Source organism: Coregonus clupeaformis, chromosome 8 (assembly GCF_020615455.1).
Source record: "Coregonus clupeaformis isolate EN_2021a chromosome 8, ASM2061545v1, whole genome shotgun sequence".
In the NCBI taxonomy this organism is placed as follows: domain Eukaryota; kingdom Metazoa; phylum Chordata; class Actinopteri; order Salmoniformes; family Salmonidae; genus Coregonus; species Coregonus clupeaformis.
This window is the reverse complement of record NC_059199.1, coordinates 27,882,222-28,026,400: the sequence shown is the minus strand read 5'-3', so window position 1 is coordinate 28,026,400 and position 144,179 is coordinate 27,882,222. Positions and strand designations below refer to the sequence as shown.

Sequence of the window (144,179 nt, the reverse complement as noted above, 5' to 3'; positions counted from 1 at the left end):
GAGCCTCTTAAAGAAGAAGTTACAGGTCTGTGAGAGCCAGAATTCTTGCTTGTTTGTAGGTGACCAAATACTTATTTTCCACCATAATTTGCAAATAAATTCATTAAAAATCCTACAATGTGATTTTCTGGATTTTTATTTCTCAATTTGTCTGTCATAGTTGACGTGTACCTATGATGGAAATTACAGGCCTCTCTCATTTTTTTAAGTGGGAGAACTTGCACAATTGGTGGCTGACTAAATACTTTTTTTCCCCACTGTAGGTCTCCAAAGCCTCACGTTCAGGGCGGGAGATACTGTATAACCTTCCCTTGGGGTAGACAGCTCCAGGGAACAGGTTGATGGCACAATCATATGGTCGGTGGGGAGGGAGTGACAGAGCCTTCTGCTTACTGAACACTTCCCCCAAATCGTGATATGTCTCGGGAACCAGGGACAAATCTGGGGGTTTAGCCTCAATCACCTGACTGGGAACCGAATGGGGACAGGCAGTCTTGAGACAGTTAGCATGACAATCAAGGCTCCAACTCGTTACCTTGCCCGTCACCCAATCGAACGTGGGATTGTGTTCCTTCAGCCAGGGGTATCCAAGGACCAGAGGAACATGGGAAGACGGCAGAATGAAGAATGAAATCATCTCCGAATGATTCCCCGACAACAGCATCTTAACCGGTTCAGTCCTCATCGTGATACGTGCCAGACTACTGCCGTTCAGAGTGGTCGCTTCAATGGCTTCCGGCAATTGCTCCTTGGAAAGCCCCAGCTGTTCCACCAACTCGGCATCAAGAAAGCTTCCATCGGCACCTGAATCGATAAAAGCGTTAATCGCTAAGCTCTGATTCCTGTTCACAAGGGTAGCCGGGAAACGGGGTCTGACAGAGGTACTGAGAGGTTGAAACTGGCTCGCTAAAAGTCCTCCCAACTTTAGCGAGCCGGGCAGTTTGACGACCGCCGGGAACAAGTGGAGATGTAATGTCCCGAGCTACCACAGTAGAGGCAGCAGTTGGTCTTACGTCTATGTTGACGCTCCTCCTTGGTTAACCCGTGCCGCCCCACTTGCATGGGTTCAGAATCGGGAGAGAGGACCTCTCCACTAATCCTTTGTGGTGGAGAATGATCGCCGTGTTCTGGTCCACCACCCGACCCGACTGGGAACTGAGAAGCTGATCGATTGGACGGACCCCATTGCTTCTCCCTCCTTCGCTCTCGGACTCGATTATCCACCCGAATAGACAAGGCTACCAAGCTGTCCAGGTCACTAGGCTCCGGATAGGAGATCAACTCATCCTTGAGCTGCTCCGACAGACCCTGGTAAAAGGCCGCTTGCAGAGACTCCTCATTCCACCCACTCTCCACAGCCAACGTCTTGAACTCGATCACGAAGTCGGCCACGCTGCGAGTTCCTTGGTGAAGCGAAAACAGGCGCCTAGCTGCGTCCCTCCCTCGGACGGAATGGTCGAAGAGCTTCCTCATCTCGGCCGTGAACCCCTGGTATGAAGCCATGCAGGGGTCTTGTCGTTCCCAAACGGCTGAAGCCCACTCCAGCGCTCGACCACGCAGCAACTCAATCACAAAGGCTATCCTAGCCTTGTCTGTGGCATAAGAGTAGGGCTGTAGATCGAACACTAACCCACACTGCATAAGGAAGGAACGGCATCTTCCCAGCTCCCCCTCATATTTATCCGGCGTCGGAACCTTGGGCTCACGGAAGGACACAGCTCCAGAAGCGGCAGGCGAGATGGGTGAAACCGGTAGTGGATCCTCCACCGGAAACTTGCGTTGGTTCTGGACCTCCGTCAGACCGGTAGAAAGGTTCCGAACTGACAACGCGATCTCCTGTAGTACCGTGCTATGATGGCCCAACATCTTCTCCTGATGGGTAATGGCATGGCGAACAGAGTCCAGGTCCGCTGGGTTCATTACTGGCCGGATCGTTCTGTCACGAGTTACAAAGCCAGAACCCAGAAGCAGACCAGGACAAGGTAAGTTGAAACGAAGGTGAGTGTTTATTTACAAATTCAAGAGTGGTGCTGAATAATCCAGGGAACAGAGCGGGCGGCGTTGATTAGTTGTTGGGGGTGCAGTGGTTGATCCCATCATGGCTCGGCAGCCGCCGACCACCAGGCAGAGGTTGGATGAAGGTTCCGGACGAGTGACTGCAGGTGGAACAAAACGGAGGTAAGTAAACAACAAACCAACAAGGTGCAAAAACAACAAAACTAACGCTAGAAGCTCTAAGACTGATACTCTGGTAAACCTACTGTTCATGGCTAACGATCCGGCAGGGAATGGATGTTAGGCCAGAGCCTAAGAAGGGTGATGATCAGGACCAGGTGTGCAGATTGCTGATGGGATGCAGGTGCGGAAATCAAGAGAGCTCCCCGGAGCGTTCCAGAACCCTCGGGAAACTGGAGATCACGAGCAGAAAAACTAGTCCACAGACAGGACCCGACTCAGACTGCCGGGATCGTTACAATCGACCAGGCCCTCTCCTCCTCCCTTAACTTAACCTCATACCCACTCTCCTCTTCTTTTCCTGTCCAAGCCCTAGATACGCGACCATTGGGATCCGGCACAATTACGCACATCGCAGCACCACTCACCCTCACCATGGGACCCATGCACCAGGAAAGTCTTCTCTTCTTAATCACCACCACACCCGTACACAAGGAAATCCTCGGGCTCCCGTGGCTCCAACGTCACAACCCCACCATCTCATGGTCGTGCATGAAAATCACCGCCTGGGGACCAGGATATCAAAGGACCTACTTCCCCATACCCTGTGGTTCCACACCGGTTGAGAGTCCTGTGAGTGCCCACCAGCCCATCAATCGGTCCTCCCATATTGTTGGGGCCGTGTTTTGGGACGTAGATGTGGACATCCGCCAGGCTACGGGTGTGAGAGATAGGCTGTTGACCTGGGCACACACATCCCTCGCTGCTGGACACCCAGGTATCACCCGCACCATCCAATCCCTCTCCGAGAAGTACTGGTGGCCCACCTTGGTGCAGGATGTCGCCCACTATGTCAACTCATACTCCATATGTACCCAATCCAAATCTCCACGGCACGCTCCAGCAGGGAAACACCTTCCCCTCCCCATGCCTCAGCAGCCTTGGTCCCATCTGTCCATAGATTTTGTTACTGATCTTCCCCTGTCTGATGGTTTCACCACTGTTATGGTTGTTATGGACAGATTCTCCAAATCCTGCCGTTTTATCCCTCTCTTTGGTCTCCCTACCGCACTCCAGGCACGGGCACTGTTCCAGCAGGTCTTCCGGGCACTATGGCCTTCCGGAGGACATCGTCTCCGACCGTGGTCCCCAATTCACATCGCGGGTATGGAGAGCCTTCATGGAGAAGCTGGGGGTCACGGTCAGTCTCGCATCCGAGTAACAGCCTCAGTCCAACGGGCAGGTGGAGAGGACCAACCAGGATCTGGGGAGGTTCCTGAGGAGTCACTTCCAGGACCGGCAGGGAGAGTGGGCCCGGTTCCTCCCCTGGGCGGAGTACGCCCAGAACTCACTTTGTCACTCCTCCACCGGGCTGACTCCCTTCCAGTGTGTCCTGGGGTACCAGCCAGCCCTGGCCCCGTGGACCCCGAGCCAGACCGAAGCCCCTGCGGTGGACGAGTGGTTCCGGCGCGCAGAGGAGGTTTGGGACGCTGCCCACGTGAGGCTCCAACGCGCCGTCCGCTGCCAGAAGGAGCAGGCGGACCACCACCGCAGTGAGGCACCCGTATTCCATCCTGGTGATTGCGTCTGGCTCTCTACCAGGAACCTCCCACTCCACCTGCCCTGCCAGAAGCTGAGCCCCCGGTTTGTGTGGCCAATCATAGTCCTCCGGAGGGTCAATGAGGTAACTTACCGATTACAGCTCCCCACTAACTACCAGATCTCACTCTCCTTTATTTACCACCTCATGAAGCTGGTTGAGAGAATGCCAAGAGTGTGCAAAGCTGTCATCAAGGGAAATGGTGGCTACTTTGAAGAATTTAAAATATAAAATATATTTTGATTTGTGTAACACTTTTTTCGTTACTACATGATTCCATATCTGTTATTTCATAGTGTTGATGTCTTCACTATTATTCTACAAGGTAAAAATAAAGAAAAACCCTTGAATGAGTAGGTGTGTCCAAACTTTTGACTGGTACTGTTCTTTACTTTTTACCCCCAATTTCGTGATATCCAATTGGTAGTTACAGTCTTGTCCCATCGCTGCAACTCCCATACGGACTCGGGAGAGGCAAAGGTCAAGAGTCGTGCGTCCTCCGAAACATGAACCTGCCAAGCCGCACTGCTTCTTGACACACTGCTCGTTTAACCCGGAAGCCAGCTGCACCAATGTGTCCAAGGAAACACTGTACAACTGGCGACCGAAGTCAGCGTGCATGCGACCGGCCCGCCACAAGTAGTTGCTAGAGCGCGATGGGACAAGGACATCCCGGCCGGCCAAACCCTCCCCTAACCCGGACTACGCTGGGACAATTGTGCGCCGCCTCATGGGTCTCCCGGTCGCGGCCGGCTTCTTTTTTTTTGGGGGGGTAGATCAGCTTTAATATTGCAGATAGATTGTAACTTCCATCAATGTAATTGTCTGCATCACTTCCAATCCCCCATATGTTTTTATTTTCTCGCAAATATATACACTACCATTCAAAAGTTTGGGGTCACTTAGAAATGTCCTTGTTTTTGAAAGGAAAGCAATTTTTTTGTCAATTAAAATAACATAAAATTGATCAGAAATACAGTTTAGACATTGTTAATGTTGTAAATGGCTATTGTAACTGGAAACGGCTGATTTGTAATGGAATATTTACCTAGGCGTACAGAGGACCATTATCAGCAACCATTAGTCCTGTGTTCCAATGGCACGTTGTGTTTGCTAATCCAAGTTTATCATTTTAAAAGGCTAATTGATCATTAGAAAACCCTTTTACAATTGTTGTGCTGTTGTGCTGATTAAAGAAGCAATAAAACTGGCCTTCTTGAGACTAGTTGAGTATCTGGAGCATCAGCAATTGTGGGTTCGATTACAGGCTCAAAATGGCCAGAAACAAATAACTTTCTTCTGAAACTCGTCAGTCTATTCTTGTTCTGAGAAATGAAGGCTATTCCATGTGAGAAATTGCCAAGAAACTGAAGATCTCGTACAACGCTGTGTACTACTCCCTTCACAGAACAGCACAAACTGGCGCTAACCAGAATAGAAAGAGAAGTGGGAGGCCCCGGTGCACAACTGAGCAAGAGGACAAATACATTTGAGTGTCTAGTTTGAGAAACAGATGCCTCACAGGTCCTCAACTGGCAGCTTCATTAAATAGTACCCGCAAAACACCAGTCTCAACGTCAACAGTGAAGAGGCGACTCCGGGATGCTGACCTTCTAGGCAGAGTTGCAAAGAAAAAGCCAGATCTCAAACTGGCCAATAAAAAGAAAAGATATGGCTTTTTCTTTGCAACTCTGCCTAGAAGGTCAGCATCCTGGAGTCGACTCTTCACTGTTGACGTTTAGATGGGTATTTTGTGGGTACTATTTAATGAAGCTGCCAGTTGAGGACCTGTGAGGCGTCTGTGCCATTGGAACACAGGACTGATGGTTGCTGATAATGGGCCTCTGTACGCCTATGTAGATATTCCATTAAGAATCTGCTGTTTCCAGCTACAATAGCCATTTACAGCATTAACAATATCCTTTTTGAAATATATATTTCCCTTTATTACATTTTAGTCATTTAGCAGACACTCTTATCCAGAGCGACTTACAGTTAGTGAGTGCATAGACTTTCATACTGGCCCCCCGTGGGAAACAAACCCACAACCCTGGCGTTGCTGTCACGGTTTCGGCCGAGGCGGCCCCTCCTCCTTGTTCGGGCAGGTTTCGGCGGTCGTCGTCTCCGGAGTACTAGCTGCCACCGTTCTATGTTTCATGTTTGATTGGTTTTGTCTGTTTGTCACACCTGTTTTGTGTTATGTCTCATTAAGCACCCTATTTAGTTCCTTGTTGTGAGTTTAGGTGTTGTGTGTAATTGTTCCCGTTGTCGTGTTGTTGCGCTACCCGTTTCGGTGCGCTATTTGTAGCTTTCCTCCTTGTTTATTTTAGGAGAGGATTTTCGCACATGTTTTGTGCGCTCGTTTGTTTACGCCTGGGTGCGCTTTTCTCGCCTCCGGGCTGTTTGGATTGTATTTTTGTGTGCTCTACTAAAAGTCTTTGTTGGACTTAACTTCTGCGTCCTGCGCCTGATTCCACACCACACCAATCTACAGCAACACCTGACAGAATTACACACCATCGCATGGAATCAGCAGGAGCACCCACCAACTGGTCAAATGATAGTGTAGTATCCCTGCACGCTAACTCTCTGCGGACGTCCTCCCGAAGGCTGCATCTAAAGTGGTCTATGAGGGCCCGCTCATTCCACCCTGCATCTGCCGCTAGAGTCCGGAACTCCAGCGCAAACTCTTGAGCGCTCCTCATCCCCTGCCGGAGGTAGAATAGACGCTCCCCCGCCGCCTTCCCTTCTGGTGGAGAGTCCGAACCAGATGCCAGCACTGCACATTCCGCCTGAGTATGAGGATTTGGCACTCGTGTTTAGTAAGACTAGAGCGGCACGGTTGCCGCCTCATAGACAGGGGGATTGTGCGATAGACCTCCAGGCAGGAGCTGCGCTTCCGCGGAGCCATGTGTATCCTTTGTCACAGGAGGAGAAAGGGGCAATGGAGACATACATTGCCGAGTCTCTGAGACAGGGATACATACGGCCCTCCACTTCTCCCGCGTCCTCGAGCTTCTTTTTTGTGAAGAAAAAGGATGGAGGTTTGCGTCCGTGTATTGATTACCGCGGTCTCAATCAGGTGACTGTGAAATATAGTTATCCACTCCCGCTGATTGCGACCATGACGGAGTCCTTACACGGGGCACGGTTCTTCACAAAATTGGACCTCAGGAGCGCATATAACTTGGTGCGCATTAGGGAGGGCGATGAGTGGAAGACAGCATTTAGTACTACCTCCGGCCATTACGAGTATCTCGTCATGCCATATGGTTTAATGAATGCTCCATCAGTCTTCCAATCTTTTGTAGATGAGATTTTCCGGGACATGCAGGCGCAGGGAGTAGTGGTGTACATAGATGATATTCTAGTATACAGTTCTACTCGGGCCGAGCATGTAGCCCTGGTGCGCAGGGTATTGAGGAGATTGTTGGAGCATGACCTGTATGTCAAAGCCGAGAAATGTCTGTTCTTTCAGGAGTCAGTCTCCTTTTTTGGGTTATCAGTTGTCTGCGTCAGGGGTGAGAATAGAGGTTGACCGTGTGTCTGCCGTGCGTAATTGGCAAACCCCAACTACGGTTAAAGAGGTGCAGCGGTTCTTGGGTTTTGCAAATTACTACCGGAGGTTTATCCGGGGGTTTTGGACAGGTGGCAGCTCCCATAACGTCTCTTCTGAAGGGGGGTCCTGTGCGCTTGCGGTGGTCGGCTGAGGCGGACAGGGCTTTTGGGAGACTGAAGGACCTGTTTACCTCGGCTCCAGTGCTGGCGCACCCGGATCCCACTTTACCCTTCCAAGTAGAGGTAGACGCGTCTGAGGCCGGTATCGGGGCAGTTCTTTCACAACGGTCCGGCACACCACCTAAACTCCGCCCCTGTGCTTTTTATTCTAAGAAGCTCAGTCCGGCGGAGCGAAATTATGACGTAGGGGACAGGGAGCTGTTAGCCGTAGTACAGGCCCTAAAGGTGTGGAGGCATTGGCTTGAGGGGGCTCAACACCCTTTCCTCATTCTGACTGACCACCGTAACCTGGAATACATTCGGGCAGCTAGGAGACTGAATCCTCGCCAGGCTCGATGGACTATGTTTCTCGCCCGGTTTGTGTTCAAGATCACTTACATCCCTGGGTCCCAGAACGGGAAGGCAGATGCCCTGTCTCGGCGGTATGACACGGAGGAGAGGTGCGTGGAACCCACTCCCATACTACCGGAGTCTTGTCTGGTTGCACCGGTGGTATGGGAGGTCGATGCGGAGATCGAGCGGGCATTACGCACCGACCCTAGCCCTCCACAGTGTCCGGTGGGTCGGACGTACGTCCCCGCCGAGGTCCGGGATCGGCTGATTTATTGGGCTCACACGTCACACTCCTCTGGACATCCAGGTATTGGCCGGACAGTGCACTGCCTTAGTACAAAGTACTGGTGGCCAACGTTAGCCAGGGATGTGAGGATTTATGTCTCCTCCTGCTCAGTGTGTGCCCAGTGTAAGGCACCCAGACACTTGCCCAGGGGTAAATTACAACCCCTGCCCGTTCCACAACGACCCTGGTCTCACCTCTCGGTGGATTTTGTTACCGACCTTCCCTCCTCACAAGGGAATACCACCATCCTGGTCGTTGTGGATCGGTTCTCGAAGGCCTGTCGTCTCCTTCCCATGCCGGGTCTTCCTACTGCCCTACAGACCGCTGAGGCTCTATTTACTCACGTCTTCCGGCATTACGGGGTACCCGAGGATATAGTGTCTGATCGAGGCCCCCAGTTTACCTCCAGAGTCTGGAGAGCCTTTATGGAACGGTTGGGGGTTTCGGTGAGCCTTACCTCGGGTTACCACCCGGAGAGTAATGGGCAGGTCGAATGAGTCAACCAGGATGTGGGTAGGTTTCTGAGGTCATATTGTCAGGGCCGGCCGGAGGAGTGGGCGAGATATGTGCCCTGGGCCGAGATGGCACAGAACTCTCTCCGCCACTCCTCCACTAAACTAACCCCTTTCCAGTGTGTGTTAGGGTACCAGCCGGTTCTGGCACCTTGGTATGAGAGCCAGATCGAGGCCCCTGCTGTGGATGAGTGGGTGCGGCGCTCGGAGGAGACGTGGAACGCTGCACACGTCCATCTGCAGCGAGCCATCCATCGACAGAAGACGAGCGCCGACCTCCACCGCAGTGAGGGGCCAGTGTACGCACCTGGAGATCGAGTCTGGCTCTCAACCAGAAACCTGCCCCTCCGCCTGCCCTGCCGGAAGCTGGGTCGGCGGTTTGTGGGGCCTTTTAAAGTCCTGAGGAGATTGAACGAGGTGTGTTACCGGTTACAACTGCCCATTGATTACAAGAATATTAACCCCTCGTTCCATGTGTCTCTCCTCAGGCCGGTGGTAGCTGGTCCACTCCAGGACTTTGAGATAGAAGAGACTCCTCCGCCCCCGTTGGACATCGAGGGGGCTCCGGCGTACACTGTTCGGACCATCCTGGAATCGAGACGCCGGATGGGGGGTCTCCAATATCTCGTGGAGTGGGAGGGGTACGGCCCGGAGGAGCGGTGCTGGGTGCTGAGGAGGGACATTCTGGACCCGTCCCTTCTGACCGAATTCCATCGTGGTCATCCTACGCGCCCTGCTCCGCGTCCTCCTGGTCGTCCCCGAGGCCGGGGGCGGCGCACGGCTGGAGCCGCGCGTCAAGGGGGGGGTACTGTCACGGTTTCGGCCGAGGCGGCCCCTCCTCCTTGTTCGGGCAGGTTTCGGCGGTCATCGTCTCCGGAGTACTAGCTGCCACCGTTCTATGTTTCATGTTTGATTGGTTTTGTCTGTTTGTCACACCTGTTTTGTGTTATGTCTCATTAAGCACCCTATTTAGTTCCTTGTTGTGAGTTTAGGTGTTGTGTGTAATTGTTCCCGTTGTCGTGTTGTTGCGCTACCCGTTTCGGTGCGCTATTTGTAGCTTTCCTCCTTGTTTATTTTAGGAGAGGATTTTCGCACATGTTTTGTGCGCTCGTTTGTTTACGCCTGGGTGCGCTTTTCTCGCCTCCGGGCTGTTTGGATTGTATTTTTGTGTGCTCTACTAAAAGTCTTTGTTGGACTTAACTTCTGCGTCCTGCGCCTGATTCCACACCACACCAATCTACAGCAACACCTGACAGTTGCATGCGCCATGCTCTACCAACTAAGCAACAGGGGACTACTTTCCAACCCCACCACCCCTAAACTAGTGAACAACAATGCTTAGGCCTCTACTTCCAGTTTATTCAGACTATATCAATTTTATGGACACAGTCAATTTGACAATAATTTAATGTGTTTGTTTTTACTCCTGAACAAAAGCTCTCAACCTATAACCTATATACTTAATATGGACACAGTATGCTTTACATTAGTTATCTTGTTGTTATTAGTTGTTGTCATTAGTCCCATCCTTCAGCTCCATTCAACACCTCCCATCTATCTCTTAACACCGTCCATTTTGGATTTCTATTTGCCATATATTTTTCAACTGTACTGTGATGTTTCACAAAAGTTCTGAATCCTTACATCAACGTCTACTCACACTCCCCTCCGCCGGTGCTCGACGTCGCCGGTCTACTAACCACCGGACCTGGCAACCCATCATTACGCACACCTGGCAACCTTCATCACGCACACATGCGCCTCATCATTAGGCACACCTGGACTTCATCACTTCACTGATTACTTCCCTTTTATTTAGCCCTATGTCGTCATCAGTCCTTAGGTGTTATTGGTTTTTCTCTCACCTTCAGTACGCGTCCCATGTTTGTTATTTTGTATCTGTTCAGTATTAAAACTCACCTTCTGAACCTGCTTTCTGACTCCCGGCGTAGACATAACAGGCATAAACAATATATTTGAGTGTTTTTGTTTTTTCCTATAACTCCCCCATGAGCTGAGTCGGCCAGGGCAGATGTGTCGTATAGAAAGGTAATATGTTCATCAAAATAAAGACCCAAATATTTACAATTGCTGGTAAACTCAAGAATTTCTTAACGAAAACAAAACTGAAAAACACTTCTCTTAGTATCTAAAATGCATTATCTGTGTTTTTTTCTGATTGAGGATGAGTCTCCATCTTTTGCACCAATTGACTGTACATAATAACATTTTCTGCAGGTCTTGTTCAGTTTCTACCGTTAAAGTAATATCATCAGCATATAAGAGGATACTTAGCGTATCATCATCATACAGTGTCTTACTCCAATATTTAACTGTTTAATTTATTTTGCCAAATTATTAATAAACATAGCAAGGCGTCTCCTTGTTATGCACCCGAGGGTGTTGAAACCAATTGTCACGTTCGTTGAATGACGGGTCAGACCAAGGTGCAGCGTGATATGCGTACATGTTTATTGAACTATAAACACATGACAAAACAACAAAGGAAACGAAACGTGAAGTCCTAAGGTAGACACACAACAAACCTTAACCGGAACAAGATCCCGCAACTAGACAGTGCCAATAGGCTGCCTAAGTATGGTCCCCAATCAGAGACAACGAGCGACAGCTGCCTCTGATTGGGAACCACACCGGCCAACATAGAACTATACATACTAGATCACAAACATAGAAAATACAACATAGAATATTCACACCCTAACTCAACATATAAGAGTCCCCTGAGTCAGGGTGTGACAGTACCCCCTCCCAAAGGTGCGGACTCCGACCGCACAACATAAACATGCCGGGTGGGTATTTCCGCCTCGGAGGCGGATCCGGCTCCGGGCGTGACGACCTCTTACTCTCCGCCTCCCTGTTGCGCCCCTGGTCTGGTCTGGAGCGAGCTGGACCAGGCACCGGTGGAGCGGACTGCTCAGGCTCCGGACTGGAGCCGCTGACCGGAGCTGATCTAGGCACCGGTGGAGCGGACTGCTCTGGCGCCGGAGTGGAGCAGCTGACCGGAGCTGGACTGGACCCCGGTGGAGCGGACTGCTCTGGCTCCGGAGTGGAGCCGCTGACCGGAGCTGGACTGCTCAGGCTCCAGACTGGAGCCGCTGACCGGAGCTGGATCAGGCACCGGTGGAGCGGACTGCTCTGACTCCGGAATAGAACAGCTGACCGGAACTGGATCAGGCACCGGTGGAGCGGACTGCTCTGGCTCCGGAGTGGAGCAGCTGACCGGTGCCGGACCAGGCACCGGTGGAACGGGCACGGGCCGTGCCGGACTGGACACACGCACCACTGGTCTGGTGCGAGGAGCAGGAACGGGCCGGGCCGGACTGGCGACGCGCACCACTTGCTTGGTGCGAGGAGCAGGACTGAGTTCCTTCATTAACCCCTGCTCCTTCTGCTGCCTAACCAACTCCTCTCGCCGTGCCTCTACTTTTTCCTTCTTCCTTTTAGCCTCCTGTAGCGCCTCCCTCTGACCGAATAACTCCTGCTCCCTCTGAGCCAACAGCCCCCGTAACATGGTAGCCTCCTCTCCTAACCTGCAGATCCGCCCTTTCACGGCCTCCTGCTGCCTCGTCATCCACACCGTGTGCCCCCCAATTTTTTTTTCTTGGGGTTGCCTCTCGGGTCTCCGTTGTCGGCACTGTTGGTGCCGTTTCTCCTCTCCTACCCGGGCTTCCTCCTTCATCGCCTTCCGATAACGGACGGCCTCCTCCTCTGTAATTCTCCCCCAACCGAGGAGGACATCTACTAATGTTACCTCCTGTTGAGTCCCAGGCGTTTGCTCCTTCTCGGCACGCTGCTTGGTCCTTGTTTGGTGGGATCTTCTGTCACGTTCGTTGAATGACGGGTCAGACCAAGGTGCAGCGTGATATGCGTACATGTTTATTGAACTATAAACACACAACAAAACAACAAAGGAAACGAAACGTGAAGTCCTAAGGTAGACACACAACAAACCTTAACCGGAACAAGAACCCACAACTAGACAGTGCCAATAGGCTGCCTAAGTATGGTCCCCAATCAGAGACAACGAGCGACAGCTGCCTCTGATTTGGAACCACACTGGCCAACATAGAACTATACATACTAGATCACAAACATAGAAAATACAACATAGAACATTCACACCCCTGACTCAACATATAAGAGTCCCCTGAGTCAGGGCGTGACACCAATCTGTACGATAATCATTAACACATTAACTTTTACATTTACATTTAAGTCATTTAGCAGACGCTCTTATCCAGAGCGACTTACAAATTGGTGCATTCAAATGATAGCCAGTGGGACAACCACCCAAATATTTTATTTTTTTATTTTTTTATTTTTATGGGGGGGGGTTTCAATTGTCTCCGGAAGGTGGTCAGTGACTCCGCTGTCCTGGCGTCGTGGGGGAGCTTGTTCCATCATTGGGGTGCCAGAGCAGCGAATAGTTTTGACTGGGCTGAGCGGGAACTGTGCTTCCGTAGAGGTTGGGGGGCTAGCAGGCCAGAGGTGGATGAACGTAGTGCCCTCGTTTGGGTGTAGGGTCTGATCAGAGCCTGAAGGTAAGGAGGTGCCGTTCCCCTCACAGCTCCGTAGGCAAGCACCATGGTTTTGTAGTAGATGCGAGCTTCAACTGGAAGCCATTGGAATGTGCGGAGGAGCGGGGTGACATGAGAAGGTTGAACACCAGACGGGCTGCAGTGTTCTGGATAAGTTGTAGGGGTTTAATGGCACAGGCAGGGAGCCCAGCCAACAGCGAGTTGCAGTAATCCAGACGGGAGATGACAAGTGCCTGGATTAGGAGTTCTGTGTAAGGTAGGGTCGTACTCTCGAATGTTGTAGAGCATGAACCTGCAGGATCGGGTCACCGAGAACGGAGAACAACAGGGTGTTGTCCAGGGTCACGCCAAGGTCCTTTGCACTCTGGGAGGAGGACACAATGGAGTTGTCAACCGTGATGGCGAGATCATGGAGCGGGCAGTTCTTCCTCGGGAGGAAGAGCAGCTCCGTCTGGCCGAGGTTCAGCTTGAGGTGGTGATCCGACATCCACACTGATATGTCTGCCAGACATGCAGAGACACGATTCGCCACCTGGTTATCAGAAGGGAGAAAGGAGAAAATGAATTGTGTGTCGTCTGCGTAGCAATGATAGGAGAGACCATGTGAGGATATGACAGAGCCAAGTGACTTGGTGAATAGAGAGAATAGGAGAGGGCCTAGAACTGAGCCCTGGGGGACACCAGTGGGGAGAGCACGTGGTGCGGAGACAGATTCTTGCCACGCCACAGGAGTGACCTGTCAGGTAGGACGCAATCCAAGAGTTAGCAGCGCCGGAGATGCCCAACTCGGAGAGGGTGGAGAGGAGGATCTGATGGTTCACAGTATCAAAGGCAGCAGATAGGTCTAGAAGGATAAGAGCAGAGGAGAGAGAGTTAGCTTTAGCAGTGCGTAGAGCCTCCGTGACACAGAGAAGAGCAGTCTCAGTTGAATGACCAGTCTTGAAACCTGACTGGTTTGGATCAAGAAGGTCATTCTGAGAGAGATAGCAGGAGAGTTGGCTAGAAACGGCACGCTCAAGAGTTTTGGAGAGAAAAGAAAGAAGGGATACTGGTCTGTAGTTGTTGAAATCGGAGGGATCGAGTGTAGGTTTTTTGAGGAGGGTAAAATATCTGTCACACCCTGGCTCTGGGGACTCTATATGTTGAGCCAGGGTGTGTAAATTCTATGTGTTTATGTTCTGTGTGGGAGTTCTAGTTGTGGTATTTCTATGTTGGCCAGAGTGGCTCCCAATCAGAGGCAACGAGTGTCAGCTGTTGCTGGTTGTCTCTGATTGGGAGCCATATTTAAACAGTCTGTTTCCCTTAGTGTTTGTGGGATCTTGTTTCCGTTTGGTTTGTTTCTGTGTTAACCGTAGGACTGCACGTTTCGTTTATTGTTTTGTTGTTATATTATCACTTAAGATAATAAAGTTAAGTATGTTCGCAACCAACGCTGCGCATTGGTCTACTCTCTACGACGATCGTGACAGAAGATCCCACCATACCAGGACCAAGCAGCGTGTCCAGGAGCAGGCAGCCTGGACGTGGGAGCAGATCTTGGACGGGCAGGGGTCCTGGACCTGGGAGGAAATCCAGGCCGGGATCGCCGGCCATGGAAGGAGACGGTAGAGGCGCGACGGAGAGAGGAGCAACGGCGTAAACAGTGTCGTCGTCGGTCGGACGAGAGGCAACCCCAAACATTTTTTAGGGGGGGGCACACGGCATGGGCGACTGGGCAGCAGGAGGCTGCCAAAGGGCGATTTGGGAGATTTGGAGAGGAGGCCAGAAGGCAGGTTGGCGGAGCCTGGATGGAGAGCGGAACCAACTTCCCGTACTCAGGCATGGCAGCATGGGACTGGGCAGGTTCCGTGGTATGCGGAGCGGCGTACTGTGCCACGAGTGGTCCGGCATAGTCCGGTACGTCCTGTGCGAGCACCCCGCACGTGTCGTGCGAAGGTATGCATGCAGCCAGGACGGAGTGTGCCGGCTCAGCGCTCGTGGTCTCCAGTGCCTCTCCTCGGTCCCGGATATCCTGCGCCAGTGTCACGTGCTGTTATGCCAGTACGGGTACACAGCCCTGTGCATCCTGTGCGGATGCCTCACACAGAGTGTGTGAAGGTAGGCATTCAGCCAGGACGGGTTGTGGCCGCTCTTCGCTCCAGGTCTCCTATCCGTCTCCACAGCCCGGTCCGGCCTGTTCCTGCCCCTCGCACCAAGCCTACGGTGCGCATCGCCACCCCGGCCCGGCCTGTTCCTGCCACTCGCACCAAGCCTACGGTGCGCGTCGCCAGCCCGGCCCGGCCTGTTCCTGCTCCTCGCACCAAGCCTACGGTGCGCGTCGCCAGCCCAGCCAGCCTGTTCCTGCTCCTCGCACCAAGCCTACGGTGCGCGTCGCCAGCCCAGCCCGGCCTGTTCCTGCCCCTCGCACCAAGCCTACGGTGCGCGTCGCCAGCCCGGCCCGGCCTGTTCCTGCCACTCGCACCAAGCCTACGGTGCGCGTCGCCAGCCCGGCCCGGCCTGTTCCTGCCACTCGCACCAAGCCTACGGTGCGCGTCGCCAGCCCGGCCCGGCCTGTTCCTGCCACTCGCACCAAGCCAGGGGTGCGAGTCGTCAGCCCGGTACGGCCCGCTCCTGCTCCACGCACCAAGCCAGGGGTGCGCATCGTCAGCCCGGTCCGGTCCATTCCTGCTCCACGCACCAAGCCAGGGGTGCGCATCGTCAGCCCGGTCTGGTCCGTTCCTGCTCCACGCACCAAGCCAGGGGGTGCGATCGTCAGCCCGGTCCGGTCCGTTCCTGCTCCACGCACAAAGCCAGGGATGCGCATCGTCAGCCCGGTCCGGTCCGTTCCTGCTCCACGCACAAAGCCAGGGATGCGCATCGTCAGCCCGGTCCGGTCCGTTCCTGCTCCACGCACCAAGCCAGGGGTGCGCGTCGTCAGTCCGGCACAACCCGTGCCTGGGTCACCGGTGCCTGATCAGGTACCGGTCAGCTGCTCCACAACGGAGCTTAAGCAATCCGCTCCTTTGATGTCCAGTCCAGCTCCAGCCAGCGGGGCCAGACCGGACCAGGGGCGCTACGGGGGGATTATTGAAGGGTGGTGGTCAAGCCCGGAGCCGGAACCGCCTCCGAGGAGGAATGCCCACCCAGCCCTCCCCTGTTTGGGTTTGTTGAGGCGCGGTCGCAGTCCGCGCCTTTGGGGGTACTGTCACACCCTGGCTCTGGGGACTCTATATGTTGAGCCAGGGTGTGTAAATTCTATGTGTTTATGTTCTGTGTGGGAGTTCCAGTTGTGGTATTTCTATGTTGGCCAGAGTGGCTCCCAATCAGAGGCAACGAGTGTCAGCTGTTGCTGGTTGTCTCTGATTGGGAGCCATATTTAAACAGTCTGTTTCCCTTAGTGTTTGTGGGATCTTGTTTCCGTTTGGTTTGTTTCTGTGTTAACCGTAGGACTGCACGTTTCGTTTATTGTTTTGTTGTTATATTATCACTTAAGATAATAAAGTTAAGTATGTTCGCAACCAACGCTGCGCATTGGTCTACTCTCTACGACGATCGTGACAATATCCCTATTTACAAAATCAAAAGCTTTCTGGAAATCAATGAAACATGCAAAAGTAGGCTTATTTTCCTCTAGTCTATTTCTGACTATTGTGCAGATTGAGAAGATTTGATCGGTACAGGCTCTGGATTTACAAAAACCATTTTGTTCTTCCACCAGAATGTTTTGATCCTCCAAAAAGGTAATTAACCTGCTGATGAGGAGTGATTAAATATAATTTATAGACTGTACTTAGTAAAGTTATGCCTCCATAGTTCAGTGGCACTGTCTGGTCAGTTTTTGAAGATTTGGGAATGGGATTCACTATAGACTTAATACCAAGTGGATGGCAGTATTCTGTACTCAAAACAAATTCGGAGCAAACCATGTAGAACTTAAGTGGATTTAGGGGATTTTAAGACTTCATTAGGCAGTTCATCCATGCCAAATACTTTCACATTTTTTGCAGCGTCAATCACCTGTGTCTTTATAAAATTATTTCTTCAAAATATGCCACATTTTCTTACCTGAGAACAAACTTGCAAACCCCTTCTCCCACTCATTAAGTACCTGTGTAATATCGGAGTTCAGCCCCCCTGCTCTTCCCTGACTTCCATTGGAATTGTCTTATGTCGTTTTGGTCCTAACTTATTTATTTGGTTTCAGAACTGTTGAAGATTTCTTCTGTATCTCCTTAAGGTGCAATACATGCCCTCTCAGATATCTCTGTTTGAATAAGCGGAGTCTTTTATCAAACACATGCTATTTTTTCTTAAATTCCTTTCTAAAATGTTATCTTGTATTCCTATCTGTACACAGTAGAAATAAGTGCTCAGCCTTGCGCATTACAGACCATAGGTCCCTTAACTCATCATTCCAATGAGGCTTGTAAACTCTCCTGGACTTGAGGGTGTCACGGATTCTGCCGAGACTGCCCTTCCTTCTGGCTCAGGCAGGCTTCGGCGTTCGTCGTCACCAGAATACTAGCTGCTGCCGATCTATGTTTTATGTTTCTATGTTCATCTGGTTGTTGTCTAGTGTTGCACACCTGTTTCCCATTATGTATTATGTCCTTCCCTATTTAACCTGTTCGCTCCCACTGTGTGTTGTGCGTGTTTGTTACTTGTTACGAGTGTCGTTTGTGAGCGGGTTGCTCCTCCCTGTGTTGGAGGTTTTGCTTGTTTCTTTACTATACAATAAAGTAGATTTTCATTTCATTCTGTGTCCTGCGCTTGACTCTGGCCTACCGCATTCCACAGACATTCATGACAGAAACACGCACCAATATGGAGTCAGCAGGAACAGCCAGATTTACAGAGACGATGGAGGAATGAGTCCAACAACAAGAGATGATGATTCAGACTCTGTGTCACCATGGAACGAGTGTTCCAGACGATGGGAGAGAGGTGGTATCCCGTCACCATCTCCAACCACTCAACCACCTACAACACTGGTCACCACTCCAGTGGGATTCGGCTCTCGCTCCCGAGGGCATATGACGGTACACCTGCCGGGTGCCAGGGATTTCTCCTTCAGGTAGAGCTCTACCTGGCCACCATTCACCCGGCGCCCCCGGGATACGAGAGCGTGTCCGCCCTCATCTCCTGTCTATCGGGGAAGGCGCTTGAATGGGCCAACGCCGAGTGGGGAGGAATAGACTCGAGAACTGTCCGCTACGAGGATTTCACCCGCCGCTTCCGGGCGGTATTCGATCATCCACCAGAGGGAAGAGCGGCGGGTGAACGTCTGTTCCACCTACGACAGGAGATGAGGAGCACGCAGGAGTTTGCGCTGGAGTTTAGAACTTTAGCAGCCAGCGCGGGATGGAATGAGAGGGCCCTGATCGACCATTATCGTTGCAGCTTAAGGGAGGACGTCCGTCGGGAACTGGCCTGCAGGGACACCGATCTCAACCTGGACCAACTGGTGGACATGTCCATTAGGTTGGATAACCTGTTGGCAGCCCACGGACATTCTGATCGGGGGCCGTCCATTCCATCTCCCAGCACCTCCGAGCCTACCCCCATGGAGCTCGGAGGTACTGCGGTTAGGGAGACGGGGAGAGGGACCGTCCCCTGCACCAACTGTGGCCGCAGAGGACACACTGCTGGTCGGTGCTGGGGAGGGTCCTCAGGAGGTCAAGGCAGCAGGCAGAGCACTGGTCGACCGTCTCAGGTGAGTAGGCACCCGACTCACCCAGAGCCCCCTGTTGCTAATCTGTTTATTGATATTGTTTTTCCAGAGTTTTCCCCCCATTCCCAGCATAAGGCGCTAGTAGATTCAGGCGCTGCTGGGAATTTTATTGATCACCAGTATGCTCGTAATTTAGGGATCCCTACTGTGTCTGTTGATAAACCTTTCCCTGTGCATGTATTAGATAGTTAAGATCCCCACATATCTAAATGGCATCTGCTTGGCTGATATACTTGGCTTAATAAATTACTGTAGAAGGAGGATACATCTATACCCCATGAGGACTGTTCAGGTGGCAAATAGTATGAAAACACAACAAAACAATAATCTGACTCCCTATGTTCAAAGCGCAAACCAATTATTTATTCTACGGCTTTATCGATAATTTTGATTTGATATGCTTTCATCATCTCACACCTTACACATACAGTGCCTTGCAAAAGTATTCATCCCCCTTGGCGTTTTTCCTATTTTGTTGCATTACAACCTGTAATTTAAATGGATTTTTATTTGGATTTCATGTAATGGACATACACACAATAGTCCAAATTGGTGAAGTGAAATTAAAAAAATAAATAGCGGAAAAGTGGTGCGTGCATATGTATTCACCCCCTTTGCTATGAAGCCACTAAATAAGATCTGGTGCAACCAATTACCTTCAGAAGTCACAAGAGTGGCCAGAAAAAAGCCATTGCTTAAAGAAGAAAATAAGCAAACACGTTTGGTGTTCGCCAAAAGGCATGTGGGAGACTCCCCAAACATATGGAAGAAGGTAAATTGAGCTTTTTGGCCATCAAGGAAAACGCTATGTCTGGCGCAAACCCAACACCTCTCATCACCCCGAGAACATCATCATGTTTTTCATCGGCAGGGACTGGGACGATGACAATGACTCTAAGCATACTGCTAAAGCAACACTCGAGTGGTTTAAGGGGAAACATTTACATGTCTTGGAATGGCCTAGTCAAAGCCCAGACCTCAATCCAATTGAGAATCTGTGGTATGACTTAAAGATTGCTGTACACCAGCGGAACCCATCCAACTTGAAGGAGCTGGAGCAGTTTTGCCTTGAAGAATGGGCAAAAATCCCAGTGGCTAGATGTGCCAAGCTTATAGAGACATACCCCAAGAGACTTGCAGCTGTAATTGCTGCAAAAGGTGGCTCTACAAAGTATTGACTTTGGGGGGGTGAATAGTTATTATATTTTTTTTAGCAGACGCTCTTATCCAGAGCGACTTACAGTTAGTGAATGCATACATGTTTTTTTGTTGTTTTTTATACTGGCCCCCCGTGGGAAACGAACCCACATCCCTGCCGGCCAAACCCTCCCCTACCTTGGACAACGCTGGACCAATTGTGCGCTGCCCATGTGTCTCCCGGTCGCGACCAGCTGCGACAGAGCCTGGGCTCGAACCAGGATCTCTAGTGGCACAGCTAGCACTGCAATGCAGTGCCTTAGACCACTGCGCCACTTGGGAGTTATGCACACTTAAGTTTTTTGTCTTATTTCTTGTTTGTTTCACACTAAAAAAGATTTTGCATCTTCAAAGTGGTAGGCATGTTGTGTAAATCAAATGATACAACCACCCCAAAAATCCATTTTATTTCCAGGTTGTAAGGCAACAAAATAGGAAATTGCCAAGGGGGGTGAAAACTTTCGCAAGCCACTGTATCCCCACTCTCCCAGAGCTCCTAGGGGGTTTCACATGAGTTTTTCTGTTGTGTCCATACCATGCATTCCCTTCAATGTCAATAGTTTTTTGCCGACGCAAATGCGTTTCATTTATTGAGATCATGTCTGGGCGTAAGGATTGTAATATTGTTGTTCGTAACTTATTGTTAAAGGTAATCTATCCATTAACATTCCAATGCGCTATTGAAACCAAGTCCCGTAGGGGATGGGAAGCCCCTCAGTATGTAGTAGGTCTGTCCACCCCATGTCCTTGTCCATGTTGTCCCTCTGGTTGGTCTCGTTTCATGACCCGTCCGCTTCCCATGATGAAGTTGTCCTTTCCTCCTGGGATTTCCCTCAGCAGCATCTTGAAGTTCAATTCTATAAGGCGGTCGGTGTTGGCCTTGGCTGATCGAAGGAAGACTTTGTCATAATCAGAATGACCTCGCAGCTTTTGTTTCTTCCGTAACAGGGCCACTTTCTCCTCCACGGACTCACAATCCACATTCACGACCCCGGGCACTTTCTTTCTTTTATAAATTCGGCTCCATGCTTTTGTCACCACTACGTGGCTTTCTACAGGAGTCCATATGTTTTAGCGGTTAGGTGTTTCTGTTATTGCCATTCAAGTTAGCTAGCTAAGTTTATAGCTAGGCTCACTAACCAGCTAAGTCGCCAAGCATTCCCCAAAAGGTCTGTCAGTTGACTGTCTTTCACCCTCATGGGATTCAGACTTCAGCTACCTCCATTTGCTGGCTGATCTCTATGTTTTAAACTTAAAAATGTTTAAATTAAGTATGTTTTAAAGAGATTTCTCCAAGAATGAAGTGGCAGTGTTTTCACCGTGCTTTTTCCACCATTTCCATGAGATAGGCCCTATATGGTGAGATATATAGATTTGACTATACCAAATTAGTAGGCATTAACAGGCAGCTATAGTGCTGAGTGCATAGAGTCCTCCTACTCCCATCCCCTCCCTCTTCCTGTGCTCTTTGTCTCCTAGTGTATGTGTGTGTATGTGAGTGTGTGTCTGAGTGTGTGTGAGTTTCTGAGTGTGTGTGATAAAAAAGCATGTGCTTCTCATGCAGCATGTCACATAAAAAAAGCATTGCACCCCCCTGACAGAAAGAAGCTTGGTGGTGACAGAACAGCCATAGCAACAGGAACAACACACACACACACACACACACATATTTGGTATTACTATCCTTGTAGGGACCTACAATTTATTTATATTCAAAATCAACTGGTCGATCTCCAAGGCATTCCTAGTCGATCATTTCTGTAAAAACCCAACGCTGTTGGCGGTAGGTGCACTTGATTCAGCAGCCCTAGTGCCGGGAAGGCAAAGTGTTCCAATTTTGAACCATTTCATGTGTGTGATGGTAGAACTCTGCCTACCGGTCAGGCCCAGAGAGCAAATATTGTGCACCTATAGGCCTAACACTGGCCAATCAGATACACTATATATACAAAAGTATGTGGACACCCCTTCAAATGACTGGATTCGGCTATTTTAGCCACACCCGTTTCTGACAGGTGTATAAAATTAAGCATACAGACATGCAATCTCCATAGACAAACATTGGCAGTAGAATAGCCTTTCTGAAGAGCTCAGTGACTTTCAACGTGGAACCGTCATAGGATGCCACCTTTCCAACAAGTCAGTTCATCAAATTTCTGCACTGCTAGATCGGCCCCGGTCAACTGTAAGTGCTGTTATTGTGAAGTGGAAATGTCTAAGAGCAACAACGGCTCAGCCGCGAAGTGGTAGGCCACACAAGCTCACAGAAGGGGACCGCCGAGTGCTGAAGTGTGTAAAATTCGTCTGTCCTCAGTTGCAACACTCCCTACCGAGTTCCAAACTGCCTCTGGAAGCAACGTCAGCACAAGAACTGTTCGTTGGGAGCTTCATGAAATGGGTTTCCATGGCCGAGGAGCCGCACACATGCCTAAGATCACCATGCGCAATGCCAAGCGTCGGCTGGAGTGGTGTAAAGCTCACCGCCATTGGACTCTGGAGCAGTGGAAACGCGTTCTCTGGAGTAATTAATTATGCTTCACCATCTGGCAGTCCAACGGACGAATCTGGGTTTGGCGGATGCCAGGAGCATGCTACCTGCCCCAATGCATAGTGCCAGCTGTAATGTTTGGTGGAGGAGGAATAATGGTCTGGGGCTGTTTGTCATGGTTCAGGCTAGGCCCCTTAGTTCCAGTGAAGGGAAATGTTAACGCTACAGCATAAAATGACATTCTAGACGATTCTGTGCTTCCAACTTTGTGGCAACAGTTTGGTGAAGGCCCTTTCCTGTTTCAGCATGACAATGCCTCCGTGCACAAAGCGAGGTCCATACAGAAATGGTTTGTCGAGATCAGTGTGGAAGAACTTGACTGGCCTGCACAGAGCCAGAACCTAAACCCCATCGAACACCTTTGGGATTAATTGGAACACCGACAAGGCCTAATCGCCCAACATCAGTGCCTGACCTCACTAATGCTCCTGTGGCTGAATGGAAGCAAGTCCCTGCAGCAATGTTCCAACATCTAGTGGAATGCCTTCCCAGAAGAGTGGAGGCTGTAATAGCAGCAAAGGGGGGACCAACTCCATATTAATGCCCATGATTTTGGAATGAGATGTTCGACAAGCAGGTGTTCCTCGAGCCATAGACTGTAAAAAGAAGCCTCGAACGAACACCAAAGTTGATACTGTGAGATTTCAGAACTTTTAAAACCATGACTAGAGACTCAACGAATAAAGCAAAGAGCTGCTGTTTTTATGTGTAAGTTCATGTTTGAGTTGGTAGCCTAGCCTGGCGGGTAGGAGGGTTAGGCCAGTAACCGAACGGTTGCTGGATCGAATCCCCAAACTCTGTCTTTCTGCCCCTGGGCAAGGAAGTTAACCCACTGTTCCCTGGGTACCGATAACGTGGATGTCGATTAAGACAGCCCCCGCACCGCTCTGATTCAGAGGGGTTGGGTTAAATGTGGAAGAAACATTTCAGTTGAATGCATTCAGTTGTACAACTGACTAGGTATCCCACTTTCAGATGCAGGCCATCAGTCCAGTAAAAAAAAGAGAAGCAAATGATAGTCCCCTGTAGCTCAGTTGGTAGAGATGGCGCTTGCAACGCCAGGGTTGTGGGTTCGTTTCCCACGGGGGGGCAGTATGAAAAATGTATGCACTCACTAACTGTAAGTCGCTCTGGATAAGAGCGTCTGCTAAAATGACTAAAATGTAAATTAATCTCACTTAGCTGTGCCTCGCAAGTAATAAAAACAAATTATCTATTACCAGTGTGGTCATATACCTACGTTTTTTAAATATAATTTCTAAATGATCTGAGAAGAACAACATTGGCAGGGCAATTGAAGCATAGCCAATATGCAATTTCTTTCTTTATTTTTTATTTTTTTTCACCTTTATTTAACCAGGTAAGCCAGTTGAGAACAAGTTCTCATTTACAACTGCGACCTGGCCAAGATAAAGCAAAACAGTGCGATAATAACAACAACACAGAGTTACATATGGGGTAAAACAAAACATACAGTCAATAACACAATAGAAAATCTATGTACAGTGTTTGCAAATGTAGCAAGTTATGGAGGTAAGGCAATAAATAGGCCATAGTGCAAAATAATTACAATTTAGTATTAACACTGGAATGATAGATGTGCAGAAGATGATGTGCAAATAGAGAAACTGGGGTGCAAATGAGCAAAATAAATAACAATATGGGGATGAAGTAGTTGGGTGGGCTAATTACAGATGGGCTGTGTACAGGTGCAGTGATCGGTAAGGTGCTCTGACAACTGATGCGTAAAGTTAGTGAGGGAGATAAGAGTCTCCAGCTTCAGAGATTTTTGCAGTTCGTTCCAATCCTTAGCAGCAGAGAACTGGAAGGAATGGCGGCCAAAGGAGGTGTTGGCTTTTGGGATGACCAGTGAGATATACCTGCTGGAGCGCATACTACGGGTGGGTGTTGCTATGGTGACCAATGAGCTAAGATAAGGTAGGTATTTGCCTAGCAGTGATTTATAGATGACCTGGAGCCAGTGGGTTTGGCGACGAATATGTAGTGAGGGCCAGCCAACGAGAGCGTACAGGTCACAATGGTGGGTAGTATATGAGGCTTTGGTGACAAAACGGATGGCACTGTGATAGACTACATCCAATTTAGAGTGTTGGAGGCTATTTTGTAAATGATATCGCCGAAGTCAAGGATCGGTAGGAGAGTCAGTTTTACGAGGGCATGTTTAGCAGCATGAGTGAAGGAGGCTTTGTTGCGAAATAGGAAGCAGATTCTAGATTTAACTTTGGATTGGAGATGCTTAATGTGAGTCTGGAAGGAGAGTTTATGGTCTAACCAGACACCTAGGTATTTGTAGTTGTCCACATATTCTAAGTCAGACCCGCCGAGAGTAGTGATTCTAGTCGGGCGGGCGGGTGAAAGCAGCGTTTGATTGAAGAGCATGCATTTAGTTTTACTAGCGTTTAAGAGCAGTTGGAGGCTACGGAAGGAGTGTTGTATGGCATTGAAGCTCGTTTGGAGGTTTGTTAACACAGTGTCCAATGAAGGGCCAGATGTATACAAAATGGTGTCGTCTGCATAGAGGTAAATCTGAGAGTTACCAGCAGCAAGAGCGACATCATTGATATACACAGAGAATAGAGTCGGCCCGAGAATTGAACCCTGTGGCACCCCCATAGAGACTGCCAGAGGTCCAGACAACAGGCCCTCCGATTTGACACATTGAACTCTATCTGCGAAGTAGTTGGTGAACCAGGCAAGGTAGTCATTTGAGAAACCAAGGCTATTTAGTCTGCCAATAAGAATGCAGTGATTGTCAGAGTCGAAAGCCTTGGCCAGGTCGATGAAGACAGTTGCACAGTACTGTCTTTTATCGATCGCAGTTATAATATCGTTTAGGACCTTTAGCGTGGCTGAGGTGCACCCATGACCAGCTCGGAAACCAGATTGCATAGCGAAGAAGGTACGGTGGGATTCGAAATGGACGGTGAATTGTTTGTTAACTTGGCTTTCAAATACTTTCGAAAGGCAGGGCAGGATGGATATAGGTCTGTAACAGTTTGGATCTAGAGTGTCACCCCCTTTGAAGAGGGGGATGACCGCGGCAGCTTTCCAATCTCTGGGGATCTCAGATGATACCTAAGAGAGGTTGAACAGGCTAGTAATAGGGGTTGCTACAATTTCGGCTGCTAATTTTAGAAAGAAAGGGTCCAGATTGTCTAGCCCAGCTGATTTGTAGGGATCCAGATTATGCAGCTCTTTCAGAACATCAGCTATCTGAATTTGGGTGAAGGAGAAGCGGGGGTGGGGCAGAGCTGGTGGCCGGGGTAGGGGTAGCCAGGTGGAAAGTATGGGCAGCCGTAGCAAAATTATTGAAATTCTCGATTATCGTAGATTTATCGGTGGTGACAGTGTTTCCTAGCCTCAGTGCAGTGGGCAACTGGGAGGAGGTGCTCTTATTCTCCATGGACTTTACAGTGTCCCAAAACTTTTTGGAGTTAGTGCTACAGGATGCACATTTCTGTTTGAAAAAGCTAGCCTTTGCTTTCCTAACTGATTGTGTATATTGGTTCCTGACTTCCCTGAAAAGTTGCATATCGCGGGGGCTGTTCGATGCTAATGCAGTACGCCACAGGATGTTTTTGTGCTGGTCAAGGGCAGTCAAGTCTGGGGTAAACCAGGGGCTATATCTGTTCTTAGTTCGGAAAGCACTTTTAAAGAACAACCAGGCATCCTCTACTGATGGAATGAGGTCAATATCCATCCAGGATACCCGGGCCAGGTCAATTAGAAAGGCCTGCTCGCTGAAGTGTTTTAGGGAGCGTTTGACAGTGATGAGGGGTGGTTGTTTGACCGCGGACCCATTACAGATGCAGGCAATGAGGCAGTGATCGCTGAGATCCTGGTTGAAGACAGCAGAGGTGTATTTAGAGGGTAAATTAGTCAGGATGATATCTATGAGGGTGCCCATGTTAGCGGATTTAGGGTTGTACCTGGTAGGTTCCTTGATAATTTGTGTGAGATTGAGGGCATCTAGTTTAGATTGTAGGATGGCCGGGGTGTTAAGTGTGGTCCTCTATAGCTCCATTGGTAGAGCATGGCGCTTGTAACGCCAGGGTAGTGGGTTTGATCCCCGGGACCACCCATACGTAAAAATGTATGCACACATGACTGTAAGTTGCTTTGGATAAAAGCATCTGCTAAATGGCGTATTATTATTAAGCATATTACATTTACATTTTAGTCATTTAGCAGACGCCCTTATCCAGAGCGACTTACAGTTAGTGAATACATTTTTTTTATTTTTATACTGACCCCCCGTGGGAAACGAACCCACAACCCTGGCGTTGCAAACGCCATGCTCTATCAACTGAGCTACATCCCTGCCGGCCATTCCCTCCCCTACCCTGGACGACGCTGGGCCAATTGTGCGCCGCCCATGAGTCTCCCGGTCGCGGCCGGCTGCGACAGAGCCTGGATTCGAACCAGGATCTCTAGTGGCACAGTTAGCACTGCGAAGCAGTGCCTTAGACCACTGCGCCACTCAGGAGACATATCACAGTTTAGGTCACCAAGCAGTACGAACTCTGAGGATAGATGGGGGGCAATCAATTCACATATGGTGTCCAGGGCACAGCTGGGGGCTGAGGGGGGTCTGTAGCAAACAGTGATAGACTTAATGTATTGGGCCCATAGCCTACTGCACAAACCTCATTGCTACAGAACTGTTTTAATTGGTAATGTTTTTAAAAAGTGGTAGAGTGGTAGATCTTCGCTTGCATTTTGACTCAGAAAGTGATCTAGACACAGAAAAGGTTGGTGACCACTGCCCTAACCCTAATTATAACCATAAACCTAACCCCTAAGCCTAAAATAGCCTTTGTCCTCGTGGGGACCTGGGAAATGTCCTCACGAGGGAAATGGTGTAGTATGTTGAGCACGTAGAGATACAGTACAAATGACCTCTATCTTAAATGCCCAATCTCACCCCTTTTTGTCTCTACCTAACAACATTATTGCCTCCTAGAATAGGTTGGCTGTAAATGCTTGTGATTTTACACAGCCAGGGTAAAGCACCCTGAGAACGGTGCAGTAAAGAGAGGGTGTGTCTGGAATGGCACCCTTTTCCCTATATAGTGCACTACTTTTGACCAGAGCCCTATGCGGGCCCTGGTCAAAAGTAGTGCACTATAGAGGGAAAAGGGTGCCATGTCGGACACAGACAGTGAGCAGGAATCACTCCCACAGCAGGGCCAAACTACAGCACTATCACCAGAATTATGGAACCCAAGGGAAGATTACCTCCTTTTTTATTTTGTTCCGGGAAGGAGGACAATCATCCCTTGTTTTTCTGCAAATCTGCATGTTGTATCCCCTCTCTCTTTTTCGTTCACCTCTGCTTCTGCTTCTTTGTCTGTATCTTGCTGTCTCTCACTTTCGATCTATTCTTTATTTTCTTTCCCCCTCTACCTCCTCCTTCTCCTCTCACTCTCTTTTTATCTCTCTCTCTATCTCTTTCCTCCCTCTCTCACAATAATAACCAGTCTGATTCTGGTGGCGGTGATAAATGCTGCTCCTGTATGCCCTCCATCCCGCTATCTCCCGCTATCTCCCGCTCTTTCTCTCCCACCAGCTGGTTGCTATAGAGGCGTGTTTATAAATGCACTTTCCTGTTTTTATTATTCCCAATCTGCCCTTTCTCTCACTGCCTCTCCTCCCTCTGTTTTCTCTGCCTAGCTTCCTAATGGACTTGTTTCCTCTCTCTCTCTCTCTCTCTCTCTCTCTCTCTCTCTCTCTCTCTCTCTCTCTCTCTCTCTCTCTCTCTCTCTCTCTCTCTCTCTCTCTCTCTCTCTCTCTCTCTCTCTCTCTCTCTCTCTCTCTCTCTCTCTCTCTCTCTCTCTCTTTCTTCTTGCCTGACTTCCTTTTATTTTCCTAGGCTATGATCCCTTTCTGTTGTTCATTTTCTTTCCCTCATATCTTTTCAATCTCTCGTTATCCCTCTAATTTCTTTGCCTCTATCAACTCAGTGAATTGCTATGCAAGTCTCATTCCAGAGAATTTATGCCTAATTTACACCCAATACTTAAAGTAGTTACATTCAAAAAGCTGCTTCCCAATCTAGGTGTTTACAATACCACAGGGCTTCCTGCTTTGTCTGGCTCAGGGGCTGAAAAATGTGTTTCTCTCCTATTATCTAACCATTGTGCTGCTCTTTATGATAATGCATGTGTGTGGGTATGTGCCATACATCATTGTTTGCCAAACACTTCCCTATACCTTTGTGACTGGGGAGCTAATATAAAGGCGATACAGTAAAAGTAGTGGGTTGTCTTTCTGGACCCTCATGAAAGTCTAATGAAGGTCTGATTCATTTTTGTATGCACCCAGGTAGACAATGAAAATATGCATACAGTGCATTTGGAAAGTATTCAGACCCCTTGACTTTTTCCACATTTTGTTACGTTACGGCCTTATTCTAAAATGGATTACATTGTTTTTTCCCCTCATCAATCTACACACAATGCCCCATAATGACAAAGCAAAAACGGGTTTAAAAATAATACTATCACATTTACATACGTATTCAGACCCTTTACTCAGTACTTTGTTGAAGCACCTTTGGCAGCGATTACAGCCTCGATTCTTCTTGGGTATGATACTACAAGCTTGGCACACCTGCATTTGGGGAGTTTCTCCCATTCTTCTCTGCAGATCCTCTCAAGCTCTGTCAGGTTGGATGGGGAGCGTCGCTGCACAGCTATTTTCAGGTCTCTCCAGAGATGCTGGATCGGGTTCAAGTCCGTGCTCTGGCTGGGCCACTCAAGGAAATTCAGAGACTTGTCCCGAAACCACTCCTGCGTTGTCTTGGCTGTGTGATTAGGGTCGTTGTCCTGTTGGAAGGTGAACCCTCGCCCCCAGTCTGCGGTCCTGAGCGCTCTGGAGCAGGTTTTCTTCAAGGATCTCTCTGTACTATGCTCTGTTCATCTTCCCTCTGTCCTGACTAGTCTCCCAGTCCCTGCCACTGAAAAACATCCCCACAGCATGATGCTGCCACCACCATACTTCACCGTAGGGATTGTGCCAGGTTTCCTCCAGACGTGACGCTTGGCATTCATGCCAAAGAGTTCAATCTTGGTTTCATCAGACCAGAGAATCTGAGGAGTGGCTTCTGTCTGGCTACTCTACCATAAAGGCCTGATTGGTGGAGTGCTGCAGAGATGGTTGTCCTTCTGGAAGGTTCTCCCATCTCCACAGAGGAACTCTGGAGCTCTGCCAGAGTGACCATCGGGTTCTTGGTCACCTCCCTGACCAAGGCCCTTCTCCCCCGATTGCTCAGTTTGGCCGGCGGCCAGCTCTAGGAAGAGTCTTGGTGGTTCCAAACTTCTTAAGAATGATGGAGGCCATTGTGATCTTGGGGACCTTCAATGCTGCAGAAATCTTTTGGTACCCTTCCTCAGATCTGTTTCTCGACATAATCCTGTCTCGGAGCTCTACGGACAATTCCTTCGACCTCATGGCAATATCAACTGTGGGACCTTATATAGACAGGTGTGTGCCTTTCCAAATCATGTCCAATCAACTGAATTTACCACAGGTGGATTCCAATCAAGTTGTAGAAACAGCTCAAGGATGATCAATGGAAACAGGATGCACCTGAGCTCAATTTCGAGTCTCATAGCAAAGGGGCTGAATACTTATGTACATTTGCAAACATTTCTAAAAACCTACCATGTTACTCCTACCGCATTCAGAGAGGGAGCTAATGCAAGACAAAGGGTTATGGGAACAATTATGCAATGTATTAGACCTGCCACCAATTTCAAAGCTACACTTAAAGAGGTAATGATTTAATTCCCTGCTTCACAAAATACGTATATGAATCTTGTGTCGTGATATCGCCACATGAGGTGAGTCAGATCATAATCAGAAAGTACTGTGAGCTTTCAGCTTTATGACTGAAGCTCATTCTACATTTGACACATTTGGTTTTGCAATAGAGATTCCCTCTTTTCTAACTTCTTTAGCACAATGTCACCCTGCTCTGCTGCCTAGTACAGCGAGACAGATTTTGGGCACCATACTCCAAGCATGGCAAAAAAAGGCTCGGCTGATGCCAAAGCTGGCAATGATACAGAGGAAGACAGCAGGGATGGGTTGCCGTGACATCGATGACACGATGTGTGTCACCCCTCCTCTGTCTTACTGCCATTCAGCGGCATGTCTCTCACTCGCAGCATGAGGCTTAGCTCCATTCCTTCTCGGGACAAATATCACGGAGACGCAGCAATAATATTAAGAATTGACTCGGTGGCAACTCCAATATGATTTGTGTAAAGATATAGTGTTGATACCCTTGTCACATTGCAGGGCTTGGTTAATCTATTCAGCATGGTTATGATCACAGGAACTACTATTTTGATATGAATGGGTATGTGGCAATGGTTTAAAACAATCATACAATGTATTATGTCCTATTTATCGTTAATGGTGCTGTGTAGCTATTCAGTTTTTCGCAAATACTAACTTCTTATCTGGTTAACTTCTCCAGTCAGAGTCTGTGTGCCATGGCTTTAGAGACTAGCCGGGCATTTCATTCTCCCTAATTCCCCTTGCTATATCTACAACAAATAAATAATAAACACATTTAATTAAAATTAAAATGCGCCACATTTCTGCCTTAATCCTAATTTATTCACCTTAATTGAGCCTCCATTTGCTCTGCCAATGGCTTGCTGGCTGAAGTGTTAATAAATAAACCATTGTGTAGATGCAATGAACCATTTAGCAGAGCAAATCCTAATGAACTGTACTACTTCACCTGTCTCATCAACATGCACAAAACTCTTCAATGTCATGCAGTAACTTCTGCCTGCTTTTCACACACATCCACACACACAGACACACTGCATCGCTTCGTAATTAGATCCAAAGCATTCACTATAACATTAATTATAACAGTATAATGTAATCATATGAAACTGTACTGGTGTATAATGTGCTCTGATAATATTTCCTCACTCATTTATCTTTTTTACCCACCAAACTGGCTGTTGGTCGATCTATTTGTCTTAGTGTTCCTCTGTTCTCTGCATTGCTCATTAGTGTCATTTGGTAAATGGATATCTCTCTGATGGCTTGCTTTATCCCCCTTCTCCCTCCCCCTCCTTCTTATAGTAAATGAGAAATGAGGAAAATATATCTTAATCTAATGGGCGCTCTGAATAATCGGGCTCTATGTTAGGGGATTTAATTGCACGTTAAAAGTATTTTTCGATCCTTTTTTCTACTGTTCTCCAGCCTCACCCAATTGTCTACAAACGATTGTGGATCCATAGAGACCTGAGATCTAATGTTCAGTCTATTTGTTCTTTTAATTTTAATTTGATTTTATCTCCCCATTACTCTACTGTCAGTTTTTGTTTCTACCTCTCTCCTGCAATGATACCTTTTATATTTTCTTTATGTATAAAGTACTGCAGATATTGCTGTGCATACATTATATTTTCAGCCAACTACCTGGCTCTTTCTCTCTCCCTCTCTCTCCCTCCCTGTGTCCTGTTGGGAAATGAGGAATCAGTTTAGAAGAGTGGTGGATTCAGAGAGCGTGAAAGAGAGGTGGAGTAAGGGCAATACTCTATTCCATTCTCCCTCTATCTCTCTGGTCGCTGTCTCTGGTTGTTGTCGAAGGCTTGATGGCCAAAATGCATCCATTGTGACTGCTGATGATGCAGCTAAGCAGTGAGTGTACTGCTGGCCGTCTTTTTCATATTTCATACAAGTACCTGCTGAAGTACCATGTGTTTTTCTGGTGGTGTAGTCAGTCAATATTCAGTATAGTGGTGTATAATGTCTCTGGCGTCATGGTCCTCCATTTGGCCTGAGGCAAAGCATCTGTACACAACTGCATTGGTGGAGTATCACCCATCGCCTCATTATCTGAGCTGGAGCTGCTTGGCGATTTATTTACCTGCTTACCGTATGACGCCCAGTCAAAAGACAAAGAGTGGGAGAGGGAGAGAAAGAGAGAGAGAGAGAGAGAAACTGGTCGAGGTGAGGAGAGGGCGATGGAGGGAGAGAGAGACTGGGCAAGCAAGGTGAGGAGAGGGCGATGGAGAAAGAAAGAGAGAAAGAGGGAGTGGAAGAGAAAGAGAAAGAGGGACTGGGAGTGTGAGGTGAGAAGAGGGCGATGAAAGAGAAAGTGAGGTGTTTAAGCGATGATAACGTGCTGACAATGAGTGTAACAGATGGAAACATTATTTTCAGATTTATAGATTGAAATAGAGGCAAAGAGGGAGGGGAAATTATTGTCGACCGAGATTCAATGTGCTCATTCACATTGAGCTTAGTTAGAATCGAGACATGATTTAATCATGTAAAGTTGGGAAAATCACTCTTGAGTCAAAAAGATGACAAACCACATCACTCTGACTCTCTCCATCCATACACTACAAAGCTCAGTGAACACTTCCTAGCAAACAGATATGAGAAAATGTTGCTGTTCCATATCTATAATATCTTTATAACAAGTTGGCAGGGTGACAGCCAGCAGAAGCTTGCCAAGGTCAACCCAGGGGTACTTAGAGATATCAGGGCCTCTGAGCCATCGCTTTTATCCTCAGCCAGTGCCATGCGAGTCCCAGGAGCGCTCCCTCTTTCCCCCAAACAACCCCTGGGTCCCCTCTGGATCTCCGGGCTTAGCTAACTCATCCGTGTAAGCACATCTCTCCCGACTATTGAAACCAGCCTCCGTTGGGGCCCTGAGCTGGCTTTGCCACACAGCACAGGACGAGCGAAGAGGCATGCACCGCCGATTTCACTGGAAAGGAGACAGGCGCTTAGAGGGAAATCCCACCAGCACCACCACCACCCTCCACCCACCCATCTCTCTACCCTCGAGGTTCGGTGCCAGTCAGCCGGGTCACAGCCAAGTCCTGCTGCTGTCTGGAGGCGTATGATGGATGCGTTCCAAATGGCAAAATCTGGTTTGCGTCCCAAATGGCACCCTATTCCCTACATAGTGCACTACATTTGACCAGAGCCCAACTCGTTTCCATTGTAGACTGTGTGTGAGTCTGTGAGGTTTCAGTGTAAAGGCCCTTGTTCAGAGTGATCAGGGTTTTTTAGTTGAAGTGCTAAATTACCCTTTTAATGTCAACGGCGAGAACACAGAGTCATCTCTCGATTTGGCGGGAGCCCTTCAGTGGCAGCCAGGCAGAGTTTGATAGAGTGTGGAGGTTCTAACAGGCAGGAAACCTGGTGACCTTTCACTGTTTTTGACGCTCTGACTCGATTGCCCTTTCGAAAATGCTAACACTGAATGGTTTGCCATAAAACGGGCCTTCGGCAACAAAAAAAAGGGCTCTAGAGTACCACTTTCCAGGAAGCAGTGAGTGAAGTTTGGGGTCAGGGCTCTAACTGATCCAGAACCAAGTATATTCATTGTTCTAAGTGTGTCCCAAATGGCCACCCATTCCCTATATAGTGTTCTACTTTTGACCAGGACCCACAGGGCAGCCACAATGTTTTTGAGCCACTATTCAAAAGCCTCCAAGCATTATAGATTCAAACAAGTAGTTTTTTGTTTAAAATATAGCTTTTGCAATTTGTGGGGGCAAGTTACAAAATCAATCAAGTCTCTTGCCGCGACTTTATGATTAAAACTGTTTTTTTTCTTCAGGTTGAAAAAGTATTTATTTATCTTTAACCATATAGTAAGCCCTGAGCTAGGCATATAGTTGCTTAACTTCTTGAGCTGTCTCAGAAACAACAAAGCAACTTAATTATCAGCAATTTTATTCATTGGTGTGCAGAATGTGATAGAAAGCGTAATTGTCTTAATGAAAGACTGCGATGTGGCCTTTGTAACACAAGCACCTCTTCACAGCCAAATCAAAAGCACACAACCGCTCTGCTCAGGGCTCAGAAGTGGATCACCTCCATCTCAATTATCGAGGGCTGATGATGGTAATAAGCTGCTTCGGTACGATTCACAACACCTCTAATAATGAGACATCCTCAATCAGAGAAAAAACCCTGTCAACTTTTATCTTTCAGAAAATATAAGTATATCTCCTCGAATATCTCCTCGAATATCTCTTTTCATCCTACATCTTACCCTCTTTATTCATAAAAAAAAAAGATCCTCTCTCATTCTTTTACCGTGCTCTCTTTCTAAACCTTAATTAGCATTAGCAAACTCATCACATTATTGGTCGACTCAATTTGGTACAACGATAAAGCGAAAAAGAACAATGAAGGGCTTTACTGTATTAAGTGCTGCTCTTGCAGATATTAGTTCATTAGAGGAGGGGACATGCTCAACCAAGATGGCTGTCATAGTTTTAAGTCCATGGCTGCAACCCAAATGGCACCTATTCCCTTTAAAATTGATTACTTTTGACCAGGTCAAAAGTAGTGCACTACTGTATATAGCGAAAAGGGTGCCATTTGGGACAGCCTATTTTTCTATGTACTGTATCTCTGCGGATGTTTATATACTACTGAAGTCATTGGCAATGGTGTGCCTGATAGGGCATACCAGCTGTGTCACTGGTGAACACTTAATCCCTCTGATAGCCTCATTGCTATATAGCACTAGACTACTGCCTAATAATGCTACTCCAAGGCATTGCACTTGGCCCTTTTACAAGTGCTTACAATTGAGAGGTCCCGGTCCCCTGCCTAAAATAGCTCTCCGGGCATCGGCTCGGCTATCCCCCCTGTCGTTCACCCTGACCAGCACAATAGAACAGCATGGGGAAGTGGTTCTGGAAGTGGTAGATGAAGGGGATTTAAATAGAGGCAGATATTGCACCGTGGCTTTCAGCCAGGAGAGTCTGGGTGAGCCATCTATCTATCAGACAGGGACCATGCAGGACAGACAGCACAAAAAGCACGAGACCTCATTACAGCGGACCAGTGTCCGCACGGCTGTCCGCCTGGGCCGCTCATTGACCAGTCGGCTGGGCAATAAGTAAGACTGAGAGGGCAGGGCTGCCACGCCGCCCGCACCCCGCCCCCACGCCAGCCCGTCGGCAATTATTCAGACAGTTAATTAGGTCAGTCAGCTCCTCCAGCCCCGCAGGAGGAACAATGTGCAAGACGGCCGAGACTGACCTACGGACTCTCATCCGGTGGAGTGTCTGAACATCGCTGGCTGTGATCGGTCCAACACCTAGGGACGGTTGACCTAACCAAATTCATGATTAAACACCTGAGCCTCCACTGTACTGTAGACCTGCCAGCCCACCCTGCGATGTTCCCAGGTATATGACGTGGGATGACCATGGGCCACGTGAAGGATTGGACTGTTTCATTTTTCTCTGATAGCATGCAGATATCCGATTGAGGGGAATGGATTGATCTAGAGCAGGCTTATAAAGGCCATGGATTCCAAAGGCTTTTGTGCTAGATATTCACGGCAACCTTACCTAGCCACCAATATATAGATAGTAACTTACTGTAAGTTACACATCTTAAATACTGACTATAACTGTATTATACCTTGCGTATCAAACCTGATCAGCAGCTCTGACAAGGTTAATGCACTAAGCCTTGATGGAGATGACAGTGAACTGCTGCCCTACAAGGCATGTTTTCTCAAATCGTGATTTAGTGGTTGGATCTAAAACCTGCTGTGTCATGTCCTTCTATAATCAGGCCCTCGTTTCTCTCTTACTAAAGCCCAATGAGCTGTTTATTTTCCTAATATGAGCCCATCATTCCGTCAGTGTTCTCCTTCCAAAAGCAAACAGGGAAAGGTTGATGTCCATGCCAATCCCCCAGTATGATAGTGATTGCGACATTTCCTCTCCTCCCTGAGGGCCTCACTGCACCTCACCCCCGTCGATGTCAAAAATGCTCCAATTCCTAAGGAGCAATATCTCCTCCTCACAGAGAAAAAGGTCACATGCTCCATTATTTCAAACTGAACTTTTGACCTAATATTTACAGAAAGAGGAGGCGAAAAAGAACCCTTGACGTGACACACTGGAGTTTGATCGGCATGTTGTTGTTTGAATGGATACTACAGGAATATCGTTATTTTATTTTAGACATAGGATGTTAACAGGTTGTGAATGGATGATGATAAAAATATCTCCAATTATTAAGAGACAATAATCTACATTTAGGCAACTACTTCTATTCTGTCTTTATTCTTGTTTGGTGCTGATGTCCTATCTGTCAGAACGGCGACAGTGAAATGCGGTAGGCGAAGTCACACGCAGGACACAGAGCTACTGGAAACCGTACTTTAATGAAAGTCACCAGTGAAAAGAAACTGTCTCCAAACAACGGAGAAAACAAACAACCCGCACACTGCCGATGACGCAAACAATAACACACAACACACAATGCACGACAGAGGGTTAAATAGGGAATACAATACAACATAATGGGAAACAGGAGTACACAATCAGGACACAACAAGTCAAACACCGAAACATAGATCGGTGGCAGCTAGTACTCCGGGGACGACGAACGCCGAAGCCTGCCCGAGCAGGGAGGAGGAGCAGCCTCGGCTGATTCCGTGACACTATCGCTATACATCAGTGTGCAAGGGAGTAAACCAGGCTCCAGTAGGGCCCTAAGGCTGTGATGCTGAAGACAGACTAATATTGCCTTTGACTCTGATTCACTCCGCCAGTGAGTTCACTCCGCCAGCGTCGTTTTCTTCTCATAGAATGTCATTAGTGTTGGGTGGTGAAACAAGAGAGGATGTAGAGTGCAACTCAGCCAATCCAAAATGTACTCTACTGTACCATCAACTCCTCAAGACAATGAGAAGCACACCAAATTCAATAATGATGCTCACTATCAAACTATTACAGTACATTTACACACCACAGTTATCGATTGATGTAAAGAGAGAATTTGAACGAGAGAGAGTGTGACGAGGTGTGAATGAAGGAGTCAGGCGCAAGAGGTAAAACACCGAGTTTATACCGTTTACATAAATCAAACGCTCCCAGCGTGAAAACGAAACTATAACAAGGGAAAAATATTCCACCTTGGCAAGTACAAATAGAAGAGTAGCTCAACCGAGCTACTTGCTCTCACAATAAACAATCACTCACAAAGACAAGGGGAACAGAGGGAACACTTATACACATACTAATTAGGGGAATGAGCACCAGGTGTGTGTGATTGACAAGACAAGACATGACAAGTGGAGTGATGAGAATGGGATCGGCAGTAGCTAGTAAGCCGGTGACGACGAAAGCCGAAACCTGCCCGAACAAGGAGGTGTGGCAGCCTCGGCTGAATTCGTGACAATAGGGCTCAGTAGTTCACTATAAAGGGAATATGGGGCCATTTGGTACGCAACCTTGGTCAGTTGAGACTGCTGATTTGGGAGGAGCTGGATATTGACCCTGTCGTTGATTGTGCATTTCCTTCGTTGTACAAAACCAATTCTCAGAGGCTTAATAAGAGAGAAGCATTATAAAAAGAAACACATGCTTGGCTCTACCAAATACTTGATGTACGGTACCGTCAACTATCATCTCTTAAGTTGTTTTGCTTACCCTACTGTCACGATCGCCTATGAAATACGACCAAAGCGCAGCGTTGGGAGTGAACATGACTTTAATGTTGAAATAACGACAAAACAAAACACGATCCGTAACGTCCTCAGTACATAGACTGAACATAGAACAAAAAACCCACAAACAAACCGTGAAACACAACAGTATATATATGGCTCCCAATCAGAGATAACGAGCCGACAGCTGACACTCGTTACCTCCGATTGGGAGTCATTGACCAATCACCACTAAACACAAACAAAATGAAACTCACCCAACCCCAACACCACCAAATGAGATACACCCTGGCTCTAACACACAGTCCTAGAACCAGAGTGTGACAGTACCCCCCCCCAAAGGCGCGGACTGCGACCGCGCCCAACTACAAGCAAACAGGGGAGGGCTGGGTGGGCATTCCTCCTCGGCGGAGGCTCCGGCTCCGGGCTTCCTCCCCATTTCCTCTCCAACCCCCCAAAGTACCCCTGGGCCTGTCTAGCCCCGCTGGCCGGAACCGGACTGACGACACGCGCCCCTGGCTTGGTGCGTGGATCCTGGCTGGACGGCTCTGGCGGATCCCGGCTGGACGGCTCTGGCGGATCCCGGCTGGACGGCTCTGGCGGATCCCGGCTGGACGGCTCTGACGGATCCCGGCTGGACGGCTCTGGCGGATCCCGGCTGGACGGCTCTGGCGGATCCCGGCTGGAAGGCTCTGGCGGATCCCGGCTGGACGGCTCTGACGGATCCCGGCTGGACGGCTCTGGCGGATCCTGGCTGGACGGCTCTGGCGGATCCTGGCTGGACGGCTCTGGCGGATCCTGGCTGGAAGGCTCTGGCGGATCCCGGCTGGACGGCTCTGGCGGATCCCGGCTGGACGGCTCTGGCGGATCCCGGCTGGACGGCTCTGGCGGATCCTGGCTGGACGGCTCTGGCGGATCCTGGCTGGAAGGCTCTGACGGATCCCGGCTGGACGGCTCTGGCGGATCCTGGCTGGACGGCTCTGGCGGATCCTGGCTGGACGGCTCTGGCGGATCCCGGCTGGAAGGCTCTGGCGGATCCCGGCTGGACGGCTCTGGCGGATCCCGGCTGGACGGCTCTGACGGATCCTGGCTGGCCGGCTCATGGCTGGCTGACGGATCTGGCTGCTCATGGCTGGCTGACGGATCTGGCTGCTCATGGATGGCTGACGGATCTGGCTGCTCATGGCTGGCTGACGGATCTGGCTGCTCATGGCTGGCGGAAGGATCTGGCTGCTCATGGCTGGCGGAAGGCTCTGGCTGATCCTGTCTGGCGGAAGGCTCTGGCTGATCCTGTCTGGCGGAAGGCTCTGGCTGATCCTGTCTGGCGGACGGCTCTGGCTGGACAGGGCTGACGACGCACCCCGTAGGCTCGGTGCGTTGAGCAGGGACAGGCAGAACCGCACTGGGGACACACACCCCTGGCCCTACACGGGGATCAGGAACGGGCCGGACCGGACTGGAAACACCCCCAGTACCTCTCGCCGTGCCTCCACACTTTCCATCCCCCTTCGTAACCAGTGGCCCCCCTTAAACTGGCGGCCATATCTGCCAACCTCCTGCACTCCTCCAACCCGTACACCTGCTGCCCCGACGTCGTGAGCCCCCCCCTAAAAATTTTCTGGGGGTCTCTCCTCTCCGTGGACCAGGCCTCCATCATTCTCGCCCAATTCTCGCTCCTCTGTTTCCAATTATCGCCCCTTCAGCTCCTGGACACGCTGCTTGGTCTGGTCTTGGTGGGTTTTTCTGTCACGATCGCCTATGAAATACGACCAAAGCGCAGCGTTGGGAGTGAACATGACTTTAATGTTGAAATAACGACAAAACAAAACACGATCCGTAACGTCCTCAGTACATAGACTGAACATAGAACAAAAAACCCACAAACAAACCGTGAAACACAACAGTATATATATGGCTCCCAATCAGAGATAACGAGCCGACAGCTGACACTCGTTACCTCCGATTGGGAGTCATTGACCAATCACCACTAAACACAAACAAAATGAAACTCACCCAACCCCAACACCACCAAATGAGATACACCCTGGCTCTAACACACAGTCCTAGAACCAGAGTGTGACACCTACAGTTTTCTCAAGTAGAAGTTATGGCTTCCAGGCTACAGCCTGTCATCATGCTTGTCAATATTTGTTCCTGTACCTGTCAAGTGTTGTTGTATATAGCTTATGTAAGCATCATCACATTTTCAAGGTACTGCTCTACTATTATTTCTATTGATTTCTAGTCAATGGTGAGAGAGCACTAAGACTTTCCCCAATACCTTTGAACATCCCCCCTCTTGTCTCCCTCCTTTCTCTTCCCTCCTTCTTTCTACTGTAATACTCCATGCGTCACTCATGCTAAGAACCACACTACTCTTTTTGACTTTTCATCAGACACATGCTGCTCTCCCATCTCTTGTTTTTTCCTCTCCTCTCGTCAATATTTCATGCCATTGAAAGTGCATCTATTCTCGGCATTTACCCATGCCCTACCACCTCCTGACTGTTAAAACATAATTTGCTATCATTTGACATCCCTCTCCCTGACTCTTTCACCCCCCTTGCTTCTCAATCATCTCCGTTGGGACCATCATGCATTGCTGATGATGACCCTCGCTGCAATGATTGCCTTCATTTGTTTCATTTTTTCCTCATGTTTGTATGCCATTGTTCCATTATTGTTGCTACCCCAATTTTGCAAACACGCTACCCCCATTTTGCACACACGCTCACACGCATGCACACATGCACACACGCTCACACACATGCACACATGCACACATGCACACACACACAAAAGTCAATCACCTATCGTTCATGTGTCTCGCGCCTCTGTTATTATATCTCTCATCACTCTTAATACCAATATTGCTATGACATACAGCACGCCCCCTTTCCTTTTCTCCCCTCTTTTTCATTCGCCACGATCATTTACCAATCCCCAGCTCATTCCCCGAAGGTTCACCCTTCATCCACTCATTCAAGTTCTCTCTCTCTCTTTTCACTATGTCCTGACATTACAGAACATTGTTCTTGATTTCTTGGCAGATGCCATTATCCCTGGCCTATATCTTCACAATCACATTAGCCATTTGTACATCTGGGTACTTGCTGGAGCGAATCAGGTTAAGCACCATGCTCACCTACATGTACATATTACCTTGACTAACCTGTACCCCAGCACATTTGACTCGGTACCGGTACCCCTGTATATAGCCTCGTTATTGTTATTTTATTGTGTTGCTTTTTTTACTTTAGTTTATTTAGTAAATATTTTCTTAACTCTTTTTTTTTTTTTACTGTATTGTTGGTTAAGGGCTTGTAAGTAAGCATTTCACGGTAAGGTCTACACCTGTTGTATTTGGCACATGTGACAAATTAGATTTGATTAGATTTGATTTGAGCAGTAAGGCCCACCTGGAGTTCAGACCTGCCATCCTCCTAATTGCCAATAACCATAACAGCCACGCTATGGTGTCCTTCGTCTTCTTCTCTCCTCCTCCCTAAACTTTCTCTCCCTCTTTCAGTTTCTCCATTGAACTCTCTCTCTCTTTCTCTCTCATCATAGTCTTCCAGGCTCTCACTTGGTCTCTCTCACCATCTCACTTGTTTTTGGCACAGTGGGGTTAGGTAAACAGAGGAATTGAAAATTCATGTCGGAAATTAGGGGTGAGAAAGGGAGAGGACGGGAAGACTAGGGAGGCGGGTGTGGTGGTCGTGTCAGCGCGGTTTACTAACACAACGCTGAACACGGAGAGAGGGACAGGGACATAGACGGAGAGATTTGTAACTGTACAAATAATTGTTAAATGTTTATTGTTGACCAAATACTGTTGTTTTTCTTATGAATAATGGTTGGTTACACTAATTAAATGTGTTTACTGTGGATCTCTCTCATACCCAGAATTCTGTGAACACCTCATTCAAAGTGGGTCTGGTGTTTGAATTTAAAATATGAATATCATTAAGTGAGATAAGAAATGAAAGAAACCAAGAGAGAAAAGAAGAGTGGTAAATAGAGATAGGACAAAATGGATGAGAAACAGAGCACAACATTAAAAAATATATTTCTCAGTATATGAATTATGTTAGTAAATTAATAATAAGCCAACAAGGATATATGAACACGAAGAGATAGATTGATGATAATATATTATCTAAATAATCAAGGTGTCCATACCGGTACCATTCATGAATTAATCACTATGCATACAGAGTAAACAAGGTAACAACCTACTCTAGTGTAAGGCTACAAATGTCTGCCATACAGTGCCTAGCGTCGTCGAAAGAACAACATGCTATGTGCACATCCGCAACATGTCTCAACACATCAAATTTAAACACATTTGATTATTGATGACATGAAGAAATCCACTAGAGACCATGCTTCCCTCTCACGTACTATGTACGTACAAAGTCTACATTGAGAAACTCACAGTCTCACACGCATACATAGGCCTACCCTTTCCATGTGTAGGGGCTCCTACAGGGTTCATGTTTCTCAAATAGGAATATGTGAATATTAAATATGTCCATTTCAATATTTTCTGATCTTCATTGACAGTATATACAATATGAGGTGTATGATATACAAAAGAGAGGGTTCGTGAAGAGATGGAGGGATATGCCACGGAGATGCAGTGCATTCCTCTTGAGTGAGGGGTGAAGGGATGACAAATGGTAGTAGCAAGTGATCTGGCATAGTAAGAACAGACAGAGGCAACGACAGAGAAGAGGGAGAGTTGGGGAAAAGTGTTGGTAGCCTACTCTCTCTTTCTCTTTCATCCCTCTTTCCAAGTCACCACGGCAACATGCCTGGAGGGGACTCAAGAGAGGCATCATCACTGACAAAAACAACAGAGAGGGAGAGAGTGAGTGAGTGAAGGGAAACGAGAGCAAAATAAACAGTGTGTGTGTGTGTGTGTGCATGAGAGAAGGGGTGTGAGTAGGAGAGAGTAGGGCTGTAGACTTACTGTGCCTTTGGCATATAACATTTTCTGCAATGAAGTATTCTGAACTTGAGCTTCAGTGAGAACTAATCACAAGATAGAAAGCATTTAGTAGGCTATACCCAAGGACAGCTTATAGACACTCACATTAAGGGGACTAAATCAAGCCTCACATCACCAAAACCACTTTTATGAAAATTACACCAAAGATATGTGTAACGATCCCGGCAGTCTGAGTCGGGTCCTGTCTGGTGACTAGTTTTTCCTGTTCGTGATCTCCAGTTTCCCGAGGGTTCGGGAACGCTCCGGGGAGCTCTCTTGTTTTCCGCACCTGCATCCCATCAGCAATCTGCACACCTGGTCCTGATCATCACCCTTCTTAGGCTCTGGCCAAACATCCAGTTCCTGCCGGATCGTTAGCCATGAACAGTATGTTTGTCAGCGTATCAGCCTTGAGTTCTAGCGTTAGTTTTTGTTGTTTTGCACCTTGTTGATTTGCTGTGTACTCACCTCCGTTTTGTTCTGTCTGCAGTCTCTCACCCGGAACCTTCACCCAACCTCTGCCTGATGGTCGGCGGCTGCCGAGCCATGTCTGGACCTATCACTGCACCCTCAACAACCCATCCACGCCACCCGCTCTGTCCCTGGATTATTCAGCCTCACTCGGGAGTCAATTAATAAACACTCACCTTTTCCTCTAAGTACCTTGTCCTGGTCTGCTTCTGGGTTCTGGCGTAGTAAACCGTGACAATATGATAAAATCAGTTATAATAGGCCTACATAATTTGCATAGTTAATCAAACACAGTAATGCCTAAAATAGTTAAATTAATAGTCATTACTTCACAGGCCAAATGCATGGTTTAAAATCGAGCATTGATAAAATTGAACAGGTTAATTGAAATCTCTCTGAATTTAGGAAATTAAACATGCGCACGCGCATCACACACACACGCGCACGTATCACACAAACACACAAAAGTGGCGGGGCGGGGCGGTGCTGATGGATGGACAGAGCGAGCGCATCTTGTCTATCAGAGGGCGGGATTGTAGAGGCAACGGGTGCGCAGCGTGTGGCTAGTTTGGAAGCGGTGGCAGGTAGAAACCTAAAAGTCTCAACGGACACTGACTGAGCTGAAACTAAATTAAAATGACAAAGTAGACAATTACATTTACAGTCGAAACGAAAAAGGAACCCATAGGCCTACCAACAGAAGGATAATGTAAACACATTTTGACAAACTTTGATTATACCATTTCAACGCCAGCTGTGCTTCTCCGAGACGAAAGGTTGTCTTGATGTGAGGCTACATTGAGGTGATTTGCAACATCCTTTCATCAACACGGGACTTCAGTTGTCATTGTCAAATATAGCAGTCTAATTTGCCTTATCACTTCTCCTTCTGAACAGTATTGTTTTCGGTCTGTGGAGAGGATTAGGGAACATAAAAGGAATACTCAAAGCACAGTGACTTCAAAGTGCGCAGCAGGCAAAGTAAACATAGGGTTGGGGAGGATACCGAAATGGGGTTCGTCGTCGCAATGGAATTAGTGCTGAAGAACACATAAACCAAGCCAAGTATTCGTCCGTTCCAAACGTCGCTGAAAACTGTTCAACTAGGTTGTGTTACCGCTGGGATGTTGACAGTGACCCGCTGTTTGGGACGGAGGGACTGAGAGCGAAGAAGGTAGGCTAGAGAGAACGAAGGGGGAGAACAAGGAACAGTGGGATTATGGCTCTCGCAACCGTTTCTCTCTGTCTAATAGCACTTGCCTTTACAAACTTGCACCTGACGCGAGCCAACGACCGACATGCCGTCTATTGGAACAGCTCAAATTTACAGTAAGTAAACTAGCCTACAGATATAGGCGTAATACAGTACGGCAGGCTATCATCATTGTTTTATTTGTTGCTGTGGACCTAACCTGACGACAGTATTAGGAATTGATTCTAAAAACATGAAACAAAAATAATCCAACTTTAAGTCATAAAGTGTGACTATTTTACAGGATTCATACGTGAATTGATAGGCCTATGTATAAATCATTCTGTCAATTGTGTGATTAATGCCCACTGTGCCTTTTAAAATAAGCATAAAAACTAGCCTTTATGTTTATGCCATAACTTTTATTTTCCTCCACAAATTGTAGGCTATTTCCACAGTGTATTACAGAATTTGCCTATTGTCAATAACACACACACACACACACACACACACACACACACACACACACTATAATAGCCAATAACAGGCAGCTGTGTTATTATAATGTTCCTTTCCACCATGTTAGCAGGTAACTGGTGTTCTATATGAATATTTAATATGGCCAACTCAGTTATCACTGTCCATCTCTTCTTCCACAATGATTAATATCTGTCATCTATGAACCCCCCCCCCCCTCTCTCTCTCTCACACACAATCCTCCGCATGTTAATGCAATCCATTCTGATATTGTCTGCCATCTTTGTCCCCCCATCCTACTATAGTAGGTTACTATACTGTAGGTAAGCGTCTCCAGACTTCTAACTCAATACCTCTGCAGCAGAGATCGATTGGGTATCTGGTGCCTTTGTCCTCTCATTAGTTTACATTGAATCCATCATTCTCACTTTATTTTATCTTCTCCCCTCACCCCAGCTCTTGCGCTCTCTCTCTCTCTCTCTCTCTCTTGCTCTCTCTCTTTCTTTTTCTCTCTATTTGTTTTGCTCCTCCTTTCGTCCGTTTATATTCACCTCAGACACTGGCCGCTCCCCTGTATGGCCTCTCTCTATCTCATACTTGGTTATTTTGCTCCCTCTCTCTTATTTTTCTACTGTCTCTCATGGACAGCCTGTCCCCCTCAATTCCTTTTTTTGTGTGCATCTCCTTTTTTTGTGTGCATCTCCTTACCCCCCATCTGCTCCCGTTCCCTCACTCACCTCCAAAACCCAGGTTGTGTCCCAAATGGCACCCTATTCCATTTATAGTGCACTACTTTTGACCAGGGCCCATAGGGCTCTGATGAAAAGCAGTACACTATATATAGGGAATAGGGTCTCATTTGGGACACATACCCAGACTGAAAGGTACACAAAGATAATTACATAAGATAAAGTTGTTTGAATGCATCTGAAAGATAATCAATGAAGGATTCTGGGCATGTGAGACGTACTGACAGTTTATTATAATCAAGGTATCTCAATCACACAACAAAAGTGCAAACGAACACCTAGTAAAAATTCCAACCAGCTCTGGTTGCGATAGCAATTAACTACGTCAGTGTGAATCTGAATAGAGGAGAGGCATATTAGAGGAGACTCATTAGCATTGCTAGCGCATGTTCGAAGTGCTGTGAGGATTTAGCAGGTTTGTGCGTGTCACATTCTGTATTAGTATTATCTATCATTGTTCATTATTCATTTGGCGTGTGTTCTATCCAGAATGACTTGCACAGCGTGAGGAGTACGCCTAGGAATTGTATGGTGTAATCATTTATCAAGTGTTGGCACATCGGCACCTTAATATAACATTTAAATGAATATATTTTTATTTTAATATACTCCAATGATAATAAGTGTCTCTGTGTGGGGTGTGTGTGTGTGTGTGTGTGTGTGTGTGTTTGTTTGTAATATCTTCCCTTCCTCCACACTGAGATAAGTATCTGTAGAATAATGCACAAATTGACCCAGTTTGCAGGTAGTAGACAAATCCACAGAGGCTATGGCAGGAATACTGATAGGCCATCAAGCCTTGTAGGCTTTAGGCCACTCCAGCACCACTTTTTAAAAGAGAATACTATCGTTTGAAAGGGTAAAACTTGCATACCATAACAAGAGTTGGAGATGCATACCTCGAAGAAGAAGTGCCCTGATTGCAGCCGTCGGAGTTGCAGCACAGTTATCTACCTCCATCTCCTTTAGAAAGAGTTGCTCCCAGCTTCCACTCACAGCGGTATGCCTAAGCCAACTCGTTAAAGATGTCCCTGCTAATGGCTGACTGAAGCAGGAAAAAACACACGCAGGCCATTAAATCATCTCGCATCTGAGGCCATCTGCCAATTAGAGAGGGGAGATGTGGAACATCTTGAGGAGCACATGTGAGTGGTGTTGGCCTTGCCAGTGACACAGGCTGAGTCCCAAATGACACCCCATTCCCTATATAGTACACAAAAGTAGTGCACTATGGAAGGGGAGAGGGTGCCATTTGGGACACAGTCACAAACTGTAGCCTCTTAATTGGATGTTCTGTGTCACCATGATCAAAACAATAGTGTGGCTTTCACTCACTCTCAATGTCGCTACTAAGGATCATAACTTAGCAGGAGATCAGGGCATGCAGGTCCTTTGTACAGGTGTGGGAGGGAATAGCAAGGAATCCATGGTGTGAAAATGTTGCCCACCTTACTGTAAAATCGGCCTACCATCGCCTCCTAAACAAGATGAAAGGTCTATGTGCGTTTATAGTACCACATGTTGAGACCTGAAATGGAGTCTGTCAGGCCCCCAAACCAAATAAAGAAAGAAAACACTGCCTGCATGCATCCCTCCCTGCCTGCCTGGTTGGCTCACCATATCCGGTGTTACAAAATAAATTATCACCTTGACAAATAGCTTCCCTGAGAGTACGAGGCATGGGGGCTCCTCATGATCAATGTGGAGCGGAGCTGCTATCTTACTCAACCGCCCCACTGAATCTATGTGGGTGGAGGACCAGCAACTCAGAGGTGGTGGCACTGTGTGGTGGTGGAGGAGAGGGGAGCCCCAACACACCTTGGGGAGAGAGGTTTCTGATCTTCTCTGTGAGATATTTATAGTGGAGAAGATAGGGGGTGGGAGAAAGAGAGAGAGAAACACACAGAGGGAGACAAATAGAGATGGAGGAGAGGAAAAATGTGGAGAACGGTATTGAGAGAAAGGGGTGGGGAGTAGTGATTCGAGAATATCGAGTGCCGGTAGAATGATGGAAAGCGTGCCAAGAAAGTAGGGAGAGGATATTTTGAGAATAATTAAGAGAGCCCAAAGACGAGGAGGGAGCGCAAGGGAGTGCGCTTTTGTGGAAATTAAAGTTATTTGGTGAATGTGCTGCGGCTGCTGTTTCTGGAGAGATTATACTTATGAGAGGTGACCCGTGCTAATGTGGACACACGCAGGGTCATTCATGTGGACCAGTGCTCGGAGACAATAGCAGCGGCCTGGCCCTATGCAATACTGTGCTGCGCAATCCGTGAGACACAAGCGGATTTGCTAGCTGATTACATGCAAGGCTGTCTGTCTGTCTGGCTCGCTCACTGAACAGTCTCGCCAATTTTGCATACAAATGCATCTTACTCACTGGCATTCAATTTGATCTTTTCCACATTCGTCATGCCACCGTGCCACGCAACCGTCTCAAACAGCATTAGATATTTTTCAAGTATTTCTTTCTTTCCTGGCTTGAAGTTGATGGCTGTAGTGCTGAATGGGAATCTGTGAGCTACGCTGACTCCAAAGTGAATGAAAAAGAGAATGGTGCTGGAGGGAAAAGCGTCCGTTTTACTGGCTCTATTTTCTGTCTTGTTTTGCGCTGATCGTAACTTTATTTTAACATAATGTTTCCTTAGACTGAAAAAAGCTTATTGACATCAGAACAGCTATCACTAACCGCAATTTGGACGAGAACTTCAACTTCAATGAGTCGGAGGCGAAAGACATCATCACATGTGCTGCAGTTACTGTTTATTTTCTATCCTGTTGCCTAGTCACTTTATCCCAACCTATATGTACAGTACCAGTCAAAAGTTTGGACACACCTACTCATTCAAGGGTTTTTCTTTATTTGTACTATTTTCTACATTGTAGAATAATAGTGAAGACAAACTATGAAATAACACATGGAATCATGTATTAACCAAAAAAGTGTTAAACAAATCTAAATATATTTTATATTTGAAATTCTTCAAATAGCCACCCTTTGCCTTGATGACAGCTTTGCACACTCTCAACCAACTTCATGAGGTAGTCACCTGGAATGCTTTTCCAACAATCTTGAAGGAGTTCCCACATATGCTGAGCACTTGTTGGCTGCTTTTCCTTCACATCCACCGACCTCAATTGGGTTGAGGTCGGTGGATTGTTGAGGCCAGGTCATCTGATGCAGCACTCCATCACTCTCCTTCTTGGTCAAATAGCCCTTACACAGCCTGGAGGTGTGTTTTGGGTCATTGTCCTGTTGAAAAACAAATGCTAGTCCCACTAAGCGCAAACCAGATGGGATGCCGTATCGCTGCAGAATGCTGTAGTAGCCATGCTGGTTAAGTGTGCCTTTAATTCTAAATAAATCACAGACAGTGTCACCAGCAAAGCACCCCCACACCATCACACCTCCTCCTTCATTCTTCACGGTGGGAACCACACATGCGGAAATCATCCGTTCACCTTCTCTGCGTTTCACAAAGACACGGCGGTTTGAACCAAAAATCTCTCCTTTGGACTCATCAGACTGCACAGACAGATTTCCACCGGTCTAATGTCCATTGCTCGTGTTTCTTGGCCCAAGCAAGTCTTCTTCTTATTGGTGTCCTTTAGTAGTGGTTTCTTTACAGCAATTCGACCATGAAGGCCTGATTCACACAGTCTCCTCTGAACAGTTGATGTTGAGATGTGTCTGTGACTTGAACTCTGTGAAGCATTTATGGTAACTCTAATGAACGTATCCTCTGCAGCAGAGGTAACTCTGGGTCTTCCATGAGAGCCAGTTTCATCATAGCGCTTGATGGTTTTTGCGACTGCACTTGAAGAAACTTTCAAAGTTCTTGAAATGTTCCGTATTGACTGTCCTTCATGTCTTAAAGTAATGATGGACTGTCATTTCTCTTTGCTTATTTGAGCTGTTCTTGCCATAATATGGACTTGGTCTTTTACCAAATAGGGCTATATTCTGTATACCCCCCTACCTTGTCACAACACAACTGATTGGCTCAAACGCATTAAAAAGGAAAGAAATTCCACAAATTAACTTTTAAGAAGGCACACCTGTTAATTGAAATGCATTCCAGGTGACTACCTCATGAAGCTGGTTGAGAGAATGCCAAGAGTGTGCAAAGCTGTCATCAAGGCAAAGGGCGGATACTTTGAAGAATCTACAATATATTTTGATTTGTTTAACACTTTTTTGGTTACTACATGATTCCATATGTGTTATTTAATTGTTTTGATGTCTTCACTATTATTCTACAATGTAGAAAATAGTAAAAATGAAGAAAAACCCTTGAATGAGTAGGTGTGTCCAACCATTTGACTGGTACTGTACATATCTACCTCAATTACCTCGTACCCCTGCACATCGTACAAAGCAGCACGCCTTGCCCTTAACTGCACACACAGAACTAACATCAACAACATTCATGATAGTCTTTCGTGGTTGAGGGTTTAGGAGAAATGTACTACTTCTCTTCCTAGTCTTTTTAAGAAACATTTGTGTGTTGAAAATGCCTAACCACTTGAATAATATATTTGCATTCAAACAGACATACATAACCCACCAGACACGCCACTATTGGTTTGTTCATGGTACCCAAACCAAAAACAGATTTAATGCGACGATCAGTTATGTATAGAGCCATGTCATCGTGGAATGCTCTGTCCCCAGAGGTTACTCAGGCAAAAAAGCAAGTTTAACTTAAAAAAACAGATAAAAAAAACATATTGTATCACAGCACCTCTCATCTTTCTAAAGATGTAATTTAACTGTATAAGTACAGTTGAAGTCGGAAGTTTACATACACTTAGGTTGGAGTCATTAAAACTTGTTTTTCAACCACTCCACAAATTTGTTGTTAACAAACTATAGTTTTGGCAGGTCGGTTAGGACATATACTTTGTGCATGACACAAGTAATTTTTCCAACAATTGTTTACAGACAGATTATTTCACTTATAATTCACTGTATCACAATTCCAGTGGTTTACATACACTAAATTGACTTTGCCTTTAAACAGCTTGGAAAATTCCAGAAAATGATGTCATGGCTTTAGAAGCTTCTGATAGGCTAATTGACATCATTTGAGTAAATTGGAGGTGTACCTGTGGATGTATTTCAAGGCCTAACTTCAAACTCAGTGCCTCTTTGCTTGACATCATGGGAAAATCAAAAGAAATCAGCCAAGACCTCAGAAAAAGATTTGTAGACCTCCACAAGTCTGGTTCATCCTTGGGAGCAATTTCCAAACGCCTGAAGGTACCACGTTCATCTGTACAAACAATAGTACGCAAGTATAAACACCATGGGACCACGCAGCCGTCATACCGCTCAGGAAGGAGACACATTCTGTCTCCTAGAGATGAACGTACTTTGGTGTGAAAAGTGCAAATCAATCCCAGAATAACAGCAAAGGACCTTGTGAAGATGCTGGAGGAAACAGGTACAAAAGTATCTATATCCACAGTAAAACGAGTCCTGTATCGACCTGAAAGGCCGCTCAGCAAGGAAAAAGCCACTGCTCCAAAACCGCCATAAAAAAGCCAGACTACAGTTTGCAACTGCACATGTGGACAAAGATCGTACTTTTTGGAGAAATGTCCTCTGGTCTGATGAAACAAAAATAGAACTGTTTGGCCATAATGACCATCATTATGTTTGGAGGGAAAATGGGGAGCTTGCAAGCCGAAGAACACCATCCCAACCGTGAAGCACGGTGGTGGCAGCATCATGCTGTGGGGGTGCTTTGCTGCAGGAGGGACTGGTGCACTTCACAAAATAGATGGCATCATGAGGAAGGAAAATTATGTGGATATATTGAAGCAACATCTCAAGACATCAGTCGGGAAGTTAAAGCTTGGTCGCAAATGGGTCTTCCAAATGGACAATGACCCAAGCATACTTCCAAAGTTGTGGCAAAATGGCTTAAGGACAACAAAGTCAAGGTATTGGAGTGGCCATCACAAAGCCCTGACCTCAATCCTATAGAACATTTGTGGGCAGAACTACTAGGATTAAATGTTAGGCGTTGTGAAAAACCTTAGCCAAATACATGTAAACTCAGTTTAAGTAAACTTCCGACTTCAACTGTATGTATATATGAATAGTGTGTAAATAGTGTTTTGGTTGTCTCTTAGTGTCTTTCCTATATATACCGTAATTTTCGGACTATAAGCCGCGCCTTTTTTACCATTTTTCGACCCTGCGGCTTATATAACGGTGCGGCTAATCTATGGATTAAAAAGTTGAAAAGTTTGTGTGTCTGTTTTGCTATGTGATACAGTACAGTTTACACAGCACAGTATATGTTCTGTAGCTACTATTGCACTAAATTGTAACACTTGAATACGTTATGCAAATATGCAACTTGTTTGTTGAAATGTTAATAAATGGGAGCTTCCTCAAGCAGCCATCTCTTTCCCGACAATCCCCTCTGTGCACGAACCCTTACATATGGTAATTAAACATTAAAACACCTGCGGCTTATAGTCCAGTGCGGTTTATATATGTACACATCATTCAATTTAGCTGCTGCGGCTTATACTCCGGTGCGCCTTTATAGTGCGGAAAATACGGTAACTCTTATTTTATTATTTTTAATTTAATGTAATATCTTATTTGTTCTTGTCTGTTACTGTTCTGTACTTTGTCATGTATTTGTACATTTATGTGTACCCCAGGAACAGTAGCTGCTCCATGTGCAGTAGCTAATGGGGATCCTGATAAACTAAATTAAACATAGACTCGGTACTGGTACCCCGTATAGCCAAGTTATTGTAACTCATTTTGTATTTATTCCTTGTGTTATTATTTTTCTATTATTTATCTTTGCACTGTTGAGAAGGGGCCCGTAAGCATTTCACTGTTAGTCCACACCTGTTGTTTATGAAGCATGTGACAAATACAATTTGATTTGATTTGAATGACCTTCAATACTGAATGAAGCTATATGGAAGTGTAAGGCTGGGGTAAAGAATGATTATCCATGGACACTGAAACTTCAGATATTTTTTATTTATTTATTTCACCTTTATTTAACCAGGTAAGCCAGTTGAGAACAAGTTCTCATTTACAACTGCGACCTGGCCAAGATAAAGCAAAGCAGTGCGGTAAAAAAAACAACAACATAGAGATAGAGGGCTCTATTTTAACAAACCTAACACAATGGTAAATCTTAGGACTGGCAGTAGCGTTATAGGTTCGGGAGGGTGTCAGAAATATTTTTGCTATTTTCCCAAACAGAATTATGAGTGCAGTAGCTGGCAGTGGCGTGAAGGGCTGGGTTTTGATGAATAAATAAATTGGGAGGTGTGACAACGAGGGCTTGGCCATTCACTGGCCAAATGCGTTTCATGGCTTAATAATGCATGCTGTTGTCTCAAATTCTGTATGTTATTGACAGTCTTTGCGTTGTCATCAACTCCAATATGGCTGGGGGCATGGAACATTCTCATCCTTGTCCATTGTGGATTGATACTGCAGTTTATTAAATAGCACATGCTATAGTAACAAGTAATAACAACAGTAAAAAAACATCCAGTGTTTTCTCAATATGTTTGTAGTGTTGACAGTCAACATTGTTGAAATTTGATTTATGAGTATAGGCCTACATGTCTTTACGCATCACACTTCTCCTCAAATAAGAAATACTAGGCTCCTATTGTATTGTATGTATGTACGTTCTCAATAAGCAAGATATAGCCTAGGCCTACCGTTGATATGGTGTCATAGGACTGAATAATTAGAATATGTTTGGTGGAGTACGTCTTTGGTAACCGGACAAGAGGCGCTCTTTGGAAATGGGGTAGATACAAGCCGAATGGAGTTTGCATTGCAGGTAGGCCTATGTGAATTATGAATAATGCAAAAGCATGTACAGATAAATTAACAGATAAAAAGGGGCTTCAAAATGACACAACCAAAACAAACAGCAAATGCATCGAACAAGGTTGTAGAGTCACAAGCTTAGTGTAATCATTGCGTGCTAGGAATATGGGACCAAATACTAAACCTTTGACTACTTTAATACACATCTAAGTGAATTTGTCTCAATACTTTTGGTGCCTTAAAATGAGGGAACTATGTACAAAAAGTGCTGTAATTACATATGGATGAAAATACCCTCATTAAAGCTGACAGTCTGCACGTTAACCTCATAGTCATTGTTTGATTTCCAAACTTTTAGAGGATAGAGCCAAAAGACGAAAACATGCTTCACTGTCCCAATAATTACAGAGGGCACTGTATATGTTGATCATCTAATCTACTGTACATTGCTACAGAAAGTAATGCAACAACACATTCAATTATTTTGGTTGTGTGGTGAGGCTACATACAAGTTTCTTGTCTTGAGATGAAAAGTTTACTGTGTAGTGCGTGTGTAGTCCATGTTGTGTTGATGTGACGCACTGCCACCAGTGGCTCACCTGGGCCGCAGCAGTCGTCCCTTCCTGGTCCACCGGCAAAGCTCCAGAAGTCCTCAGAAAAGGGCCCTGCAGCAGGTGCACTGCAAAATGTCTCCTCTACGATCTCTCCCTTCCCCAAATGACAAAGTCCACGGTTTGCTAGTCCCACAATGTGTGCGAGTCACCCACAGCCTCAGTAGCACAAAATAAAATAAAACATGTCAATTTAATGTGCAGTCCGAGATGGGAGAGAAAGAGCATGCGAGCTCCTCCAGTCCAGAACACGTGAGCTAAGCTAGCTACTATCCAGGCAGCTAGCTAGCTAACACAGACAGAGTTGTGAAATTGGGGTAAATACTTTTCAATAAAAACAACTGAAAAAAATACAAATATAAGGGTCCCAAGTTGCTTGAATTAGTCACAGTAACCAATGTTGAAACCCTGCAGTCATAAGTATTGCCGATGGCACTCGTGATAAAACTCTTTAGCACAGAAACATCAAACAGTTAGGGAAACTCCAGCACGTCGACAAGCTAGGTAAGGAGAAGCTCTTAATCAGCTCTACATGCAGCTTGGAGAATACAAAATCCAGCGCGAATCCAGCAGAGTTCATTAGCTTTCATTCTTGAACCACTAGCTAAAATCAAATAAAATGTTATTTGTCACATGCTTTGTAAACAACAGGTGTAGACTAACGGTGAAATACTTCCCAACAATACAGAGAGAAAAAAAAGAGAAATAATATACCATTTTTACACGAGGAATAAATACACAATGAGTAACGATAACTTGGCTATATACACGGGGTACCAGTACCGAGTCGATGCTCTTATCCAGAGCGACTTACAAATTGGTGCATTCACCTTATAGCCAGTGGGATAACCACTTTACAATATTTATTTATTATTATTATATATATTTTTTTTGGGGGGTGGGGTAAGGGGGGGGGTAGAAGGATTACTTTATCCTATCCCATGTATTCCTTAAAGAGGTGGGGTTTCAAGTGTCTCCGGAAGGTGGTGAGTGACTCCGCTGTCCTGGCGTCGTGAGGGAGCTTGTTCCACCATTGGGGTGCCAGAGCAGGGAACAGTTTTGACTGGGCTGAGCGGGAACTGTGCTTCCGCAGCGGTAGTAGCAGATGCGAGCTTCAACTGGAAGCCAGTGGAGTGTGCGGAGGAGCGGGGTGACGTGAGAGAACTTGGGAAGGTTGAACACCAGATGGGCTGCGGCATTCTGGATGAGTTGTAGGGGTTTAATGGCACAGGCAGGGAGCCCAGCCAACAGCGAGTTGCAGTAATCCAGACGGGAGATGACAAGTGCCTGGATTATGACCTGTGCCGCTTCCTGTGTAAGGCAGGGTCGTACTCTCCGAATGTTGTAGAGCATGAACCTACATGATCGGGTCACCGCCTTGATGTTAGCGGAGAACGACAGGGTGTTGTCCAGGGTCACACCAAGGCTCTTTGCACTCTGGGAGGAGGACACAACGGAGTTGTCAACTGTGATGGCGAGATCATGGAACGGGCAGTCCTTCCCCGGGAGGAAGAGCAGCTCCGTCTTGCCGAGGTTCAGCTTGAGGTGGTGATCCGTCATCCACACTGATATGTCTGCCAGACATAGGTTTTTTGAGAAGGGGTGCAACTCTCGCTCTCTTGAAGACGGAAGGGACATAGCCAGCGGTCAAGGATGAGTTGATGAGCGAGGTGAGGTAAGGGAGAAGGTCTCCGGAAATGGTCTGGAGAAGAGAGGAGGGGATAGGGTCAAGCGGGCAGGTTGTTGGGCGGCCGGCCATCACAAGTCGCAAGATTTCATCTGGAGAGAGAGGGCAGAAAGAAGTCAAAGCATAGGGTAGGGCAGTGTGAGCAGGACATATAGGTAGGATAAAGTGACTAGGCAACAGTTTAGATAATAAAGTGTTGGTTCCAGACTTGGTGGATCGGTACCGCTTGCTCTGCGATAGCAGAGAGAACAGTCTATGACTTGGGTGGCTGGAGTCTTTGATAATTTTTAGGGCCTTCCTCTGACACTGCCTGGTATAGAGGTCCTGGATGGCAGGGAGCTCGGCCACAGTAATGTACTGGGCCGTACACACTAGCCTCTGTAGCGTCTTGCGGTCGGATGCCAAGCAGTTGCCATACCAAGTGGGGATGCAGCCAGTCAAGATGCTCTCAATGAGGATCTGAGGGCCCATGCCGAATCTTTTCAGCCTCCTGATGTAAAGGCTGGGGTAAAGAATGATTATCCATGGACACTGCGACTTCAGATAGAGACTCTAAAGGTTTAATTAGAGCAACCACACAACTTCAAGGGACAAATAAAATAAAGGATAAATAATATGAGCAGAGGGCTGGCACCTTGGTAACAAACCCTAGACTGAAGAGCTGTCCCAGCACCCTCTGCTCTTTAAACCCAGAGCAATAGCATCCGGTATCACAATAAGGTTATCCAATTACAGTATTTCTGAAATAATATAGCATGATTATGCTACTTCAAAACATTTATCATCTGTCTTCACATTCTATTGATTTTCCAAAGCCACTGTAGACCCAGAGAACTGTTAGTTAAGTGATTAATATTTTCAAATGTTCTCTTTCTGCAATAGGTTGGCACAGGTGTAAAAATACACACATAAACAACAATCTTGGGATTGGAAAGCTGTTTTCTACAGTATTATTCTGCTGGTATGAGTCTTGCAAAATGGCTGGAGAAAAGCAAGCTGAAAGGATATTTAGGCTGAGTCCCAAATTACACCCTATTCCTTATAGTGCATTTATAGGACCACAATGGAAACAAGTATTTTTGGTATACTGTATGTAATTGTGGCCTGGTGTAAAAAATCACTCATTTTGACCATCATCCACAGGGCTCTGGTCAAAAATAGTGCTCTGTGTAGCAAATAGGGCGCCATTTGGGACGTAGCCTTAGTGGTCCATATGGATGCTGAGGGTGGGTGTGTGAATCAATATATACTGAACAAATATGTACATGCAACATACAACAATTTCAAATAATTTACTGAGTTACAGTTCATATAAGGAAATCAGTCAATTGAAATAAATTCATTAGGCCCTAATCTATGGATTTCACATGACTGGGCAGCGGTGCAGCCATGGGTGGGCCTTGGAGGACATAGGCCCACCCACTGGGGAGACAGGTCCAGCCAATCAGAATGAGTTTTTCCCCCACAAAATGGCTTTATTACAGACAGAAATACTTATTCCCGCAGGTGAAGAAGCCAGATGTGGAAGTCATGGGCTGGTGTGGTTATACGTGGTCTGCGGTTATTAGGCCAGTTGGACATACTGCCAAATACTCTAAAACGACATTGGAGGCAGTTTATGGTAAAGAAATGAACATTAAATTGCCTGGCAACAGCTCTGGTGGACATTCCTGCAGTCAGCATGCCAATTGCATGCTCCCTCAAAACTTGAGACATCTGTGGTATTGGGTTGTGTGACAAAACTGCACATTTTAAAATGGCCTTTTTACTGTCCCCAGCACAAGGTGCACCTGTGTAATGATCATGCTGTTTAATCAGCTTCTTGATATGCTACACCTGTCAGGTGGATGGACTATCTTGGCTAAGGAGAAATGCTCACTAACAGGGATGTAAACAAATTTGTACACAAAATATGAGAGAAATAAGCTTTTTGTGCGTATGGAAAATTTCTGAGATTTTTCACTTTAACACTTTACATGTTGCGTTTATATTTTTGTTCGGTGTAGTTCTATGGGACAGAAAGGCCGTGCTGCTGGCCCTGGTCTGAAAACACACCAAGTTTGTACTCTCTATAACAATCAATCCCCAGACCATAAGATGATCAATGTTCAAATGCATTTTTTATTTGATTTTACGCTGTCAGTAAATTGCCATAAAGTATTCTGAGGTGGATATGGAATGCTTCAGATCAGGCATTGACATTTTAAAAGCATGCTTGAGAATTGATTGTTCATGCTTAGCTACCACACACAGTTCCTGAGTGCATGTATGCATCCTAAATGGAACCCTATCCCAGGCCCTGGTCAAAAGTAGTGCACTAAATAGGGAATGGGGTGCCATTTAGGATGTAGAGCCTCTGCTACATGCTCTATAAACAAGGATTTGACATACTGTTGTGGCTGAAGGGTAAAATTTTTTTGCTGGATACCGATGAAAAGTATAGCAAGAACTCCGAGGCAATGCGCGTTGATGAGATTTTCAACGCTTATTAACGAATGCCTTCCTCTCAAGGTCTGCAAAACACATGGCAGCTATTTGTCAGCAAGATAACACAGTTCAAAAAAGCCGAATTATACAACATTTCCTAAGAAATGTGTCAATTGTAGGCACACACTATGAAGATACTTCTGTATATATAGTGTATGTGGACACCCCTTCAAATTAGTGGATCCGGCTATTTCAGCCATACCCGTTGCTGACAGGTGTATACAATCGAGCACACAGCCATGCAATCTCCATAGACACACATTTGCAGTAAACTGGCCTTACTGAAGAGCTCAGTAAGGCAGCTTCATAGGATGCCACCTTTCCAACAAGTCAGTTCGTCAAATTTCTTCCCTGCTAGAGCTGCCCCCGTCAACTGTAAATGCTGTTATTGTGAAGTGAAAACGTGTAGGAGCAACAATGGCTCAGCCGCAAAGTGGTAGGCCACACAAGCTCACAGAACGGGACCGCCGAGTGCTGAAGCGTGTAAAAATCGTCTGTCCTCGGTTGCAACACTCACTATCAAGTTCCAAACTGCCTCTGGAAGCAACGTCAGCACAAAAACTGTTCTTCGGGACCTTCATGAAATGGGTTTTCATAGCCAAGCAGCCGCACACAAGCCTAAGATCACAATGCCAAGCGTCAGCTGGAGTGGTGTAAAGCTCGCCGCCATTGGACTCTGGAGCAGTGGAAATGCATTCTCTGTGCCAACTGTAAAGTTTGGTGGAGGAGGAATAATGGTCTGGGACTGTTTTTCATGGTTCGGGCTAGGCCCCTTAGTTCCAGTGAAGGGTAATGTTAACGATACAACATAATGACATTCTAGATTATTCTGTGCTTCCAACTTTGTGGCAACAGTTTGGGGAAGGCCCTTTCCTGTTTCAGCATGACATTGCCCTGTGCACAAAGCGAGGTCCATACAGAAATGGTTTGTCGAGATCAGTGTGGAAGAACTTGACTGGCCTGCACAGAGCCCTGACCTCAACCCCATCTAACACCTTTGCAATGAATTGGAACGCCGACTGCGAGCCAGGCCTAATCGCCCAACATTAGTGCCTGAACTCACTAATGGTCTTGTGGCTGAATGGAAGCAAGTCCCCGCAGCAATGTTCCAACATCTAGTGGAATGCCTTCCCAGAAGAGTGGAGGCAGTAATAGCAGCAAATGGGGACCAACTCCATATTAATGCCCATGGTTTTGGAATGAGATGTTAGACGAGCAGGTGTCCACATACTTTTGATAATGTAGTGTATTTCCAATTACTGTATTATACAATAATGGGACTTCTTGAGACATGATCCATCTATAGATTGAAAAGAAGACTGGTCATGTAGTAGACTATAGAGAAGAGGCTTATCCTTTGTATGGAAAGCTCTTTCTTTCTGTGAGGTTCATAAGACTGCAACGGCCTCCCAGCAAAAGAACAAGGCACTCGAGCTCTCTCCCTCATTATTGACTAGAATTGTCATGGTGGGCATTGGGTCTGTTTCAAATGGAACCCTATTCCCTATATACTGTAGTGCACTATATACAGTGAGGGAAAAAAGTATTTGATCCCCGGCTGATTTTGTACGTTTGCCCACTGAAAAAGAAATGATCAGTCTATAATTTTAATAGTAGGTTTATTTGAACAGTGAGAGACAGAATAACAACAACAAAAATCCAGAAAAACGCATGTCAAAAATGTTATAAATTGATTTGCATTTTAATGAGGGAAATAAGTATTTGACCCCTCTGCAAAACATGACTTAGTACTTGGTGGCAAAACCCTTGTTGGCAATCACAGAGGTCAGACGTTTCTTGTAGTTGGCCACCAGGTTTGCACACATCTCAGGAGGGATTTTGTTCCACTCCTCTTTGCAGATCTTCTCCAAGTCATTAAGGTTTCGAGGCTGATGTTTGGCAACTTGAACCTTCAGCTCCCTCCACAGATTTTCTATGGGATTAAGGTCTGGAGACTGGCTAGGTCACTCCAGGACCTTAATGTGCTTCTTCTTGAGCCACTCCTTTGTTGCCTTGGCCGTGTGTTTTGGGTCATTGTCATGCTGGAATACCCATCCACGGCCCATTTTCAATGGCCTGGCTGAGGGAAGGAGGTTCTCACCCGTCCATCGTCCCTTTGATGCGGTGAAGCAGAAAAACACCCTCAAAGCATAATGTTTCCACCTCCATGTTTGACGGTGGGGATGGTGTTCTTGGGGTCATAGACAGCATTCCTCCTCCTCCAAACACGGCGAGTTGAGTTGATGCCAAAGAGCTCCATTTTGGTCTCATCTGACCACAACACTTTCACCCAGTTCTCCTCTGAATCATTCAGATGTTCATTGGCAAACTTCAGACGGGCATGTATATGTGCTTTCTTGAGCAGGGGGATCTTGCGGGCGCTGCAGGATTTCAGTCCTTCACGGCGTAGTGTGTTACCAATTGTTTTCTTGGTGACTATGGTCCCAGCTGCCTTGAGATCATTGACAAGATCCTCCCGTGTAGTTGTGGGCTGATTCCTCACTGTTCTCATGATCTGAGATCTTGCATGGAGCCCCAGGCCGAGGGAGATTGACAGTTCTTTTGTGTTTCTTCCATTTGCGAATAATCGCACCAACTGTTGTCACCTTCTCACCAAGCTGCTTGGCGATGGTCTTGTAACCCATTCCAGCCTTGTGTAGGTCTACAATATTGTCCCTGACATCCTTGGAGAGCTATTTGGTCTTGGCCATGGTGGAGAGTTTGGAATCTGATTGATTGATTGCTTCTGTGGACAGGTGTCTTTTATACAGGTAACATGCTGAGATTAGGAGCACTCCCTTTAAGAGTGTGCTCCTAATCTCAGCTCGTTACCTGTATAAAAGACACCTGAGAGCCAGAAATCTTTCTGATTGAGAGGGGGTCAAATACTTATTTCCCTCATTAAAATGCAAATCAATTTATAACATTTTTGACATGCGGTTATCTGGATTTTTTTGTTGTTATTCTGTCTCTCACTGTTCAAATAAACCTACCATTAAAATTATAGACTGATCATTTCTTTGTCATTGGGCAAACGTACAAAATCAGCAGGGGATCAAATACTTTTTTCCCTCACTGTAGGGAATAGGGTGCCATTTGAAACACAGCCAATGTCCACCATGCCAATTGCAGTCAATAATGAGGGAGAGAGCTCTTGAGTAACAGGATGCCATTTGGAATGCAACCATTGTGTATTTTCTCTCTCTTCATATCAAGAGCCCTACTGGGGAGGTGTCATGGGACTAATCTGAGAGTTAGGGCATGCCTTCTTCAGATGAACACAGAGAGAACACACAAGGCCCCTTCACGTGCCATCAAAAGCCATTAGTATTCCAGGCGCTCCAAGGTTATAGTGACTGCACTTAGCCGGCTCTGTAAACCCACAGGAGATAGCCCTGATCCAGACAGGTAGAACCAATTTCAGACTCAATGATTTGAATGCAAATGCTCCTACAGAGGAGGCCTTCCAACTCTCAGCCTGAGCCTCCTCCTCTAAGTTCTACTACAGTGTATAGTACATTATGCTAGCAGTGTTATGAGCAGAGACGGACTGAGACTAGAAATCGGCCCGGGCATTTCTAACACACCGGCAAATGTCCTTGTGGCTCCCACACCGGACCATTATTTTCCTTGAGGCCCCCACATCTGCACATTTTTCCCCTCAAGGCCCCCATTAATACCCAAATAATGATAATTCTGCACAAAACCCACAATTTAGACAGGCCCAAATAAGCTAAAGATGGACTAGCTCTTCTGGCATTTGCCAGGACTGGCCATAGGGCTAAAGTGCATTATGCTAACAGTGTTGTGAGGTTGCTGCCAGGAAATTGCATTGTTCTTGTGAAGCAAATTGTTCCCCACGTAGAAAAAGATCAAAGCCATTGATATATGGATGGTCACTGGCCATAGTGTCTTGTCATGGACCTTGCTACATGGCCTGGAAAACACGTTATCGTTTGTCGATAAGAAAAGCTCTCTGGTGTGTAGATTGAGTCTGTAGTTCTTGTTAGCCAGTACCTCTTCAATAGATAACTATACTTCGTCATTTAACATTTTTGGTGGGAAAAAGCACTTAGTCACAAGGCTGTGCTTTGTCATATCGTGTACAGCCCCCTACAGGCCTTAAGCCATGCCATGTTTTTGCTGTAAACTCCTGAGTATTTTACAACAATGCAGTCACATGAACAGGCAGCGGAACGGATGCTCTCCTCAAGTTCATTGGATGGGAGTGCTTTTTAGTCTTTCTATCAAGGGGGCCAATTCTGAATATGGATGTAATAATTAGGTATTCTGTTATAATTGAGAATTTGCCTATTGAAGCTGTAATTATAGGAAGGTCTGAGACCCTTTGGCAGCCGTCGTCTCTGTAATGAGAACATCTAAAGAAAATTGAAATCTCTCTCCAGTGCTTTGCACATTCAAAATGACTAAATGTAATTTGACCTCCTTCAATGGCAGCAGGCAGCCACTGCTGCCTCCAGAAGTTTAATGTGTCCGGTTATAATGTTGAGGGGGGACGTTTAAATCAGGACAACTTCAAGCGAAACAGTTCTATTACAAATATGATAGCGGAAGTCTTTAGAGCTTGAAAGTCAGAAATAAGTGGAATGGACAGGAGGCCACTACCTGAAGGCCATTGGTGGAAAAAGTACCCAATTGTCATACTTGAGTAAAAGTATAGATACCTTAAAATAAACTTACTCAAGTAAAAGTGAAAGTCATCCAGGAAAATAATACTTGAGTAAGAGTAAAAGTCAAAGTATTTGGTTCTAAATCTACTTAAGTATCAATAGTAAATGTAATTGCTGAAATATTTGTATTTAGTGAGTCTGCCAGATCAGGAGCAGTAGGGATGACCACGAGTTCTCTTGATAAGTGCGTGAATTGGACAATTTTCCTGTCCTGCTAAGCATTCATCATGTAACGAGTACTTTTGGGTGTCAGGGAAAATGTATGGAGTAGAAAGTACATTATTTTCTTTAGGAATGCAGTGAAGTAAAAGTAAAAGTAGTCAAAAATATAAATAGTAAAGTAAAGTAAAGTAAAGTACAGATACCAAAAAAAATGACTTAAGTAGTACTTTAAAGTATTTTTACTTAAGTACTTTACACCTTTTGCTGAAGGCACGGATGGGAGAAGAATTATTGTTAGGAAGCCATACAGGGCTGGGGAGCCCTGATGGAAGAAGTCCCACCTTTGCCAAGCCACAAGACTAGCCTAAAATAAGTCAATTTTACAGAAACGCTAATAGTATTATTTGACATACAAGACAAGAAGTTTGTGACTAAATATGTGTTTAGCATAGATTGCAAGTCCCAAACTGCTGACCTAATTCCCCTCTACATTTAGACTCAAAGACAAATACAAATCGGTATGAAAATCCAACATTGACACAAGCCTATTCATGCTATCAGTGTTTCCATCTCTTCAAGCTCGTCATTTAATCCGGTCTCATGTTGGCCTGCATCAAAAATCAATTTGGAATTCATTTGCCGCCTTGATGTGTAAATTTGGTTATGGTTAATACATGAGCTACGGCACATGCATAATCATGCCTTTCTCTTCACACACATGCATATGTTGTAATCTCTGTGTTATTGTCATTGATGTATACAGGAATATATGTGACTCATCTCTCACTCATAGTCTCCTCTATCAATGGACGTGCTCTCTCTGGTTCACTAGTGTGTAGTAGTAGTAGTAGTGTGTGTGTTTAATGTTTGTGTATTCGATAACAAGTGCGGGTTTGTCTCAAGCGATGCAGTGAGGATGTGTGTAAAGGTATCTGTTATGTCCGTTGTGTGTGGGTGGCTTTGTTTGCTGTTCTATTTCAAAGATAGTGCAGTATGTGTATGATATGTTTGCCTGTGCGCCTATGTCCTTATGTCTGTATAATGGCCACTGTAATTGTTACTGTAGTGTATTTTTCAGATTTTTGCGCTTGTGTGCGTTTGTGTAGACGACAGTGTGTAGTGTTCTGTGTCATTGTGTTGCTGTTTGTGTGTGCGTACATGCGTGTGTTAGTGTGTGTCAAGTGAATGTGCAGAACAGAACAGTTGAGAATGTAAACTGGGAGACACAGAGAGATGAGCCCAGATCCTAGATTCCAGATCCTCACCACGCTGTGTGTGGGTGTGCTGAATATCAATGTCCTGCTGCGCTCTCTCTTTCTCTCTCAATGTATGTGTGTGCGTGTGTAAGACTTTGCATGGAAGAGACAGTGTATGTCTATGATTGGGTGGGAGTGTGTCAAGGTTTGTGTGTGTATGTATGTGTGGATGGGTGGGTGGATATCTGTCTGAGAGTGATTGTCTGAGAGTGATTGTCTGAGAGTGATTGTCTGGGAGTGATTGTCTGGGAGTGATTGTCTGGGAGTGATTGTCTGAGAGTGCAGAATACTGATTCAGCCTGTTTTCTATGTCTCGCTCTCTCACCTGCTAATGTGTGTGTTTCTCTCTGACTGAGTACACAGCAGACCATGGGTGTTATGTGGGGATGTTCCTGCATGGAGAGTAGCCCTTCTCTTCTGTCTTTACTCTCTGTGGTGTATTTGAAGTGGTTCTGCCCACCCTTCTGTTGCTGCTCTGTTCTCATCTTGTGTGGAGTCAATGGGAAGTCCCAGAAGACCACACTAAACCGCATTGCCGTGCGTGGGAGGAGAGCGGACACTGCCGCACATTACCCCCCTTTCATTTACCGTGCTACAGTAGTGTGTGTGTGTGTGTGTGTGCTGGCTATAATCTATTTGTGCTAGCTGCAGGCTGTGTGTATGTGTGTGTTTTTTGTGCAGTTATGTTAGTAAATGTAGGAGATACATGGTTATGATAAATAGATTTGCTTTTACAGCAGTTAAAGGATTCTGTGCCACTTCCCTAGAGAGGGAGAGCAACAGAAAGAGGTAGAAAAAGGTAAGGCAGAAATAACCAGCAAAAGAAAGATAGGAAGAAGGTGAGATTGGGAGAATGGCAGGAAGAGAGGTAGAGGAGGTAGATATAAGGCAGAGATGTAAAATAAGATAGGAGATGGAGGGAGAGAGAGCTGGCATAGAGAATATAAATGTTGTGTCAGGGAGTGGAGTTTCTTCACAGACCAGCACCCCTCTCTCTCTCTGTCACACACACACACACACACACACACACACACACACACACACACACACACACACACATCTCATGGTATCTTTGTACACACAAACAATATAAGCACATCGCAAAAGCACAATATCGGGTACTCGGTTACTTGGATCAGACTAATTAATCAGACACTAACAATTCACATTGGGAATGCTTCCAGAAACACAATGATTGTCCACAGGTAGCAAAATGTTAAAACACAAAGCTTGGAGAGAGCAATTTTCACATACTGTAGTCCTTCCAAAATGACTCACTAAACCAGACAAAACTAGCATGCGAACACCTAATAATTCAACTAATTATGTATTCTCATCTAATTGAGAGATGACCTGTTCCTAAATTCCCCATCTTCTATCTGCCTACCTGGGCAACAGCTTTGGCCTTGAACACCTGCTCAGTTGGCCGACTTCGAGGCTAGAAACATTGACTCACTCCCACACACACACACACAACACTCTTTGAGTTACTGCTGAATCAGGACTTGGAAATCCCTGCCAGCACCTGTCACTGTCTGGATCTACAATAAGTCCCTGGAAGAGAGGGAGGTGTAGGACAGACCGAGAGAGAGAGAGAGAGAGAGAGAGAGAGAGAGAGAGAGAGAGAGAGACAGAGAGAGGGAATGGGGGGGTGAGGAAGAGAGAGAGATGATGCTCATTTAGGATGTGAGCAGGGGCGGTGATGTGAGGGAGAGACACCCTCTCATTCACGGCAGACGATGTCACGGGTGACAGCCAAATGACAGGGCTAAGCACGCTGCTATCTAGAAAGGGATAGAGGGAAATAGAGAAGGTGAAAACAGAATGAATATGGTGGGAGAGTGTATGTATACTGTCGAAGCGGAGAGTATGTGTGGAATATATTCTGTTAAATGAAGCAGGGAAAAAATAACATATGGTGGTTGTTCATGATGGAAAAGTAACTGTAGCATATTAAAGCAATGAGGTTTTCCTTGTGAAAATTGGTCAAGCCTGATATATATACCACCAAGCCCTTTGTACCCAGAAGCACAGAGTGTGGCTAGTATTAGCAACAAAGAGGTATGTGGCTGAGCAAAAAGAGGAAATTGCACAAAACAAATTGTATGTACATGATTGTCTTTGTTTGATGTTATACAGTGGGGGAAAAAAGTATTTAGTCAGCCACCAATTGTGCAAGTTCTCCCACTTAAAAAGATGAGAGAGGCCTGTAATTTTCATCATAGGTACACGTCAACTATGACAGACAAATTGAGATTTTTTTTCTCCAGAAAATCACATTGTAGGATTTTTAATGAATTTATTTGCAAATTATGGTGGAAAATAAGTATTTGGTCACCTACAAACAAGCAAGATTTCTGGCTCTCACAGACCTGTAACTTCTTCTTTAAGATGCTCCTCTGTCCTCCACTCGTTACCTGTATTAATGGCACCTGTTTGAACTTGTTATCAGTATAAAAGGCACCTGTCCACAACCTCAAACAGTCACACTCCAAACTCCACTATGGCCAAGACCAAAGAGCTGTCAAAGGACACCAGAAACAAAATTGTAGACCTGCACCAGGCTGGGAAGACTGAATCTGCAATAGGTAAGCAGCTTGGTTTGAAGAAATCAACTGTGGGAGCAATTATAAGGAAATGGAAGACATACAAGACCACTGATAATCTCCCTCGATCTGGGGCTCCACGCAAGATCTCACCCCGTGGGGTCAAAATGATCACAAGAACGGTGAGCAAAAATCCCAGAACCACACGGGGGGACCTAGTGAATGATCTGCAGAGAGCTGGGACCAAAGTAACAAAGCCTACCATCAGTAACACACTACGCCGCCAGGGACTCAAATCCTGCAGTGCCAGACGTGTCCCCCTGCTTAAGCCAGTACATGTCCAGGCCCGTCTGAAGTTTGCTAGAGTGCATTTGGATGATCCAGAAGAGGATTGGGAGAATGTCATATGGTCAGATGAAACCAAAATAGAACTTTTTGGTAAAAACACAACTCGTCGTGTTTGGAGGACAAAGAATGCTGAGTTGCACCCAAAGAACACCATACCTACTGTGAAGCATGGGGGTGGAAACATCATGCTTTGGGGCTGTTTTTCTGCAAAGGGACCAGGACAACTGATCCGTGTAAAGGAAAGAATGAATGGGGCCATGTATCGTGAGATTTTGAGTGAAAACCTCCTTCCATCAGCAAGGGCATTGAAGATGAAACGTGGCTGGGTCTTTCAGCATGACAATGATCCCAAACACACCGCCCGGGCAACGAAGGAGTGGCTTCGTAAGAAGCATTTCAAGGTCCTGGAGTGGCCTAGCCAGTCTCCAGATCTCAACCCCATAGAAAATCTTTGGAGGGAGTTGAAAATACCAGCAATAGTGTGTGAAAACCTTGTGAAGACTTACAGAAAACGTTTGACCTGTGTCATTGCCAACAAAGGGTATATAACAAAGTATTGAGAAACTTTTGTTATTGACCAAATACTTATTTTCCACCATAATTTGCAAATAAATTCATTAAAAATCCTACAATGTGATTTTCTGGATTTTTCTTTCTCATTTTGTCTGTCATAGTTGACATGTACATATGATGAAAATTACAGGCCTCTCTCATCTTTTTAAGTGGGAGAACTTGCACAATTGGTGGCTGACTAAATACTTTTTTCCCCCACTGAATTTAGTAGATTGGAACACAAGCCCCACTTCACAGTCAAGTCTCTATCAAAATATAGCTGGATTTGCAAAAACTCCTGGCAACATTGTAAAGTGCTGCCAATATCCATAAATCACTCTTGAAGCTTTATCTGCCAGTATAGGACACTCCTGATGCAGGGTATCATAAAAATGCTGAAATACTGTTTACAGTTGCTATTTCTCATTATTTTACACATATTGTGTCTTTTTATGGTGTTTATCCTTCTAAAACAGATTAATTTCCAGTCAACATTAATTACAATCAGTAGTTACATTACGGTTGAATTCCAACAGTCGTTTCTGTGCATATCATGTGCCATATGACGCTTAAATACTGTTTACAGTTGCTATTTTTCTCTACTTTTGATGTTGTGTATTTCGTTTAGTTTTTATCTAACTAAACAAACTCATTTTCAATCAACATTAATTAGGTCTGTAGTTCCATAATTCTAACTGTTCTGTAATTCTAGCAGTCATTTCTATGCACGTGATATACCATGTGATGCCATTAGGGATCTTAACGGTTAACCAGTTAGCAGCCGAAAATACATTTGACCGGTCATGCTTATCGGTCTATAGGTTAATTTGCATAATTTTGTGGAATGTATCTTATTTATCACATGCGCACAGCATACAGAGCGTAGTTTGAGGAGCAGAATGATGAATCACCTGTCAGACAGCACGAGAGCAGCTCCTCAAAAAGCTGGTACTGGAGTGAAATGTGCTTTTATAAGACCAGTCATTGAGCAACAAATAACAATTCTAAATGCAATCGCATGTTGAAAACTGTTTTGATGGCCTTGATTAAAAAGAGCTACTATTTTTATTTCTCAATCTCAACTCGTAATTAAAAACTGCTTCCCATTTGCCATTCAAGTGCATTGGCTATAGTCAATGGTAGGCAGGCTATCAGCGTGTCACCCACCACTTTACAATTATACTGCTTGAGGCAGTATGGAACCGCTTGCATTAGGTGCGCTGTATGGAATGGTGTTTTCCCACGAATTGCATTTTGGCAGTTGCATGTTTAATAACAGGCTATAGCCTTTTGACTGTAAGACAATAGGCTTGCTATTGTTGCATACATTAAACTCTTAATGAAAAAATGTCAGTTCCTTGTATGCATGCATAGTATTTTCTGTTAGTCACGTCATTTTACTGTTTGGAAATCTTTTTACAGTTTGTTGACCGGTTAATGCGGGTCGGTTAGTCGGCAGCAAAATGTACCGAAATGTGCATCCCTAGATGCCATATACAGTATGTGCAGTGCAGCTAGTTCTCAGTAGAATAAATTACATCTCTGATACATGACACGGGGAAGATACCAGTCTCATTATAAAATGCCAACACCATTAGCATTCCTGCTTCGTGCTTTGCGTACAAGGTAACAGTTTTTAAACCACAAAAAAAATGTAATTGCAGTTCGTCAGCAACAAGCCCCCCACCCCCACCTCATTAAACAGCTCATCAGCAATCTATCAGCACATGTATTATTTATTAGCAGAACCGCGTTAATTTTAAACACACTGCAGATTCCTTATTTAGTTTCCAATACATTTGAGCCTTAGTGTCAGCCTATTGTGTAGGAGTGCTCGGAGCCTAAGGAAATTATGCTTTTTTACTTCATAATAAGGGCCTCATTCCCACTATTGCACAGAGCCGGTTAGTTCGCTGTCAGCCGCTCAATAGCCTTGTATGCAAATGTCAATTTTTCAATCAACCTTGTGTTCATTCACAGGCACTCGATACCTCAGCCTTGCCCAGAGTTCCTTTGACCACCAAGGTGACCTCATGGAATCACACCTTTAATCACTCAACTCCAGGCTCATGCATAGACCAAGGTGGATTGACAGAGGCCAACGTTAGCTAGCTGCTGTATTGTAGCTAATGCTACTATTTGGATTCTTTTTCCAGTATATCTAGGTTTTATTCAGTCAACCACTGGATTTAGAGAAACTGAACACAATGGACTTGGGCTTTATATGTAGACGCACATAAAGCATTAAGTAGATAGCATGTAGCATCACAATTTGACTTCTGTTCTGATTCCTTTTGCTGAAATCTTGAATTAGATTTGTCAGTCATTGTGGGAGGGACTAGGCTACCCCTGATCTCCACCCAGACCCAGCACCTCTTTAGTAATCACATCAGTCCCTCCACACTTTCTAGCCCTGCCCGTCTTTCCACACAGCATCCAGCCACAATCACTGGAGCAATTTAGTGGGACTCACGCCAATAAATATCAAGCTGTTTACCCCAAGACTCCAGACCACACTCCCAAGATGCCAGCTACCTCTGATTCCATGTAGTGCACTATCAAGGCAAAAGGGTGTCCTTTTGGATGCAGTTACCTCTGATTCCCAGCACCAACCTGCAGGTGTGGTCCTCACCTCCAGAGCAGCTTACTATTAGCAACTGCTATCATTGGTATTCATTTCTCGCTCTTAATTCCCCAGGAGTATTTTTTTCTGTTTTGCTTGACAGAGGACTGTGGGTTAAACACTGGAGGGAGCGCTCCATCACGACTACATTTTATCCAATTAAATACAGATTTAATCAGGCCGGCAGTCGGGATGTGAATAAGGAATGCGATCCGCCTAGTAACTGAAGGCTCGTCGGCGTGGGCCGGGTTGCCGTGGGTTTCCAGCCCGGTAACAGAGGATTGGCCTTGTTGGCGAAACAGAGGGAGGCCCTGATTCTGACGTGTGAATTGGGCCGGAGTCCATACAAATATTCCTGGACAGTTTGCTTTTTAATGAGCTATTACCCTTCATAATCGTTTTCTGATTTCTTATTTTCTTCTCCCTTTCTGTGTGAAGACGGTAAAGCCCCTTCAAACATCCCCTAACCCGCTGATTTAGTGTGTTAAGTTGCTGAGGAGGCTTGAGACACGTTCCTTTGGGAGAGCGGCGTGATTTACTGTTGATGTAAACACTTGATTAATTAATGATTTAGTGATTGGAGTATATGTGCAGCAGGGCTGAAACGATCTGGAGGAGTTTCATCTTTCATTTACTGGCAGGCAACACAAGCCTCTCCGCTTTAGGACGTAGAATAGACAGAAAACACCCTTTCTGTGCCAGAGAGATACCCGTCTGTAATGGTTGTGGCTGATTGTGAAAGCATCCTCCACCGTGGAGAAGCCCTTCTGTGATATGAAATACAGCTCCCCAGTGGCCCATCAAAGTCCTCTGAAAGTGCTGTGTCACCTTCAGAGTTTCTGGGGAGAATTGCAAGATGCTGCTAGGCCTATTAATAAGTGGTTGTTGGAGACGCTGTATTTCAACTTATCCTGATACGTGGGGTTGTTTAAATTACGAGGAAAGCATTGATTTCAAATGTTGCAATTTTGAATAGCTTAGTGGGCTATGTTTGTGTGATTCGGCAGCATTAAGTGCACAGTTTAGTCTCTAAATCAAATCCAAGCTGGCAGCCCGCTGCTTGTAATTTTTCAACAAGCTGTTGGTTTGTGTCCCATTCAACACTTCAGTCACTTACAGCATCTTAATGTAAACAAGTTTTGGCTCAACAGTCTCTTTCATGTTGGCTGTGATGAATCTGTTTTGCTATCAAATCGTGCCCTTGTATCTTTTCTCCCTATTTTACTATTTTGATTCAGGGCATAGCTGAGCCTTTGAATATAAGCTTCAGAAACTAGTAGCATTTGATGTGGTCATTATCCAGCGTGGCTTGAGTGAAAACTCACAAATAGCGACAGACATGCACTGAGTGTACAAAACATTAAGAACACCTTCCTTTTGCCTTCAGAACAGCCTCAATTCGTTGGGGCATGGACTCTACAAGGTGCTGAAAGCGTTCCACAGGGATACTGGCCCATGTTGACTCCAATGCTTCCCACAGTTGTGTCAAGTTGGCTTGATGTCTTTTGGGCGGTGGACCGTTCTTGATACGCACGGGAAACTGTCGAGTGTGAAAAACCCAGCAGCTTTGCAGTTCTTGACACAAACCGGTGCGCCTGGCATCTACACCATACCCCGTTCAAAGGCACTTAAAACTTTTGTCTTTCCCATTCACCCTCTGAATGGCACACATACACAATCCATGTCTCAATTGTCTCAATGCTTAAAAATCCTTCCTTAACCTGTCTCCTCCCCTTCATCTACACTACTAATTGAAGTGGATTTAACAAGTGACATTAATAAGGCTTCATAGCTTTCACCTGGATTCATATGGTCAGTCTGTCATGGAAACAGCAGGTGTCCTTAATGTTTTGTACACTCAGTGTATTTCGAGTAGAGGGTCATATAGGGTATCAAAACAAAAACGCAACATAGTGTAATTCGATAATTACACTGTGAAAAGTGATGCCTTTAAAAGAGGTGTTTTCCACCTCTAATCGGTAGTCATATAATTGGATTCCGTGTTTAGAGGAAGAGTCACCTCACCTGTTATTTCCAGGTGTAAATGAGTTGAAGAGAGAAAGGTTACTCCGAACCCCACAGGACGCTGTGGTCCTCCAGGAGGAGCACTGCTCACCCTCTGCCCCAGCCTGATATCTCAAACAGGGCTGTGTTTGAAGTGCATTCTGCACTCGACAAGAGCCATGGCATCGCCTGGCAGCCCCCTGTAAGATTCTTCTGTTTGGCATTTGCATACCGCACAAACAGGAAATTGTGTTCATTTGTATGCAAATGTGTTTGTCCCCAAGACTGGGATTTTGAATTAAAAGTTTTACCGTCCCATTAATTCCAAATTACACACAGGCACTGACATGGGACTCTCTTCCTGGCAGGGGGGTCCTTCCTGCCACCCGAACGCAGCCCTGTCAGTTTTGGCTGTTTAGTTTGCCATCTGCGAACTGAGTTGGAATTTGGATTTATTCTGGTCTGTTGATTTGCAGATTGATCGTCTGCGCCACGTCGCAATCTTCTCTAAATGATCACGCAAAAATATGCAAAGATTCGGGCTGATTGATATTCCGGTATACTATGGGAGACAGACGCGAAAAGGCCTTGGAGTTGTTGACTGACAGGTCGTGAGGAAAATGGTAAATGAGAGGGAGTGGTGAAGGCTGTCCACTGTGCAGATGCAGCATCACCTCATCAGCCTCTCTCAATAAAATACATGTATTACTTATGAAAAATGCATGACCCCTCTATGATGGCTGGCATGTATAGGCTGATACTGACAATCAGAAAATGCATACGTGACGTGTGTTGTCCATTATGGTGAATAGAGAGATGGAAATAGGATGTTTTGGTCTCATTTCTATTGTTTCAGCATAAAGTATACTACCCACATGCATAGAAAGTGTGAAATTCATAGTGGAACATAAAAAAAAAATTAAGAGTGCATACTAGTGCATTTCTCAATGATAAGCCCTAATACTAACCTAAGAATAGCTCATGCTACAAACCAACCAGCCTGGAAGGAATCTAGCATGTGGAAAAAGACATAAAACAAGAGAATGAGAGAAAATATTCATTAACGAGCGAAACGGCCCGATCGATCGATATTTTCAGCTAAATTACAGCCCTGCTATCTTTCAAAGCTGCACAGATGTCAAGATGGAGAAAAAGTGCTTCATATCTGAGGAGTCGAGGCTGTAACCATCTCCCTTATAATCTACAGCATCCAGTGATGATGGGGCACTGAAACAGGGACACCATAATGGATGCCTATTGGAAATCACATTATGCTGCTATCAGAAGGTGGGTCCCAAATGGCACCCTATTTCCTACATAGTGCACTACTTTTGACCAGAGCCCATAGGGCCCTGGTCAAAAGTATTGCACTGCGTAGGGAATCGGGTGCCATTTGGGACGCAGACCCAATATGGAGGGCTGATAACGCCGCTGTCACTGTACCTCACTGTCCCCGAGGCCAGTCTCTCTCTCTAATAACGGAGGCGATCACCACAGTGAAATATGAAGCATTGCACCGGGCAGCAGCCAGGCCTACAAGAGAGTAATCACTGATATCACTCACATGTGACGGTGCTGTAGTCCATCACAACCGAGGAGGATAGAGAGATCTGAAAGGAGGACTGTTTGGGCGGATGGGGATGAAGTGAATGAGTGATGGATTTAGGGAGGTTTAGGGAGGATGAAAGAGAGAGTGAGAGAGGAGAGGTGAGATGGGGAGAGATGTTGAAGGATAGAAAAGGTAAGGAAGACAGAAAGGTGTTATCCAAAGAGTATGGTGGAAAGGAGGAAGAGGCTAGAACAGGAAGCTAACAGGTTGGAAACAGGGATGAAAAACATTATTGGGTTCCTCATACTATGGTGTGGATACAGTTGAAGATACCTGTCATACATAGTTTCATTATAGGGTTTGAGATTCCTTGTTTGAATATTGTGTGGTCCAGACACAATTATTTTAGAACAACCATGATTAGTTTGAACTACCGGCTTTTAAAATGTCTGCTGTACAGTTAGGTATATCAGAGATTCAGCATGTCAAATCTTGAGGCCAGAGTCAAAGACTAGATTTGGTCACACACAGGAACAGAACTGAGGAAAGAAAATCGGCTGACTTCAACTGCAGAGAGAGAGGGGTAACTTTCTTTCAAATGTTCTAAGAGAGACTAGTGCTTTAAGATTCCACATAAAAATTGGACTCAAACTGTGTATCGAACCATCCCTAGACTGCTGTTGCACTTAACCACGTCCTCCCCTTATTACTTAATGAAACCTGTCTGATAGCGCAGGTGTTTTACATTATGTGATGGCACGGCAGAATTGGCAGAGGTTCCTAAAATCTCCTTTCCCAATCTGGGTGATGAGGGCAATTGTGACTGTTAAGAAAGTGTGAAGGGAAAGGCAGTGCGTGCGAGTCAAGAGGACGAAAGGTTAAGGCAGGTGGCAAGAGAAATGTGCAACAGTTTGAGCCAAGGCCATTATCACGTCCCTTAACCCCCCCACCCCAGTCCCCTCGACTCCGCCGCCCCTCCGCCCCCCGCTTATTAGCAGTGAATAGAACATAATTAAATTAGGCCGGTCTGACGTATCTTGAAAGCTCCTGGACCCAGGACGCTGCTGCCATGCAAATAAAGCCCATTCTATGAGTCGAGCTGGAGTGACCGGTGACGCGACGGGGGTCAAACGAGAGAGAGCTGGAGCGAGCAAGAGCGAGCAGGCACTCTGCCACTGTTCAAAAGCACACAGGACAGGAGGGAGAGAGAAGAGTGGGCAGCACAGCAGCACAGTGGCCGCCCTGGTCACAATGATTCACAATGATTCACCCCCCCCCCCCACACACACACACACATCTCTGAGGTGATGGAGGTAATTTCAGGGTCCAGGGCAAATTCACATTAGCAGGGAGTCTCTATTTACAAGTAATTGCATTTCTCTCCCCCTCTCAGAATTCTGTGCCTCAGGAAGTAGAAAGTAAAACGAACACAAAAGTGTTCCTGACGTCCCGTGAAGTTCGTCAACAAATATTTAGCTGGAAACCTTGAATGTAAGTAGTCAGCCAGCTCCCACTGCTTTTCCTTCAAAAGGCAGAACTGATTCAGCCTTCTAGTACCAGTAAGTCCATTTTGTCAAATCATTGACTTTAAATTGATCAATTAACTCCGAGGGGCACAACGGAAATTGGTAGCCTACGTACTGTGGCCCTGTAGGATTGAATAAAGAGGCTCCATTGACAATCAACATGAATTAATAACTACCGATTTTGTATTGACCCAAATTATGATAAATTGTTGTGATAACAGACTAATTGTTCATGCTCGTAGTATCTCTGAATCCTCACGGGAGTAGGCCTGACGAGAGGGAGAGAGAGAGCCTATTGAGTGCCACTGCACTGATCAAAGGGATGCAATTGAAAACATTGGGGGGCTGAATATCTAGATGCATGCTCACGCAGGGAAAAAGGGAATGGGCCGGGAAGAGGGGGATCAGTGGAGTACTACCGTAAAGGAGTGCCTCACTTAATCCACACGCCTAAAATCAATTGACCAAAGCAATTCCTTTAATGAAACACCACTCTGCCTGACAAATGCCAAAGCAATTGGCTACAGCCGTACTTCTTTTTGCCTGTTTCCTTTTTTCCTTTCCTAAGCCTATAGAAAGATCTGTGCCTTGTTAGCAGCGAATGACTAGCCAACAATGTTGTTATTTTGAAAATTACTGTCTATTACTAGCCAGTGAAACAGCTTGCAATATTGCATATTCCTCAAAATATGCTATGCTCTTTGTGTCTGTGTTTCTTGCTTATTTCAGCATTATGCTTAAAGCATCTTCCCTTCATGTGACCGTTCTAGTTTCCTTATTTCCCCCGTAATCACAGTAGCCACTGTCACGATCGTCTATGAAGTAGGACCAAAGCGCAGCGTTGGTAGCGAACATATTGACTTTAATGCAATACACGAGAATACAAAACAAAACACGATCATGAAGTCCTCAGTGACAACGACTGAACATAGAACAAAAACCCACAACCCCAAGGTGAACAATGACAGTTTAAATATGGCTCCCAATCAGAGATAACGAGCCGACAGCTGACACTCGTTACCACTGATTGGGAGTCACTGGACCAAACAATGAAACAACCAATAACAACCCAACTAATCCCCAAACACAACAAAAATGAACACACCCTGGCTCAATAATACAAAGTCCCGGAGCCAGAGCGTGACAGTACCCCCCCCTAAAGGCGCGGACTGCGACCGCGCCTCAAAGAACCCAAATAGGGGAGGGCTGGGTGGGTGTTGCTCCTCGGAGGCGGCTCCGGCTCTGGCTCCGGGCTTGACCACCATCCTACATCCATCCCCCCGTAATGGCCCCGGTCCGATCCCACCCAGCTGGCTGGATCCGGACTGATGACGCGCACCCCTAGCTTGGCGCGTGAGGCAGGGACGGACCGGACCTGGCTGACGATACGCATCCTCGGCTTGGTGCGTGGAGCCGGAACGGACCTCCTCAGGCTGACGACTCGCCTCCCTGGCTTGGTGCGCGTAGCAGGAATAGGCTGAACCAGGTTGACGACTCGCCCCCTTGGTTTGGTGCGAGTAGCCGGAACGAGCTGACCCAGGTTGACGACTCGCACCCTTAGCCTGGTGCGAGTGGCAGGAACAGTCCGGGTTGGGCCGGCGACGCACACCGTAGTTTTGATGCGTGGAGCAGGAACCGGCCGGGCTGGGCTGGCGACGCACCCCTTTGGCTTGGTGCGTAGAGCAGGGACAGGCCGGGCTGGGCTGGCGACGCGCACCATTGGCTTGGTGCGGGGAGCAGGGACAGGTCGAGCTGGCCTAGCGACGCACACCGTTGGCTTGGTGTGGGGAGCAGGCACGGGCCGGACAGGGCCGACGAAACGCACCACAGACTTGGTGCAGGGAGCAGGAACAGACCGAGTCGGGCTGGCGGCGCGCACCACAGGCTCCATGCGAGGAACAGGAACAGACAGGACCGCACTGAGGACACACACCCCTGGCCCTACACGGGGATCAGGAACGGGCCGGACCGGACTGGTAACACACCCCAGTACCCTTCGCCGTGCCTCCACACCTTCCTTCCCCTTCGTGACCAGTGGCCCCCTTAACCTGGCGGCCTTTTCTGCCAACCTACTGCACTCCTCTAACCCGTACTCCTGCTGCCCCGACGTCGTGAGCCCCCCCCTAAAAATTTTCTGGGGGTCTCTCCTCTCCGTGGACCAGGCCTCTATAGTCCTCTCCCAACCTTCGCTCTTCTGTCTCCACCACTCGTCATCCAACTCCTGGAAACGCTGCTTGGTCTCGTTGTGGTGGGTTTTTCTGTCACGATCGTCTATGAAGTAGGACCAAAGCGCAGCGTTGGTAGCGAACATATTGACTTTAATGCAATACACGAGAATACAAAACAAAACACGATCATGAAGTCCTCAGTGACAACGACTGAACATAGAACAAAAACCCACAACCCCAAGGTGAACAATGACAGTTTAAATATGGCTCCCAATCAGAGATAACGAGCCGACAGCTGACACTCGTTACCACTGATTGGGAGTCACTGGACCAAACAATGAAACAACCAATAACAACCCAACTAATCCCCAAACACAACAAAAATGAACACACCCTGGCTCAATAATACAATGTCCCGGAGCCAGAGCGTGACAGCCACAGAGACTATTTGTGTGTGTACGTTTGTCTGTGGATCTGTGTTTAGACGAGTTGTGTGGAGATGGTGTGCCATTGTGTTTACATATTGTGGCTGAAGTGTGGGCGTTATTTATTTGTCCCTATCTGTCAGCCGCACAATGATTTGCCCCTCGACGAGAACACTGGCTGTGCTCAAACTGCGAATAACTGGAACATGAATTTATCGCTAATTCCCGAGCCCTCTGGAGAGGGGGTATAGAGGTGTGCTGGAATGGCAGCTGAGCACGCAGCCACCTGTCACAACCCGAAAAAACAGCAGGTACCGCAAAAACAGCTGACCTGTCGGGACCCTTTTTCCACTGTAATTGTCATATACCTCATTCATTGGATTACAGCTTTAATTGGGCCTCATAATTACCACTTATTGTTCTCACTTATTGTTTCCGAGCTCAATTTGTTTGTTTCTGTTCACGCTTTGGCAACACAAAATGTTCCTTTGTCATGCCAATGAAGCAATTTGTGTTCAATGCAACTGCATTTAATTGAATTTAAGGAGAGCAGAGGAATAGAAATCAGGAGGGCAAGAAGAAAAAAGGCAGTGAGCATGGAAGAGGCACCTGCGGACATAGGAAATGAAAACAGGAGGGTTTTGAAATTAAATGGAGTTTTAATCATTCTCTCTCCGTTTGAAAGGGCTGTTGGTTTCAACTGACAGACAAAACCTGCAAAGAGAATCATGGATTATTAACCAAATATAATAGATATATTATAATCTCTAAACTAGATCAATCTTAATTATATAATGTATGAGTCTGTTTGTAGGAGTCCAAACTAGAGATGTGTACTGTCTGTTGGTGGTGGTGAATGGTAACGGTCTGTAAGCATAAAGAATTAATATTCTCCTGGGCGCCAGTGAGTAAATAGATTATCTTCAGTAACCTAGGTTACCTCCATATCATTATATTGAGATTAATGTGGTCCGGGATCCAATAATCCTAGATAGGATCTGAGATTCATTACAGTTGCCTTAGCCTTGGATTATGTGATGTTTTTATCCAACACTCGATAATCAGAGATTGAGGGAACACATACATTGCTGTGTGTCTCCACACAAACACTTGCTAATGCAAAGAGGTGAACTCAACAGGGATTGATTGAATTAATTGGCATTAATTGGCAATTAATTGGCAATATTGTGATATCACCTACCAAGTAGTCAAAAAAACGACCTAGCTACTAGTCATTAAATATTACATTTCACTACTGCAGTATTTGCTACATCTTTATCATGTACACAATATATCTAACAGAGCATGTCCAACTCTTATTCGGACCAGAGATTCGTGGTCCCCCTCTATAGCCCCCAGGCTATAGAGTAGCTACTCTACTGTGTCCAACCGGCTGGAACTGGCTGCAATTTCCCCCTGAATCAGAGCCCTGTTCACCTTAGTCATCAGTAATGACTGGCCAGTAAACACTACAGTACTCCGAGCGACCAATAAACTCAGCCTCTACACGATCCATCTCTGGACCAGCCAGGCCTGATTTTAGTCCGTTTCCCATAATGACACTCTATTCCCTATTCAAGTTTCAAAGTTTATTCGCCACGTGCACAACCGGTGTAAAACAGTTCAGTGAAATTCTTACCTTGAGAGCTCTTTCCCAACAATGCAGTGATAATAATATAGATAATAATATAGATAATAATAGAAAATAGAATAAAACACACAAGAACTACAATGTGAGTTAAGGAAACATGAGAATAGTATATACAGGTCAGTACCTTATTTAAGGTGCAGAGGCACTGGAGTGGTTGAGGTGGGTTTATACATAAAAAGTACAAAATACATGTAAACAGGACTGAAAAGTAACTGGTAGCAGGAATATATAAATACTTTTGGTAATATACTGATGCTAATATATATACTGAACAAAAATATAAACGCATCATGCAACAATTTCAAAGATTTTACTGAGTTACAGTTCATATAAGGAAATCAGTCAATTGAAATAAATTAATTAGGTCCTAATCTATGGATTTCGCATGACTGGGAATACAGATATGGATCTGTTGGTCACAGATACCTTAAAAAAACAGTCAGTATCTGGTGTGACCACCATTTGCCTCATGCAGAGCGACACATCTCCTTCGCATAGAGTTGATCAGGCTGTTGATTGTGGCCTGTGGAATGTTGTCCCACTGCTCTTCAATGGCTGTGCGATGTTGCTGGATATTGGCGGGAACTGGAACACACGTACACGTCGATCCAGAGCATCCCAAACATGCTCAATCAGTGACATGTCTGGTGAGTATGGAGGTACAGATCCTTGCGTACAGATCCATTGTGTACAGATCCTTGTGACATGGGGTTGTGCATTATCATGCTGAAATATGAGGTGATGGCGGTGGCTGAATGGCACAAGAATGGGCCTCAGGATCTCGTCATGGTATCTCTGTGCATTCAAATTGCCATCAATAAAATGCAATTGTGTTTGTTGTCCATAGCGTATGCCTTCCCATACCATAACCCAACTGCCACCATGGGGCACTCTGTTCACAACGTTGACATCAGCAAACCACTCACCCACACAACACCATACATGTGGTCTGCGGTTGTGAGGCTGGTTTGACGTACTGCCAAATTCTCCAAAACGACGTTGGAGACGGCTTATGGTAAATAAATTAACATTAAATTATCTGGCAACAGCTCTGGTGGACATTCCTGCAGTCAGCATGCCAATTGCAAACTTGAGACATCTGTGGCATTATGTGTGACAAAAATGCACATTTTAGAGTGGCTTTTTATTGTCCCCAGCACAAGGTGCAACTGTGTATTGATCATGCTGTTTAATCAGCTTCTTGATATGCCACACCTGTCAGGTGGATGGATTATCTTGGCAAAGAAGAAATGCTCACTAACAGGGATGTAAAAAAATATGTGTACAAAATTTGAGATAAATAATATTTTTGTGTGTATGGAAGATTTCAGGGAACTTTTATTTCAGCTCATGAAAAATAGGACCAACACTTTTCATGTTGCGTTTATATTTTAGTTCGGTGTACATGTAAATAGGAGTAATAGTGACCAGTAGCAGGATAAATAGATAGATACTAATGGTAATGGCAATCAATAATCAATGGACAGCAGCGTAATGGGGTAATAAATCTAATCAATAATAATTTTAGCAGAAGTGTACAGTAGGTTGTGTCTGAGTGGGTAGAGACCTGTAGATGGGCATAGAGTCTGGACGTAGTGTGGTTAGTCTGTGGGAGAGGGAGAGCAGTACACTCTAAGAAAAAGGGGTTCCAAGAGGGTTCTTTGTGGAGGGATAGGGTTCTTACCAAGAACCGTTTTGATCAGAAGAACCCTTTTTGGAAGACAAGGGTTCTTTGTAAGGCAAATGGTTCTACCTAGAACCTTTAACATCCTAAGAAACGTTTTTGGAAGAAAGGGTTCTTTGATTCTTTGGAAGGCAAGAAGGATTATTTGGAAGGCAAGAAGGGTTCTGCATAGAACCATATATAATATTTCCCAGCATGCTCTATTGCAGGGCGATTTTCTGAATGATTTGTTTTAATGTAATATCTGTGTTTTTACATGTACATTGATTGGTTGATAAATCTTATGCTACACAAAGATAAATAACATACAGTTTTCTAAACTAATCCAATATGTTAATAATTGGATTTATTGCACCTGTTACTGAGATGGCTGTTCCAGTTTAGATGATTGAGGTTGTCTCAGTATTCAATCTTCCCTACCCTGGCAGTCATTCTGAATGCAGGTTGCAGTTGATTAACAATTCCACTTGTTGGAAATCCTAACTCTGGCTGGATTCTAATAGGAATTACACATCATTTTGCATCCCAGCATAATGTGACTTGCAGGCCTGATGTGGCCTGTAAACCAGGAGATTCCTAACAGCACTGTGTTAGGGTTTAACTAGGCCCTCAAAGAAAGGTATATACACTGAGTGTAGAAAACATTAGGAACCAGGTGAATCCAGATGAAAGCTATGATCCCTTATTGATGTCACCTGTTAAATCCACTTCAATCAGTGTAGATGTAGGGGAGGAGACAGGTTAAAGAATGCTTTTTCAGCCTTGAGATCATTGAGACATGGATTGTGTGTGTGCCATTCAGAGAGTGAATGGGCAAGACAACAAGTTTGAAGTGCCTTTGAACGGGGTATGGTAGTAGGTGCCAGGCGCACCGGTTTGAGTGTGTCAAGAACTGCAATGCTCCTGGGTTTTTCACGCTCAAAGGTTTCCCGTAAGTATCAATAATGGTCCACCACCCAAAGGACATCCAATCAACTTGACACAACTGTGGGAAGCATTGGAGTCAACATGGGCCAGCATCCCTGTGGAACGATTTTGACAGCTTGTAGAGTCCATACCCTGAAGAATTGAGGCTGTTCTGAGGGCAAAAGGAGGTGCAACTCAATATTAGGAAGGTTTTCCTAATGTTTTGTACACTCTGTATGTAATGTATTGTCATAAATAATTGTATTTGAAAGGCTAATAAGGCTGGTGGAACTATTCATAAAATGTTAGAACCCTTCATAGAAGGTTCTAGGCAGAGACCTTCATAGAGGGTTCTAGGTAGAACCATATACCATATGTAGTGAGGGAAAAAAGTATTTGATCCCCTGCTGATTTTGTACGTTTGCCCACTGACAAAGACATGATCAGTCTATACATTTAATGGTAGGTTTATTTGAACAGTGAGAGACAGAATAACAACAAAAAAATCCAGAAAAACGCATGTCAAATATGTTATAAATTGATTTGCATTTTAATGAGGGAAATAAGTATTTGACCCCTCTGCAAAACATGACTTAGTACTTGGTGGCAAAACCCTTGTTGGCAATCACAGAGGTCAGACGTTTCTTGTAGTTGGCCACCAGGTTTGCACACATCTCAGGAGGGATTTTGTTCCACTCCTCTTTGCAGATCTTCTCCAAGTCATTAAGGTTTCCAGGCTGACGTTTGGCAACTCGAACCTTCAGCTCCCTCCACAGATTTTCTATGGGATTAAGGTCTGGAGACTGGCTAGGCCACTCCAGGACCTTTATGTGCTTCTTCTTGTGCCACTCCTTTGTTGCCTTGGCCGTGTGTTTTGGGTCATTGTCATGCTGGAATACCCATCCACGACCCATTTTCAATGCCCTGGCTGAGGGTAGGAGGTTCTCATCCAAGATTTGACGGTACATGGCCCCGTCCATCGTCCCTTTGATGCGGTGACGTTGTCCTGTCCCCTTAGCAGAAAAACACCCCCAAAGCATAATGTTTCCACCTCCATGTTTGACGGTGGGGATGGTGTTCTTGGGGTCATAGGCAGCATTCCTCCTCTTCCAAACACAGAGAGATGAGTTGATGCCAAAGAGCTCCATTTTGGTCTCATCTGACCACAACACTTTCACCCAGTTCTCCTCTGAATCATTCAGATGTTCATTGGCAAACTTCAGACGGCCCTGTATATGTGCTTTCTTGAGCAGGGGGACCTTGCGGGCGCTGCAGGATTTCAGTCCTTCACGGCGTAGTGTGTTACCAATTGTTTTCTTGGTAACTATGGTCCCAGCTGCCTTGAGATCATTGACAAGATCTTCCCGTGTAGTTCTGGGCTGATTCCTCACCGTTCTCATGATCATTGCAACTCCACGAGGTGAGATCTTGCATGGAGCCCCAGGCCGAGGGAGATTGACAGGTCTTTTGTGTTTCTTCCATTTGCGAATAATCGCACCAACTGTTGTCACCTTCTCACCAAGCTGCTTGGCGATGGTATTGTAGCCCATTCCAGCCTTGTGTAGGTCTACAATATTGTCCCTGACATCCTTGGAGAGCTCTTTGGTCTTGGCCATGGTGGAGAGTTTGGAATCTGATTGATTGATTGCTTCTGTGGACAGGTGTCTTTTATACAGGTAACAAGCTGAGATTAGGAGCACTCCCTTTAAGAGTGTGCTCCTAATCTCAGCTCGTTACCTGTATAAAAGACACCTGGGAGCCAGAAATGTTTCTGATTGAGAGGGGGTCAAATACTTATTTCCCTCATTAAAATGCAAATCAATTTATAACATTTTTGACATGCGTTTTTCTGGATTTTTTTGTTGTTTTTCTGTCTCTCACTGTTCAAATAAACCTACCATTAAAATTATAGACTGATAATTTCTTTGTCAGTGGGCAAACTTAGAAAATCAGCAGGGGATCAAATACTTTTTTCCCTCACTGTACCATAAAATGGTTCCCCTATGGGGCCAAACCAAATAACCCTTTATGGTTCTACTTAGCACCTTGTGTTGTTTAATCCATTTAACAGTCTTAAATAGAAGCTGTTTAGGGGTCTGTTGGTCTGAGCCTTGCCGGATGGGAGCATGGAGAACAATTAGAACTATATTTACTATTATAGTGCACTACTTTTGATCAGTGCTCTATAGAACCAAATATTTTTTTGAAATTTGATGTACCCTTGGAATTTGTAATTGCTGCTGTGGTCGAAAGGAGTAGTGTGATTTTTGTAAAGTTAAGTGTTCCTTAGTATATACAGGGATATTTAAGTTGATACATTTAAAAATAAAAAACAAGTTGGAGCTATGCGACAGTCCTCGACATCAATCTGGTCAGCTGCCCTCTCCCCTCCATCTCCCTGGTTCTTTATCAACTGTAGAGTGTAAGGTGGTGTTAAACCAGCATCGATGTAATAGTGGGCATTATCCCTTTGAACTGCCCTTAATCTGACTTTAAATAAACTCACTCTTATACTTCAGATAAGGTGGCTGCATTCTCTCACAGGCACGCACACACACGCACACAAACCAACACTATTGGGTGGAGATGTGTGCATCCGTGCGTGCATGCGTGTGCGTACATTCGTGTGTATGTATGAGTGTGTGCAGTAACCCATGCCCATACAAAGACTGTCAAAAGCCCTTCTGCCGACACGGTGTACTAGAGCCGTGCTCGAGACGCTACTTTAATTGGAATGTAATTGGAGAAGCACCATTGATCATAAATCACATTCAGCTCCCTCTCCTCCCTCAGCGCGGCTAGCACTCTTCTGTTTTCTACGCTATGCCTCCCTCCATCCCTTCCTCCCGCCCTCCTTCCTTCCCTCCATTCCTCCCTCCATTCCTCCCTCCCTTACAAAGTATGTCAGTCATGTGCAGTGGAGCGATGCAGAGGAACAAGGCCCCCTACTTGGTCCACAGCGCTAGGGTCAATGTGCGTCTGGGGCACAAACCACTGGAAACAGGGAGGGGGAGAGAGAGAGGGGGAATAGGGGGATTAGGAGGAAAGACAGGAAGGGAGAGAAATAATGTGTGATAAGCCCCCGGTCCTATTGTGCGATTTCTTCCAGTGTTTAGTTAAGTGAGATTTGCTTTGGGTGTTTTGTTGTTTTCGAATGCTTCATTGAAGTCAATTTGTCGCCTCATTTGTCAACCGCTGAAATGCGTCCGCAGCATCTCAACGGTGTCAGAGTCGAGAAATGCTTTCTTATTTAGTCTGAGTCTAGATGTGAATCAGGGTTGAGGAGATCGACTGTGCACCGTTTTAAATGCGGGCTCTACCACAATGAAAGCTAAGGGCATCACTGGAGAGCTCATGGAACATTGATTCTGAAGTGGAACAGGAAAACACAAGAGAAAGATAAAGAAGACAGAGAAGCTTGTGGTGAAAGAGTGATGACACCGGGTCAAACACTTTTATGAGACTGAAACGTGTATTGCAGAATGATCGATCGATGAGAATGTGGAGAAAGAGAATCAGAAAATGGGTATATGTAAAGATTGGATATGAGGGCGGAAGACGATAATTCTGACTGATTTTGGGGTAAAGCACAGCAGTAGAGAGAGACATCATGGAAGGAGGATGAGAAAGCATTGCAAATGCAAAAATAAGGTGGTTAAATAGATAAACGAAAGAGACAAAAAGGAGAAGAGAAGGGAGGATGAATGAAAGGGTGTTGGAGACACAGAGAGAGAGAAAGAGGGTGGAGACATATAGAGAGGCGGGTGGGAGGTCGTGAGAGAGGGAGGGAGGGAGGGAGGGGAGGGAGAGAGCGAGAGGAAGGGGGAAGAGGGAGAGAGAGAGGGAGTGAGGCTGTTGTTTTAAGATCAGTATGGATGAGTGCGTTTACCCTCTCTGGGGAGGGGACCCGTTGGCTCTCTCTGTCTGTCATTCCACTCATTTATGCCTCGCTCCGAGGGAGAGGTAAAGGGCACTGTGTTTGTCTGGGGGGGGGGGGTAATGCTATTTTCATCATTGAATGCATATCTTTTTCCACCCGCTTCCTCATTTTACCTTTTTCTTTGTCCTCTCCATCTCGTTTTTCTGCCTGCCTCCCATCTTTCTTCTACTCCCCCTCTATTTCTGCTCCATGTAAACTCTGGCGTGTGACTTACGGTAGTGTTGTTTTTTGGTAGTGTTGTGTCTAATAGAGGACGTTATAAATTCAATTTTCAGCCTCATCGGTAGACCACTGGTCGTTCCCTTTTGGACGGCCACCAAGGTCTACACTGCCATTTACTATCAACCCTAGGCTTATTGAGCCTCTGACAGTAAACGGTAGAAGATGACATTATCTGATACGGCTGGTTTTTGTGTTTTAAACTGTTTAAACAACACATCCACTAAAATGTGACCGAAATGAAGCTAAAATGGCAGATAAGAATGTCCATGTATCAGCGATAACCACATAAGGGGGTGGTTTTCCGGACTCAGATCAAGCCTAGTCCTGGACTAAAAAGCATTTTCAATTGAAAATCTCAATTGAAAATGCTTTTAAATCCAGGATTAGGCTTAATCTGTGTACGGAAAACCACCCCAAGGAGTAATGATAGTTTAGTTTATTTCACCCGGTTACTCCTCTCCGAAACTACCATCACTGTTTTTGGGAACCATATATTGTACTGCACATGGGAAGTTTATCTACTAAAACTAGAATAGAGGTGATTGGGAGGCAAGATCCCCACAGGTTAAGTTTGGAATCTGCCTAAAATGCTTATTTTTACCTGTGTGTGCGTGTGTGCACGCGCATGCGTGTGTGTGTGCGTGCGTCTCTGTCTGTGCATGTGTGTGTGTGTGCCTCTCAAACAGCAGGTGTAGCCAAAGTGTGTTACACTAATGTCATCCTGTGGCCGTCCTCCAGCTAAAAGCCAGGAGCTGTCTCCTCTACACTTCTCTCAATGTCACCTTTCCCTCTCTCTTCCACTTTCCTCTCTCCTCCTCTCCCAGGCGCTCTCTCTCGGTTTGTCATTTTTCATCATCTGTCTGTGTTTCCTAATCTCTGTCCTTTCTCCTGTCTGTGTCTCAATTCATCATCTCAACTTGGGTCTTGTGCTGAAGGTTTCTAAGTCACTGATATAGAGAACAGTAGGAATAGATGATCACAGACACTGACAGAGGGAAGGGGGGAGGGGGTTCTCCCTTCTTCCATCCCTCCATCCATCCACCCATCCATCCATTCCTCCATCCATCCATCCATCTGTCATGAATCCTGCTTCCTGAGTCTGTTTCTGCCTGAGTTGCCTGTTTTCTGTCTTGGAGTCTGTCTCCTGAAGGTTCCTGAACGCACCCTGTCTGGTTGCCGGGCGATGAAGCTAGGCGGGAGATCTCTCGATTACCCGCACCTGCATCTCATCAGCTATCTGCACACCTGGTCCTGATCATCACCTCTTCACTTCATAAGCTCTGACCTGACATCCATTCCCTGCCGGATCGTTAGCCATGAACAGTATGTTGTGTCAGCGTATCAGCCTCAAGTTTTCTAGAGTTAGTTTTGTTGTTTTGTATTCTCCCGGAACATTCACTCCACCCTTGCCTGGTCGTCGGTGGGTTCTGTAACATCATTGGATCTGCCTATTCACTTCCACCAACTCACCTCCGCTGCCCGCTCCGTCTCCTGAATTATCCTGCTTCCACATTTGAGTCGTTAAATAAATACTCCCCTTCTGTCTACTCACCTTGTCCTGGTCTGCTTCTAGGTTCTGCTTTAGAGAATCGTGACAGAACGATCCGGCCAAGGATGAACCCAGCGGACTTGGACTCCGTTCACATTGCCATTACCCATCAGGAGAAGATGTTGGGAAAACACAGCACGGCGCTACAGGAGATAGCGTTGTCGGTTCGGAACTTTTCTGCCAGTCTGACGAGTATCCAGGCTCAGCTCAGTTTGCCGGCGGAGAATCCACCACCTGTTTCACTCCTCTCGCCTGCCGCTTCTGGAGCTGTTCCCTTCCGTGAGCCCAAGGTTCCGACGCCAGATAAGTATGAAGGGGATTTGGGAAGATGCCGTTCTTTTCTTATGCAGTGTGGATTGGTGTTTGATCTGCAGCCCAACTCTTAAGCCACAGACAAGGCCAGGATAGCTTTTGTAATTGGACTGCTGCGTGGAAGAGCCCTGGAGTGGGCTTCAGCCGTATGGGAACGACAGGAGACCTGCCTGGCGTCATACCAGGAATTCACGGCAGAGATGAGGAGGCTTTTTGACCATCCAGTCCGAGGTAAGGACGCAGCTAAGCGTCTGTTCTCGCTTTGCCAAGGAGCTCGCAGTGTAGCAGACTATGTTATTGAATTCAGGACATTGGCTGTGGAGAGTGGGTGGAATGAGGAGTCACTACAAGCAATTTTTTATCAGGGGTTGTCGGAGCAACTCAAGGATGAGCTGATCTCCTATCCTGAGACTAGTGACCTGGACAGTTTGGTTGCATTATCCATTCGGGTAGATAACAGAGTCCGAGAGAGAAGGAGGGAGAAGCAATGGGGGCCGTCCAATCACTCAGCTACTCGGTTACCATTCGGGTCAGGAAGTGGACCAGAACGTGCCGATCATTTTTCACCACACGGGATTAGAGGAAGGGTCCTGCCTCCAGATCCGGAACCCATGCAAGTGGGGCGGCACGGGTTAACCAAGGAGGAGCGCCAACGTAGACGTGAGACCGACAGCTGCCTCTACTGTGGTAGCCCGGGACATTACATCTCCGCTTGTACCCAGCGCTCGTTAAACTGTCCTAAGTTTGGGAGGACTTTTAGCGAGCCAGTTTCAGCCTCTCAATAGCCCTGTCCGACCCCGTTTTCCTGCAACCCTCATGAACAAGAATCAGAGTTTAGCGATCAACGCGTTTATTGATTCAGGTGCCGATGGCAGCTTTATGGATGCCGACTTGGTGGAACAGCTGGGGCTTTCCAAGGAGCAATTACCGAAAGCCATTGAAGCTACCACTCTGAACGGCAGTCTTTTGGCACGTATCACTATGAGGACTGAACCGGTGAAGATGCTGTTGTCAGGGAATCATTCAGAGGTTATCTCCTTCTTCATTCTGCATTCTCCCCATGTTCCCCTGGTTCTTGGATACCCCTGGCTGAGAGAACACAATCCCACGTTCGATTGGGTGACGGGTAAGGTAACTAGTTGGAGCATTGAGTGTCATGCCTTAGGACTGCCTGTTCCCATGCTGTTCCCAGTCGGGTCATTGATTCTGCCCCCCCAGATTTGTCCCTGGTTCCAGAGACATATCACAATTTGGGTGAAGTGTTCAGTAAGCAGAAGGCTCTGTCACTTCCTCCCCACCGACCTTATGATTGTGCGATTAATCTGTTTCCTGGAGCTGGCTTTCCCAAGGGACGTTTATTTATTTTTTTATTTCACCTTTATTTAACCAGGTAAACCAGTTGAGAACAGGTTCTCATTTACAACTGCGACCTGGCCAAGATAAAGCAAAGCAGTGCAATAAAAACAACACAGAGTTACATATGGGGTAAAAAAAACATAAAGTCAAAAATACAACAGAAAATATATATACAGTGTGTGCAAATGTAGCAAGTTATGGAGGTAAGTCAATAAATAGGCTATAGTGCAGAATAATTACAATAGTATTAACACTGGAATGCTAGATGTGCAAGAGATTATGTGCAAATAGAGATACTGGGGTGCAAAAGAGCAAAATAAATAACAATATAGGGATGAGGTAGTTGGGTGGGCTAATTTCAGATGGGCTGTGTACAGGTGCAGTGATCGGTAAGGTGCTCTGACAACTGATGCTTAAAGTTATTGAGGGAGATAAGAGTCTCCAGCTTCAGAGATTTTTGCACTTCGCTCCAGTCATTGGCAGCAGAGAACTGGAAGGAATGGCGGCCAAAGGAGGTGTTGGCTTTGGGAATGACCAGTGAGATATACCTGCTGGAGCGCAGACTACGGGTGGGTGCTGCTATGGTGACCAATGAGCTAAGATAAGGCGGGGATTTGCCTAGCAGTGATTTATAGATGGCCTGGAGCCAGTGGGTTTGACGACGAACATGTAGTGAGGACCAGCCAACAAGAGCGTACAGGTCACAGTGGTGGGTAGTGTATGGGGCTTTGGAGACAAAACGGATGGCACTGTGATAGACTACATCCAATTGGCTGAGTAGAGTGTTGGAGGCTATTTTGTAAATGACATCGCCGAAGTCAAGGATCGGTAGGATAGTCAGTTTTACGAGGGCATGTTTGGCAGCATGAGTGAAGGGAGGCTTTGTTGCGAAATAGGAAGCCGATTCTAGATTTAACTTTGGATTGGAGATTCTTTATGTGAGTCTGGAAGTTGAGTTTACAGTCTAACCAGACACCTAGGTATTTGTAGTTGTCCACATACTCTAGGTCAGACCCGTCGAGAGTGGTGATTCTAGTCGGGTGGGCGGGTGCCAGCAGCGTTCGATTGAAAAGCATGCATTTAGTTTTACTAGTGTTTAAGAGCAGTTGGAGGCTACTGAAGGATTGTTGTATGGCATTGAAGCTCGTTTGGAGGTTTGTTAACACAGTGTCCAATGAAGGGCCAGATGTATACAAAATGGTGTCGTCTGCGTAGAGGTGGATCTGAGAGTCACCAGCAGCAAGAGCGACATCATTGATATACACGGAGAAAAGTGTCGGCCCAAGAATTGAACCCTGTGGCACCCCCATAGAGACTGCCATAGGTCCAGACAACAGGCCCTCCAATTTGACACACTGAACTCTATCTGAGAAGTAGTTGGTGAACCAGGCGAGGCAGTCATTTGAGAAACCAAGGCTATTTAGTCTGCCAATAAGAATGCGGTGGTTGACAGAGTCGAAAGCCTTGGCCAGGTCGATGAAGACGGCTGCACAGTACTGTCTATTATCAATCGCGGTTATAATATCGTTTATGACCTTGAGCGTGGCTGAAGTGCACCGTGACCAGCTCGAAACCGGATTGCATAGCGGAGAAGGTACGGTGGTATTCGAAATGGTCGGTGATCTGTTTGTTAACTTGGCTTTCAAATACTTTCGAAAGGCAGGGCAGGATGGATATAGGTCTGTAGCAGTTTGGATCTAGAGTGTCACCCCCTTTGAAGAGGGGGATGACCGCGGCAGCTTTCCAATCTCTGGGGATCTCAGACGTTATGAAAGAGAGGTTGAACAGACTAGTAATAGGGGGTTGCGACAATTTCGGCGGCTAGTTTTAGAAAGAAAGGGTCCAGATTGTCTAGCCCAGCTGATTTGTAGGGGTCCAGATTTTGCAGCGCTTTCAAAACATCAGCTGTCTGAATTTGTGTGAAGGAGAAGTGGGGGGCATGGGCAAGTTGCAGCAGAGGGTGCAGAGTTGGTGGCCGGGTTAGTGGTAGCCAGATGGAAAGCATGGCCAGCTGTAGCAAAATGCTTGTTGCAATTCTCGATTATTGTAGATTTATCGGTGGTGATAGTGTTTCCTAGCCTCAGTGCAGTGGGCAGCTGGGAGGAAGTGCTCTTATTCTCCATGGACTTTAGTGTCCCAAAACTTTTTGGAGTTAGTGCTACAGGATGCAAATTTCTGTTTGAAAAAAGTTAGCCTTTGCTTTCCTGACTGCTTGTGTATATTGGTTCCTAACTTCCCTGAAAAGTTGCATATCGCGGGGCTATTTTATGCTAATGCTGTACGCCACAGGATGTTTTTGTGCTGGTCAAGGGCAGTCAAGTCTGAGGAGAACCAGGGGCTATATCGGTTCTTAGTTCTGTATTTTTGAATGGGGCATGTTTATTTAAGATTGAGAGGAAATTACTTTTAAGGAACAACCAGGCATCCTCTACTGACGGAATGAGATCTATATCCATCCAGGATACCTGGGCCAGGTCAATTAGGAAGGCATGCTCGCTAAAGTGTTTTAGGGAGCGTTTGACAGTGATGAGGGGTGGACGCAGGCAATAAGGCAGTGATCGCTGAGATCCTGGTTGAAGACAGCTGAGGTGTATTTAGAGGGTATGTTAGTCAGGATGATATCTATGAGGGTACCCATGTTTACGGATTTAGGGTTGTACCTGGTAGGTTCGTTGATAATTTGCGTGAGGTTGAGGGCATCTAGCTTGGATTGTAGGATGGCTGGGGTATTAAGCATATCCCAATTTAGGTCACCAAGCAGTACAAACTCTGAGGATAAATGGGGGCAATCAATTCACATATGGTGTCCAGGGCACAGCTGGGGGCTGAGGGGGGTCTGTAGCAAGCGGCAACAGTGAGAGACTTATTTCTGGAAAGGTGGATTTTTAGAAGTAGAAGCTCAAACTGTTTGGGCACAGACCTGGATAGTATGATAGAGCTCTGCAGGCTATCTCTACAGTAGATTGCAACTCCACCCCCTTTGGCAGTTCTATCTAGACGGAAAATGTTATAGTTGGGGATGGAAATTTCAGAATTTTTGGTGGCCTTCCTGAGCCAGGATTCAGACACTGCTAGAACATCAGGGTTGGCAGAGTGTGCTAACGCAGTGAATAACTCAAACTTAGGAAGTAGACTTCTGATATTTATGTGCAAGAAACCAAGACTTTTGCGATTACAGAAGTCATCAAATGATAGCGCCTGGGGAGTAGGAGTGATACTGAGGGCTGCAGGGCCTGGGTTAGCCTCTACATCACCAGAGGAACAGAGGAGGACTAGAATAAGGATACGGCTAAAGGCTTTAAGAACTGGTCTTCTAGTGTGTTGGGTACATAGAATAAAGGGGGCAGATTTCCGGGTGTTATAGAAAAGATTCAGGGCATTATGTACAGACAAGGATATGGAAGGATATGAGTAAAGTGGAGGTAAACCTAAGCGTTGGGTAACAATGAAAGAGATAGCATCGCTGGAGGCATCAACTGAGTCGGTCTCCGCGTGTATAGGGGGAGGGGCAAAGGAGCTATCTAAGGCAGGTTTAGCTAGGCTGGGGGGTCTACAGTGATATAGTAAAATTAGAAATAACCGAAACAACAATAAACTAACCATGTTTGGGCTGAGGCTAAACATAAACAGGATGTAGTACCGTAAAAAAGGAACAGTCCAGCAGACATCAGCTGTATAGCTGAGTTATCATAAGGTCCGGTGGTAAACTAGTGAGTAAGAGGCCACGGCTAGCGTGTGCTAAGCGGGCCGGGGCTAGCAGATGGATGGAATCTTCGTGGTTAACGTCGTAACCACATCAGACGATTTCGTCGGCAGACCAGTCGTGTAGGATCGGCGGGGCTCCGTGTCAACACTAGGTGGTCCCGTCCGGTTGACAGAGAGGTAGATAGCCGGGAGATGGGCCTAGCTCAGGATGATTAGCGAGACCACAGCGTCAATTTTGTTGTAGCTAGCTGATAGCGATGAATCCGGAGTTAAAGATTCAGTGATTCCGGCGGAAAAACTGATATGTTCTGGGTCAATAACGCGCTGTGCAGACTGGCCGAATATCCGGTGATTAATGTCCAGTGATTAAAATTAATCCCGCAGAAAAAATCCAATGTTCTGGGTGAAATACCGCTAGCTGAGGCTAATAGCAAGTAGCTAGTTAGCTGGCTAGCTAGTTTCAACTGGAGATTCTAGATTCTAGATAAAGGTAAGTCAATAATAGAATCCGTTCCACATTGAGTGAGGCGGGTTGCAGGAAAGTATATTTTGTAGAAGGATGAAAAGTCTGATATGGAAATATGTACGAAAAATACAGAAAAATAGGGTATTTACAGGCTATTTACAGACATACGATAAAAACACAACTGCACTACTACGCCATCTTGGAAAAAAAAGTATACAGTATCTCTCGACCTGAACGTGAAGCCTTGGAGACCTACATAAAGGAGTCTCTTGCTGCTGGTCTCATTCGTCCCTCGTCATCACCCCTGGGAGTAGGATTCTTTTTTGTGAGTAAGAAGGATGGCTCTCTTTGACCGTGTATTGATTATCGGGGTTTGAATGATATTACGGTCAAGAACAAGTATCCCCTGCCCTTGATGAGCTCTGCTTTCGACTCTTTACAGGGTGCTACTGTGTTCACGAAGCTTGATCTACGCAATGCGTATCATCTGGTCCGGATCAGAGAGGGGGACGAGTGGTTGACTGGGTTCAATACACCTATGGGACATTTCGAGTACCAAGTGATGGCGTTTTGACTGACCAACGCCCCAGCAGTGTTCCAAAGTATGGTGAATGACGTTCTGAGAGATATGATCGGTCTTTTTGTGTTCGTTTACCTGGATGACATTCTCATCTTCTCGAAGGAGCTTTCCAGCCACGTCCAGCATGTCAAGCAGGTCCTGCAGCGTTTATTGGAGAACCGCCTGTTTATGAAGGCAGAGAAGTGTGATTTTCACGCCCACACTATATCCTTCCTCGGGTACATCATCTCCATGGGAGTGATTAATCCTGTTGTGGTTCGACTCAAATTGCCTAGGACGCTCAGAGTCCATCCCACCTTTCATGTCTCCTGCCTCAAGCCTGTTCTCCTCAGCCCTCTGCTGCCCCCTCCGCCTCCTCCTCCTCCTCCTCGGATGATCGGAGGTGGTCCTGTCTACACGGTGCGCCACATCATGGATTCCAGACGGCGGGGTCGGGTTTCCAGTATCTCGTGGACTGGGAGGGGTATGGTCCTGAGGAGAGGAGTTGGATTCCTCGGCGTCAGATCCTTGATGCTGACCTCCTTCGTGACTTCTACAGCCTCCATCCTGGCGCTCCGGGTAGTCCGCCCGGTGGCGTTCGTCGGAGGGGGGCTACTGTCATGAATCCCGCTTCCTGCGTCTGTTTCTGCCTGAGTTGCCTGTTTTCTGTCTTGGAGTCTGTTCCTGAAGGTTCCTGAACGCACCCTGTCTGGCTGCCGGGCGACGAAGCTAGGCGGGAGATATCTCGATTACCCGCACCTGCATCTCATCAGCTATCTGCACACCTGGTCCTGATCATCACCTCTTCACTTCATAAGCTCTGACCTGACATCCATTCCCTGCCGGATCGTTAGCCATGAACAGTATGTTGTGTCAGCGTATCAGCCTCAAGTTTTCTAGAGCTAGTTTTGTTGTTTTGTACTTTTTGGTTGCCGTGTATTTACCTCCGTTTACTCTGTCTACAGTTATTCTCCCGGAACATTCACTCCACCCTTGCCTGGTCGTCGGTGGGTTCTGTAACATCATTGGATCTGCCTATTCACTTCCACCAACTCACCTCCGCTGCCCGCTCCGTCTCCTGAATTATCCTGCTTCCACATTTGAGTCGTTAAATAAATACTCCCCTTCTGTCTACTCACCTTGTCCTGGTCTGCTTCTGGGTTCTGCTTTAGAGAATCGTGACACCATCCCTCCATCCACCCCTCATCTATCCATCCATCCATCCCTCCCTCATCCATCCATCCCTCCCTCATCCCTGTCTTTCCCCTCTGTTTCTTCTTCCCTTATCTTTGTCCTTCCATCTGGCTCTCCCTTTCACTTCTACCCTGACACCTCTCCCTCTCTCCTTCTCTTCTTCTCCTCCTCCTGGTGCTCTGTCGTTTGACAGCTGTCAATCACACACACACACTGCCAAGGTAGCAGCAACAGGGAGTTGTTGTGACCTGTGTGTGTGTGTGCGTGTGCGTGTGTGTGCATGTGTGTGGCTGTCCATGTGTACGTGTGTGTGTGTCTGTATGTATCCGCCTGGCACTACCTCACATACAGTACCAGTCAAATGTTTGGTCACACCTACTCATTCAAGGGTTTTTCTTTATTTTTACTATTTTCTACATTGTAGAATAATAGTGAAGACATCAAAACAATGAAATAACACATATTGAATCATGTAGTAACCAAAAAAGTGTTAAACAAATCGAAATATCTTTTATATTTGAGATTTTTCAAAGTAACCACCCTTTTGCTTTTTGATGACAGCTTTTGCACACTCTTGGCATTATCTCAACCAGCTTCACCTGGAATGCTTTTCCAACAGTCTTGAAGGAGTTCCCACATCTGCTGAGCACTTGTTGGCTGCTTTTACTTCACTCTGCAGTCCAACTCATCCCAAACCATCTCAATTGGGTTGAGGTCGGGTGATTGTGGAGGCCAGGTCATGCAGCACTCCATCATGCAGCACTCCATCACTCTCAATCTTGGTCAAATAGCTGGAGATCATCCATTCACCTTCTCTGCGTCTCACAAAGACACGGCGGTTGGAACCAGAAATCTCAAATTTGGACTCATCAGACCAAAGGACAGATTTTCACTGGTCTAATTTCCATAGCTCGTGTTTCTTGGCCCAAGCAAGTCTCTTCTTCTTATTGGTGTGCTTTAGTAGTGGTTTCTTTGCAGCAATTCGACCATGAAGGCCTGATTCACACAGTCTCCTCTGAACAGTTGATGTTGAGATGTGTCTGTGACTTGAACTCTGTGAAGTATTTATTTGGGCTGTAATTTCTGAGGCTGGTAAATTATCCTCTGCAGCAGAGGTAACTCTGGGTCTTCCTTTCCTGTGCCGGTCCTCATGAGAGCCAGTTTCATCATAGCGCTTGATGGATTTTGCAATGGCACTTGAAGAAACTTTAAAAGTTCTTGAAATTTTCCAGATTGACTGACCTTCATGCCTTAAAGTAATGATGGACTGTCATTTCTCTTTGCTTATTTGAACTGTTCTTGCCATAAAATGGACTTGGTCTTTTACCAAAAAGGGCTATCTTCTGTATACCAACCCGACCTTTTCACAACACAACTGATTGGCTCAAACGCATTAAGAAGGAAAGAAATTCCACAAATTAACATTTAAGAAGGCACACATGTTAATTGAAATGCATTCCAGGTGACTACCTCATGACGCTGGTTGAGAGAATGCCAAGAGTGTGCAAAGCTGTCATCAAGGCAAAGGGCGGATACTTTGAAGAATCTACAATATATTTTGATTTGTTTAACACTTTTTTGGTTACTACATGATTCCATATGTGTTATTTCATAGTTTTGATGTCTTCACTATTATTCTACAATGTAGAAAATAGTAAAAATAAAGAAAAACCCTTGAATGAGTAGGTGTGTCCAAACATTTGACTGGTACTGTAAGTGCCCTGTACTGTATAAACACTAGCACACCAGAACACAAAGCATGTTGGCTAGCAGATCTGAATTACTTAACCCTCAATAGTGCTGCTTGGCGAGTCACGAGCCATACACACTCCAGTATGTTCTGTAGGGTAGCCTATGTTACGCACGATTACATTGACCACCTCCTCTCCATCATGCTCCAGCTGCACATATGAATGCACGCCCACACATGCAATTCCTACGCTCACATGCTCGCTAAAAGAGAAACACATTAGTTGACGTTCTATGCTATCTTTTTACGCACATAAGGTCACATTCAGAGTTCCTGCATGCTCCACTATACAAACTGGCTGCATTAGGGCCTCGCATCATAGCCTGAGCACAGGCAGACTCTATCTGAAATTCTAATCACCAAACACAGGCATTACTATTCTGATGACTATTCCTGCTATGCAGGCGGCTAAGCTTTCTACAAAGTTTTGGTTAAACCGTGAAGGCCAAAGCCATTTCTTCAAAAAAACAAATTTGTATTATTTTTGGATAAACACAATCTCAACTCTCTTCCTCTCCCTCTCTCTCTTTCTCTCTCTCTTTGGCTGCCTTTCTCCGTTTCGCTCCAAGTTTATTTATACATTATCCGTCTTTTCTTAATAATCTATCCCTCTTATCTTTCAATTTTCCCCCTTTGCCTCCCTCCGTCTGGGCCTCCCTTTCTTCTCCTCTGTGTAAAGCACATTACCTCTCTATCTCCATTTCTGTGCTGCTGTTCCTTTCTCATTCCCCCCTCACTGCCTCCCCCTCTCCCCTTATCTCTTCCCCCTGTATCCCTTCATCTCTCCTTCTTTACCTCCCCTCTTCTCTATCTCTCCGCCTGGCTTGCTCTGCATTCCGTGGTCCCTCGCTCCCCGCCCTCCGTGCTGTCCCCCTGGCCCTGACTGAAATTAAAACCTGACCGTGATGGCTTGGCCTGTCCACCTCTCCCGCCAAGGCCTGGCCATATGGGCCTAAGAAATAGACCTTGAAGTATAAGATAAAGTACATCAAAACTGCCACGGTCTCGCGGCTCTGTGGGCACTGTATATTTTTAGATACCATTTCACATTTTTACAAGCTGTTTCTGTGCCTCTTTTTCTCCACCCTCCCCTCTCTCCCTCTCCCCCCCCCTTTCTCTCTTCTTCTCTCTCTCTCTCTCTTTCTCTTTTTCTCTCTTTTTGTTATAGTCAGACAGACTGGTCTCAGTCTGACAGTGAGGCGAGAGTCTGCAGTGATTAACACTGATTAAAGTAGTTAACAAGGCTCTCTCATTCTGTGTGTGTGTGTCGGTGTGTACACGTTTTACTAGTACACAAGAATAGTAAACCAACTAAAATTCAGAGAATTTAGAACATTTTGCCAGTCCATTTTGTGTGTGCTCACTCACTTCCGTGTGCATGTGTGTTTTCCCCTTTGTCTCATTCTCACCTTGTCTTGTTTCCACAACCACCACATTCACAGATGAACACAACCCCCGTTTTTAACCCAGAAGTGCAATATCAATCTGCAGTCTGTAAAAAACCTCCATCTTTTTCTCCTATTGTATTTGTCCTTCGAAATACGTATTGTCCCATATTAGGCTACATTAAAGTGTTTCTTCTGCCCATTGAAGGTGTTGATGTAGTCTCACTGGCTGCGTTTCAAATGGCACCCTGAGAGAGAGAGATTTTCTTTTGTTTGCCTATTCTTGGGCAAATGTAGTGGCCGCTCATGGTGGGTGTCTTATGTTCCAGTTGTTGTTTCTAGTCAGTGGACACCCCCATGAGTGTCTTTCAGAACCCCTCCTATAACCCCACCTGTTTTGGTTGTTGTCAGTAACTCTTTGTTAGTTCCCCCTTCTGTTTGAGCGACATGATTTGGTTTTCTAGCTGGGGAACGTAACAACCAGTTCTGGAGTGGGATTTCAAAGATGGTGGGTTTAGTGAATTTGGAAAGTATGAGATTGTTTATTTTGCTGCACTTGGTTTAGTACATACTCCCTCTGCCATGTAATTCCAGCTAATGCTCATCTTTCTCTTCTCAATATATTTGGCGGTCCTTGACGAGCCAGCCACTCAACTGTTCATTGATTGATTTCATTTGACAATTTAACATTTTGGGCTATTGACTTTATTGTGTCAAAACACATACACACAGTACATACATTTTAACACTTGTCAGGGATGACGGTCAATGACTTATTTCATTGTGGTCCCTTACATTAACATTTAAGTCATTTAGCAGATGCTCTTATCCAGAGCGACCCTTATTTCCATTCATAAGAACCTTGAATCCCTATTAGAAGAAAAATGATCCTACAGCGTAAGTAAACTTGTAGAACGTCTGGGTATTATATAGACACGGAGTCAGAATAAAGAACTTGCCTTGGAGAAGACCTTGACATAGGTTCACCCACTTTATTGTTTTATCACAGATAATACCTTGAACGTATGTATTCTCTCCTGTTTAGTAAGGTCTTTATGTACCTGCCGCCCAAGTCATGGACCTGAGACAGAGAGAGCTGGAATAAACAGAGAGAGAAACCACGTGTTCTTGTGCCAGTCAATTATTCAGGACGCAAAATATGGTCCATCTTCCACCGCTCTGCTCTTGCTGCTCTAAACCTGGATGGCCTGGACTCACCTTATACCAGGATACAGATTTAGTTGCTACCTGAGTAGTTTTCCTCAGCACTGCACCAGTGTACTGTTGTGTAACGTGTAAATAATTACCCTGGGCGTCTTCACTTGGCTATGTAAGGCAAGCTGTAGGTTGTTTGCACAAACAGATATTTTAAAGGGACAGGTTATTTTAAGAAGGGATCAAACATTCATTCATTTTTTTCTGCTATTTCTGTGTGTGTATGTTGTAATTATTTTCACACGGTGTGCCTTCAGAAAGTATTCACACCCCTGGCCTACACACAATACCCCATAATGTCAAAGTGTAAATATGTTTTTCTGAATTTTTACAAGTTAATAGAAAATGAAAAGCTGAAATGTCTTCAGTCAATAAGTGTTCAACCCCTTTGTCATGGCAAGCCTAAATAAGTTGCATGGACTCACTCTGTGTGTAATAGTGTTTAACATGATTTTTGAATGACTACCTCCTCTCTATACCCCACACATACAATTATCTGTAAGGGCCCTCAGTCAAGCAGTCAATTTCAAACACAGATTCAACCACAAAGACCAGGGAGGTTTTCCAATGCCTCACAAAGAAGGGCACCTATTGGTAGATGGGTCAAAATAAGACATTGAATATACCTTTGAGCATGGTGAAGTTATTAATTACACTTGGGATGGTGTATCAATACACCCAGTCACTACAAAGATACAGGCGTCCTTCCTAACTCAGTTGCCAGAGAGGAAGGAAACCACTCTCGGGATTTCACCATGAGGCCAATGGAGACTTTAAAACAGTTATAGAGTTTAATGTCTGTGATAGGAGAAAACTGAGGATGGATCAACAACATTGTAGTTACTCCACAATACTAACCTAATTGACAGAGTGAAAAGATGGAAGCCTGTACAGAATATAAATATTCCAAAACATTCATCCTGTTTGCAACAAGGAACTAAAGTAATATTGCAAAAATGTTGTAAAGAAATGTACTTTATGCCCTGAATACAAAGTGTTATGTTTGGGTCAAATCCAAAACAACACCATACTGAGTACCACTCTCCATATTTTCAAGTTGTGGTGGCTGCATCATGTTATGGGTATGCTTGTAATTGTTAAGGACTGGGGAGTTTTTCAGGATAAATAATAAACTAAATGGAGCTAAGCACAGACAAAATCCTAGATGAAAACCTGGTTCAGACTGCTTTCCACCAGACACTGGGTGATTAATTCACCTTTCAGCAGGACAATAACCTAAAACACAAGGCCAAATCTACATTGGAGTTGCTTACCAAGAAGACAGTGAATGTTCCTGAGTGGCCGAGTTACAGTTTTGACTTAAATCTACTTGAAAATCTATGGCAATACCCGAAAATGTCTAGCAATGATCAACAACCAATTTGACAGGGCTTGAAGAATTTTGAAAATAATAATGGGCAAATGTTGCACAATCCAGGTGTGCAAAGCTCTTAGAGACTTACCCAGAAAGACTCACAGCTGTAATCACTGCCAAATGTGCTTCTACAAAGTATTGACTCAGGGGTGTGAATACTTATGTAAATTAGATATTTCTGTATTTCATTTTCAATAAATTTGCTAAAATTTCTAAAAACATGTTTTCACTTGTCATTAAAGGATATTGTGTGTAGATGGGTGAGGAATAAAATCTATTTAATCCATTTTGAATTCAAGATGTAACACAACAAAATGTGGAATATGTCAAGGGGTATGAATACTTTCTGAAGGCACTGTATGGGTAACTATGTGGACAGTGTGTGTATAAGAATAAGCAATGTACAGTATGTGTGTTGATATGCTCACAAGCACAAGTTTGCATACCGTGGATTTGTGTGTGTCCGTACATACGTGTGTATGTGCACGTTTGCATAAATCGCTGCAGTTGCTCTGGCTCAGACACTAAAGGCCACGTTACTCTATTGAGCTTCCTGAGGTTGGCACTGTGTTGAAGGCCCAGACTAAATAGGGTAGCACTCCTTTTCTCCTCTCGCTCTCCCTTTCTACTTCTCTCCCTCTCCAATGATCTCTCTCTTCTGTTCTATCCCTCTCACTCATCCTCTATCTCTCTCACTCTCTCTTCCTTTCTCTCCCTTTCTCTCTTTCTCTCTCTCTCATACTCTCTCTCATTATCATTCCCCCCCCCCCTCTCTCTCTCTCTCTCTCAGTGCGAACCCAAAGGAGAGGCTTAAAGAGTTAGGTTTGTGAAAGCTAACACCCCACTGTAGCAGACTTCCTATGAGAGCTGCTGAGGCTCTCACACACTTCAAAGCTCACACTGCTCTTTGAAACCTTGGAAGTAGGTATGGTTCTGTTGTCTTATGGCTTCAGTGTGCTTCTTCCTGGGTTTACTTTTCTATTTCTCGGGGCTGTTCGCTGGCATTCTTTGTCCTTCGGTTTATGTGTTTGTCTGTTGACTGTGTGTGTGTGTCTTACACGAGTCAAATGTAATGGAGTCTGTTGCACATGTTGTTAATGGTTGCCGCTCATACAAAGACCTGCACATAGCTAGACATGACCGCCTTGTCGACCTGATAGCTACTGAGGTGAGAGGGGTAGCCTCACCAACAGCACACATTCACAAACCTTCTCTTGTCATTGGAGGATGGTTTGATGATGATGTGTTTTCTTGTATACCAACTATGCCAGATATTGTTGTTGTGGGGGGACGCCGGAGGGAGATGCTCATTTTGGAAGTGGGTTGCTCTTTTCACTCTTACATGGAGCAGGCCTTTGCTGACAAGTTACTGAAATACCAGCCCCTCATGTCACGCTTGAGCAACCTTGGTTATCAGTGCAAGCTTGTGGTGCTGATGTTCGGGAGTCTCTGCCATGTACATAGGCTGACAGTACAAGGTCATCAGATTGCAGGCCTGCATAAGACAGAGGCAAAGCAGCTAACAAGGTACTGCTCCGTGTCAGCAGTCATGGGCAGCCTTGCTGTGTGGAGAATGAGGCGCTAACTGTACCCATAAGTGTCCAAATTTCCATGTCCTTAGAAATGTTTGTTTCCTTCTCGAGTGTAATGTGATTTGTGGATTCAAATAAAGTTTTTAATATACAGTGGGGGAAAAAAGTATTTAGTCTCCCACTTAAAAAGATGAGAGAGGCCTGTAATTTTCATCATAGGACAAAATGAGAATAAAAAATCCAGAAAATCACATTGTAGGATTTTTAATGAATTTATTTGCAAATTATGGTGGAAAATAAGTATTTGGTCAATAAAAAAAGTTTCTCAATACTTTGTTATATACCCTTTGTTGGCAATGACACAGGTCAAATGTTTTCTGTAAGTCTTCACAAGGTTTTCACACACTGTTGCTGGTATTTTGGCCCATTCCTCCATGCAGATCTCCTCTAGAGCAGTGATGTTTTGGGGCTGTCGCTGGGCAACACGGACTTTCAACTCCCTCCAAAGATTTTCTATGGGGTTGAGATCTGGAGACTGGCTAGGCCACTCCAGGACCTTGAAATGCTTCTTACGAAGCCACTCCTTCGTTGCCCGGGCGGTGTGTTTGGGATCATTGTCCTGCTGAAAGACCCAGCCACGTTTCATCTTCAATGCCCTTGTTGATGGAAGGAGGTTTTCACTCAAAATCTCACGATACATGGCCCCATTCATTCTTTCCTTTACACGGATCAGTCGTCATGGTCCCTTTGCAGAAAAACAGCCCCAAAGCATGATGTTTCCACCCCCATGCTTCACAGTAGGTATGGTGTTCTTTGGATGCAACTCAGCATTCTTTGTCCTCCAAACACGACGAGTTGAGTTTTTACCAAAAAGTTATATTTTGGTTTCATCTGACCATATGACATTCTCCCAATCCTCTTCTGGATCATCCAAATGCACTCTAGCAAACTTCAGACGGGCCTGGACATGTACTGGCTTAAGCAGGGGGACACGTCTGGCACTGCAGGATTTGAGTCCCTGGCGGCGTAGTGTGTTACTGATGGTAGGCTTTGTTACTTTGGTCCCAGCTCTCTGCAGGTCATTCACTAGTCCCCCGTGTGGTTCTGGGATTTTTGCTCACCGTTCTTGTGATCATTTTGACCCCACGGGGTGAGATCTTGCGTGGAGCCCCAGATCGAGGGAGATTATCAGTGGTCTTGTATGTCTTCCATTTCCTAATAATTGCTCCCACAGTTGATTTCTTCAAACCAAGCTGCTTACCTATTGCAGATTCAGTCTTCCCAGCCTGGTGCAGGTCTACAATTTTGTTTCTGGTGTCCTTTGACAGCTCTTTGGTCTTGGCCATAGTGGAGTTTGGAGTGTGACTGTTTGAGGTTGTGGACAGGTGTCTTGTATACTGATAACAAGTTCAAACAGGTGCCATTAATACAGGTAACGAGTGGAGGACAGAGGAGCCTCTTAAAGAAGAAGTTACAGGTCTGTGAGAGCCAGAAATCTTGCTTGTTTGTAGGTGACCAAATACTTATTTTCCACCATAATTTGCAAATAAATTCATTAAAAATCCTACAATGTGATTTTCTGGATTTTCTTTTCTCATTTTGTCTGTCATAGTTGACGTGTACCTATGATGAAAATTGGTGGCTGACTAAATACTTTTTCCCCCCACTGTATGTGTGTGTGTTTGCATGCGTGAGTGCGTGCGTCTGTGTGTCCTAGTGTGGGCACGTGTCTGTGCGCGTGTGCGTGTCCACATACCTCCTCCAGGAGTCCTCTCACCCCTTGGCTCTTCTACACCATTGTCTCATCAATGTGGCCTGTAGCCTGAGAGGAGACATGGATAACAGGATAAGCACTGTGCATGGTCTACAGGATAAGCACTGTGTTCTCGTATGCCTTCGCCGAAACAACATGTGCCTGACATTCCCACTGAGGAGGGCACTGTGGAGAATTCACTGTGATGAGAGCCTCCATTCTCTGACACAACCCATTTCGAGTGAGCTCTCAGATAGCGAGCCTTGTCTACACCACAGCTTTTTGTATTGGTATCAATACAGCTCTTCTGAGAGAACGAGGGAATAGATAAAGAAAGAGAGAGAATGAGATCTGCTTTTCATCAGGAGGCACTTTGAGAAAGAATAGAGGTGAGCCAGAGGCCTTTAATATCCACTCACAATTAGAGACTCACCTTCAGAGACAAATGAGAGAGGGCAGAGGGCAAATGGCTCCTCATTCCTCACAGTGCACTGCTTTTGACCAGAGCCCATATGGCTCTGGGCCTGGTTTCCCAAAGGCATCTTAAGGCTAAGTTCATCGTTATAGCATAGGATCAAGTAGAACTAATGATGAACTTAGCCTTAAGATGCTTTTGGGGAACTGGGCCCTGGTCAAAAGCAGTGTACAATATAGTGTAAATAGAGTGCCATTTGGCATACAGACATACACTCCTCTCATACCTCTGCTGATAGAAAATACATTATTATAGGCTAGTAGTTTTGTACTTCTGAAGTACACTGTAAAGAAAGTACTTCAAAGTCTGGTATTTATTTGTTGTGTTGTGACATCACCTGGTGGTCTTTTACTATCAGCTCTCCACTAATCAGAGAGCGGCCTTTGTTTCCACCTGCCCCCTCTATTGGCTGTTTTGCCTGAGAGGGAGACTGTCACATGCTGGAATCACTACAGTCATTGGACGGTATTCATTTAGTAGCTCCAATCTGACCTGGCTCCTCTATGGGGACCTGTTTCCCTAATGTGTGCAGTCAGACTCAATTACACAGACTGGTGCTGTGTGTGTGCATGCGTCGGTTTGTGCATGCGTCTCTGTGTGTGTAAAGTGTAGAGCAGCACCCACTACCACCACCCTGAGTCATCTCTGAATCATCACTAGACTCCAGTCAGATCCAGGGGTAATCCCAGGCCTGAAAGGCTGCAGCGTCTAGCTCTTTTTTTCCCCACGCCTCAGCATTTGTTTTCAGCCTCCATTTTGGATCGAAACACAGTAAATTGTGCGTTAATTACGAGGCTAACCAAATCAGCGGAGGGAGGATTTGCTGGAGACGGTGTGTACTTTTACTTGGAGATGATGTAATGACTTTTGGTGTTGAGGTACGAGAAAAAACCGCAGAGCCTGTCCCTGTCTCATTCCGCAGCTAGAGGAGCCTGTCGGTCTTCTATTAGTTAGACAATTGGAGAAATCAGAGGAAGACATTGATTCTGCATCACTATGTTACTGGTACATTTATTACATGGGTTCACCTGTGTTGTAACTGTAAATCCTTAATGGTGACCTTGAGGGAGAGGATTGATGATGATGATGACGATTTTATTGGGATTGAATGAAGGTTGTTTGATGGTCAGACTAAGAAACCAATCTGAATGTGAGCGGCATGTATACTGAACAAAAATATAAACGCAACATGCAACAATTTCAACAATTTTACTGAGTTACAGTTCATATAAGAAAATCAGTCAATTGAAATAAATTAATTAGGCCCTAATCTATGGATTTCACATGACTGGGCAGAGGCGCAGCCATGGGTGGGCCTGGGAGGGCATAGGCCCACCCACTGGGGAGCCAGGTCCAGCCAATCAGAATGAGTTTTTCCCCACAAAAGGGCTTTATTACAGACAGAAATACTCCTCAGCTTCATCAGCTGTCCTGGTGGCTGGTCTCAGACGATCCCGCAGGTGAAGAAGCCGGATGTGGAGGTCCTGCGCTTGCGTGGTTATACGTCGTCAGCGGTTGGACATACTGCCAAATTCTCTAAAACGACGTTGGATGTGGCTTATGGTAGAGAAATTAACATTAAATTATCTGGCAACAGCTCTGGTGGACTTTCCTGCAGTCAGCATGTCAATTGCACGCTCCCTCAAAACTTTAGATATCTGTGGCATTGTGTTGTGTGACAAAAAGTGGCCTTTTATTGCCCAGCACAAGGTGCACCTGTGTAATGATCATGCTGTTTAATCAGCTTCTTTATACGCCACACCTGTCAGGTGGATGGATTAACTTGGCAAAGGAGAAATGCTCACTAAAAGGGATGTAAACAAATTTATGCACACAATTTGAGAGAAATAAGCTTTTTGTGCAAATGGGACATTTCTATGGATCTTTTATTTCAGCTCATGAAACATGGGATCAACACTTTACATGTTGCGTTTATAGTTTTGTTCAGCGTAGATACACTAACACTACTAATACTAACAGTCAATGCTGTTACTGTAACAGCAGTGACATGAATGTAACGATAATGAACCATGTAACATAATGAATCATGTAACGGTATTGACCATTTTATGAATGCAATGGCAATCTCAGACTAAAGTATGTAGCGAATGACAGAGCAACGGAATAATTTAGTGTGAGTCCAGATAAAATCCTGCGACTTGTGACTGCAGGCCGCCCAACAACCTGCCCGCTTGACCCCATCCCCTCCTCCCTTCTCCAGACCATCTCCGGTGACCTTCTCCCCTACCTCACCTCGCTGATCAACTCATCCTTGACCGCTGGCCATGTCCCTTCCGTCTTCAAGAGAGCGAGAGTTGCTCCCCTTCTCAAAAAACCAACACTCGACCCCACTGATGTCAACAACTACAGACCAGTATCCCTTCTTTCTTTTCTTTCCAAAACTATTGAGCGTGCCGTCTTTAGCCAACTCTCTTGCTATCTCTCTCAGAATGACCTTCTTGATCCAAACCAATCAGGTTTCAGGACTGGTCATTCAACTGAGACTGCTCTTCTCTGTGTCACGGAGACTCTCCGCACTGCTAAAGCTAACTCTCTCTCCTCTGCTCTTGTCCTTCTAGACCTGTCTGCTGCTTTTGATACTGTGAACCATCAGATCCTCCTCTCCACCCTCTCCGAGCTGGGCATCTCCGGCGCGGCTCACTCCTGGATTGCGTCCTACCTGACCGGTCGCTCCTACCAAGTGGCGTGGCGAGAAGCTGTCTCCGCACCACGTGCTCTCACCACTGGTGTCCCCCAGGGCTCAGTTCTAGGCCCTCTCCTTTTCTCCCTATACACCAAGTCACTTGGCTCTGTCATATCCTCACATGGCCTTTCCTATCATTGCTACGCTGACGATACACAACTAATCTTCTCCTTTCCCCCTTCTGATAACCAGGTGGCGAATCGCATCTCTGCATGTCTGGCAGACATATCAGTATGGATGACGGATCACCACCTCAAGCTGAACCCTGGCAAGACGGAGCTGCTCTTCCTCCCGGGGAAGGACTGCCCGTTCCATGATCTCGCCATCACGGTTGACAACTCCGCTGTGTCCTCCTCCCAGAGTGCGAAGAGCCTAGGCGTGACCCTGGACAACACCCTGTCGTTTCTCCGCCAACATCAAGGCGGTGACCCGCTCCTGCAGGTTCATGCTCTACAACATTCGGAGAGTACGACCCTGCCTTACACAGGAAGCGGCACAGGTCCTAATCCAGGCACTTGTCATCTCCCGTCTGGACTACTGCAACTCGCTGTTGGCTGGCCTCCCTGCCTGTGCCATTAAACCCCTACAACTCATCCAGAATGCCGCAGCCCGTCTGGTGTTCAACCTTCCCAAGTTCTCTCACGTCACCCCCCTCCTCCGCACACTCCACTGGCTTCCAGTTGAAGCTCGCATCCGCTACAAGACCATGGTGCTTGCCTATGGAGCAGTGAGGGGAACGGCACCTCTGTACCTTCAGGCTCTGATCAGTCCCTACACCCAAACGAGGGCATTGCGTTCATCCACCTCTGGCCTGCTGGCTCCCCTGCCTCTGCGGAAGCATAGTTCCCGCTCAGCCCAGTCAAAACTGTTCGCTGCTCTGGCACCCCAATGGTGGAACAAGCTCCCTCACGACGCCAGGACAGCGGAGTCACTCACCACCTTCCGGAGACATTTGAAACCCCACCTCTTTAAGGAATACCTGGGATAGGATAAAGCAATCCTTCTAACCCCCCCAAATTGTAAATTGTAAAGTGGTTATCCCACTGGCTATAGGGTGAACGCACCAATTTGTGAGTCGCTCTGGCTAAGAGCGTCTGCTAAATGACGTTAATGTGCCCTTGAGCAAGGCACTTAACCCTAATTGCTCCTGTAAGTCGCTCTGGATAAGAGCGTCTGCTAAATGACTAAAATGTAAAATGTAAATGTGAGGCTAGGACAGACAGCAGCCTGCATGTGAACAGCGTGTAGATCTAGTGATCTACTATTACTAACAGTCAATGCTTTTACGGTGATGGTATTGACAGTGATGTAACAGTAATGACTAACATGAATGAGCATATTATTTATACTCATCCACAATGGAGAGGTTTGGTTGGATATGATGGTCAGACAGCAGCCTGCATGTAAACAGCATGTAGATGTACTATTACTAACAGTCAATGCTGTTACTCTAACAGTATTGTCTGTGATGTAACGGTAATGGACATTTAGTTTATGCTCATTCACAATGGAAGTTGGTTTGGTTGAAAATTTGATTTTATTTAGATCTTACACTGCAGAACAGACCGCTAGTTTCTGTCCACTGTGGTCTGTGGTCTTTCTCTTTTACAGTATCTTTGTTATTTATTGATAGTTGCTGTATTCTCAAAATACTTGTTTTAGTGGAGACAGTGGTGCAAGGTACAGTGGTGCTATCTTTGTCTTTGTCTCTCCCCTCTCTCCCTCGCGCCCCTCTCTCTAGGCTGTCTTCACCAGCTTGTGCTGGCTGTACTAACGAGCAGTGCTTTCCCACTCATAGGAAAATGATGATGAGACAGCAGAAACGACACAGAGACAATGCACAGCGGGGAGAGAGAGGATGAGAAAGAGAGGCACCATTACTCTTTTGTCACTGCACTACTACATATATGTGTATCCCTGGGGTGCACTACATTTCTGTCTCTCCCTCTGCCTTCCGTTCTCTCCATTTTATTCACTTGTTTGTCATCATTCACTGTATTTTCCCCTCTTTGTCCTGTTTAGTTTCTCCCATAGACCTCCCCCTCTTCCCACTTTTCTCCCTCTCTCTGTTGTTAAATCTTCCTCCCTTCCCAACCCCTCCTTGCCCCACCACCTCATGTGTCATGTGTCACTAAGTGGACTGCTTATACGCTGAACAAAAATATAAATGCAACATGTAGGTCCCATGTTTCATGAGCTGAAATAAAAGATCCCAGAAATGTTCCATATGCACAAAAAGCTTTTTTCCATATGCTCAAATTTTGTGCACAAATTTGTTTACATCCCTGTTAGTGAGCATTTCTCCTTTGCCAAGATAATCCATCCACCTGACAGCTGTGACATATCAAGAAGCTGATTAAATAGCATGATCATTACACAGGTGCACCTTGTGCTAGGGACAATAAAAGGCCACTCTAAAATGTGCAGTTTTGTCACACAACAAAATGCCACAGATGTCTCAAGTTTTGAGGGAGCGTGCAATTGGCATGCTGACTGCAGGAATATCCACCAGAGCTGTTGCCAGATAATTGAATGTTAATTTCTCTACCATAAACCGCCTCCAACGTTGTTTTAGAGAATTTGTCAGTACTTCCAACCGGCCTCACAACCGCAGACAACGTGTATGGCGTTGTGTGGGCGAGCGGTTTGCTGATGTCAACGTTGTGAACAGAGTGCCCCATGGTGGCGGTGGGGTTATGGTATGGACAGGCATAAGCTACGGACAATGAACACAATTGCATTTTATCGATGGAAATTTGAATGAACAAAAATACCGTGACGAGATCCTGAGGCCCATTTTGAGACCCTTTTTTTTTTTTTTTTATATATTTGACCAACAGATGCATATCTGTATTCCCAGTCATGTGAAATCCATAGATTAGGGCCTAATGAATTTATTTAATTTTACTGATTTCCTCATATGAACTGTTACTCAGTAAAATCAATGACATTATTGCCTGTTGCGTTCATATTTTTGTTCAGTATACGTCTGACTCCACACACCTATAGAGCATCACCTCGTCCATCTCCCTCCTCCTCCCTCCTCCTTCTCCTCCTCTGATTCTGTCTGTGCCTTTATGACGGAACTGTGATCTAAAATTCTGTCATCATGTTAAGTGCGCTACTAAAGCCGCAGTGTTCAACACTCACTCACACACACCCACATGCACACACACACTTGTAAATGCACACACACTCTCACTCATTCCTTTCCCCCTACTCTCTCAATGACTGAAGCTCCTTTCCTGCATTTCTACCCCATTTGCATCCATGATTCCCCATCATCACATTCTCCATCTTTCCTCTTCCTTTCCCTCTTTTACTATCTCTTACTCTATTCTCCTCTCTCTCTCCTCCCCCCTCTTTCTCTTTCCCCTGTCTCGTTTTCTTCCCTCCCCCTCTCTCTCCCATTCTCTCTAAATATAGTCCCTTTGAAGCATGGCTGTGTTGTTTCTTTTTGCAACACTGCGAGACAAAAATCTGTCATCCAACATCTGAGAGAGGAGTGGGGTACGAGCAAGGAGATAAGATTGATGGCAAGGAAAGAACAGTGGTTAAGGGATATGATATTCATCTGTCTGCATGAGAGAGAGAGAGAGAGAGAGAGAGAGAGAGAGAGAGAGAGAGAGACCCATATTTAGTCTGGGCCTTCAACACAGTGCCAACCTCAGGAAGCTCAATAGAGTAACGTGGCCTTTTATGTCTGAGCCAGAGCAACTGCAGCGATTTATGCAAACGTACACACACCACACGGTGTTGTGATCCTCATTTTGTAATTGAATAATAATCTCCCTTGAGACCTGACCTAGTATTGTGTTGTGTGCGCGCATGCGTGTGAGCATTCACTCATGTGTGTTTGCAAATTTTTTGTGTGTGTGTGAGATAGAGAGAGATTGTAATTGAGATAAAGGGTGCGAGAGAGTGAGAGAGGAAACCCTAGAGCGGAATGCAACGCAATACTGCCGCCTAATGTTACATAGTAGTCAATACAGCTCCAGTTGTTGCAGATTTCCCCTGCCATTTATCCTGACACAGATTCCTACCCACAGCTAAGGATACTTCACATCTCATTAATTGCCCTTTCCATCCCTTCAGGATAAGCATAAGAAGTTTGTATGATAATACTTTGTACAGTTATGATAATGAGTATACATAGAATGATTAACAGCCATGTTATGAGGTAGGATGTTAAATCATGTCACCTCATTTCCTCACTTAAGGCTAAAGCGACGTCACATGTCCCAACCCAAGATTGACCTTCTGTACCTGCTAACACACTGGTACATTGTGTTCGATCGCCATGCGCGCATGGGACCCCTTCACATGTCAGTATATCCCTCCTCCCTGTGGTAGAGGAGCCACACGTCTCCAATGGCATGATCTCCTTCCGCCTCACTGACGCAGACTATGTCATGCTCATGGGAATGACAGTAGGCTTGAAGGCTTGGATATTATTTTCTGCAGCAACCCTGGTTGGTTTTGCCACTGGGAATAGAGTGAGAAAAATACTATTTTTATGCACAGGTAAAGTAGTCCCTTCCTGATAAGAGTTGTATAGTATGCTGTTACTCATCAATGTATTTGTTCTCTCCTCTCTCTCTCTCCTTCTTTTTCTCTTTCTTTATTTCTTCTTCCTCCCTCTACCTCCACCTTTCTCTCCTTTCTCTCTCTCTCCCTCCCTCCCCCACTCTCTCTTCCTCCCTCTCTCTCCGTCCCTTCCTCCATCTCCCTGTCTCCTCTCCCCTCTCTCCCCTCTCTCCCCTCTCTCTCTCTCTCTCGACAGTCTACGGAGGGAGGGCTACACGGTGCAGGTGGCAGTGAACGACTACCTGGACATCTACTGCCCGCACTACAACAGTACCGCCACCAGCCAGCGGGGGACACTGGAGCGCACCGTGGCTGAGCAGTACGTCCTCTACATGGTCAGCTACCGCGGCTACCGCACCTGCGACCCCCAGATTGGCTTCAAGCGCTGGGAGTGCAACCGGCCGCATGCGCCCCACGCGCCCATCAAGTTCTCTGAGAAGTTCCAGCGCTACAGCGCCTTCTCCCTGGGCTACGAGTTCAACGTGGGCCACGAGTACTACTACATATGTGAGCGGAATATTTCTATACTAAGTCTGTATAGGAGTATAATAATGATGTAATGATGATTGTACTACTATATCTGTAAGTGGTGGAGCTGAGATACTCGTTGTCTATATAGTGTTATAGTCGAGTAATGACAATCGATTGCATGGGCTATCTATATAGCGCTTGCCCAAGTGCATGTACTTTACATCGTAAGTGGGAATTAGCTTCAGCCATTAGCAATGTGTAGCACTCACCTACATACCTTAGTAAGTTAGAGTTGGATTATTACAGCATTCAATTTGTGAGTCATTAAACTACATTAGGTAATTTAACTCTTACACCACACCCCCAAATATACTTTGTTCCTTTTGAATAAATGTACCACTATAAAGTAACTGTGTTAAACTGCTGTAATAAACTATAATGACCATTTCACTTTGGTTGCATCCCGTATGGCACCCTATTCCCTATGTACTGCACTACTTTTGTCCAGGGCCTATAGGTCAAAAGTAGTGCAGTATATAGTGAATATTGTGCCATATGGGACAAAGACATATTGTGCCAAAAAGCCAAAGCCATGTTAGTTCATAGGCTGGCCTCTAGATGGCACATGGCTGACATTCTTCTGTGTTCTGTTGAAGCCACGCCCACCCATCACCATGGCCACAGCTGCCTGAGACTGAGAGTCTACGTCTGCTGCTCCACGGGTGGGTCTCTCTCTCTCTCTCTCTCTCTCTCTCTCTCTCTCTCTCTCTCTCTCTCTCTCTCTCTCTCTCTCTCTCTCTCTCTCTCTCTCTCTCTCGTATACACTCACACGTACACACACTGGAGACCTGAGGCTACAGCTTCTGACAGTGATTTCCCAGTGTTCTTATAGTGAGGTTATAACTATCTCACTGTGTTCCAGGGTTGTATGTTATTCTATGTTCCAGGGCATTGATGTTCAGTGTTATTCTGGGTCTCAGTGCTCTGATAGTGTTTGATAGGAATGCTCTCTCTTCTATCCTGATGTGCTCTCTCCCTCTGATGCTTTCCCCTTTCTCAGCCGCTCTCCTTTCTCTCATTCTCTCCCTATCTTCTCTCTCTCCCCTCTCTCTTCATCTTCCCTCTCTATCTTCTCTCTCTCCCCTCTCTCTTCATCTTCCCTCTCTATCTCTCTCTATTTCTCTCTCGCTCTCTCCTCTCTTGCCCTCCTCTCTCTCCTCACCATCTCCCCCTCTCGCTCCTCTCCCCACCTCTCTGATAGTTGATTCTCTCTCTGATAGTGATGTTATGTGTTCTTTTTTACTCCGGTAGCCTCTCTCCCCTGCAGGCCTTTGATCAAATCCCTGTGCTGAAAGCTCTCCCTACTTCTCTAACATTGTCAGCATTAATACATCCCACACTCAGGCCAGTGTCAGCTTCTGTGTACACATCACCTTAACCCCCTCTCTGAGTGTCAGGGCTAATCTATTGAAGTGTCCACTCGGGTTGTGTGCGGGGAGGGGGGTGTTTGTGTGTGTGTGTGTGTGTATTTTGGGGTATAAAGTGGATATAAAGTGTGTGTGTATGTGTGTCCGTGCATTCGTGTGTGATTTTATGTGTGTGATAGTGTTTACTTTACAAACCACAACCTTTAATCTGCAAGGTCTGCTTAACAGCTTAGCTACCATCTGAACTCAATTGTTCTCTGCTATTCACATTCCACTGTATCTCTGCCCTATCCCTTTGGTTTTGAGAGCATTATTCTCTACAAATACACATACTTACCATATGCCTCATATCTAACATATTAACACACAGTACAGCAACTCTCTATCAATATGTGAAATCCTTGTACCATATGCTACATCCTTCTTTGCAGTGCAATAGAATATGGATAAGCAATGTGCATTCTCTTTTAAAATCTCACTGAGCTGATGATAATGTAATGCCAAGTCTAGACTATCAGTGTGTAATACTTTCCCTCTCAGTGAATATGCCTTAATCATCTGCTCGATAGGAGTAAAAATGTGCTTAACACGTCACATAATACGTTTCATGGACTCACTCTGTGTGCAATAATAGTGTTTAACATGATTTTTGTATGACTACCTCATCTCTGTACTCCACACATACAATTATCTGTAAGGTCCCTCAGTCGAGCAGTGATTTTCAAACACAGATTCAACCACAAAGAGCAGGGAGGTTTTCCAATGCCTTGCAAAGAAGGGTACCTATTGGTAGATGGGTAAAGATAAGACATTGAATATCCCTTTGAGCATGGTGAAGTTATTAATTACACTTGGGATGGTGTATCAATACACCCAGTCACTAAAAAAGATACAGTGGCTTGTGAAAGTATTCACCACCCTTGGCATTTTTCCTATTTTGTTGCCTTACAACCTAGAATTAAAATGGATTTTGGGGGGGAGTTGTATCATTTGCACACCTTTTGCAGCAATTACAGCTGCAAGTCTCTTGGGGTATGTCTCTATAAGCTTGGCACATCTAGCCACTGGGATTTTTGCCCATTCTTCAAGGCAAAATTGCTCCAGCTCCTTCAAGTTGGATGGGCTCCGCTGGTGTACAGTAATCTTTAAGTCATACCACAGATTCTCAATTGGATTGAGGTCTGTGCTTTGACTAGGCCATTCCAAGACATGTAAATGTTTCGCCTTAAACCACTCGAGTGTTGCTTTAGCAGTATGCTTAGGGTCATTGTCCTGCTGGAAGGTGAACCTCCGTCCCAGTCTCAAATCTCTGGAAGACTGAAACAGGTTTCCCTCAAGAATTGCCCTGAATTTAGCGGCATCCATCATTCCTTCAATTCTGACCAGTTTCCCCACAGCATGATTTCCCCACAAACATCTCCACAGCATGATGCTGCCACCACCATGCTTCACTGTGGGGATGGTGGTCTCGGGGTGATGAGAGGTGTTGGGTTTGCACCAGACATAGCGTTTTCCTTGATGGCCAAAAAGCTAAACTTTAGTCTCATCTGACCAGAGTACCTTCTTCCATATGTTTGGGGAGTCTCCCACATGCCTTTTGGCGCACACCAAACGTGTTTGCTTATTTTTTTCTTTAAGCAATGCCTTTTTTCTGGCCACTCTTCCGTAAAGCCCAGCTCTGTGGAGTGTACGGCTTAAAGTTGTCCTATGGACAGATACTCCAATCTCTGCTGTGGAGCTTTGCAGCTCCTTCAGGGTTATCTTTGGTATCTTTGTTGTGAGTTTTGGTGGGCGGCCCTCTCTTGTCAGGTTTGTTGTGGTGCCATATTCTTTCCATGTTTTAATAATGGATTTAATGGTGCTCCGTGGGATGTTCAAAGTTTTGGATATTTTTTTATAACCCAACCGTGATCTGTACTTCTCCACAACTTTGTCCCTGACCTGTTTGGAGAGCTTCTTGGTATTAATGGTGCCGCTTGCTTGGTGGTGCCCCTTGCCTAGTGGTGTTACAGACTCTGGGGCCTTTCAGAACAGGTGTATATATACTGAGATCATGTGACAGATCATGTGACACTTAGATTGCACACAGGTGGACTTTATTTAACTAATTATGTGACTTCTGAAGGTAATTGGTTGCACCAGATCTTATTTAGGGGCTTCATAGCAAAGGGGGTGAATACATATGCACGCACCACTTTTCCGTTATTAATTTATTAGATTGTTTTGAAACAAGTTATTTTTTTCATTTCACTTCACCAATTTGGACTATTTTGTGTATGTCCATTACATGAAATCCAAATAAAAATCAATTTAAATTACAGGTTGTAATGCAACAAAATAGGGAAAACGCCAAGGGGGATGAATACTTTTGCAAGGCACTGTACAGGCGTCCTTCCTAACTCAGTTACCGGAGAGGAAGGAAACCGCTCAGGGATTTCACCATGAGGCCAATAGTGACTTTCAAATAGTTACAGAGTTTAATGGCTGTGATAGGAGAAAACTGAGGATGGATCAACAGCATTGTAGTTACTCCACTATACTAACCTAATTGACAGAGTGAAAAGAAGGAAGCCTGTACAGAATAAAAATATTCCAAAACATGCATCCTGTTTGCAACAAGGTACTAAAGTAATACTGCAAAGCAATTCACTTTTTGTCCTGAATACAAAGTGTTGTGTTTGGGGCAAATCCAATACAACACATTACTGAGTACCACTCTCCATATTTTCAATAATAGCGGTGGCTGCATCACATTATGGGTACGCTTGTAATCGTTAAGGACTGAGGAGTTTTTCAGGATAAAAAAGAAACGGAATTGAGCTAACCACAGGCAAAATCCTAGAGAACACTTGGTGATTAATTCACCTTTCAGCAGGACACTAACCTAAAACACAAGGCCAAATCTACACTGGAGTTGCATACCAAGAAGACAGTGAATGTTCCTGAGTGGACGAGTTAAAGTTTTGACTTAAATCTGCTTGGAAATCTATGGCAAGACCTGAAAATAGTTGTCTAGTAATGATCAACAACCAATTTGACAGGGCTTGAAGAATTTTGAAAAGAATAATGGGCAAATGTTGCACAATCCAGGTGTGGAAAGCTCTTAGAGACTTACCCAAAAAGACTCACAGCTGTAATCGCTGCCAAAGGTGATTCTAACATGTATTGACTCAGGGGGTTGAATACTTATCTAATCAAGATATATTAGTATTTTATTTTTCATGACTTCTTTTTACAAATGTTAGAATTATTCTTCCACTTTGAGATTACAGAGTATTTTGTGTAAATTGTTGACAAAAAATGACAATTAAATCCATTTGAATCCCACTTTGTAACACAATAAAATGTGGAAAAAATAAAGGGGTGTGAATACTTTCTGAAGGCACTGTAAGTAGTGCACTATATAGGGAATAGGGTGCCATTTGAGGCGCGACCTGCTCTCTGGTCAAAAGTAGTGCACTATATAGAGAAGTGACTGCCCAGTTAGTGTGTAAAATAAGTAGTGTGGGCATTTTAATGACTTTGCATATTTGTGTTCCTCTCTCTCCAAGTCTCCCACGGTGATGATTCCAGTCAGACACCACCTGACTACACAGTCAGGCCCAATATCAAAATACACAACATTGGTGAGTGCTCTCTATTCTATCCTGATGTGCTCTCTCTGATGCGTTCCCCCACTCTTTCTGCCCCTCTCTCTCTCTCTTTCTGCCCCTCTCTCTCTCTCTCTCTCTCTCTCTCTCTCTCTCTCGCTCTCTCTCTCTCAGTAATGGCATAATATTATTTATATGGGTTCTGAATACCACCTTGCTTACACTCACACACAGACACACACATTATCTTTCTCTTTCTTTCTCTCTGTCACAAACACATACAACCACACACACACACAAAGTTGTTCAATGGTGGCCGGATGGCTCATGACCGAGCTTATGGAGAAAAATAAATAAAGTAAATGCACATAGTCCAAACAACCCAGAATGCCTTGGGGCCTCCTAATGCATCCTTCTGTACTTAATGCATTAGTGGCATCAACAAAAAGAGGACACAATAAAAGTTATAACCCATAAACACTTGTGTAACCCTGATGGCCTCGCTGGCCACATTGACCGCCCACACTCTCACCCTCTGGGCCTGTCTTGGCCTTGGATTAGCTTTACCTCGCCCTCTCTCTCTCCTGATCGGTGTTTTTACTACCTCTTCTGTTATATTTATGTTTCCTATTGGATGTTTCCCCCCTTCACCTGTATGTGAGTCAAAGAACACCCTAGAGCAGTGCTCCAGTTTACAGTATCCCTAAGAACACCTACTGTACCAGCTCCATGTATACCTCATTGATAGATGACCCCTGTGCCAATGCTCATGTACTGTATGTTGTACTCAACTGACAGTAAAGGGACTTGGCTTTTCAATAAACACTATGAGGGAGAAATGGTTTGAGTTGTATACAATATCTGACATTACCAATGTCTCTCCAAGGCCTGATTCCCAGTTTAGCTAACACTACCTCTCAGATTACAACCTCTCACTTTTGGTTATTTTAAATGAAATAATCTCCAAAATATCGCTATTTTTAAAACAAGCTATAGAAAGCTGGTTGCAATTTCAGTTTAAGCCACCAGAACATACAAATTGATTAAAAAAATAAATATTTTTGGAAAACATTTTTGGAAAAATAGGACTGGGGGAGTTGCACATTTTTGCAGTTAACAAAAATAAATGGAAACGTCTGCTCTATCCAAAATTACAACCAACTGATTGCAGTATTACAGCAATGGAAGGGGGAGGAGATAAGAAACTGTTGGCCCTGCATTAAAGACCAAAATTGGTTAAAGAAAATGGTGATAAATAAAAAAGTATACCAGTTTCATTTAAGGAACAAAAAATTGACAGCTGCACCATACAGGTTGCAAAATAGTTGGGAAGAGATTTTCGATTGACTGATTCCATGGCACATTGCTTATGATCTGATGCACACAACGACGCCTGATTCAAAACTTTGTTTTTCAATTTAAATTATTATACAAAATTCTTGCAACCAATACAATGATATACAGTGGGGAAAAAAAGTATTTAGTCAGCCACCAATTGTGCAAGTTCTCCCACTTAAAAAGATGAGAGAGGCCTGTAATTTTCATCATAGGTACACGTCAACTATGACAGACAAAATGAGAATAAAAAATCCAGAAAATCACATTGTAGGATTTTTAATGAATTTATTTGCAAATTATGGTGGAAAATAAGTATTTGGTCAATAAAAAACGTTTCTCAATACCCTTTGTTGGCAATGACACAGGTCAAATGTTTTCTGTAAGTCTTCACAAGGTTTTCACACACTGTTGCTGGTATTCTGGCCCATTCCTCCATGCAGATCTCCTCTAGAGCAGTGATGTTTTGGGGCTGTCGCTGGGCAACACGGACTTTCAACTCCCTCCAAAGATTTTCTATGGGGTTGAGATCTGGAGACTGGCTAGGCCACTCCAGGACCTTGAAATGCTTCTTACGAAGCCACTCCTTCGTTGCCCGGGCGGTGTGTTTGGGATCATTGTCATGCTGAAAGACCCAGCCACGTTTCATCTTCATCATAGGTACACATCAACTATGACAGACAAAATGAGAAAAATGAGAAAAAAAATTCCAGAAAATCACATTGTAGGATTTTTAATGAATTTATTTGCAAATTATGGTGGAAAATAAGTATTACTACTTTGTTATATACCCTTTGTTGGCAATGACACAGGTCAAACGTTTTCTGTAAGTCTTCACAAGGTTTTCACACACTGTTGCTGGTATTTTGGCCCATTCCTCCATGCAGATCTCCTCTGTTTTGGGGCTGTCGCTGGGCAACACGGACTTTCAACTCCCTCCAAAGATTTTCTATGGGGTTGAGATCTGGAGAATGGCTAGGCCACTCCAGGACCTTGAAATGCTTCTTACGAAGCCACTCCTTCGTTGCCCGGGCGGTGTGTTTGGGATCATTGTCATGCTGAAAGACCCAGCCACGTTTCATCTTCAATGCCCTTGCTGATGGAAGGAGGTTTTCACTCAAAATCTCACGATACATGGCCCCATTCATTCTTTCCTTTACACGGATCAGTCGTCCTGGTCCCTTTGCAGAAAAACAGCCCCAAAGCATGATGTTTCCACCCCCATGCTTCACAGTAGGTATGGTGTTCTTTGGATGCAACTCAGCATTCTTTGTCCTCCAAACACGACGAGTTGAGTTTTTACCAAAAAGTTCTATTTTGGTTTCATCTGACCATATGACATTCTCCCAATCCTCTTCTGGATCATCCAAATGCACTCTAACAAACTTCAGATGGGCCTGGACATGTACTGGCTTAAGCAGGGGGACACGTCTGGCACTGCAGGATTTGAGTCCCTGGCGGAGTAGTGTGTTACTGATGGTAGGCTTTGTTACTTTGGTCCCAGCTCTCTGCAGGTCATTCACTAGGTCCCCCCGTGTGGTTCTGGGATTTTTGCTCACCGTTCTTCTGATCATTTTGACCCCACGGGGTGAGATCTTGCGTGGAGCCCCAGATCAAGGGAGATTATCAGTGGTCTTGTATGTCTTCCATTTCCTAATAATTGCTCCCACAGTTGATTTCTTCAAACCAAGCTGCTTACCTATTGCAGATACAGTCTTCCCAGCCTGGTGCAGGTCTACAATTTTGTTTCTGGTGTCCTTTGACAGCTCTTTGGTCTTGGCCATAGTGGAGTTTGGAGTGTGACTGTTTGAGGTCGTGGACAGGTGTCTTTTATACTGATAACAAGTTCAAACAGGTGCCATTAATTAACAGGTAATGAGTGGAGGACAGAGGAGCCTCTTAAAGAAGAAGTTACAGGTCTGTGAGAGCCAGAAATCTTGCTTGTTTGTAGGTGACCAAATACTTATTTTCCACCATAATTTGCAAATAAATTCATTAAAAATCCTACAATGTGATTTTCTGGAAAAGAAATTCTCAATTTGTCTGTCATAGTTGACGTGTACCTATGATGAAAATTACAGGCCTCTCTCATCTTTTTAAGTGGGAGAACTTGCATAATTGGTGGCTGACTATATATATATATATATATATACATACAGTGGGGGAAAAATGTATTTAGTCAGCCACCAATTGTGCAAGTTCTCCCACTTAAAAAGATGATGGACCTCCTTCCATCAGCAAGGGCATTGAAGATGAAACGTGGCTGGGTCTTTCAGCATGACAATGATCCCAAACACACCGCCCGGGCAACGAAGGAGTGGCTTCGTAAGAAGCATTTCAAGGTCCTGGAGTGGCCTAGCCAGTCTCCAGATCTCAACCCCATAGAAAATCTTTGGAGGGAGTTGAAAGTCCGTGTTGCCCAGCGACAGCCCCAAAACATCACTGCTCTAGAGGAGATCTGCATGGAGGAATGGGCCAAAATACCAGCAACAGTGTGTGAAAACCTTGTGAAGACTTACAGAAAACGTTTGACCTGTGTCATTGCCAACAAAGGGTATATAACAAAGTATTGAGAAACTTTTTTTATTGACCAAATACTTATTTTCCACCATAATTTGCAAATAAATTCATAAAAAATTCTACAATGTGATTTTCTGGAGAGAAAAAAATCTCATTTTGTCTGTCATAGTTGACGTGCACCTATGATGAAAATTACAGGCCTCTCTCATCTTTTTAAGTGGGAGAACTTGCACAATTGGTGGCTGACTAAATACTTTTTTTCCCCACTGTATATAGTATGTCACAAAAGTGAGTACACCCCTCACATTTTTGTAAATATTTCAGTATATCTTTTCATGTGACAACACTGAAGAAATGACACTTTGCTACAATGTAAAGTAGTGAGTGTACAGCTTGTATAACAGTGTAAATTTGCTGTCCCCTCAAAATAACTAAACACACAGCCATTAATGTCTAAACCGCTGGCAACAAAAGTGAGTACACCCCTTAGTGAAAATGTCAAAATTGGGCCCAAAGTGTCAATATTTTGTGTGGCCACCATCATTTTCCAGCGCTGCCTTAACCCTCTTGGGCATGGAGTTCACCAGAGCTTCACAGGTTGCCACTGGAGTCCTCTTCCACTCCTCCATGACGACATCACGGAGCTGGTGGATGTTAGAGACCTTGCACTCCACCTTCCGTTTGAGGATGCCCCACAGATGCTCAATAGGGTTTAGGTCTGGAGACATGCTTGGCCAGTCCATCACCTTTACCCTCAGCTTCTTTAGCAAGGCAGTGGTCGTCTTGGAAGTGTGTTTGGGGTCGTTATCATGTTGGAATATTGCCCTGTGGCCCAGTCTCCGAAGGGAGGGGATCATGCTCTGCTTCAGTATGTCACAGTACATGTTGGCATTCATGGTTCCCTCAATGAACTGTAGCTCCCCAGTGACGGCAGCACTCATGCAGCCCCAGACCATGACACTCCACCACCATGCTTGACTGTAGGCAAGACACACTTTTGTCTTTGTACTCCTCACCTGGTTGCCACCACACACGCTTGACACCATCTGAACCAAATAAGTTTATCTTGGTCTCATCAGACCACAGGACATGGTTCCAGTAATCCATGTCCTTAGTCTGCTTGTCTTCAGCAAACTGTTTGCGGGCTTTCTTGTGCATCATCTTTAGAAGAGGCTTCCTTCTGGGACGACAGCCATGCAGACCAATTTGATGCAGTGTGCGGCGTATGGTCTGAGCACTGACAGGCTGACCCCCCACCCCTTCAACCTCTGCAGCAATGCTGGCAGCATACGTCTATTTCCCAAAGACAACCTCTGGATATGACGCTGAGCACGTGCACTCAACTTCTTTGGTCGACCATTGCGAGGCCTGTTCTGAGTGGAACCTGTCCTGTTAAACCGCTGTATGGTCTTGGCCACCGTGCTGCAGCTCAGTTTCAGGGTCTTGGCAATCTTGTTATAGCCCAGGCCATCTTTATGTAGAGCAACAATTCTTTTTTTCAGATCCTCAGAGAGTTCTTTGCCATGAGGTGCCATGTTGAACTTCCAGTGACCAGTATGAGGGAGTGTGAGAGCGATGACTCCAAATTTAACACACCTGCTCCCCATTCACACCTGAGACCTTGTAACACTAACGAGTCACATGACACCGGGGAGGGAAAATGGCTAATTGGGCCTAATTTGGACATTTTCACTTAGGGGTGTACTCACTTTTGTTGCCAGCGGTTTAGACATTAATGGCTGTGTGTTGAGTTATTTTGAGGGGACAGCAAATTTACACTGTTATACAAGCTGTACACTCACTACTTTACATTGTAGCAAAGTGTCATTTCTTCAGTGTTGTCACATGAAAAGATATACTCAAATATTTACAAAAATGTGAGGGGTGTACTCACTTTTGTGAGATATATATGTATACAGTGCATTTGGAAAGTATTCAGACCCTGTAACGTATATGCTGGGAGTCAGGAAGCAGGTGCAGAAGGTAAGTTTAATGATAAGAAAAGGCAGATAAACAAAACAGTAGCGTACTGAACGTGAACAAAACCAATACTGCCTGATTGACTGAGACTACGGAGGGCAAAATAAAGGGAGAGTAATCAAGGGGATGATGAGGTCCAGGTGTGCGTAATGATGGGGAGCAGGTGTGCGTAATGATGATTGCCAGGACTGGTGGTTAATACACCGGCGACGTCGAGCACAGGAGTGGGAGTAGGCATGACATACCCCTTGACTTTTTCCACATTTTGTTACGTTACAGCTTTATTCTAAAATTGATAGTCGTTTTTTCCCCTCATAAATCTACACACAATACCCCATAATGACAAAGCAAAAACAAGTATTTAGAAATGTTTGCACATGATTACAAATAATAAACAGATATATCACATTTACATAAGTATTCAGACCCTTTACTCAGTACTTTGTTGAACCACCTTTGACAGCGATTACAGCCTCGAGTCTTCTTGGGAGATTCGCCCATTCTTCTCTGCAGATCCTCTCAAGCTATGTCAGGTTGGATGGGGAGCGTCGCTGCACAGCTATTTTCAGGTCTTTCCAGAGATGTTCGATCGAGTTCAAGTCTGGGCTCTGGCTGGGCCACTCAAGGACATTCAGAGACTTGTACCTAGGCCACTCCTGCGTTGTCTTGGATGTGTGCTTAGGGTCATTGTCCTGTTGGAAGGTGAACCTTCGCCCCAGTCTGAGGTACTGAGGGCTCTGGAGCAGGTTTTTATCAAGGATCTCTCCAAGCGGGCTGTCATGTGTCTTTTACTGAGGAGTGGCTTCCGTCTGGCCACTCTACCATAAAGGCGTGATTAGTGGAGTGCTGCAGAGATGGTTGTCCTTCTGGAAGGTTCTCCCATCTCCACAGAGTGACCATCGGGTTCTTGGTCACCTCCCTGACCAAGGCCCTTCTCCCCTGATTGCTCAGTTTGGCCGGGCGGCCAGCTCTAGGAAGAGTCTTGGTGGTTCCAAACTTCTTCCATTTAAGAATGATGGAGGCCACTGTGTTCTTGGGGACCTTCAATGCTGCAGAAATGTTCTGGTACCCTTCCCCAGATCTGTGCCTCGACACAATCCTGTCTCAGAGCTCTACGGACAATTCCTTCGACCTCATGGCTTGTTTTTTGCTCTAACATGCACTGTCAACTGTTGGACCTTATATAGACAGGTGTGTGCCTTTCCAAATCATGTCCAATCAATTGTAGAAACATCTCAAAGATGATCAATGGAAACAGGATGCACCTGAGCTCAATTTTGAGTCTCATAGCAAAGGGTCTGAATACTTATGTAAATTAGGTATGTTTTTTATTTTTAATACATTTGCTAACATTTCTAAAAACCAGTTTTTGCTTTGTCATTATGGGGTATTGTGTGTAGATTGATGAGGGAAAAAATAATGTTATCAATTTTAGAATAAGGCTGTAACATAACAAAATGTGGAAAAAGTCAAGGGGTCTGAATACTCTCCGAATGCACTGTATATGGGGGATACAATCATTCCAGCTCTGCAGAGTTTGCTGTGAAGAGATTAGATCACTTGTTTTGGTACTGCCCTTATGTAGCTTGTTTTTGGTCGCAGATTCAGGAATGGCTGAAGAATTGCAACATTTACCTGGAGCTAACTCTGCAAATAGCACTGCTGGGTGATTTGAAAAGTCATAGTCAATTGATCAATAATATAAGAATACTCTTAGCAAAAATGTTTCTTTAATTTACAATCTGTAGAAACTATGAGAATAGGAAGGTTCAGAACGTTTGTGAAACATCACAGCACAGTGGAAAAATATATTGGTCAAATCAAAACTGGATGGTCTTCAGAGATATATGGGAGACTGTTGGAAAAGCATTCCAGGTGAAGCTGGTTGAGAGAATGCCAAGAGTGTGCAAACCTGTCATCAAGGCAAAGGGTGGCTATTTGAAGAATCTCAAATATAAAATATATTTGGTTTGTTTAACACTTTTTTGGTTACTACATGATTCCATGTGTTATTTCATAGTTTTGATGTCTTCATTATTATTCTACAATGTAAAAAATAGTAAAAGATAAAGAAAAACCCTTGAATGAGTAGGTGTGTCCAAACTTTTGACTGGTAGTGTATATACACTGAACAAAAATATAAACGCAACATATAAAGTGTTGGTCCCATGTTTCATGAGCTGAAATAAATGATCCCAGAAATTTTCCATACGGACAAAAAACTAATTTCTCTCAAATGTTCTGCACAAATTTGTTTACATCCCTGTTAGTGAGAATTTCTCCTTTGCCAAGATAACCCATCCACCTAACTGGTGTGGCAAATCAAGAAGCTGATTCAATAGCATGATCATTACACAGGTGCATCTTGTGCTGAGGACAATAAAAGGCCACTCTAAAATGTGCAGTTTTGTCACACAACACAATGCCACAGATGTCTCAAGTTTTGAGGGAGCGTGCAATTGGCATGCTGACTGCAGGAATGTCCACCAGAGCTCTTGCCAGTTGAATGTTCATTTTTCTACCATAAGCCGCCTCCAACGTTGTTTGGAGAATTTGGCAGTACGTCCAACCGGCTTCAGAACCGCGTCGTGTGGGCGAGCAGTTTGCTTACGTCAATGTTGTGAACAGAGTGCCCCATGGTGGCGGTGGGGTTATGGTATGGTCAGGCATAAGCTACGGACAACGAACACAATTGCATTTTATCGATTTGAATTTGAATGCACAGAGATACCGTGACGAGATCCTGAGGCCCATTGTCGTGCCATTCATCCGCCGCCATCACCTCATGTTTCAGCATGATAATGCATGGCCCCATGTCGCAACGATCTGTACACATTTCCTGGAAGCTTAAAATGTCCCAGTTCTTCCATGACCTGCATACTCAATGTGCCATTTCCCAACAATATCTAGCAACTTCGCACAGCCATTGAAGAGGAGTGGGACAACATTCCACAATCAACAGTCTGATCAACTCTATGCGAAGGAGATGTGCCGCGCTGCGTGAGGCAAATGGTGGTCACAACAGATACTGACTGATTTTCTGATTCACGCCACTACCTTTTAAAAAAGTTATCTGTGACCAACAGGTGCATGCATATCTGTATTCCCAGTCATGTGAAATCCATAGATTAGGGCCTAATGAATTTATTTCAGTTGACTGATTTCCTTATATGAACTCAGTAAAATCTTTGAAATTAGTGCATGTTGCGTTTATATTTGTGTTCAGTATATATTTACAAAAAAATATGAGGGGGATTGGAAATTATGCAGACAATTACATTGATAGAATCCACAATCTATCTGCAATATTAAATCTGATCCACCCCATAAAAAAACACTACCTTACACAATCAGGAACACTATTCCACCTAATACAGTGTCAATATTCTCTAACTTTGCAGCATACTAACTTCCTGTTCAGGTTAACACTCACTTACTGTTTCTATGGAAGAAACTCACTCAACGCCCCTCCCTGTTTGTGATAGCATACTGATGAAATCCTTGTCAGCTAATCTCATGGAGTTAAATAAAGGACTCATCTTTGTATTTGTGCAATTATGGCATCTGTGACAGCCATTGAGGCTGTCTCCAAGTAGTCAATGTTATTTTTCTTATGTGTTTGAAAAAGGTTTAAAGCTAATATTGGTGATTTACCGCCACCTGTAGTGCTGGAGTCCTGAATCAAATCTTGTGGGTTTATTATGGCCACTAGATGGTGGTGATATAGCTTAAAGCCATTAACTAGCCATAGGCCATCCAATTTGAAGAAGAGGACCATGCTCTGATCATTGGCTGATCGCTCCAAACCCATAGGAATCCCCACCCAATTGACTGCTTTAAAATGGTGGAAGCCCTCAGTGGCATGCTAAAATGGCTTATATCCATCTGGTCCTCTATCTAACTCTATGGGCAATCTAGCTGTCAGCTGGAACAGTCTCAGTTTACCACATGTACTCAACTTGACCCGGCCCTATCACTTTACCATATTACTTTATTTGACCATGCCACTGGTGTGGATGTCAGGGTTATGTGTCATCGTCGTAGCCGACAGACATGTTTCCTAATATTTCTAAGAATGGCTTTGACATGGCAGATGCACAGACAAACCGGATGAGTTGGATGTTGTTCCTTCTTTTGAGTCACCGGGAAAAAAATCTAGACATTTCCACCGAACGTGGAAGTGTCATTCGTCGGTGTCTATACCTGGATGCTCGTCGTATCAGTCGTACCAGTGTCACATCTTGTATGTATGTCTCTCTTAGTTTGTTAACTCTTCAGTGTCTGTCCCCATAGGGGTCTATAGGGAGGCTCAGGATTCTGGTCACACATCCCAGGCTTACTTTTCCTTGTTCTCTCTCTTGCTCTCCAGCTATTGTAGGATTGTGCCTGGGTTTGTTCTATGTTCATTTCATTTCATTGCAAATCCTGCTCGATGAAGCTGAATCATTAGAATATAAATATGCGTACATTTAAAGATGAACAACAAAGTGTGTTTATTCCTCCTCCCAAGAGGGAATGTGGCATCATATGTAGCAGCACTGATGATAATTGCAGATTTTTGTAAAAATTCTCTCTGTTCTCTACATGTGGATGTGCATTATTTGTATGCATTGCACAACATCAGCTGTAGATTGATTGAGCTAATGTGTCAGTGAATGTGTAATTTGATTCTCTCTCTCTCTCTCTCTCTCTCTCTCTCTCTCTCTCTCTCTCTCTCTCTCTCTCTCTCTCTCTCTCTCTCTCTCTCTCTCTCTCTCTCTCTCTCTCTCTCTCTCTCTCTCTCTCTCTCTCTCTCTCTCTCTCTCTCTCTCTCTCTCTCTCTCTCTCTCTCTCTCTCTCTCTCTCTCTCTCTCTCAGATGAATTTAACCCTGAAATTCCCAAACTGGAGAAGAGCGTCAGCGGCAGCAGCCCATCACGCGATCGCCTTCTGCTCACCGTGGCAACACTGCTCATCTCCGCCCTCCTGGTCTCCTAGCGACTGTCTCCACGAGTGACATCATATGGATACCTGAACCGCTTAGCCTGAAGGGCTCTGTATCCGCTGACCCTGGGTTCAATTAGAAAGTGGGAGGGAACCAAGGAATGGACACACAATTCAACAATCAATTTGACACAACCATAAAAAACAGGACTTACTCTCGGATCGTACTCACTCAATTCTATCTTAACTCACCTGTAATCACTGTTGATACACAGTTTGTGCGACATGACGTCTTTGGTTCATGAGTTGTCGGACATACACTACGTGCATAAGTGCCACCGCATTTCATGCATTTGGTGTGCCACCACACAGACCAAGAGCAGAAAATGGCATTCAGACTTAGACATGATACTGCCATCATGCCTAGGCTGCCTCTGGCTACACACACAGTTAAAGTAGGACATGTGCAGTGAGATTTGTAATGGGAGCTGCCTGTCTATCTGCGAATGAACTCGCATTACATTGTCTTCAGCTAGTCCCAATATGGAGGACCTTTGAGCTCTATGGACTAGGATGGACATAACTGGACTGGGCTCCACTGAGCCTGACCAATGGACTGTGGACTGTAGGCCTCCAATGGGCTTTGATGGACTCAGCTGGACTTGGCTGTGCTGCAGTACTGTGGACCATGCTGGACTCTGCCAAGATTCACTGTACTGTGCTGTGCCATATACTTGCAGCCATTTCTCTACACTGCTGCCATTCTACCGGACGTTAACCCATCTTCTACTGTCATGGATACGAGTTGGTCACACTGTGGCCCAGGTGTTGAGGGTGTTGACCGGAAGACAGAAATATTTTGAAAGAATCTCTATAAGGCTTTCGAGAGCCCTTATCCATCTCCTCCAGATGTTCTCTAACCATGGCTTTGTGGTGCATAGAAAGGTCCAAAGCCCACATGTCAAGGACAAAATAAACAGTGCCCTCCAAGAACTGGTCCTAGATCTGTTTTTCATATCTGCCTTCAAACCTTATTACTGGAATAAAAGAGACTCTGGACCTGTGCTTTGAGGGCATTTCTAGAAGCTCACATCTGTGTTTTTGCCTGATACATCTACCCATAACACTTTGTCTGGGTTCCAGGTAGCAATCTTGTGTCAATAGTCAACAGAATGGTTTCTAATACCACAAATTACAATATTAAACATTTCATAACAACAAATACCCTACAAATCCAGACCTGATTTATTTTTTATTTTTCCCCATCACTTTCAAAGGTTTCCGAATCAGGGCTGTTCATTATTGCAATCTCAGTCACCGTGGTAACCACCCAATACAATAGTCACAGTGCGGCAGGTGCCTGAGGAGACTGTGATTTGTGTCACAGATTACTTTAGCCGCCATTTTGTAAACATGCGTGAATGTCCAAACAGACAGCAGTCCACTGATTTACTGTTTTATACTATAAAGTCGGACAATATTAGGATTGTATTATCGATGACAATGCTGTATGGTTTATTAACATTTATTTACACGTTTGTTTACATTATTTATTGATTTGCTTGTTTATTCATGTACATTTTCAAGTATTTTTTCACAAAGCTATTGTACCAAACTATTTTTTAAACTTTTTTATTTTTGCTAAAGCATTTGCTTCTGTTAAGTACAGTACATGGATGTGTGCCAATTAAGACTTTTGAGGAGAGATGTAACTATTCTTCTCACATGTTATAAAGCATCACATTTAAATCAAATCAAATTTTATTCGTCACATACACGTTTAGCAGATGTTATTGCGGGTGTAGCGAAATGCTTGTGTTTCTAGATCCAACAGTGCAGTATATCTAACAATTCACAACAATACACACAACCTAAATGTAAAAGAATGGAATTAAGGAATATATAAATATTAGGGTGAGCAATGTCGGAGTGGCATTGACTAAAATACAGTAGAATAGAATACAGTATATACATATGAGATGAGTAAAGCAAAAATATGTAAACATTATTAGAGTGACTAGTGTTCCATTATTAAAGTGGCCAGTGATTTCAAGTCTATGTATATGGGGCAGCAGCCTCTAAGGTGCAGGGTTACGTAACCGGGTGGAAGCCGCCTAGTGATGGCTATTTAATAGTGATGGCCTTGAGATAGAAGCTGTTTTTCAGAGTCTCGGTCCCAGCTTTGATGCACCTCGCCTTCTGGATGATAGCGGGGTGAACAGTCAGTGGCTCAGGTTGTTGTTGTCGTTGTCCTTAATTATCTTTTTGGCCTTCCTGTGACATTGGGTGCTGTAGGTGTCCTGGAGGGCAGGTAGTTTGCCCCCGGTGATGCGTTGGGCAGACCGCACCACCCTCTGGAGAGCCCTGCGGTTGCGGGCGGTGCAGTTGCCGTACCAGGCAGTGATACAGCCCGACAGGATGCTCTCAATTGTGCATCTGTAAATGTTTGTGAGGGTTTTAGGTGCCAAGCCAAATTTCTTCAGCCTCCTGAGGTTGAAGAGGCACTGTTGCGCCTTCTTCACCACACTGTCTGTGTGGGTGGACCATTTCACCATAGCATTTATGCCAGCAGCACGGGGGAAATAAGAGGAGAGGTGATACTGGATAGAAAACGTCACTCCTCAAGTGCTGCACTTAAAATTCTTGACACGAGAAATTAGGATAGTGCATTGTAATATAACTTTAGAAACATGCTGGTAGGGACTGAATGAATGTGTGTGTGTGTGTGTGCGTGCGTGTCTCTGTGTGTGTTTGTGTGTGTGTGTGTGTATGTCAGAGAGAGTGAGAGAGAAAAGGCATATGCGTGCACATTATTGTGCGTATGTATTAGGAGTGTGCTTGTCCGCGCTTTCGAGTATGTGTGCATTTTAGACTTTTCGTATTCGTTGAGGGACTTGTTTGTAGGATCTGAATATGCAGGAGTGTATGAGAGATAGAGTGTTTGCTTCAGTAATGTTAGTTTATGTTAGGGGCCGGGGGGATTAAAAAAAGCATTTACTAATGTTGGAGACAACAACAAGAATTGTGTTTACCTTTGACAAGAATCAATTTAAAAAACATGTAAATGGAATGACAATGATTTAAAATGATGACAATAAAAATCTTACTTTTAGCAAAAGTCTTCATACATGTATATCCTAAGTTAAATTATTCAGTTACTAAGTTGTTTAGTCAGGAACGTTCTTTATAAGAATGATTTAGCCAGGCAGGTCACCCGTGATACAAGTCAGTATTCGATGTCCATCCATGTCTGAGGACGTCGGGAGATGATGTGGAAACCGGCCACTAGGAGCAACAGTGAGCGTTGTTACCTTCAAGGAGGCTTTGGTTTTGCTAGGGTTCTTCCAAAGGTTGCATGTTCGAATCCAGTGATAGAAAGTTGTTTTTTATATTTTTGTTTTAAACCTATCCCAAACCTTAACCCTTACCTTAACCATTTGGAGTTAATGCCTAAACTTAACCTTGGAACGATACAGAAAAGTTACCAAACACTTGACGTTTGGAACAACTTAGAAATTTGACGTTTGAGAAACATGGATGAACGTCTAATTCTGACATGAGATTGTGAGAGCTTGTTGGATTTAGCATGACCTTTCAGTCTCCATTTATTTTTATTTTTCTTCTATCTCACCTCCACCTAATCTTGCCCTAAACTTTCTCTTACAGTTCGTGTTTGGTCCTTGTCTTTTCCTGTTAAGATCTTGCTCCCCCATTCCCTCAATCTCATATACTTATTTGAACTATTTCCATCCTACATACTGACACGCACAACTCACTCATCCTTTTGTACCCTTTCAGCTCCAACACTATCACCTTCATCACATGGCCTGTGCTTACAGTAATATATATCCACTTAAGAGCACAAATGCAGCACCCATAAAACATAATGACAGCGTGGGGAAAACCAACCTACTGCTCCATCTCTCTCCCCATCCCCCATTCGCTCGCTCTGTTCTCCACAAAACACCTGCAAGCCATTAATGTCTCCACACATCTATCTCCCTCAGTCTCTCTCTCCGGCTCTCCACCTCTCCCTCCCTCACTCCCTGTGCCCCTGTCATTTTCTCTCTAACATTGGTACGCTAACCAGAGAAGTCTACAAAAGGGACTGACACATATGATGCAGTAATGTCCACATCATGTTTTATGTCAGTGTTTCCCAATTAAGGTCCTGGGGACCCAAAAAGGTGCATGTTTGTTTTGCCCTAGCACTACTGTAGCACACCTGATTCAATTAAAGGCTTGATGATGAGTTGATTAGTTGAATCAAGTGTTACTTAGTGCTAAGTGCACCCCTTTGGGTCCTCAGGTTGAGGATTGGGAAAAACTGTTTTACATCATCATACCATACCCCGAAATCCCAAGCAGGAGAAATGAAAAGGGAATAATTCTGCTTCTAGCTTTCCCTCGCTCTCTCTTTCTCCCTCTCTCTCCTTCTGCTTTTCACTCCAATGACAAAGCTGTTTAGCTGGAGGTGAAAGAGGTGCAGAGGATCGTACACTGGAGTCTCATTGCAATTATCGATATTAAAACCTGATTATATCTGATTTATGGGTTTAATTGAAAGGTAGATAGTTGTCACCTTGGCTCTATGCATGCACAGGCTTTTGGGATCTTAGTCAGTCTCCTTTAGACATTAATTTAATGCTTACATTTTGTATGATTTATTTATTTTTTCTGGGGGTAGAGGTAGGAGGTACTGTAGCTCTTTGGGCTAAACTGGTTCTAAGATAAGTCATCACTTCAAGAATAAATGCCTCATTTACCATCCAAAGGGAATGTATGCAGCCGGCTATACACTCGTATCCCCCATGGACCGGTTCGTACATAAAACATTCCCCATTCAGGTTGCAAAGGTGTCGATTTCCTCCTTAACTCGATTTAATAGTGAGAAGGTGGAAAAAAACAGGGAAACTATCCATACTTTCTTTATGAAACACCATTTTCCTCCACCATGCTAGCGTCTAAATACTAGTCCTGGATGTTGCAAAAGTCTGTTGTTTACCCTTGGTCTGAACGCTGTACGCAATGTCAGGAAGTAGCATTAGCCAAAGTTTTTTTCCCACCTTTTTGCCATTAAATCGAGTTAAGGAGGACATTGATGCCTTTGCAGCCTGAATGGAGAATGTTTTATGTACAAACCGGTCCACGGGGGATACGAGTGTATAGCCGGCTGCATACATTCCATTTGGATGGTAAGATGAAACGACTCAATATCTCACCTTCAATGTCATAAGTTATTGCTTGACATTAGCCTGAGGTTTGCATGCTTGGAAATTATGATTAATCTTAGTTTGATTTTCAAAAGAGAGACAAAAAACGTCATTATTAGCTTACCAAGGGAGTGATATAGCCTAATCCATTGACATCTTCCTAAATTCTCATAAAAAAAAGTGTATTTCACAATTTTATGATTTAAGGAAGAAATTCCATTAGTAAAGGGAGATAACCTTCAGGTGATTTGGACACATTTATCGTTTTCTGAGTCATTTATTGTGAGATAAACCATCTGTAACCCAGCCTACTGGGTGCATGGCGGACGCCGGGTAGAATTCCCCAGACAACCTGCACCGTCTGGTCCCTACAATGAAACAGATGCCGACTCTAGTTCCACTGAGAACTTGTAAGAGCATATGACATCAATGAAGAATCTTGCCAGCATGCTTCAAAATGGGGATGGAAGACTGGTTCCAGCTGTAGTTAGGCCTGTTGTTTATCTGGCAGCTGCTCAAATTGATTTATTTTTTATAACAGGAAGAATTTGCTAATTATTCAGAGGTGGCTAACCAAATAGCCCTAGGCTATCACTGTTGTGATAATGTATTGTCAACTGGACAGAATTTAGAACCCAACTGTCAAAAATCAGCCTCCATCATCACACATATTTTTTTTCTCCATTTTACATGTTTACCTAGGCTACGCGCCTCGTGCTTCCCGCCCATAGTCCGGCGGGAATCACGAGCCGCGTATCAAAGCAAACATCAGTCTACATGACAAACGCTTTGAGGTAGACCTTATAACGTTTTGGCTGTTCAATCTTAAACCATATCAGTAGGCTATTATAGAGAGAGACAACACACTTAATTTCAAAAGCACTTTCAAAACAGAAAAGGACACTTCGCTAATTCTTAAGTCTTTTCACACAATACATGTGTAGGAATGAAAGGGGGGGTTATCATATTTGAATGATCATGCTTGTCTCCTTGTTGTTAGCTAGTTCACACACATGGTCATAGACTGAGGTGCCTGACCCTTTGGACAGACACCAATCCTCTGAGTGGCACAGTTCAGGATGAATGGGTGATGGAGGCAGTGGACTACAGGAACAGCTGACATGGCGAAAGCAGCCAGGTAGGCATGGCATCTGAACAGCTGTTGCTAAACTCAGGGCTTTATGTGTAGAGCTAGGTTCTTAAAGGAAATGCTGCTATAAAGTACGTACAGTCTGGAAATTGAAATGTGTATCTTAATTAGAAAGGCGTTAAGCGCAATTCCTCAAGGGCTTTTGTGCGCATTAATTTGGGTTCCTGCCAATCCTCTCTGGATCAGTTGAGCCCAATGTGCTGAAAAGCGGAAGACCCATATCACAGAATATCAAATAGAACTACTGTCACCAGCCACCAACTACAGTTTGCTATGATTAACTAAGTGCAAAAATGTTCTAAATCAAAATATAAAACTATGAATCTCCTTAAGTCTCTGTATAAACTCATCAAATCAGATGTCTCTTCAGCTCCCTGAAAACAGGGATAATTGATCATAAAAGTGACTCACTTGGATCACTACCTTTTTAGAATATAATCCATCATCTTTCCCCATTTGTGTGGCCAAAGCACCTTATAAATTAAAGACAAACACATTTCGACATCGCTGAAAGCCCCCTATTTCCTCTGCGTAACCCATAATAAGCAAATACTTCCCCCTTGTGAATATATAAATGAAAGTAAGTATGCTTTATCCACGCTTTATTTAAAAATGTATTGATTGATTGGCTGATTTATTGATTGATTGAATAGGATAGCCTAAACATGTAAAAGTTTGTTTGGTGTCTCTAGCTTGAACGGTTCAAGAGTCACTGTTGGTGAGTTATATTATGCTAATTTCAGCTAATTTATATAGCGATAGTTGATAAACGTTTTTAAGAATTTGAAGTTAGGATAGCCTAAACATGTGAAAGGTGGTTTGGTGTCTCTAGCGTAAACAGTTCGAGAGTTACTGTTGGTGAGTTGTTTTATGCTAAATTATGCTAATTGTAATTGTTTCTAGTTTATAAAGGTTTTAGAGAATTTAAAGTTTGGATAGCCTGAACGTTTTAAAGTTGGTCTTGTAGCTTAATTAACCACGAAGCAGGACCATTTTGAATAGCTACCAATGTATTCCTATGGTTCTCATTCAAACCCACATTAATTTATGCACATTTAAAATGGTTATAGTTCCAAAAGTATACATAGTATCAAATATCCTTTGACAAGCAGTTTCAGTTGGGCCAGTCTGAACATCTCAATGTTGGCTTGGTGTTGATAGCAAGAGGAGATGGGTCTAGAATTACTATTTTGTTTATTACCATTCAAGTCTATGGGCCTTTTTTTGTCATTGAAATGCATTGGGAGCTCATTTAAATATTGTTATAATGCTATAAAAAAAATTATTATCAAGCAATCCGAGTTGGGGCAGTCTGGACATTTGGAAGTTGGTTTCGTGTTAATAGCTTGAATCGTTTAAGCTCTAGTGCGGGCTAAGGAAATCAAATAATAACTAGAAAAGTACATTTCCTGAAGAAAATGTGGTGTGCTTGCTAGCTTGTGAAGGATTGATTGATTAATAGGATAGGATAGCCTGAGCATGTGAAAGTTGGTTTGGTGTCTAGCTTGAACGGTTCAAGAGTTACTGTTGGTGAGTTATTTTATTCACATTTATTGAAATGTGTATAGTTATAGTTGATCAAAATATTTTAAGAATGTGAAGTTAGAATAGCCTGAACATGTGAAAGTAGAATTGGTTTATCTTGCTTGAATGGTTAAAGAGTTATTGTTGGTGGTTTGTATTATGCTAATGTATGCACATTTATATAGTTATAGTCGATAAAGATTTTGAAATTAGGATAGGCTGAATGTTTTAAAGTTTGTCTTGTAGCTTAGTTGGCCAGGGAGCAGGACCATTTTGAAAAGCTAACACTGTATTCCTATAGCTCTCTTTCAAACCCATGTTAATTTATGCATATGTAAAATGGGTATAGTTCAAAATGTATACACAGTATCAAAAATCCTTTGACAAGCAATCTAAGTTGGGCCATTCTGAACATCTCAATGTTGGGTTAGAGTTGATAGCTGAAATGATGAGAGGATATAGGTGTAAAATGTTAGATTTTTTTAAACATTCAAGTCTATGGCCCTTTTTTCCTCATTAAAATGCAATGGGATCTAATTTAAATATTGTTATAGTTTTAAAAGTATAAATGCTATAAAAAATATATTCTCAAGCAATCATAGTTGGGGTAGTCTGGACATTTAGAAGTTGGTTTCGTTGAATAGCTTAAAACGTTTAAGCTCTAGAGCGGGAGGAATACAAATAATAATAATAATAATAATAATAACTAGAAAAGTACATTTCCTGAAGAAAATGTGGTGTGCTTGCGAGCTTGTTTAAAGTATTTATGGTTTTGAAATGTTTTGAAAATCTTAATGTTGTTTTAATGTTTGTAGCTGAAATGGTTAAAGAGCGGTAACATAAAAAATGTCCCACTGTGTTCTTATTTTTGGCATTGAATCCATGAAGTTGTATACTAATTTATGCAAATTACCACTATAGTTTCTAAACGTGTTTAAGAATGTCAAGTTAGGATGGCCTGAACATGAGAAAGTTTGTTTGGTGTCTCTAGCTTAAACGGTTCAAGAGTTACTGTTGGTGAGTTGTTTTATGCAAATGTGTGTGAATTTATATAAAGTTTATAAAGATTTTGAAATTAGGATAGGCTGAATGTTTTAAAGTTTGTCTTGTATCTTACACTGTATTCCTATAGCTCTCTTTCAAACCCATGTTAATTAATGCATATTTAAAATGGTTATAGTTCAAAAACTATACACAGTATCAAAAATCAATTGACAAGCAATCTAAGTTGGGCCATTCTGAACATCTCAACGTTGGTTTGGAGTTGATAGCTGAAATGGTGAAAGAGGAGGTAGTTGTAGAATTTTAGATTTTTTTTTTACAGTCAAGTCTATGTCCATTTTTTCCCCATTAAAACACATTGGGAAAACATTTAAATATTGTTAGCATTTATACTTTTTAAACTATATAAAACATATTTTCTCAAGCAATCTAAGTTGGGGTAGTTTGGACATTTGGAAGTTGGTTTCGTTTAATAGCTTAAATCGTTTAAGCTCTAGTGGGCGGAGTAAATATAACAGTAATAATAATAATAACTAGAAAAGTACATTTCCTGAAGAAAATGTGGTGTGCTTGCTAGCTTGTTTATGCATTTGAAAAGTTTTGAAAACCTTAATGTTGTTTTAATGTTTGTAGCTTAAATGGTTAAAGAGCGGTAGCATAAAAAATATCCCACTGTGTTCTTGCTTTTGGCATTGAATCCATGAAGTTGTATACTCATTTATGATAATTACCACTATAGTCTCTAACTTGAACGGTTCAAGAGTTACTGTTGGTGAGTTATTTTATGCTAATTTCTGGGTTATTTATATGGATTTAGTTGATATACGTTTTTAATAATTTGAAGTTAGGATAGCTTGAACATGTGAAAGTTGGTTTGGTGTCTCTAGGTTGAACGGTCCAAGAGTTACTGTTGGTGAGTCCATTTATGCTAATTTGTGCAACTTTTTTATAGCTATAGTTGATAAAAGTTTGTAAAGTTAGGATGTGAAGTTAGGATAACCTGAACATAGCTGTGAAGTTAGGATAACCTGTGAAGTTAGGATAACCTGAACATGATAAAGTTGGTTTGGTTCTCTAGCTTGAACAGTTCAAGAGTTACTTATGGTGAGTTGTTTTATGCTAATTTATGCAAATGTAAATAGTTATAGTTGATACAAGTTAGAAACTATTGGAAGTTAGGATAGCCAGAACATGTGAACGTTGGTTTGGTGTCTCTAGCTTTAACGGTTCAAGAGTTACTGTTGGTGAGTTACTTTATGCAAATGTTGACACATTTATATAGTTATAATTTATCAACATTTTTTCAAAATGTATGCACATTTATAGAGTTGTAGTTGATAAACATTTATATTAATTGGAAGTTAGGATAGCTCGAATGTGAAAGTTGGTTTGGTGTCTCTAGCTTGAAAGGTTCAAGAGTTACTGTTGGTGAGTCAATTTATGCTAATTTATAAACACTTTTTTATAGTTGATCAAAGTTTTTAAGAATTTGAAGTTAGGATAACCTGAACATGATAAAGTCGGTTTGGTTCTCTAGCTTGAACAGTTCAAGAGTTATATAATGCAAATGTGTGCTAATTTATATAGGTCGGCGACGTGTTCCCAGTTTGAATCATTTCATATGTCTGAAGGTACAAACTGCCTTGCCGGCAGGCCCGGGGGAGCAAATCAAGTGCACTATAGGCCTACCACTGACCAATCGGATGGCTCAGATTACAGTTTCTGCAGTAACGTAGCAGGCGTAAAAGAAAGCTACAGCAAAGTTGATACTGTGAGATTTCTAAACTTTTAAAACCATGTCAACTAATTCAGCACGGAGCTGCTGTTTTTATGAGTGAGTTCATGTTTTCATTCAGCACTGTCAACACTTTCTATTTAAACCATAAAATGCAGGTTCTCCCTACTTACACTCGCACTCGTTTAGATAGGCTTGCATTGTTGCTATTATTAACAGCTTGAGTAATTTTAATAGAGGAATATTTCACTTTCTCTGGTAATAGGAGAAACAACATTAATTTGTGCATGAGGCAGAAATAATGCGGTACGACTCGACTTTTGCCATCAGCTTGAAGACGGCATCCCTTTTTGGTCAGTGTCAGCGGAGGAAAGGGAGAGCGGAGGGACTTTGAGAGGTGGACCCTCTGCTGCCCTTTCCCTACGCTGAGACTGACCATCAGATGCAGACTCCATCAGCGCAGTAAAATACAAAAAGCAAATTATTAAAATGTATGCTCACTCAGCTGTGCCTCTCAAGTAATACAACATGGTCTGAGAAGAATGGTCTGAGAAGTACATCAATGCACTGGCAGGGCAATTCAAGCAAAGCCAATATGCGGTGATAATGTTTTGGGCCTATAGCCTACTGCAGAAACCTCACTACTACAGTACTGTTTTTAATAGGTTAATGTTGCATAGGCTTACGTGTTTTAAGTAATGTAAAAAATAATAAAAAATAAACGGTAATCTCGGCTTGCATTTTGAAAGTGATCTTGACTCAAAAAAGATTGATGACCACTGTTTTAGAGTATTTGAAGTTGGTCTTGTATCTTAATTAACTAAGGAGCAGGACCATTTTGATTAGCAACCACTGTATTCATATGGTTCTCATTCAAACCCATGTTAATTTATGCACATTTTAAATGGTTATAGTTCCAAAAGTATACATAGTATAAAAAATCCTTGGACAAGCCAAAGTATTCTCCCCCTTGGCATTTTTCCTATTTTGTTACCTTACAACCTGGAATTAAAATGGATTTTTTGGGGGTTTGTATCATTTGATTTACACAACATGCCTACCACTTTGAAGATGCAAAATCTTTTTTATTGTGAAACAAACAACATTTACATTTTTTACATTTTAGTCATTTAGCAGACGCTCTTATCCAGAGCGACTTACAGTTTTTAGTGAGTGCATACATTTTTCATAGAAATAAGACAACTTGAGCGTGCATAACTATTCACCCCCCAAAGTCAGTACTTTGTAGAGCCACCTTTTGCAGCAATTACAGCTGCAAGTCTCTTGGGGTATGTCTCTATAAGCTTGGCACATCTAGCCACTGGGTTTTTTGCCCATTCTTCAAGGCAAAACTGCTCCAGCTCCTTCAAGTTGGATGGGTTCCACTGGTGTTCAGCAATCTTTAAGTCATACCACAGATTCTCAATTGGATTGAGGTCTGGGCTTTGACCAGGCCATTCCAAGACATCCCCTTAAACCACTTGAGTGTTGCTTTAGCAGTATGCTTAGGGTCATTGTCCTGCTGGAAGGTGAACCTCTGTCCCAGTCTCAAATCTCTGGAAGACTGAAACAGGTTTCCCTCAAGAATTTCCCTGTATTTAGCGGCATCCATCATTCCTTCAATTCTGACCAGTTTCCCAGTCCCGATGAAAAACATCCCCACAGCATGATGCTGCCACCACCATGCTTCACTGTTGGGATGGTGTACTCGGGGTAATGAGAGGTGTTGGGTTTGCGCCAGACATAGCGTTTTCCTTGATGGCCAAAAAGTTCAATTTTAGTCTCATTCTTCCATATGTTTGGGGAGTCTCCCACATGCCTTTTGCCAAACACTAAACATGTTTGCTTATTTTTTTCTTTAAGCAATGCCTTTTTTCTGGCCACTCTTCCATAAAGCCCAGCTCTGTGGAGTGTACGGCTTAAAAGTGGTCCTACGGACAGATACTCCAACCTCCGCTGTGGAGCTTTGCAGCTCCTTCAGGGTTATCTTTGGTCTCTTTGTTGCCTGTCTGATTAATGCCCTCCTTGCCTGGTCCGTGAATTTTGGTGGGCGGCCCTCTCTTGGCAGGTTTGTTGTGGTGCCATATTCTTTCCATTTTTTAATAATGGATTTAATGGTGCTCCGTGGGATGTTCAAAGTTTCAGATATTTTTTTATAACCCAACCCTGATCTGTACTTCTCCACAGCTTTGTCCCTGACCGGTTTGGAGAGCTCCTTGGTCTTCATGGTGCCGCTTGCTTGGTGGTGCCCCTTGCTTAGTGGTGTTGCAGACTCTGGGGCCTTTCAGAACAGGTGTATATATACTGAGATCATGTGACAGATCATGTGACACTTAGATTGCACAGAGGTGGACTTTATTTAACTAATTATGTGACTTCTGAAGGTAATTGGTTGCACCAGATCTTATTTAGGGGCTTCATAGCAAAGGGGGTGAATACATATGCACGCACCACTTTTCCGTTATTTATTTCTTAGAATTTTTTTAAACAAGTTATTTTTTTCATTTTACTTCATCAATTTGACCTATTTTGTGTATGTCCATTACATGAAATCCAAATAAAAATCCATTTAAATTACAGGTTGTAATGCAACAAAATAGGAAAAACGCCAAGGGGGATGAATACTTTTGCAAGGCACTGTAATTTGGACCAGTCTGAACATCTAAACATTGGTTTGGTGTTGATAGCTTAAACGGTGTAGGAGTAGATAGGTCTAGAATTTTTAATTTTTTACCAGTCAAGTCTATGGGGTCTTTTTTTGCCATTGAAATGCATTGGGAGCTCATTTAAATATTGTTATAGTTCAAAAAGGTAGTTGGGGCATTCTGGACATTGGGAAGTTGGTTTTGTGTTAGTACCTTAAATATTTTAAGCTATAGAGCGAGCTAAAGAAATCACATAATAATATGAGTATGTAAGAGATATAGAGTTGTGCTTTGCTTTGCAAGCACACCTACAAATGTAATAAAAACATTGTTTGTGTAACAGCCAGTGCAAAATAAAAAATATATTTTTAGTATTATTCCTTTTTTTTTTTACCTGTCTACAGTATCTTTTTATTCTTCTCACTCTAGCTGTCAATCAATTATTAGAAGTCTGTCCATCTCTATCTCTCTCTCCCTCTCTCTCTCTCTCTCGTGTTCTCTATCGCTCACACACATTTTCTCCATATCTCTTCCTGTCAGTCTGTTGTTTACTCTCATTAATTTATTTAATCACGTTGGTTTTACACTGTCTGTCCCCTTTAACCCTTGCCTATGTACTTCCAGCCTATTTTTCCCTGCTTTTCAGTATGCACTGTCCCCCACTCATCTCCCTTACTCCCAATCCCTCTCTTGGTCTCTCTCTCCCTCACTCTCTCTATATTTAGTTGTAATCCCCTTTTTCTGGGTGCCGCATCTGCAAAGCACTCAACAGCTGGGGATATATTTACACAAACAGCCCCCCCCACACTAACACACACACACACAGCTGGGCCTCTGATAAACACTTTAGCCTAGGGCTATCTAATCCTTGTCTTAAAAAAATAAATAATTAAAAGACAGATTTCCTTGTTTTTATTTCCTCAATTCACTCTTTATTCAGGAAGTTTCATAGTCAGCTGGTGTCTAAGCCATCAACAACTAAGAATAAAGGAAATACTGTAAATTAAATGCTACAAAATGAAGAGAAGGAAGTAGGAAGGAAGTCAAGCTTAACTCAGCTATTTTTTAGCTTAACTCCCTAACCTTACTTACATCGGTAACACTTTATAATAATACCTTGTAATAAAGCATTTATAATGGATTAGTAAATAGTCTATTAATAATGTATTAATTATTACGCCCACATTTGTAAATGTTAGTAAGCTAGTTATTCATACAGTTATAAACAACTTTTAAAGTATTTAATCATTAATAAGATCAATCATAATATGTTTAATATAGGTCCTTATAAACCATTTGCTAACCATTAGTTCAGTCTTTTTGCAAGGTCTAATGTAAAGTGAGGGCTATTTATACTTTATAAGTACTTTATTAATGTTGAGTGACCAATGTTTTTTCTCACAAAAAGATGGACATGCCATTTGTAGACATTCCAGCAGTACCCTGATGCTCCTTAAAGATTTTGACAATGAAGCCCTTTGTCTACTTCCCCAGAGTCAGATGAACTTGTTGATACCATCTCTGCGTCCAGTATGAAGGAACTTAGAGGTAGTTCCGCGAGCCAATGCTAACTAGCGTTAGCGCAATGACTGAAAGTCTACAGGAACAGCTAGCATCCATAGACTTCCAGTCATTGTTGTAATGCTAGTTATCAATTACGCTAACGCTAGTTGGCATCTTCCTTCAAACTGAACGCAGAGACATAAAAATGGTATCCACGAGTAAGCACACAATACAGAGCATGTTTAAGAAAATATATTGACAATTTTTATCCCAAACAGTCACACTGTTGTAATACTGTGATGCGTAACTTCAGACACACTCTATGCTGATTAAA

At 44.7% G+C, this 144,179-nt stretch overlaps 1 protein-coding gene across 2 annotated transcripts; it reads left to right on the top strand.

Annotated features, from left to right (window-relative positions):
• The first annotated feature begins 44,164 nt into the window (after positions 1-44,164).
• On the top strand, positions 44,165-130,295 carry efna3a (ephrin-A3a). Of its 2 annotated transcripts, XM_045221891.1 has the most exons (5): positions 44,165-44,953; positions 113,025-113,335; positions 113,956-114,021; positions 118,278-118,352; positions 129,009-130,295. In XM_045221891.1, exons 1-5 carry the CDS (start codon positions 44,844-44,846, stop codon positions 129,125-129,127), a joined length of 681 nt encoding a protein of 226 aa, XP_045077826.1. In that variant the 5' UTR covers positions 44,165-44,843; the 3' UTR covers positions 129,128-130,295. The 2 variants fall into 2 exon arrangements, with proteins under 2 accessions (XP_045077826.1, XP_045077827.1); XM_045221892.1 differs by lacking the exon at positions 118,278-118,352.
• The last annotated feature ends 13,884 nt before the right edge of the window (positions 130,296-144,179 follow it).

What these genes read in the sequence shown, in the direction of transcription:
- efna3a (XM_045221891.1), top strand. Translation starts at nt 44,844, where the DNA reads ATGGCTCTCGCAACCGTTTCTCTCTGTCTAATAGCACTTGCCTTTACA. An exon ending in CCACGAGTACTACTACATAT is followed by an intron (nt 113,336 to 113,955) that starts GTGAGCGGAATA and finishes GTTCTGTTGAAG; the next exon opens with CCACGCCCACCCATCACCAT. An exon ending in TATCAAAATACACAACATTG is followed by an intron (nt 118,353 to 129,008) that starts GTGAGTGCTCTC and finishes TCTCTCTCTCAG; the next exon opens with ATGAATTTAACCCTGAAATT.